This window comes from Psittacula echo (assembly GCF_963264785.1).
Source record: "Psittacula echo genome assembly, chromosome: 1".
NCBI lineage: Eukaryota > Metazoa > Chordata > Aves > Psittaciformes > Psittacidae > Psittacula > Psittacula echo.
Window position 1 is genome coordinate 47642052 of NC_137735.1, and position 130303 is coordinate 47772354.

General features: G+C 42.7%; 1 protein-coding gene and 1 pseudogene across 13 annotated transcripts; both read right to left on the bottom strand.

The window, feature by feature from the left end:
- Window positions 1–2236: 2236 nt before the first annotated feature.
- LOC308229975 (toll-like receptor 2 type-2 pseudogene) lies at window positions 2237–4615 on the bottom strand (annotated as a pseudogene). Its single transcript has one exon. The product of its transcript is annotated as a toll-like receptor 2 type-2 pseudogene (transcript).
- Window positions 4616–25933: 21318 nt separating this feature from the next.
- TMEM131L (transmembrane 131 like) lies at window positions 25934–108764 on the bottom strand. Of its 12 annotated transcripts, none has more exons than XM_080637291.1 (36): window positions 102051–103020; window positions 101298–101435; window positions 100860–100903; window positions 86469–86627; window positions 73290–73361; window positions 71928–72051; window positions 70744–70860; window positions 68613–68723; window positions 61959–62036; window positions 59929–60082; window positions 57602–57660; window positions 57129–57237; window positions 56090–56192; window positions 55311–55464; window positions 54481–54651; window positions 54121–54190; window positions 51995–52112; window positions 51106–51247; window positions 49994–50103; window positions 48512–48584; window positions 46232–46374; window positions 45464–45606; window positions 44929–45115; window positions 43841–44026; window positions 41988–42137; window positions 40770–41386; window positions 38259–38413; window positions 37166–37290; window positions 35518–35675; window positions 34430–34615; window positions 33321–33399; window positions 32200–32285; window positions 30446–30566; window positions 28745–28833; window positions 27775–27917; window positions 25934–26346 (listed from the first exon to the last, which is right to left on the bottom strand). In XM_080637291.1, the coding sequence occupies exons 2-36, from the start codon at window positions 101301–101303 to the stop codon at window positions 26068–26070; spliced, it is 4821 nt and encodes a 1606-aa protein (XP_080493417.1). In that variant the 5' UTR covers window positions 101304–101435; window positions 102051–103020; the 3' UTR covers window positions 25934–26067. The 12 variants fall into 12 exon arrangements, with proteins under 12 accessions (XP_080493417.1, XP_080493416.1, XP_080493415.1 ...); XM_080637290.1 differs by having other exon boundaries at window positions 101298–101509; XM_080637289.1 differs by lacking the exons at window positions 86469–86627; window positions 101298–101435; window positions 102051–103020 and adding exons at window positions 108130–108200; window positions 108561–108764.
- Window positions 108765–130303: the final 21539 nt, after the last annotated feature.

Genomic DNA, 130303 nt, shown 5'->3' on the forward strand with positions numbered 1-130303 from the left:
CCCTGCCTGGCAGCCCCAAATACCCTGAATCTCCCATGTAGAGGAAGACGACTCAGTGGCAGAGATTATACAGCCTCTTCCCAGTGCTCCCTCCTTGTTTCTGCTCTGGCTCCACTCTCTTTCTGTGTGTCTCCAGCTTCCACCCACCTGCAAACTCACCTCTGTGCAGAAAAGATTCCCAAAGACACCAGATCCAGCTCCAGTGCCTGCATGCTGCTGAACTTATGTCACATTTCATCTCTCTCTTGCTCTTCACTCAGCTTCCTCCCACGCTGGTGTTTCCTTCCCACTTCACTGGTCAGCCTTGGCAACATAAGCAAGGGAATTCCCACATGGGGGCTCTGATTGACAGAAGAACAGTAACACTAACAGTCCTTTTAAGTGTGCCAACTCATAACAATGAATTTATAGTAAGGACGTACTGCGTGAAAACCAAGGCTTCTCCTACCTCTCTCTCTGACCCGTCTCTTTGAAATGACTAGCAAGACTTGTTTTCCTCCTTACCTCTAGGCACTCAGACTCCTAATCTGTTTTATCAGTGCTCAGTGTTTGCTGTTAGATCATTCGTTCATCACTTACCTGGAGTTCAGCCTGGATTAACCCATGAGCTATTCTTCTCCAAGAGAGTGACCAAATCAATCGTTTTGTAGCAGACTTTGGACTAACCCTACAAATATCATTATAACAGGAAAGTAGAACTGAAAGTGGTGTTTGCAGGCTACACCCAGAGAAACCACCATCTCGTGTGTGTATTTGCATATGACATACACACACAGGAGTGGGAATATATACATATGCATTATTACATACACAGATACAAACATATATGAACACGTACAACTTTCAGACATGTGTGTATAAGCAAATTTCCCCATTTTTCAAATACTCATCCCATATAGCAATGCTTTAGTATTTCAGTACAAAATAATTGTGTGTATAAAGTTTAATCAAGACTCATTTAGACTCTTCTGCACTTAAACTCTAGCAGCACAAGCAAAGGGGAGCACGGAACTGCCAAGTCAGAGAAATCCACACCTAACTTTACCCCTAAGAGACAACTTCAGCTTTCCACAAGAACCTCTAAAACACAAGAAACTCACAACTGTGACTTGGCACACAGGGTGGCATCAGCTATCTTAATATAAACATCTGTATCTACATGCTTGTAACTGGTGGAGAGCAATACAGTAGTTCCAGGAGATACCTCATACTGAAGTAGAAAGATAAACTACCTTTTGTCAGTGTGATTTTCTTCCCTGGTTATAAAGAAAGCTAAGTAGAGCTGTAAGGGGTGGTTGGACCAATGATTACTTAAATGTGCTGTGCAAAGTGGAAGAGCAGAAAGAAGAAGTGAGCCAGTCTGCAACGCCATCTAGCCCACTCATTTTAAGCACAGCCTTGAGGCCCACAAAGAGAGGGCTTCAGCTATTTCTTGTGAGTAGGTAGAAGGGAACAACATGGTCACCATGAAAGGAGAAACAAGCATTCACAGGGAGAAAGAAGCCTATGGAAAAACAAAACAACTGAAAAAAAAACCAGCAAACCCCAGTGATTTTACGCCTATGGATTTCACCAGTCATGCAAGGTGCCAGGATGGTTCCTTCCCTCGTATTGAGCAAATCCCAATCTGTGCATGGCAGTACAGATGCTGGTGTATCTAGCCAGAATAACAGACTTGTGAAGGGAATTACGTATTCAATACTGTCTTTTATAGTGTTGCACAGCAATGGTAGGGCTTCAGAGAGCTTATTTTGATGTAAGTCCTCAGGGGTTTTTTTCAGAATTTAATTTTAATTGCTGTGCTATGCATGATGGCACTGAAAATAAACTAGAGGAGAATAACAGACATGGAGAGTATTGAAACACTTGGCTTTTATTTTAATTTGTAAATTACAATGGTATTGTTAGGAACTAGTCAGGAATGTGGTAACAGGAGGAAAAAGTACAGAAATACCCTGTATTCATCTAAATTTTTTTGTATACATTTAAGTATATGAAGTCCAACAGGGCTTCCAAATATCATAGTCATTGGCAGGGATTTTGACAGATCAGAGTACTAAATTACTGTAAAGCCTAAAGTGGGTCTTTCTCATTTAGAAAGATGATAATTATTTCTATATCCAACAAAGCCAGTTCTCCATAGGCAGGAAAACAGGAAGGAAAAATTTCTTAGCAGGAAGAAACACTGATATACATATTTTGTGAAATATGCCGAAATAGGGGCTGTTCACTTGTCCTACATCTTCAAGGCTCCTTTCAAATTTTCCCAAAACATTGCCTGTTGCTCTTCTTCAAGAGGCCACTCCAGGTAGGTCTTGGTGTTCATGATCTTCCGCAGCTTGCAGAACCTCTTGGGAATTGCTTGACTCTGGATGGGCTCCAGAAGGATGAGAATCGCTGCATCGTTGTTCTCATCAAAGAGGCGGAAGTGCGAGAAGTCCAGCTCGTATTTGCACCACTCGCTCTGCACAAAGTGCTCGGACAGCACAAAGAGCGTTTTGTGGCTCTTCTCGATGGAGTCGATGATGTTGTCCACAATCCACTTCCCAGGCACAAAGTCCCGCTTGTGCAGGCAGAGCCGAAAGGGGGGACAGGCCTGCTCCAGCTCCTGCACCATGATGTTTTCCACCCAGTCCGAGTCATTCTCGCTGTAGGAGACAAAAGCGTCATAGCAGTGGTCCTTTGGGGGGGCTGGCCTGGGCTTCCGCTTGGCTCGCAGCCATGCCCAGGTCATCCTCAGGTACCAGACCGCGTGGTACTTGTAGCCGACAGCCACGAGGGAGAGGATGACCAGGAACACCAGGGTGCAGATCAACGACACCACGAGGGACCGGTGGCACTCCATCAGCGAGAGGTGCACGGCTCCAACCTGAGCCCCTCTCACCGCCAGGGGAGAGTCACACATGTACTTGTCCGGCCACCCCACCAGCACCTGCGCTAGTCCTGCCTGGTGGTGGATGAAGGAGAGGAACTCACAGGAGCAGATGAAGTTGTTGTCGCCGGCATCCAGCAGCTCCATGTGCTTGAAGGACTCGAGCTCTGCCTTGGAGAAACTGTTGAGCTTGTTTCTTCTGACGGACATGGCCACTAAGTTAGGGATGGGGGCCGCATCAGGCAAGGTCTTCAGCTGGTTTCTGCTGAGGTACAGCTCTTTCAGAAATGGGAGTTGCAGTCCAAACTCCTCCAGGTTGTTTGCGCTAACATCCAATACTTCCAGCGTTGGGGGAATGCAAGTCGTTACCTTAGAAATTTGAGTTCTGGAGAGGTTTAAATATTTCAGGGTCTTTGGCCATTCACACACATCTGGAATATCACCAAAGTTATTTTGGCTAATGTCTAGGAGAATTAGATGTCTCAGATGAGACAAACTTTTACCCGTCATTCCTAAGTCACTCAGTGAGTTCTGACTTAAATTTAGAGTTTGCAATAAGGGCAAACTACCCCGACATGCTGAATGCTTCAAACTCTGGTCTCCAAGCAAATTCGAGCTAAGGTCAAGATACTCTAATGATCGAAGACGTTGTGAAAGCCTGCATGGTACCAAGAAGACCTTGGTGTTTTCAACTGTGACTCTGGTAAGAAGACTTAGTAGACCTTCCACATCCTGAAGGTCTGTAAACAAATAGAATTGCTCTATAGATAATTTTTCTATTGTAATAACTTTAATAGTCCGTGATTGGTTTACATGAATTTGCATTTTCCATCGCCCAGTCCCCATGAGTCTACAGTCTATCAACTCAACCTCCTCTAATTTTGGCATGTCTGCTATAATGCTGACAATCTCAGGCACAGTGGCATCTGTTATTAAGGTCTCTTTGAAAGAAATTTTGTTTGCAAAGGAGTTAGACATGACTCTCAATAGTTGCGTTTCAGCACGTTCACCGAGGTCGATTTTTCTCACTTCTAACCAAGCGACAGAGTGCAGAAGGTCCCTGACAATTGCTGAGATTATGCCAATATTTCTTATGTTTATGATCATGTGATTTATCTTCCTAATCAGCTCCAAACTTCCCGGCTCGTACTGACTGACGTTGCCACCGTCAATCCACAGCTTGTCAAGAAGCACAACGCCCTCAAAGTTCCCTTGCCTTATTGTGGAGAACCACGGGTTGCCCAGGTGGAGAGAGCTCAGGTTCCTCAGGTTAGAAAACAGGGAGCTTTGCCCCAGCTCTCTGTAGGAGTTGCCTTGCAGGTGGAGGTGCCGGAGTGAAAAGAGGTGCTCAAACCAGGCAGGGGACAAGTGAGCCAAGCTGTTATTTGACAAGTCCAAGAGCTCCAGTTTCCCAAGGGAGCGAAACGAATCCTCCTCTATTGAGCTGATTTTGTTGGACTGCAGCAGCAGGGCTCTCAGGTTCACGGCCTGCCACAGGTCCTGGGATTGGATGTGCTTTATCCTATTGTGGGCCAGGTTTAACACTGTGGTTTTGGCTGTGAGCCCAGGTGGAACGAAGTCCAAACCCATAGAAGAGCAGTTGCAAATCTCAGTAGTATCACAGGAACGACAAGTCTGCTTCATCTCTTGCTCTCTGGAGAGATTTACAGCTAAGACCATGTAGATGGCCCACACTTGCCATGTGTGTGTAGCTCTTGATTTCTGTTTTGTTTGGCTGAACATTTCACTGTAGGAAACAGAAAGGAGATAAGGTAGTGTCAGGTTTTAGTTTCAAACAGGAACCGAAACAATTGAAAACCTGACATCTGTCTGACTCTCCTACTTCAGACACTCAGCTCTGCAGACATGGTGTGCTACTCGTCTTTGGGCTCCAGGCTTATCATGTCCCAGCAGTCTTCAAGGACCATTCTCAATGTTCTGCCTTTTCATATGTGCATTGGCTATGGCTCTCACCTCTTAAATCTCTTGCATTGTGCTTCCCCTCAAGAATGAAGCTACAGCTGGATCTTTCAACTCTAACAGGGGGTTAAAGTCCCCTAGCCCAGATCTGGACTAGGGAATCATGTGCACCTTCAGTAAGCTTGCAGAAAACACCAAGTTGGATGGGAGTGTTGATCTGCTAGAGTGTAGGAAGGCTCTGCAGAGGCACCTGGACAGGCTGGATCAATGGGCTGTGGCAAACTGCATATGGGTTAACAAGGCTCAGTGTCAGGTCCTGTATCTGGGTCACAACAACCCCATGAAACACTACAGGCTTGGGGAAGATTGGCTAGAAATCTGCCTGGTGGAAAAGGACAGGGGAGTGTAGGTCAACAACTGGCTGAACGTGAGCCAGCAGTGTGCCCAGGTGGCCAAGAAGGCCAACACCATCCTGGCCTGTATCAGAAATAAAGTGGCCAGTAGAACTAGGGAAGTGATTGGCCCCCTGTACTTGGCATTCATGAAGACCCTCACTACAAGAGAGACATTGAGGTGCTGGAGCGAGTCCAGAGAAAGGCAATGACGCTGGTGAAGCATCTGGAGCACAAGACCTATGAGGAGCAGCTGAGGGAACTGGGGTTCTTTAGTCTGAAGAAAAGAAGGCTCGGGGGAGACTTTACTGCTCTCTACAACTACCTGAAAGGAGGTTGTAGCGAGGTGAGTGTTGGTCTCTTCTCCCAAGTAACAAGTGATGGGATGAGAGGAAATGACCTGAAGTTGCACCAAGGGAGGTTTAAACTGGGTATTAAGAAAAAAACGTATTCACCAAAAGGGTGGTCAGGCATTGGAACAGGCTGCCCAGGGAGGCGGTGGAATTGCTGTCCTTGGAGGTATTTAAAAGACATGTAGACATGGCATTTAGGGACATGCTCTAGTAGTGGATTTGGCAGTGTTTGCTTAATGGTTGGACTTGAGAATCTTTAGGGTCCTTTTCAGCCGAAATGATTCTGTGACTATGATTCTAAATGCTCATAGCCTTTGTAGCATCAGCCTGCCCATATAGTTTGGCTACCTGGCAGGGAGACGGCCAGACAGGAGCATGTTCTTCCTTCTCGTCCCAAGTGTGCTGTGGCTTCCAGCACTGCAGACTTCCCCAGAAGAGATTTTGAGGTCCTCTGCATAGAGTCTCACTGATCTCAGGGCCTTCAAAAAGCAAAGTTGTGTTTGCTTCTGGCACACCCTTTTACACACTGTGTAAGCAATTTACATTCTTTACTGGAAAGGCAGAACATGCTGATATGCAACCAAACAAGTCTATCACCCTTTTCTGAAAATCAACACTGGTAATAGATGGGAATTGGATGTTACTGTCAACATATAAACAGTGGATGTAATTAGAAAAATACTGATTTTGATTTACAGAAGGGCTGTGTTTCCTGCCATGGGTGCCAAAGAACATTTTTGCATTGGCTATACCAGAAAATAAGTCACTTATTAAAGTTCACAAGCTGCTCTTAAACAGTTCCAGTACTGCAGACAAACAATACCCCCAAATCCTGAATAACCCTCGAGTAAATACTTACCTTGCGTACTGCATGTTGTGTTTCAGTTTCCTTGTGTGGGAATTATGTATTCTGGTGTCCAAGCGATCACCTCGTACCTGCAAGTACACCAAAAGCTGTAAACCCTTTGGCAGGTCTGATGCGACGACAGTCCTGGAGTGAGAAAATATTTCAGTGTGCTTCTCAAACAAAACTTTCTGTTAACTATTTCCCAACATCCTCTAACTATTCAGCCTGTGAAGCATACCAGTCTATACGGCTTTTGCTTAATGACTGCTCTTCTAAGGAATCCATGGCTTCTGTAGAGTTCAGCGCTGTCCGGCATACATGACACTGTCTTTCAAACTCACATTTCAACCACTTCTATCACGTCTGCTGACATGAATATAAGCATAGATTGTGTTTGCACTCTCTTCTTCTCAAGCTGAAATCCAGTGGCAGACCTCTCTCCTTCTGTCGGTCATCACACATCACTGGAAAGGCTGATGCAACCATTTTGCGTAAGTCATTCTTTCACAATCACTTCCCCCAGCATTAAGTGCAGAAATAGTTCCTAGGCAGAACTGCATTCACCTCCCTGTATCTCTGCTTTAGAGACTTAGTGTTTGGTATGCACTGGAAGGTTATTAACTATACTGAGCAAAAGAGCATTTGAGAACAGCAAAGTTATTTTGTTGTATAGGTTCCATAAAATGTTATCAATAAATAAATTGATATATGTATTAATTTGATGAAAATTTGGAGTCAAATTGTTCAGTCAAAGTCAGTGCTAGAGAAACATGTAGCATCATTTCATTTTCTAGGACACAAGCAGCCCTATGTTATCAACAAATAGAAAATGTGTAAGAATGGGAATGATATTCTGTTTGAAAAAGAAGATAGTTTGAAGGAAAGTATCCACCTGTAAGCATCCAAATCGATTCTGAGAGGGGAGGTTTGATAATATTTTAGCTGAACTGAATGGAAACACATGGTTGGTCAAATGACCATAAAGGTGTATGGAGTCTTCCTACCAGCTCTGAAAGGGAAACCCATTCAATTCTCAAGGGTGCAGACAGAAGCTCGAGTACATCTCATAGCAACCTTCAGTCCCACTGAGTTGAAATTAGCATTGCATGTTAGGTTAAGAACTTGACACTTTCCAAACAAAAAGGAATTGAAAGACTGAAATACCCTTGTATTTTCTGTCTGCTACAGAGGATAGATGATTATCATAGCAACATTTTAAAATAGAGACAGAGCAGCTGTGGGACACAGCAGAGAAGGGAAATGGTCTTTTAGTGAAGGGGTATCACCAATTTCCCCAAAGCTACCTCTTCCCTATAGCACCTCTCAGTTCTTGGTCTGAAACAGGGAAGACTTTCAGCTTTCAAAATGTATAAAAATGTTAATTCTGAGTTTTATGTGACTCATTCCTATATGCTTTTGTCATCAAAACTGCAAAGTTAAAACTTGATAAAGTTAAATATAGTTATACCTATGAAAACTTTTGAAGAAGACCACGTATGAGGACACATACTTCCCTGAATGTGAAACGGGTATGCTCTTCTATTTGTTGCAGCTTCACCACCATGCATTCATGGAGATTTGAGGTAGGTGCCAGCTATTTCTTCATAAGTACCCACTTTCTCCTAGCATCCAAACTCAACCCACTCTCATCATGCTTCTAAACTGGGCTAGGCTTCTGGTTTCTCTCAGAAAGAGAAGACCGGAGCAGCCCTACCCAAGCTCCCATGCTGCAGTTCAGAAACCAAGCAGTTCATTTCAGTAAGCTGCTTCAAAAGCCAAGAAACCAGGGTGAGTCTTCTGCTGGTTTCCATCAGTAGGGAAAATGTCTACAGGCAACACATCTCTCTCTCATTCCAGGTCAATCTGTCAGGATTTATAAGGTTATCTAGAGACAAGGTCTGAGGATGCTCAAGGTGGCCGGAAATGCCGTCCACAAGCTGCCCCACACACAGAAGAAAAACCTGCCCCCCAGAGCATCAGCTGTCAGCCTGGACTCAAAACAACTTCTTTTGAAATCAGGGAGTCTAAAGTAGGAGAAAGCTGCTGTCTTTTAAGGTGAGATTATCATCCATTTTCCCTTTCTCCAGAGTAAACACATGTTTAGCATTGAACAAAGTTGCACCTTGTGGGTGCTTTCTCTCAACCTTCAAGTTTAAGCTATGGTTATCCTTCCTCCTTTGTTTAAAAAGAGGGCATGTGCCTTCACCTGTGCCAGTATGTTCCTTTTTCCCATCTAAAGGGGCACAGAGCTACAAAAAGCCTGTGTTTTTGTAACTTCAGGTGTTCCAAGCAGAGACAATGCACAAGCCTTTGCTAACAGATAGATAGGGCTGAGACGAACTCTGACCATCATTTTTGAAGGTCTCCTGTTTCCTGTTTATTTGATAGCAGCACAAGAAGCATAGATTCCCTCTGCCAGCTCTTCCCTGATCCCCAGCTACAGCCTGCTCAGCATCCCTGGCTCCCACAGCACTCTGTCCCTGAGTGCTGGCTGAGGGACAGGCTCCTCCACAACCTTCTCCACTGGTAAACTGCTGCTGCGAGACAGGGCAGCGACCAGTGATGGAGGGCTGTATGAGATGAGTGTTGACCAAAACAGATGTAGAAACAGAAATACACTTACGTGGGATAGAACCCCACAGGGATAAACTTGTTTATCAAAAGCCACAAACCAGGTGGCAACACTGGTCCTCAGTCAGTTTGCCATCAGTTACAAGGATTATTTCACTGTTACATCCCCACTGCCTCGTCTTTCTGCATCTGTGTTGTGTTACTCAAGGAACGCAGCTTTGGGATCACACTCCAGCTGCTAAAGCCCTGAGCCCTCTCCCCTCTGCCAGCTAGAGGTACTGACTCTTCCATCTCCTGCTGCATCTGGGCACATCACACTCTTTAAAGCACTTCCCCTCCCCAGTCACACATGAGAGGATTCTCCAGCCTGCCCCCTCCCTTCCTTCCTTCTGTATGTCAGCATCCACACTCAGAATGCTTTTTGCTTTTCTGCTGAGAAAGGACAAGCGAGCGGCGCAGAGGGGGCACAACCCAGGTGACACCCTGCCCCAGAACCCTGCCTTGAAGAAAAGGCAGAAGCAGTAGAACGGGGAGGGAGCTTACAAACACATCGGCCAGGCTGTGTTATGAGCAGAAACGCCTTCCAAATATTTGCAAGCGGTGCAAAACTGCTTCCTGATACTTACCCCTGGTAACCAGGATGTGTCAGCGCGTCAGCTTGTCTGCAGTGGTGCCAGCTGGACTGAGTCAGGGGACACTCTTCTCTTAACCCCCCCAGGAAATGGATGGTGAGGAAAAATGGTCAAAGCCGTGCTTGCAGTCTTTGGAGCAGGAGGTGTAATGCTCATGTAATTAAAAGCAGAATGGCTTGGCGTCCTTTCACGGTCCTGGAAGCAGAGCCTTGGCATGCATTGTTGGTGCCTGTGCTTTAATTTGACTTGCAGGGCTTCGGCTATTCATCTTCAAACTACAACAAACAGGAACACTATAACAAAATATAAACATTTTTAACTTTGTCATGTTTGGTATCAGGCCCACCCTGTCAGCTGCTCAATATCCTGGTTACATCTTCAGACTGAAAGTTTAAATGCAAAGGAGCAGATTCCCTTTATTTTAATTCCGGGCTACCCTCACCCTACTGTTGTGGCAGAGCATGGAAGTGCTGTGTAAATGGTTCTCATTCGGCAGTGAGCCTTCGGGACTGCCTCTGCCAAGTAAGCAGCGCAGTGTTGTGTTTTTTTTATCACATCCTGTCTGAAAGCATTCAGTGGGAATAACATGATGCTGATTTGCTGCCTTAACAGAGGAAAAAGCGAGCAGGGAAATTCACAGGCTAGAGCACCAAAGCTTGTTCTAATAACACGGAAAATTTTGTTTTTCTAGACCAGTTGCATCCGCATGATTCAACAAGAGAAAAGACCTAATTTCTGCCGAAATAGTCCTGATGAGGTTTTGACTCCCAAGGAAGTTGCATCAACAGAAAGCAGTCTACGTGCAAGGCAAAGATAGACAACGCAGCTCCTCTCTTACTTTGCACTTTAGGTGAGTTGAAAACTCTATGTTTCTGGAGCAATGTTAGGATATTCCATGAATACACAGCTACAAAACGGTAAATGCTATAGCAAGCTTTGGCACCCTGTTCTGAAGACCACTGTGACAAACATGCAAAACCCCATTACCAGCACTGCTCAGAATTGTTGCTCCAAAATGAGAACTCTGAGACAACTCATACAGAATGGGTCTCCCCAGCCATCACTGATTGCCGGCAGAACTGCATGGAGCTGGATGCCAGAGAAGCATACCCGGGTACCACTCAGTATTTTGAAGGACTTCTTTTCTTTGCTCTACATCTTGTTGTGTCAACCAGTCTGCTTTGCTGTATCCCAAACTACATGACAGAGACCAGGGGCTGCCCAGAGAGCATTTGGAGACACAAAACATCTTTGCAGCTTTTAAGAAAACAAGGTGCCGTGCCTATTCCAAAACAAGGATTTTGCAGGTTTCCAGACAGAGCCACAACCACCCTCAACTCTGGCCCCCCAGGAGGCAGCAAACCTGCTTGCGCTGAGATGGTGCCGTCCCCCCAGTACATCCCCAGCTATCAGGGGCACTGTAGGTACCCCAGGGTTGGGTTCCTCAAGTGGGCTGCACCGTAGGGGCATCAGGAAATGAGAGGAATGTGATCACTTACTCTCACTTTTGGACAGCTTCCGCTTCACTTCTGCTCACCAGGAGAGAAAATACCCTGTCACAGCCCACCGTGTGCAAGCCATCACTGGCAGGCTGTTCTGAGGAAGTTAGGGTTGGATATCCCATCACTGGAATTTTCCACAAGGAGGAAAAACAGCTTTGCTCAGCTCTGAGGAAAAGCTGCTTCAAAAGAGGCTAAGCAAAGGGACACGTGTGACAGTGGGCTTCAGTGCGGGAAAGGTCCATCAAACCTGGTCTTGCCTCATTGAGAGGAATGCATGGACACATGTCTCACGTCTAGGTCTAACTAGTGCTGATAAAGTACTTGCTTTCTTTCTGGTTTTGTTGTTGTTGAGGGGGTGTCTTTTGTTGTCTTTTTTTCATGGAAGGGAAACATTCCTGGGAATGGGACCAAATCATTGCAGAACCAGACAGAGTTTGTTTCCTGAATGGAGGTGGAAAGCACTGTGCTGGGGTGCAGAGATACATATTTAACTGCTTGTTTTACCAAAAAAAAGTTATTGTGTTTAAGAGTTGGGCAAGAATCTGAGCAGGAAATGAAGCAGATCATTATCATATGCCATAAAAATATCAAGATTTTTGTGTTTGTTCCAAGAAAGACAATGCCAGGATATGTTTTGTACAGGTAGTTCAGGCTTCGCATTCAGCTGCTGCCTCCTTCTGTCTCTGATGACAAGAAATATTTCAGACATGACAGTGCATTTCAGAAACATAAAGCCAGTCCATTCCAAATCTTTGTTTTTGGTTATTCAAGGCTTCAGAACTTCTTCCTTCAGTGCAAGTACCTCTCTTGATTTACCACCTATCAAAGCTCCATATTTTTTAAAAAATAGGGAAAAATCTAATGAGTTAATTCCTAAGGTTTTTTGCACTGGAAAAATGACATGTTTCATGAGTCTCTCACAGGGATTATTTCTATTGTGTTCCTTTACAATTGTATAATTTTTTAAACCAACTTTTTAGGAGCTTGAATACAGCAGAGCTGTAAACACCCATGAAAAAAATCATTTTTACTAAAAGTTAAGATTCTGGTCATAAAACGATGTCAGTATTTGAAAAGCATGCATTGACTCTGACAGTGCCACCGGAACATCTTCAAATAATTAGATATTTCCAATATGTGACCATTCTCTGTCTTTCCAGATTTGAACATGATTGAAAACAGACATCCCAAGCTGATTTTCAAGTACGCGCTCAGCTATTTTAATCATTCCTCCCAAATTACCCTCAGATTGCATTTCTTGCTCTTTTGTAAGTTTCCTTGAGTGTAGCAGTACCAGCTTAGGAATGATAGATTCAGAACACACCGTGTAACTCTTGTGCCTGTGCTGCAAGATGCCTTTTTGTCCTTATTGCAATATCTACAGAAAGAAACACCCCCTATTAGGGGTCAACCGCCAAAACCGGGTGCTTTCTACCACTGTGAAATACCCACATTTACAAACTTTGAACTTAATTCCTTTCTAACATATCATAGAAGCATAGACTGGTTTGGGTCGGAAGGGACCTTAAAGATCATCCAGTTCCAAGCTCCTGCCATGGAAATGAGAAAATGAACATGAGCCAGCTTCAGTGTGTGCTCGCAGTGCCCAGAAAGCCAAATGCATCCTGGGCTGCATCAAAAGGAGCGTGACGAGCAGGTTGAAGGAGGTGATCCTGCCCCTCTACTCTGCTCTCGTGAGACCTCACTTGGAGTATTGTGTGCAGTTCTGGTGTCCTCAACATAAAAAGGACATGGAACTGTTGGAACAAGTCCAGAGGAGGGCCACGAGAATGATCAGGGGACTGGAGCACCTCCTGTATGGAGACAGGCTGAGAAAGTTGGGGCTGTTCAGCCTGGAGAAGAGAAGGCTGCGTGGAGACCTCATAGCAGCCTTCCAGTATCTGAAGGGGGCCTACAAGGATGGTGGGGATGGACTCTTCATCAGGGACTGTAGTGACAGCACAAGGGGTAACGGGTTAAAACTTAAACAGGGGAAGTTTAGATTGGATATAAGGAAGAAATTCTTTACTGAGAGGGTGGTGAGGCACTGGAATGCGTTGCCCAGGGAGGTTGTGAATGCTCCATCCTTGGCGGTGTTCAAGGCCAGGTTGGATGAGGCCTTGGGTGACATGGTTTAGTGTGGGGTGTCCCTGCCCATGGCAGGGGGGTTGGAACTGGATGATCTCAAGGTCCTTTCCAACCCTAGCTATTCTATGATTCTATGACATGCCATGTAGAGCATGGCTGTGCATTGGCAATGCAAATGTAGCCAGGATGGTCTAGAGATGCCTGAGGGAATCCCCACCACAGCTGACCACACTCTCCCAGAGCGGTGCTTTTAGGCCATGGCTTTAATGGGAAAATTTTTGCATTGCTTTTCTTTCCTCAGGTTTTGTTTCATCCCAGTGGTTTTGCCAGGTCACAGTGTCTGTTGAAATTAAAGGAAGCATAGGCTGGGCAGCAATGGCATGTACTTGAGAGGGAATCATCCTTTCTTAACAATATCCCATTACTCCAGTAGTGACAGTCCAGAGAAACTACAGCCACTGCAGGCCTTTCAGCAGGACTTAGGAACTCCAGCAGAGATCAAAACTGATGCAACAAGCACAAGCTGCAAGCATAGGGTAAGAGAAAACAAAAAAAAAAATCCCTCTCTTCACATGAAAGCAAGTAGGGAACTTGTACAAAGATCACACCAGGGGCTTGTAGTAATGTTAAAAAGGCTTTTGTAGAACTATAATGAGTGTGGGATGCATTTGCTTCTCAGTTCGTAGCTTTTGGACAGAAGAATTATCAAAGGAAGAGGAATCAAGGGAAATAGCATAGGCAAAGAAGTAAAACCAACCAACTTCCATCTCAACCGGACAAGAATATGTTAGTTCAGAGATAACAATAGGATAACAAAATTTATCTACCTTGTATCTGCTCTATCGCGGGAAAAACCATCAAATAAGATGCATTCTTTTACCTTGTATCAAATCAGGCGATATTCCTCCAACATTGAACTCACCATGAGGTTTGCACTTGAAGGCAAAAGAAGATCTTTGTTTCCCTGGGTCATAGCATCCAGTGTTTAACACCACTTACCCTGTATGCTGGCCAGCTGGTTTGTTTTCAGCTTATAACTTACACAAGTGTCAGCATAAGGATTCTTTTCTATTTATAGAAATTACGTTACATTTGCACTTCTTTCATGTGCTATTTTTATGACATCATTTTAAATTAATTTCCTGTATGTTTTCATACAGTTTCAACAAATTTCCTTTAAAATCAGTCCTTCAGAGTACCTTTTTTTCTCTGGGGTTGGTTCCTTGAACTCTTTTTTACCAGCTCATGTTTGGGAAAGAAAGGCCAAGCAAAGCATACTGAGAGGCACAACTCTTTCTTGGTCACCTCTCTGATGTCCCTGTGTTTCCATCTGATAGTGTCCTCTATGATTGCAAAATCTCCCAGTTGAATAGTATCTGTCAAGGGTCACTAACAAAAATGCAGTGAGTAATGGGAGAAGGGTCAGAGAAGGTGAATGCTGGCTGAGCTTGTCTCCCCTACTGTTCAGAGGCCTAATTTTTTCTATAAAATAAGTATTCCTCACACTTGTCATGGTGAAACACAGCCTATGAATGAGTTCGACTTGTTCCCTCTTTCTGCAGGTGAAGAAATCCCATCTCCAACCTGGGCGGCCCCTTCCTTTTCACAGGGAACTCAGAAAGGAGCTGGCAAGCTGGTTTGCTGGACAAAAAACCCCTGTGAGCTTGTAACTTGTCACCAAGATACAGGACAACATTGATACCACTGACTCACTCTGGGTAAATCAGGTCTGCAACTGGCTTAAGGGAGAAGGGAAAGTTTCCGTTCGTTTTGGCTCCTCCTGCCCAAACAGCACCCTGGCCATGAAGGAACTGCTTTGTACTCCACTCTGCCTCTTACTCCTGCTAGGAAGTCCCTAAGAGAAACCCTCCCATCCACCAGGAATGCCACTGATCATAAAACAATCCCTCCCCGTTTGCTTTCCCTAGCTCTGCTGGCACAATGACTACACACGCTGCCAAAGTTAACAAGCAGGCACATTAATCCCTCCCCTTGCTAGAGAGTCTTTCCAGACCTGTCTAAGCTTTCTGCCTGCGGCTGTGTACAGAGGCAGGTTTGTCTCAGGGTGATCGCTTATAAGCCTATCAGCAGAAGAACGGCAAGTGAGCACCTAATCTGAAATGACTAAAGCACTGGAAGGCAGGGGACCAGCATTGCTGTGCAGCTGGTTTTTTCATCTGCATTTTTTCATTCGGGTGGTTTACTTTGGCTGTCTGTCCTTGGTAAACATCACACAACATGGAAACCAGGAAATACCCAAGAATGAATAGAGAAATGGGCGATTACTAATAGATCTTCCTTTGTCGTCCCAGCAATCAGCCTTGCTTTGGCCAGATCTTGCCGTCTCAAGAGGAGTAAAACCTCCCTGGGGAGCTGCTGGGAATGATGGATACTCCCAGTACAGGAGGCAGCCGGGATGGGGGCCTCAGCACTGCCTACCTTGTGCAACCACTGTCACGCCTGGCTGCGCAAGCATTTGGAAGCTGCAGGCTGAGCAAGGGCCTCACCCCAGCCACCCTGGAGGCACGGGATGATGAGAGCATCCCCACTGCACCTCCGAGGCGTCTCTGTCCTGTTCTGTCCTTAGAAGTTCCTGTTTCCCACTCTGCAGTCCAGCCAGGGGGTTTCCTGCCCCTCCAACCCTTTTCCCATAACTTCTGGCACCGAGAGAACTTTGCAGATAAAGCTGTGCCTCTAATCGTGTGTTTACCCTCTCATTAGACGGACCCCTACTGCATTTTAAAGAGGGAATTAAATAGTGAAGGCCCTGAGGTGCTGCAGAGCGTCTGCTTCCATCCACTCCTCCTTGCCCTGTTCCCCCTCCTCCAGGGTGAAAAGCCAGGAGATGGACAGACCAGAGATAATGAGATCCCCCCCCCAGCTCTGCATCCCCACTGGGTCACTGCAAGCACGTACATTTAATCTGGCCTGCGCATTTGGCAGGCAGCAGGACAAGACTGCTCCTGCATGCGGAGGCACTGGCTTTGCCTGGCTCTGGAAAGCCGTGATCTTCTGTCCAAGAGTCTGTGGCAGGGGGGAGTCACTGAGAACAACTGTCACAATTGATCCTTTTCCTACAGTAAGCAGGATAAACACAGACATTGAGGGCAGGTACCCCATGACTGCTCCAGTCCTGTGGCAGAGGGGATTTTTTGGAACCCAAGGGCTTCCTAAGCTTCTGTAAATGCTCCTACAAGTGAGGTACAGAAGAAAAGGAAGTGCTACTTTCTCCTCTTCTCGACATGAATATGGGACACCCAAGAACTAAGTGATGAACACTTACACGTCTAAAGGGGCAGCAGGATCCCAAACTTCGCCCCAGTCTCTCAGTTGTCACAGCGGTAAGACTGTGGTGCCTGATTCTTAAAGCACATTACAAATGTCTCCAAACACAGCTTGCTGCTGATCTACCTACCAAAAGAAAGCTGACCTTCTTTCCTTCTCTCTTCATTATAGGAAAAACATTAAAGTCTAACTGATAAGATTGAATTTGAGGATAAAAATCCCTGCCATAGATTTTTTTGCACAAGTTTTGTAGGCAACATTGACATCCAGCTTCTTGCATAGGCTTTCTGAAAACTTGGCTTGAGGCCATTTTGATAGGGAATGGAGAGGAAGGGTACTGTTACCAGATCCATAGGTTTCTTAACTGTGCCCTAAATATCCACTGCAAAAAATATGCTTTTATGTCAAGCTAAGTAAAAGCTTAAGCTCCTTAAAAACAAACAAACATGCACATAACAAACAAAACGGAAGCCTGTGTCCTGGGAAGCCAAGTTTCAGTGTGGTAATAGGGAGTTAAGAGTCAAAGCACGTGCAGTGGCATTCCCCTCTGGTAGCACTGGGTTTGGCTGACAGAGCAGAGGCAGCAAGGCACAGGAGGGAGACAGGCTTTCCAACAGAGCTCAGTGTTTGTGGAAAGCAGCAGCTGCTGTCCTGCAGGCGAACTAATAGAAGTCAGCATCTCGCATAAAGAGCAAGCTTTAGCTCACCTGTAACTCTAAAGAAGTCTGGACGCTAAAAGGTTTATTCCAGCTTGGGAGAAACTGTACAACTGGAGGCTGGTTTTCCGTGTTGGCAGCACACAGCATTCCCTCCTGCTCCTACGCTGCACTGCAGTTCCTGTGGATTCAGTCGTGCTAGTCATCATCCATAATAGCCTGTCCAACAAGTCACAGGGCAGAGCCAGCCTGAACCAATCTAAATCAGGCATGCTACAGTCTGTCTTCTCCATGTCTTTTTCTGGAAATTAAAACAGACACCCATAGGCAAGTGGATTGATCTAAACAGGGGTGGATGCTGATATACTCAGCCCCTTGAAGAGCCCTGGGAGCTCCAGAGGCTTCCTACTTCTTCCTCTCATGAAACCCTTCCTTACCAGGATCTCTGTCGGACCTCAGACTTGCAGACTTCTCTTAATATCTACAGGATGTTTGAGGCAATGCTGGGTCCACGGTAGTAGCAGTAAAACCCGAAACAAAACAGAAAACCACTACCAAAAAACCCAGAGCAGCCAGTAGGATTTATTCACTGCAGGAATAGATGGGGGAATTTGAAATCAGCAGGTCAGCCCCGTTACTGTAAGGACACATTTGGTCTGTCATCTATTAAAATGCATGGCTGCGTGTGCCTGGCAAATGCTTCAAAGTTTCCTTTTGATCTTTGCAAAGATAAAACTGTAATATTTTTGTAGGTATAGGAGAACTTTCGTTACTGGACTAGTTAAAAACCACTTAACTTCTGAAACTGGAGCCATCTGGTCCCTTTATTTATGTTTAGAAATCAATACTCACTCTCTTGAGGACTTGTCTAACAAACTCTCTCTATACGCAACATCAGAACACCAGTGATGCTTTGGCCAAGACTCCTGCTTCACAGATCTGCGGATGGGGCTGTTCATGTAGCAGCCTTTAGCTCATCCCTCAAGTCAGCTCTTCAGAAAGAAGAATACTGTTTTCGTTAGGCTTCATGTTTCTGTATTACAGCAAATAGCATATTAGGTTCTTGCAACCAAAAGCAAGCCTGCAGCTTACTGAGTTTCAGTCATGTAAGCTGTTCTGGAGGATGCTCACAGGCTTACATTTCACCAAAGAAATTCATAAATAAAGAGTTAACGAATACTTTATATCCCACTTAAGGATTCCGAAGCATTTCTATGAGCCATTGCTTGGTCCTCAGCAATGTGTGTGACAAATTTTAGTCAAACTGATAAATCACTGAAAAGCTTTCAAGTGAACAGACAGGACCTTTTGTTAGAAAAAAAACCCCAAACAAACCTTTCACCAACCAGTCAATGTGCAGGCCATGTAGAAAAGCCACAAAGATATCTCTCTTTAATGACACTGTGAGTTGAGGGCTTCCAAAACTTGCACACTGCTGTAGGGTATTGAACTGGGTCATGAAGTTCAGCTATTGCAAAATAAACTCATAATCTTGCCTGGTCAGAAAGCAGAAATACTCACAGACAGGAAAAGCTTGTGTCACTTTGAGCTCTCCCCCACAGGCTGCCCACCCTCAGGGCTTTGTGTCCCAGGTTTTTGCTGGCCATCAGGAGCATCCCACCCTGTAAGCTGCAGATAGCTCAGGCCAAGCCACACAGAGCTGCAATGTTCAAGGCTGCAACTGAAAGCATAGGTAAACCCTGCAAGCCAGGAGAGAGGGAGACCAGCTGTGCCTGCTGTGGTGTACCAGTTTTGAAGGTGATAGCAAAGTGCCAGGAGACAATTGCTCAGCCACATCTGTGCTCACCAGAGCAGTGGCATGGGAAAACTGGATGACTGAGCCTTAATTAAGCAGAAGATACCTATGGTCTGACTTCTTGCAGCCCTGGAAAGTGCATTACATGCCAAGGACATGCAGACAGGAACAACTGATATGCGGTACTCAGAGTCATTTGGTGGGTGCATGAACTGAGCGCAGTACTAGCAGTGGGAGCCATTAAGGCACACATAGCACGTGCCTGATGTCCTTAGTCAATGGGAAGGGGTGGTAGGTGCCTAATTAAAATCTAATAACTGAAGGAAGAACACAAGCTGTGGTTCAGCAGAGTCTTCATCAGCAGAAGCAGGGCTGACGTCTCCTCTGGTTAACAACTGGTTGCTGTTCGCAGAGAGACTGAACATCCTGCAGGCAGCTCTGGAAAGAACGGATCAATATGAAAGCACCGCTGAGCTCCAGAAACCATTTACACCATATACCATGGGTCATGTGGTTTAAAAGCACAGAGGGAACAGAGGGGAAGCAAGGGCTTCCCATGCTGCTCTGGAAACAGGGTGGCACTGAGGTCATTTTCCATTCCCTCACAAGCACCACGCATCCCATCCTGAAGGTATGTGTGCGGTCACAAGCTGAGCTGGAGGAAGGGTGAGCCAGCCTGCGTGCAAGCGGCTGGAGGAACGCCGCCAAACTGCTGCCTTCCTCATACGAGTGCAGCTGAGAAGACAGCAAGGACCTCCCACCGCCACACTACTGTCTCACAGGTCTGAGAGCAGTGGTGGGAAGGTCGTGGTGTTTTCTGCCATTTCTGCAAGATTCCCTTATCAGCTTCAACATCTGGTTCGTACTTTTCAGCGTTTCCTACAACACACAGCAAAGCACCTTTCATCTAACAAGGCCTCATTGAGCAAATGAAGTGAAACATTTCTCTCCTAAATCAGAACCAGCGACTGTAGCAGGTTCTCACTGATGGCCAAGCGCATTGCTGCAGCACCTCAGCATCGCGTGAGAAGGTTATTTGTAGTTTTGAGACAGCCCCGCACCACCGTGCCCGCTGACTCCCAGCCCAGCCTTCCACGTCATCGTCCCTGAGAGCCAGAGCAGGTCCAGCGCATAGGCTTCCCCCACATCTGTGCTAACAAAGACGTGCGAAAGCATCAGCTTCCCCTCACAAATCGTGCATTCACTCAAAATTAAAACCAAACAAGCATCTCCGACAAACCGCACGTTTTGCCGGCGCGGTTGGAGAAAGGAGGTCTGGCAAAGCCTCTCATCCCCCAGTTACAGCAGCTATACCCCAGAGCGCGACACGGATGGTCAGGGGTAGCGTCTGTCACCTGCTCAAAATCACTGCATGGGAGTTGGTTTACTGAAGAGGATGGGGGCTTTTTGGTCACTCACGGCAGTGATGCGCTCCTTCCAAGAGATGCATACGCAATGCACTCAGTTGCAAGCCAAGCTTGGCTGCTGGTAGTTTAGCTGACAACGATTAAATTACTGGTTTATGCTAGATGAGAACTTCGTCCACATCAGCTAGAGAAGCTCATCTGGTATCGGTTTGTACACTGGAGAGACCCTTCTTTCCAGGCCAGCATGGTCCCTGCTTGCGCAGGTTGCTGGCAGTCTCCAGTCAACAAAAATTCCAGAGAGGTGCATGGGGCCACATGGAAGCACCAAACTCCTACTGCCTATGAATAAGGGTGCTAAACCCTCAGACAGTCCAGGGAGCAGCTTCCATGTACAACCAGGGCAGCAATCAGGAACAGCCACCCTTCAGAGCAACTCCAGAGTTAGGTTTGCGGGGTTGTGCTGCTGCTGTTGAAGAAAGCCCCAAGGAAATATAGCAGAGGTCACAGAAGAGGAGAGCCACATGGTGTGTGCGACCCACAGTGACAAAGGAGGCATTTTGGTCAGGCAGGCACAGAGAGCTTTCCAGGGAAACCGGCTCCAGAGATGGAGGGAGGAGCAGCACTATTCAGCTTTCAGCAGCAGGGGAACGCCTGTGTCCGTGGGTCAGTGATGAGCTGCAGAGGCAGCAGGTGTGAGCTCCCAGGCCCTCATCTGCAGCATCACTTTGTAGGGCTGCCACAGTAAATCCTCCCCCTGCTCTGCTCGTCACTCACCCACAACAGGGCAGAGCATAGCTCACCCACTGCCTCCTGCCCCTCCACATCCCACAGCTCACGAAGACAGGGAGCACCACTGGGTTTCACCCAGCAAAGTATTCTCCAGTGCAGGACTGCCAATGCCGTGATCCTCCTTCTCTGGCTGGGACACCTACTTCCAGCTTCCCCCATCAGAAAGGCAGGTGAGTGTTGCATTGCCACTGGGACAGAAGACACCTGCAGTAGCACAGCAGTCCTGGAGACAGTGATCTCTCAGTGTACCCAAGAGTGCTGCAGAAGAGGATGTGGTAAACCCTGCTCTGAGCCATTCCCCCATAAAGTGAATAGGCAGACTGAACAACGGGATGGGGCAACCAAAGGTACAAGTAAAACATGCCCATAGTGACAGGGAGGTGCCACCACGCACCTTTCCTACAAGTTGCTGAAAGCAAAGCAAGCACATAGAGAGGGCAGAGGAAGATGCAGGTGCCCCAATGACTAATAAAAACAAACAGTGGGTGTTCCCTAAGGCTGTAAGGGGAAAAAGCAAATGCTGGGAAGCAAAGCCCAACACCTCACTGTACAGACCAGCCAAGACCTCACCTAGTGGGACAGCGGTGCCAGCTCTATAGGAACCTGTGGTGCTGCCCAGGCTTCCCAAGCGGCATCAAGGCTTTCCCCGAGGCAGAGAAGTTGAGTGCTACAGGTGACACTGCCAGCCCCGGTGCAGGTAGTGAGCACCTCCCATACCTCCTCCTCTTCCGCCCTCTTGAGTGGATTAAGAGAGTTAACAGCTCTCTTTAATGAGCTCATTTACCCCCTGGCAGTCAGATCCCTCAGAGCTTTGAGGCTCATTTCCGCAAGCCCAACAGCAAGCTGCCAAGCTGGTCATTGCTCCTTGGGGCGGCTGGAACAGCCCTGCATGCCCAGGTGCAGCTGCAGGACAGATCTTGTGCTCATGACAAGAGCCATGCTCCCGGGCTGAGCCTGCCCGCAGGCACTTGTACCATCCCGCGTGTGCTTTGAACCCCACAGGCGGTATTTGCAGCTCAGTGTGGCCAGTGTGCTGCTCTCAAGCAGTTCAGACCTGGCTCCCAGGCCAGACTGGTGCCAGCCAGGCTGCTGGCTAGTCCAAATCCCTCCATCCAGAAGCAAGCTCAACACCACTTACCAAGAAACATGGTCCCAGTGGAGCTGCGTTGGATGCTCCTCTTCCCTTAGCTATCCGGCTTAGTGCTGTGAGGGGCTTGCTGCACTCTGGCAACGCAAGGGCGGCTAAATACCCCTGCAGTAGATGCTGGCTTTGTCCAAATGCTGTCTCTCATAGTACCTATAAAACCTTCACAAAAGGTGCCAGTAATATTCTCTGGCTCCAGGATGAAAATACTGGACCAAGTGGGCACTCTTGGCCAAGGTATCCTGTACAAATCAAGGACAATGACAACTTGATACCTCTGTCCCTTGTGCATATATAAAAGAAGCCACAAATCTACTGGGAGCAGGGAACAGGGCCGGCTGTCTCTTCTCCCATGTCTCTTCTTGGGAAAACGCTCCATGTCCTGAGCCATGTGGCATTTGCATTGTGACAGAAATCAAGCACACTTGTTGGACTGCCCGTGTTTTTCCCCCTTTTCCATCACCAGCCCTACTAGTGAACTGTGCAAGCCATTCCTCTTTTATACTGCCATTTTCGTTTCTCCCTTTGCAATCTGAAGCATTTCTTGGGTTAACTGAAAACTTCTTTTGCTGCAGTTTCTCAGAAATTGGTACCAGTTTGCGAGATCAGGGAAGCTCCCGCTGTAAGGAATTCCTGGCACAAGGCAAGAAATTGGGAATTATTTTGCTCACGACAACGCAATGTCTTTAGAGCAACCTCTCCTGTTTCACTCCAGGAGAATTATAATCATCTCGGTATAAAGAAATGCGCAGTGGAATTATTTATTTCATCTTCCCCTTTACTGCAGGAGGAATGATTTTTAACTGAGCCTAAATGCACTTGCCTTGAGTGGGTTGCTAATTAAGCTACAGATGTCTCCTGATGGCAGCAATTATTCCTGGTAACTTTAATGAGCTTGTTACATTCCTTAGCTATTGTTATGAAAAGTTATATGAAATACTTCGCCTAATACTACACAGCTCCCAGAGGAATGACTTCTTGATCTGTTCTGGTTTGATTAAAGAGAATGATTGTTTTCTTTCTTAGCAGTATTTCTCCAGTTGTTTGCGGCTCATTTCCCTTGTCTTTTGCTGGCCTTTAACAACTCTGACCAACTTCTCCACAGAGGTCACCTTTTCTAACTTGGTTTTTTTTAACCCTATCCCTGAACTCTACAGTGTCTTTGCTTGGCTTATTGCAAGCTTTTTTTCCACTCTTTTCCACTGATCTATTCCGTCTCAAACATACATGTTACTTACAACAGGGACCTAATGCTGATCATAACTCTGTGGGATTTTCTTCTTGTTGTTACAGGTCATTACAGTTGCAAGAAAAGCATCTACTTATACTGGTACTTGAGGAAAAACTTCAGTGCATGGAAAATACAGATCTCCTTAAAACAATTAACAGAATTAACAGAATGAGCTGAGTAAGCTAACTAAGCACAGCTTTGCATGTCCCCTCTTCTCTCCTGTGCCTTTGTACGTACAAAATTCAATGAACATGCTATACAACAAGCAAAATCATCAAGGGAATAAAGGATTTCATTGTGTTTCAAACCAAAAGAACACTTTTTTCTTTTTTATCCATATTTATTGTGTTGGCACTCCCACTCTATTCCTCCTGAAGTCTCCTACCATAGGCAAGAGGTGCACAGAAAGCATGTCAGTGGTTAAGACTATTTCTCATGGCTTAGTACTGATTCCAGGAGCATCAAAGTTCATACGAACAAGTGAACTTCCCATCAGAATCACACGCAATTACGATTAAACTCCAGTTAAATAGATTCCTGCCCAGCACAACACATTGTGGAAAGCAGCCAAAGACTCCAGTCACTAGTTCCTGATCAAGCCATTAAATCACCATGGTTTTCAAAAGCATTCAGGGATGATCCCGTTTTTTTTGACATCAAAACCAAAGGAAGCCTTAAGAGCACCTTTCCCCATGAGCAGTTAAAGCAAGTAAATGTAGCAACCTCCTTCTGAGCTAACTCAAGCACACATGAAAGCATAGCTGGCAGGGTACCTTTCAACAAAGCTTTCTTTGCAGGAACTGTTGATTCACTGAAATAAACTTCATACGGAAATGTTTCTGATGAAACATTTCAAGCCCCTGGATGGCATTTCCGGCTGAAACCAGCAAGTCAGATGAGCTGGTCTGATAGCTCAGAGACATGGTGAGACTGGCAGGGACAGAATTTAGGTCTGGGAGCTTAGGCTGCCTAGCAGCCTTGCTTGAAGGCTGTCAGCAGTGCCCCCGTCCTCTGCTCTGCCTTTGAATAAAACAAACGGGAAAGCCTCAGCATCTCATCGTCAGAGTTCTTGTCTTCCAGTCTGCGTTCAAAGGGCAAGAGGACACCAACTGAAGTAGCAAAAAGTAAGGAACTTGCTCAAGCTCTCAGAATCCTCAGAGTGGTAAATGGACAGTGATGGCCTCTCGTCCAACCTCCCACAAAGAGCAGGACTGCCACCACCACCAGCACGGGTCAGTGCAGCTTTGTTCAGCCACGTCATCAATACCTCCAGGCAGAAAGATCTGTCTGCCCCTTGACGCAACCTGTCCTGCAGCACCACTCTCCAAGGGAAGTCACTCTGCCTCACGTTCAACCTGAACCTTCCATGTGGCAACCTGCTACCACTGCCATTTGCCACGATGCCAGAAGACACCACACAGGACTTGGTTCTGCCATCTTTATTATACAATCATAGAATGGTTTGGGTTGGAAGGGATCTCAAAGATCATCCAGTTCCAATCCCCTGACACAGACAGGGACACCTTCCACTTGACCAGGTTGCTCAAAGCCCCATCCAACCTGGCCTTGAACACTGCCAGGGATGGGGCAGCCACAGCTTCTCTGGGCAACCTGTGCCAGTGCCTTACTACCCTCATAGTGAAGAATTTCTTTCTAATGCCTGTACAAGCCTGCTACTGGATCCCCCTTCACTCTTTCCAGGCTTAGCGAGTCCCCTTGCTGAGGACATCTCTGAACCTATGGAACACCTTTCCCCCTCTTTTTGACACCTAAGAGTAAAGATGCCCAGACACACTCTGCCATGCCAGAAGAAAAGGCTCTACAGAAAGGTAAGCTGAGACATGTTGCATGATGGATTCAGCCCTGACATGGGTGGCAGCACTTTCCTGATTGCCTTTCCCACTACAAAGCTTCAGTCTCACAACAAGAACTAACACAATGCTGTTCTGTTTTGGAGAGTGGTGTGAACTCTGCTCTCAAAGAAGTGTTTGTTCCAGTTCAAGCTGGTGTTTTAAATAAGGGCAGTTAAATGCACTGAAAATGCTATTGCAACATGAAGGCTAAAAATATAAACACAAAAGGAAAAGCTCCTGAAGAAATGCCCACTCACCCACACTGCACAAGCATAACATCGCCCATGTGACAGCTTGCATTTTGAAGCCAGATAAACAAGCCCAATTCAGCCTATTTTCTACTGCCAGAATTTTACACCCTGTCAGCAGTAGAAGTGGCACCACTTGGGAAATCTCTGATCTGCACCAACAGGTAGGTCCCCAGTGCTACTGTTTGGTACAGATGCGATTGCTTATGGGTGTAAGTTTGTACCTGCAAATCCTAAAGCACTCCTAATTTATACCACAGAATGTAAACCTCAGAAGAAACATGTGCAGTACAGGTTCATGGATGCTTTAAAGAACCTAACAGCATCCTTATCCTTGAAAAAAAAAGTTTTAAATTTATAGCCTTCACGTGACAATAACAGCATCCTGAATATGCTTTGCTTTGTAAAATGCACTGAATGCTCAGACTTCAGTAAAAAAAATTTATTTTCAATATAAAAGTGCCAAAATATCCACCAACATTGTAATCTATTCAACAACCAGCTTACTCTAGTAATCAAAATTGCAAGCATCTTTATTCACATTTTAAAATCAAATTCCTTTCACACGTTTCCACAGTAACCCGAGTCCCTCGAAAGTGGGAAATTTGCATTTCGATTGGCTGCTGTAGTCCATATGTCCAAGTTCATGTAGGCACGGAAGGGGTTAAACCTTGGATAGTATTCCTGCTTACACATAACTGCCTGGTTCTCCACATGGGTTGAGTGCTGGGTCGTGGCACTGACAGGGCAGCAGCTTTCATAAACATCACTCTGCGGTGCCCAGATGGAACCAAAAAGTCCAGACATTGGAGACAAGCTTCGGGTGCTTGAGAGGTAGGGCTGTAGGGCAAAATAAAATCATCATGGGAAACTGCAAAATGGACCAGTTGAAAGAAAATGTGGACATATAGTATTGAGTGGGAGGAAGCTGAATCTACATAGAGAACTTGGGAAATGCACAAGAAGAAAACTGCACAAGTTTACAAAGCAGTATGTTTGCAGAAAATATTACAACAGCATTAGTGTGTGTGTGTAAAGGCCCTGTGCTAAATGAACCCATATGAGCTCCTCCCTGCAAGGCATTGATATTACTGTAACAGGAATACAATATTCAGTTCTGGTCAGGCTGTTAAGTAAAATAAGAGAGAAATGGAAGACGCGAAGAGCACCACACATGCTTTGAGAGTTAAAAGTGAAGGACGCCTAAGAAATGACAAGAAAAAGGTTGAAGTATGTGTCAGTAGTGAAAGACTGCATGCTGGGAGCAGAGAGGAGTATTCACTGTGGAAAAGAGACTGTAATTGGGAGCTAGGGAATTTAGTCAGAAAATTTCGAAAGCTTATAAAGAACCTCCTGGAGGGCAAGATGTGTTAGGCTGCGAGGAAGTCCTCTCGGAGAAGGTCATGGAAGTCTTGGGACTTTTAAAACTGAATGAAACACTGAAATGTATTGTGGGGAAAAGCTCGCCAGGGAAATCAATTGAATTATCTAATGTATTTTCCAATCTTTACCTTCTGTGTTTCCTGGCGTTCCTGAATAAAATATGAAATAAAGCCACGTCTATGTTACCAAACAGTCTTCTACCAGTTTTGCCACTTTTTAACACTCAGAATTTTCACTTTTGCAGTTGGAAACATTTTTTGATTTGGTTATTCAAAATAAACCTACTGTAAACAAAAAAATAGAATTCTAAAATAGACTATTTTGAAATATGAGCAGAAAAGAAGGTGGTTACTGTTAAAGACCACCTTGAACCAAAGTCACTACATTGCACTACGGGATGACATAAGCATGGCTAGTCTGGAGCACAACAGGTCAAAGTCAGCACGCAGAAATCTGCACAACTCCAGCTTAAATCACTTGGATTTCCTAGCAAAAAAAGCCTGTCAAAGTCACTGAGAGCAGCTGTCCATTCAGCTCTACAATTTCCAAATCTCTCTGGGTTTTGCTGTCAGCACTTTTTGTGGTTTACCCTCATCTGGAAAGGTTGATAGGCTATGTAAGTGCAAAATGTTTCTTCCATATGCAAGATGATTTTAGTCAATTTTCAGGCAAGAGGATCTGTCTTAAAATTTCACAGACATGGTCCAGTAACAACCTTGACCAACAGCTGGAAAAAAGCCAGGCCACCAATGCCAGCATCACACACATACATCAGGCTAAAGGATTCATGAAGAACGTGCAAGCAACAGGTAGAAAAGACATGAATGCACTGGGAAGGCTTTGAAGAGGTGCACAAAGGCAGAGCCTTGCAGTGACAGTACTCACCGTGGAGCTGACATAACTGGTGGGCTCCCAGGCGGGTGGCATGTTGGGAGGTGCATTCCAAGTGGAGGGACAGTTCTGATCAATGAAGGCTGTATTCTGCACCGCTGCAGTACCTGGGAAGCCACTGGGGTAGTTCATGTTTTCTGCAGTTATAAAAGCAGGAAGACAAAGGAAGACTTTTACAATATAAACACTCTAAACATTTCAGTGGAGAAGCCTTGAATCTTCTTGGAGTGAGCCAGGCTGGAACCAGCTTAAGCCTTCAGTGACTTCAGGCAGCTTCAGGGCAGCACAGCAGCAAAGCATAACAATTTCTGTTAACAGGACTACCACTCTGTATTAGGGACCCACTAACAAACTGCTATTAGGAGGACAGGATAAAGGGTTGGCAATCTCTCTATTGGAGAGCAGAGTCTTTATTAGCAGCAGAACTCCCATGGCAGAGCCTACCCAGGCTTCACTGCCAACATGCCTCAGCTCTAAGCACCTGAGGGATCACCGTGCTGCCTGTGATACTGTAGCCTGACCTTTAATTACTGCTTAGGTAATGCTAAAGAATTCTAGGTTGCTGCCAGTGTGCTTCCCAAGCCAAGAAATTCTAGCCTGGAAAGGTAATTGCTCACAAGAGGCCTTCTGTTTCACACACTTGAAGGCAGAAGCCTACCAGAGGGGAAACAAAGAAAATAATGCAAAAAGATTTGTGCAATACTGTAGTCAAGAGAATTTTTCTCTATTCCCTGTCAGAGTCCTGTATACTGGCTTTGCAGGCTTAGTAACTCCATACAAAAACCAGTCTTCTCATCCACCACATGTAGACATTGTTTATTACTACAGAGCACCCAGTCAGCTGGAAACCATAAAGCCCACTTAAGCAATCAACACCCAGATGTTTATAGACAAGCTCAGCCTTTTTCCTGAGAGGAAAAAACATCATGCCCAGTGATAATTCATAAGCTTTATTTCAACTTACCTTCTGGGAAAGCACCATATTCATTCATCTCTAGTGGACAATACATGCTGGAAAACTGGCTGTCGCAAGCTGCATTCCAGTCGATGAAGCTGCCCCAAGAAAAAGAAAAATCTGCTGTCAGAAACGATCTGCAGGACTTCTGAAAACTGTTTAGAAATACTTATTTAATGTAAAGCTGTTGGATGCAAAATGCCTCCAACTGATGATGAGGATTTTCACATTCTGTTTGCCAATTCTGCCAGTATCCACTCTGACACACTACGTAATTGCAACGACTCTCTCTCTGAGCTCTTTTCCCTTCGGGAGGATGAACAGCTTGTAATGACAGCTACCAGAGTCCTGCAACACCTAACTGGCTTCAACTGCTTCCTCCGTAAAAAGAAAATAATTGTACTTCTTTCCCACAACCATGGAAATGGTAGATATAAAGTAAAATCATGGAATGTGAGGTAGAAGAAAGTGTAACCCATTCTCAAGCATTTGAATGTTTAAGAATAGCAATTAAAATGGAGATTTCTACTTTCCCTACCACACATGTTAAAGTCCTGTTAAACAGTATGTTTTCTAAACTACAGATTAATTTCTAGGGATTGCACTTGTTTAATTAAAATAATTTCAGAATCTCAAGGAGACTTTTCAAAAGTAATTCTTGAAGATATGTCAGTAGCGAAACAAGCCCTGCTATGCAGAAAACTTGAAGAAGTCTAAGCCTGGATACAGTCTGGACAAGGTAGGCATATGAAGGTAGGATTTCAGTTCAAGTTGTACTAATTTGATTTCACTATTCGGGCAAGAAGCTATTGTAAGTTATCACTACTACATATGAATAAAGAATTATATGTATTTTTTGCATATAAAGTACAAATTGAGATGGGCGTATGAAAGCATATTAGCATAATACATAATCTGCCACAAATCACATGTATGTCATCCGATTCCAGAGTCGGACAGATTGCCGGTCACTGCTCCCAATCACTAGGGTTGCAGTTTGTTGACATGACAGTCAGAATTGAGGTCAGCAGGTTGGTTGGGATCACAAGACTGTCACTAGGGGATTTCCATGTTACCACTGTGTCATTTTGGATGACAGGATCTGACTTGAAGAACTGGCCCTAATTCACTGCTGTGTGGTGGCAGAGTATTTCTTCTCCCTAGTTGGTGGTGCATCTTTCATTAGTAAAGTTTGCAGTGTGGAGAGGCTGAAGTACAAGAACTACTCAAGTCCATTACTACAGGAAGATCAACACAAATCTACACAGGGCCTGAAACAGTAAGATGAGCTTGCATCCTTAAACCACACTGGATTATCTGTCTTTATTTAACAATGTCTGTTCATGCCATTTAACACAGTACACACTGCGTAACACACCCCATGATATGCAGAAGCCATGTACTTCGCAAGAGGGCAACAAATGTAAAAGCCAGGCCCTCTGCCTGGCCCTGCAATAGAAGTGGAAGAAATAAAAAGCTTTCCAAACAGTATTTAATTAAATTTGAAAGAAGTTCCTGGATATCTGTATATGAGAAGAAACACCTTTGTCAGCAAAATTAATCACAATCTACTAATGGAAGAGCATAAACAACTAGAACTGAGATTGAACTGGCAGCACGAATTTAACTATCATCTGCCTTTCAAATATTGTTAAGATCAGCTCAAGTGCAAGTGCAGTCCTCTGCACGTTTACATGAAACATAACTTGCCTGTTGTGGACAGAGGGGGTTTCTTGGATCATGCATGGTATATTATTCTCAAGGTTGTAGTTTAAACTGTTTGTCAGGCAGACTGGCTGGGCAGACCACAAGTCTCCTGTTGGATAAAGACCTAAAAAGGGAAAAAGCGAATGAAATGCAGAACAACAGGAAGGAGGCTCCACAAACTCCAAGTATCACAATGACACTTTATTCTCAGATCCATAATAAGGACTGTATGTTAGACTAAAAAAAATCCAGTTAGCAACCAATCTATTCTTTTGTGATGAATGTCCCTCTTTAAACAAATCTCAAAATGTCTATGTGTTAAAATATATATACAAAAAAAGACTTGAACTGAGAAGCAGAAATTCAACAAAACAAGGCAAGAAACTCCTACAGACTGTCCTTAATTCATCAGCCACCAGCATTAGGGCGGCACCCTTCCTCACAGCAGGACAGACAGAAGGGATACCAGCCTCTCCCTCTCCCATCAGTCAGTAACCATCTCTGAAGTCTAACCAAGAATGAACGCAGCGGGAACAGGGTCCATTCTTAAAGGACTAGAGCTATTCATGACCAAACAATTTGTGAACTCCTTATGGCTGTATTTAGCCCCTAGGGAGGATCTTCATTGTGCCGCTCTCCACCGACTAAGTGCTCTGACTGCCCACAGATACTTAGTTTCTATCAACCCTGTGAGAACAGACAGCTGGAGAAAAGAAAAATTCCCAATTAGCAGTCTCCACAAGAAAAGGGTTGCAAAGTTGGTTCTACTTCATTATTTCACATGATAGATATTATGGATATTGCTACCATAGAAAAAGTTTAATCAGCATTTGTGACCTATAAGATTCAGGTTAAACCTACAGCACAATGGACAGTCACAGGCAGGCAGTTCTGCTGCCTGAAAGAACCATGTGTCCTAACCATCTTTCAAACTCCACCTCACCAGGCCTGATGCTTTTACCAATCCCACTCAACAAGCTAGTGTTACTTCCTTTAGAGATACAAACAATGAAAACCCAAGGGAGTTTCAACAGCCCAACCCAGCTTCATTCACTACTGCTTTCAAAGAGAGCAAGTCTCAGCTGTCTAAATTTAGAGACAAAAGGTCATATTTGATTTGATGCCAAGCTTCATTTTAACACAACAACCAGTGCTCTTCATCTTCCAACCACGTTACTTTTGGACACAAATCTCGCAAAGCAAGAGGATGAAAAAAAAACCCCAAAGAATACCTAAAACGAGTTGAAACCTAAATGTCATCTTCTCCCAAGTAACAAGCGATAGGACAAGAGGTTAACAGCCTCAAGCTGCATCAGGGGAGGTTTAGATTGGATATTAGGAAAAATTTCTTCACAGACAGGGTGCTCAGGCATTGGATCAGGCTGCCCAGGGGAGTGGTGGAACCACCACCCCTGGAAGTGTTAAAAAAACATGTAGATGAGGCCCTCAGTGATACGGTTTAGTGGTGGTCTTGGCAGTCCCAGGGTAATGGCTGGACTTGATCTTAAAGGTCTTTTCCAACCCAGCTGTATCCATGATTAACATACAGTAGATCCAGAAAAAAAAAAAAAATAAAAAATCAAAGTTATAAGCCTTCATTTAGCTAAGCTAACTTTGCTCTTAACTGGTTTAGAAGTCAAGTTCTAATAACAACATGTCTATCAAGTTGGTGTACAGAAATATTATTAGCAACATCAATAAACCTGCTTGACAAAGTGTGCAAAAACCAGCTTCAGTTGTTAATGAAAGTAACTGACCTTTATTTTTGTCAGGATCTGCAGCTACGTCAGTGAAATTGGGACATAAGGTTTCAGGATATTGAGGGATGCTGTTCATGTCTCTGCTGGATGAAAAGAAAATTTAATTTCTTAAGTCTAGACATTTATGTTTCATAATCCAAAGTATTTTGAAGGAAATATACAGAGATGTAAAAAATATTCTAATGAACATCACAATTGCTACTGCTTTCCCACTTTCCTGATTTTTCATATTTTGAATTACCACTGGGCAATTTTATAAAGGTATTTTTTTCCTCAATTGAAACACATGCAAAATGAGTAAGATTAATACATCTTAATTACCCCACTTCTATTATCCAAGTATCAACCTATTGCAAATTAATTCAACAGCTCTTCCCTAAAACTGGAAAATGAGTAGGAGCTCTCATAATGTTTCAATGCTCCCAACAACTTTCAGGGAAGTTTACTTTTATGTCCATGAAGATAGATAGGTGCACATAACCATCAATTTCATATTTGTCAAAACCCATCAAAGAAACTAGTCAAAATGAATGGAAAGGGAACATTTGCAAGCATCAGAATCCCACGGGATTAAATTATTCCTGCTAGTAAAAAGAGAGTTATGAAGGAGAAGTGAAATGAGGACTCACAGTAAAAATTGTAGATGCTATCACTACTACAGTAAAGAGGTAGAAAGGAATGTGGGGGAGGGGTGAATCAATTTTCATGCTGTATATCCTAAGAGAACATTATTCCCATTAAAAGAATAGCATCAACTTGAAAGTCTCATATTCACCTTATTTTTTTTGAACTGTTATTACTTGAATATAACAAAGTGGTAATGGAAATGTAGTAAGTTCTTAAGATCTGGAAGAAATGAGAGGGGAAAAACACTTCCCTTTTTTCCCCAATTTTATTTTACAGTTGGAAGCATTTATTGTATTTCCTCAGCATAATCCACTTTGCATATCTCTTTTCATGTACTGAAGAAGATTCTTCTTCTTCTAACCAGTAAGTACAATTAGATGATCATAAAAAATGACAATAAGACAGGTAGGTATAATTTCTCAAACTGAGACAGGATTTCAAGTTGGTGGTGTTTCTTTAATGTCTTACAGGTGTAGATTCAATTTTTTTACCTGGTATTGCAGATGTTATGAGACAGATTTAAAGTGATAGGAGTTTCAGATGGAAAATCATTTTGTGAAATATTCTCTCCTAAAGAAAAGAATGACTGTGAAAATCAAAGATCCTAAAAAAAGAAGTATGCACAGAATATACTGTACACAGAAATAGTATCATCAATGGTGTTTATCAAGTTTTCTCTCACACCAGAGTATCACTAACTGCATTAATTTCAAAGCGTGCCATGTCCACATGGTCTTAAATGTATTTTGTAAGTGATTACCACACTCTTAATGGAGAGCTTTCTTGTGACTACCAAATCAATTCTGAATTCGAAATTACTTATTTTCTTAAGAGGCATCACAATTTGAACAAACAGAAAAGTTAGGTACACACAATTCACTATCAGATTGGAGGTTTAGATACATCACATACTATCTTCAGTACTTTAAAGTTTTACACAAATACACACGTAAGTACATGAATATTTTTAAATTACTCAGAATGGCTTTTTTTCAGGTAAGCTGGGCTTGCTTTCTTTAAAATTTACTTCTAGAGCCACGTCAGTCTGGATAGTGATGGCAGTGACAGGGTTTAGGCTTTCAACTATTTAAATGATATTCAGGTACTCAAAAAACTGCAGTAATGAACCACAGTTCCCATTTCACGTATTAGTCAAGTGGCTCAAGTCTCCCGGCTATTTATGCCTCAAATAGAGCTATGTAATCCCAGCATCCTCAGATCTGGACTGCCTTCACACATTCCTCGTTTGCAGATTTCTTAAACAGTCGTAATATTTTTCAAAGAATAATGTGATATAACAGAAATACAAAGGCAGAAATTGCTTTGACTAGTTACTCTCAGTTCTTCCATCTTTCCATGAAAACAAATTGAGCAAGTGAGCAGCCTGACACTTTCTCTGTAACCTGACAGCTCATCTTTATCCTCACAAAACTCGTGGTACTTTTTTCCAAGTACCCAGTTCTTTAAATCTCTCCCCATGTTTGAGACGTGCCCCACAGAAGGCAGCTTACATGTCCCATGCCACAATACCCCTTTCCATTCAGAAGGAAGGCTAAAACTCTGCCCACTACTGTGCAGAGGTGATATTTGCAGAACTTACTGGATGGAAGAAAATGCCTGGCAGTAATCATGGGCTTTTTATCTCCGTCTGAACTGCTGGTACTGCTCCAGCTACCCCAGCTCCCACGACTGGCACGAACGCTTCCTGATGAACTTCCACAATCTGAGCTTGAATCAGAGCAAAACTTCTCCAAACACTTCTTTTTGGACCGCTGATAAAAACTTTCTAAAGAAGTTGTAAAAAAACCCAACGATATAAAACATTAAAAAAAATCTTTCAGCTGAAGATTCAGTGAAAAGGCATCTGAAACACGAATATACATGGCTTCTCTGAATTTACTGATAATAGTACAGAAAATAGTATTTACTGATAGCCTCAAGATAAACGCGTAAGCCCCTACCACAAGGAGCTTATAACCTACACGACATCCCCAGTAAAATGAATGCAAGTGAGGACACAGTGCAATTAGAGGCATTGGTTTGAAATAAGAAGCCCATACTGTTCTTTGAAATATATAGTTTATATTTTAAATGAGACATATCCTTGTGGTAGGAACATACATACTGAAAGCAATGACAAATATTGCAAGTAATGAATTCATAACCAATAGATTCTCCTTTCTTATTATCTCATCAGGGAGGCAAAGGACAATCCTATAAACATGGATAGATTCTTCAGCCCTCCTCTTCCCCAAAGCCAAGGAAAACAGCTGCTTAACATCTTGACAGAAAGGCAGGAAGCAGGTATCCACGCTAGAGGTGGTTTTTAAAAATGACCTGCCTATTCTAAAGGTGGCTCTCACAATACATCCGCTTCAGTTAATACCAGCTTTAATTTGAACACACAAGCAGAGCGTCAGTCCTTCAGCCGGGACTGATGGATTATGACTTTAAACTGACTCCTCTTCTGATTCGCACCACAAACCAACCTCATGGACAAAGCATGTGGAGCCCTTCAGAAGCGAGCAGGTATTATTCAAGGCACGGCATCATGCCAGTCCTGCCATCTCCACATCGAGGTTAGAAAGGGAGAGAAGCCGAAGTCTCTCAAGGAAGGAATGCAGCTGTACTGCCACAAAAAAACACATTATGCTGCCTCCCCCATTTAAGACAATTAAGACTGCATACCTGTTTCTCCCTGTATAGACAAGCTCCCAGGCTTTTGGTCCGCTTTACAGTTTTCCCCGTTACCCTGAGGACACCAGGCTCTTATTCCAATATTCGCTCTCAGATCCGGCCTTTCAAATTCACTGCACATATGCTTCAACTCATTCTGCTCAGGGACCCTAATACAACCACACCCAAAGAAACATGTTTGTACTTTACATTTCTGCTGCATTTTTCCTTTTCAGGCATTAAACACTCTAACTCACATGACAATTGAGGCAGCATATGGAGCAAAGAATGGGTTCAGGACACTTAATTCCCACCTTTACAGAAAGCTAAAAAAACTTTCCCAAAGTGCTCTATCCCACCACACAGACTACTGCTTCTCAGGGGGATAAGCAAAACAATGTGTGTACATTTAACTCCATTCTCAAGCGCACTTGCAGACGCCAATCAGATTTACAGTGATAAGTACAGTCTAGCACTGTACGAAGACCTAGATACACAGAAAACTGTGCCCTGTGTCTATTTCACTGGCGAAATTATAACTAGAGTAAAACCACCACTCGAAGTAATCTTGAGTTTTTGCTAGTAAGACTGAAGTATCTGGACCCAGTATCTTAATCAGAGAGTATTAAGGAGAAACGAATAAAATCCATCTGTCAAGTTTCTACAGTAAGGGAATGGTTACATCTTAACTCAGAAAATAGCAACTGCTGAATCAGTTCAAGGAGCAGAATTTTAGTATTTCTCCTCCAATTTTTTTTAATCCTTCCTAGCTACAAAGGTGTGCATCCTACAAAGATTTACACGTGCTGACTTCCCACACAATTAATAGTAATTTGTTTATAGTGAATTATAACAGCCCCTTCCAGATTTACAATCTCCTTGTTAAGTCCACTGACCTCAATAGGACCACTTGCAATAAAAATTAAGTCTGTGAAGGCTTTGTAGGATCATGAATCAAAGGGCTGGCGGAAGGGAAGGAGGAGGATTTTCTCCTCATAAGTGTTTCTATTCTAACAGCAGCTTATAACTGGTATCTTTTAACAATAATGCAAATAATTTAAAATACATGAAAAAAATATTAAAAGTAGTTTACAACTGACATTAGAAATACATTTAAACAGCCCTTAAGGGGAAACCAAAAGTAACTACCTAAGGTGCTCTCAACATTCTTCTGAGCCTAGTGATGCTGTAATATTTGTAATCATTATGACAAAAATGCAAGCCACTGTCTCTTTCTACATATTTCTCTTCATCTTCCAGAACTACTAGAAGGCAACATTGCCTCAGTTACTCAATACAGAAGACGATTCTCCTGAAGGTGGGATCATTTCAATAATTTTGTTTTCCTTTCTTCACTGAACAGAATACATGACTAGATTTTATTCACACAATACACAACGGAATTCCAAATTCCAGACTGTAACACAGAGCAACCACTGCTATACAGAATAGGGTGTGTCTATATACATGCAGGTTTATAAATGGAGGGGTTTTTTTGTGACACTTAGTACTGCACATTCTTAAAAATAAAGGCTCAGGCCAGGATTAAATTGTGTTTAGTTAAACAGATAAAGCAATCCTGCCAAATGTACTATGCAAAACCTATGGAAACATTACAGCAACTCTGGATTTCTTCATGACTTGGTGAGGCAATACATACCTTGTAGATATATTAACATTCTTCTTCTTATTTTTCCTAGATGTTCTATTTCTATTCCAATTCATATTTGGTAAGTTTCCTTCCTTCTTCTCCTGAGGTTTCTTCTTCCTATACACATCTTCTTGCTAAAGGTAAAAATATGAGCCGAGAAACATTATAAAATGAAGTCAACTCAGTAAATGAACTCCACTGGATGTTTTCTAGCTAAATTTCTCTGGACAAAACAACCTGATCCAAATGCATAGTTACTTCATGATTTAGTGCCTTTCCACAGCACATCCTCTTTCCAGCACCATCAATTTGACAAGCCTTTCCAAGACTCTGTCCTTCAAGACACCAGCAGATGATGAGAGAGAAATATCTGAATTCCCAATGTTAGCATTTTCCCCCTTATAGCATCTAGCTCTGACTTCCAGGGAAATAAATAGTGGGGGGAGAAAAAGGAAAGCAGTCAATAAAATCCCCAATGCACTAAAACCAAAACACATCTGCCAGATTTATGATCAGTCTGTGTGCAAGTTCAGCAGCAATAAATCCTCCCTTTCCTCAGCAGCTAGGGGGTGGGAGGGGGTTGGGGTATTCATTTGAATTACAACTGAGGAAATTATGGGGTAAGTTAACCAACAAATAATAGTAATTTTAAAAAATGCAAGAAACAAACTGAGCTCCATCAGCCACACGTGGAAAGAAGTTTCTAACAACAGTTCCCAAAACAAGACCAGACCCTATCTTTTCCGATATATATTCCTCAAAGCATAGTAAGCAATTGATCCTTACACCTTTTGCCGTGAGATTCCTATGCAGTAGATAGGACACAAATATAAACCAAATTCTTGGGTTTACCAACTACCTGATGAAGTTCTTTAAGTGTTTTACTCTGCCTGCAATAAATGTACAGTCTGTGGCATTAATATGCACTGGATGTGGACAGCACACCTGTGTATTTCCTTATTCATCTGATTTACAGTGTTTCAGATCTGTGAATAGGTAATAATGCCTGCATGCACATACATACCTGTATGTCTATACATATATAATTAAACAATAAAAAGACCATTTTAAATTTGGAAAGCAGAAAGATCACAACACAAACCTCAGAAGAAGTAATCTCCTCTTTTCCGCAGCATGGAGTCTCTTCTTTAGGTCCCTTATTCATCTTTTTCTCTGTGGAAGGCTTTAGGTTGATCTGCTTTTTTAAAGTCTCACAGTTTTCTGTTTCATTCCTGAGAGGCACTTGCTGGCTATTCCCTACAATTACAACAGTAACATCAGTTTATTGGGAAGAGAATGGGCTCCCAATCATAACCACAGCATCTTCTACCTTTCTTTAAAAACAGATGTGTGTTGCTTTCCAAAACACTCAGAGACCAACATCTGGGCTGATGATGCTGAAAATTTCAAAAGCAAAAGCTAATGCTGTATAAAAATTCTTACAGCAGTTGCAAAAAGTAGCTCTGTACTGATTCAAGCATATGGGCACACCACTCCTAGCACATGTCCAAGTTACCCAAGAACTGCTCATTTCATCTGAATTTGAACTATTTGGGTCCCAGCCATGGATCTGTAAGATAAGTCAGGGAATACTGAGCTAATAAACAGAAAAAACCCTCCAAGCTGGGTGGGGAGGAGATCTTTCAAAAGTGGGTAGATCAAAATAAGAACAGCCTGTATTTGGTGCATGATGTCTCTGAAGTGCCCTCTGCATTCACTATGAAGACAGAGAAGTCCTTTCTTTCTTTCCTTTCTTCCCACATTAAAAGTTCATTTTCTTGAGAGGCTTGAGAGGAAGAAGAAATATTTTTGTGTAACGAAGTCTAAGAGATAAAGAAAATGAGAGGAAACCCGCCTCAGCAACTACATGATGAGTCACAGCCGGTGCTGGGTAGGGCAGGACTAACTTCAGCTCTGATTGTTTCAGGTATTTCAGGTATCATCCTGTATACATCCACAGTGATCTGCTACCGAGACTCTCGTCTGCTCTACATGAGAGATGCCATCACTTACTGGTCTCCTCAAACAGTAAAGGTCCACCCAAACATTTTTTTTTGTGGTTTCCTATCTATCAACCACCTACAGCATCCTAGCTCTGAGTCAGCCACCTTCTCCTCTTTGGAGCAGGCAGTCACGATGACTGCAAAAGAAGCCCATATGAATGAGACACTGGAAACACCATACTAGGGAGGGTGCCAGAGCTCTTAAAACACTCTATTCTTCTCCAGCATACAAATGCGGGAGTACATGAGATCTTTAAGAGTCTGTTTTCACAAAACCAGGTCTGTAACTAAATCAAGAGACAAACACTGCAGCATAGTACCTTTTAGACTTCATTTATCCTACCAAACCCTTGAATCACAGACATACTCACATCCCTGACAGTGCACAAAACAACTGCTCAATAGACAATACATCAGATTACCTGTACTGCTTTACCACTGAATACAAGTACTCCTGAAACACTACCTCAAGGTGGAAGATTTGTCAATGAAAATGTCTACTAATTCTCAATTGTTTTATGTACAACCATGATTTCCACAGTACTTCTGAGTTACTTTTTGAGTAACTCAAAGTTACTTTCCTGTGCACATAAATACAGTTAAGACATAATTACCAATTATTCTCCCCTCTGAGTTCCTAATTCAAAGCAAAGAGAGAATAGCACTCTGCACTTTAGAAGCACATGAAGAATGTAAAAATACTTTGTAAGTATGAGTGAAATTATTCTGCCTCTACCTGAAGATAGCACACTTGTACTTGCTGTATCTCACAGATAACAATACAACTGGAAACAATGAGCCCAAGGTAACAACTACACACTACAGCAGGGCCTGAAATCCCGCTGTGATGGCTCACTCACTAAATAACTCTGCCACAGTTACAGCAAATGCCAGCCTTCAGTATTCAACTACTCTGCCAAGTGCCTAAGTAAAGCCAAGCGCCTAAGTAAAGCCAAGCTTCCACAGGACGCGCTCCCCTACCCTGCTCTTGATTTCCCCCAGGTGCTCTCAAGCTGCTCTTAAAACTCTTGAGTTGTGAAGGTAAGACTTCCCAGGCAGCTTAGTTCCACAAGCGGAAAAAACAACCCATCCAAAAGCAAGATAAAAAATACAGCTATGCAGCTACTAAGAGAAAGGTCAATCTGCAGATTCCTACAAAATATAAGTGCACAATACTCTGTTATTTTAGGAGGTTTTATCAAAGGATATCAAAGAATATCCAGTACTGGAGGTGCTGGCCTCATGACTCTAAAAATCAGGCATCAGATTTTCAGTAGAACTGAAAATCACAAGCTGGGATGTTTCTGAATATTTGACAAGGGCAATTTTTGTCTTATAAGCAGATCTATGACATCAATTACCTTTAACCATTAAAATGCTACTGCATAAGCTCAAAATCTGTGAGCCAAGGCAAATGTATGATTTATGAAACAACTTTTTAATGCAAGCTGTTTCCTTAGGAATGTAAACAGATAAATCATCGTGAAAACATAAGAAACACATGTCCTTGTCCCACACAAGAGACAAAATCCTCACCACAGTGAACTCAATGGAAGATTTCACCCAACAATTTTGACTGTCAGAAATTAAAAAAAGAAAAAAAAAATTACCACTATTTTTCCTAGAAATTTCTTGCAGTTCCGGCTGTTGCTGAGGTGAATTTCTGGACAAGTGACTTTCAGGTAGCTTCTTGGACATCTTCACAGGACAGAACTCCTGTTCTTTGAGCTCGACTAGATTTTCTGAAGTTTTAAGGTTAGTTTCCTTAGGAAACATACATGTTTGAAGATCTTCCTTCAGATCACACTCTGAAGAAGTATTTTTAATGAGAACTGTATTTTTCAGTGCACTTTCTTCTTTACCCAGAAAGTCTTCTGGAAGAGTTAAATTCTTGTTAACATTTATGCCATTTGCATATTTGAGAGTTACCCAGTTCTCACTGACAACATCAGTGCAAATGTCCTCTTTTGGTGCTGAGATTTGGTTCTCTGCAATCTGGTTTTGTTTCTCATCGGTAGCTGCAATGGCACTGCCAGCCACTGCATTTGGTTTCTGCTTACTGTAATAAACTGAACATTTGTGTTTCTTCTGAGAGTGACTGTAGGTCGCAGGACTTCTCTTTGCTGCATTCTGACTTCGGCTGGAAGAAGTGCCTACAGACAGGAAGCCCTTCCCTTTACCTTTATCTGAGGAACTATAGGAATCCATAAACGTCTTGCAGCTTCCCCTTGAGAAAAAAATAAATTGAGATTTGTTTTTATCTACGAAGCTATCATGAATTGTTTTATAGCATATTTTTGTAAGGGGGGGGGGGCACAGTCACAAGCTGTGACACTGCATTGGGTCTTCAATTTATCATATCAGCTAAGCACATTCTGATTTCAGGGGGAGCTGAGAAAGACTCGGACTTCAAACACATTTATATGCTTCAGTTAAGTGCCTAACTGACCACCCAAGGGGGTCAGAACAGAGGACCACTAATGTATTTTCAACTCTTTCCATAGCTGCTGTGATGGATTCTTTACTTCTTTTTTGTGGCTTCCTAGGTACTACTATCCTAGTAAAGGATACATGCTGTATCTTTTACTTCCATGACACAATTTTTACCCTATGCACTACTAACAATAATCAAGATTTATAAAGTTCTTCCATTTCTCTTTTGTGGAGAAGAGACCCAACAGTAAAAGCTCTCTGAAAGAGGCTGCTTGGAACACCATCTTCTCTAAACCAGCCCACATCGATATGAAAATACAAACAGACAGAAAGCATTACTCCACAATATATAGGGTGCAAAAAAAAAGCAATGCAAAAGAAAAAAGTATTCATACTTGTAGGAATCAGAGTTGATTACATCAACAGAGTTGCTGTTCTGCTGTGGTGAAGAACTAGGATTTGGCCTCTGTCTTGATTTCATGAACTCTGCTAGGATATACTGGGCTTGCTGGAAGGCTATTAGAATCACGCCGAGCAGGGACAAACTGCCAAAGAAAGTAACAGATACTGCTGTCTACAATTTTCAGACGTATTCGGTGATAGAGTTATAAAGCTTTAACAAAATGCATTTTCCAAACATTTTGTTAGTAAATTCTAAACAAGGAGACAAACAAGAAAGCTCAAAACACAGTTTAAAAATAAATAATAATTCTAATGGTCTTTTCTTTTCCTTTTTTCTTTATAGCCCTTGCCAGTTATTCTCTCAATAAAATAACTCAGCCAAGGGCTTTACAAAGCTAAAAAAACAACTAATAAAGGAAAAAAATCCATCCTAAAAAAGCTAATACTTGATTTGAAGATCAGTTAGAAGTCTCATTACCACATGATAGCAGCATCTTATAGTATGATACCTATCAGTCTTCTAAGTACTTTCTATTCATTTATGACAGTTATGTCATTATTTTAATATTTATTTAATACTGTCTCTTTCTTTTCCTAGAGAAAATACTGGCATAAAATGGGCTACAGATGCCACCAAACTTATGAACTAAACTTGAAGCTGCAAAATATCCTCTCTTTCTCTGTTGTCTTAATTGCACCAAATATAAACTGATCAGAATTAAAGATCTTTGTAATTCATTAAACCACTTTCTCAATCACACAATATGAATTTTGTCAGCAGGAAAACAGAATGAGAAACTCCTGATCTTTCAGATCTCTGTAGTCTCCTTCTGTTTCATCTAGAACCAGTAATGTGGCCCTTAGTGTTGCTTCACTTATGCTCTGTTTTCAGTGTCAAAACAACAATGCAAGCAGAACCACAGCGTGCATCAGGATCTCAGTGAGGTATGCATAGGCACATGTATGTATCACCATGACATTCACATTCACCACTTGTTAGTGCTGATTGTAGGAATTCAGGTTGGTGTGATGCAAGCACTGGGGATCATCTGTGACAAACACAACATTCAGTTCGTACCACACAGTGCGAAAGGTTAGTTAAAGAAAACCAGAAAAGAATATGTGTAGAAGCAGAACTCTTAATTGTTGTACAAAGGTACTGTCCTCTTAAAAGCAGTTCACCATGTGCAAGCAATGAGTCAGCTAACACAAGCCAATTAATCTTTCTGGGCTAGCCCGTTTAGCAGTGTGCCTAGCAAAAGCTAACAATAAACACAAGTATTTTTCAACAAGTGAGAGGAGGAAGAAGGCAGAAGGAAAACCAGGTCTTCACTTGGTTGTCTTTGAAACTTTATAAATAAAATTCATGTTAGTTTTTCAGAAATACTTCAAGATAATCTACCAATCGACTTGATTCTATTTACGACATTCAAATACTAATATGTTACATGTTGTCCTGGGTTCAGCAGTAGCAGAAGGGCAGGAGTGAGACAGCTGCTGTGTGGTTCTGGGTTGCCGGCTGGGCTTAAACCACGACACATGTGCATCTCTGCTGTGGCAAGAGTAAGCCTTCTTAGCAAGGGTATTCCTTTGGGGGTATCCTAGCCTTTTTTTCTCTGCAGCCTTAACATGGAGTTTATTCTTAGGAGCAGAAAGAAACGCTTGACAACTCTATCACCAGCTACTGCATCACACCTAAGCTGTCCAAGCCATCTGTCAGAAGTCTTGGGACACAGATGCAGTAGAGATTTAGGCCCTATCACCACTAAAAATCTAACACAAGCCAAAAGTGCTTGTGTTAGCATGGGTCCCTTTTGAACAGGTGCAGGGGCCCTGAAAGCATTACCTTACGAAGAGGACAGTGAGCCTCCAGAAAGACTCTTCCCAGCTGGGTCCTGGCACCACATCTGCACACAGTGGTAACAGATGGTGAGGAAGAGTCACGTTGAGCGTGAAGTGAAACTCCAAATCGGCAGCAGTTACCAGTGTAAGGTCCCGGATTACCCATGAAGATGTAAAGTCAGGAGTAAATCTGTCAGGAAAAGCAGACAGAGATCGTGTTATTTTTCCAGTGCTGGACAGAATTTAATTTTCTGAGCCACACTGATACCAAAAATACAAAATAACTTCTGATTTAATAATATATATATTAAAAAAAAAAAGACAATGAAATAAGTGACCACTGTCTGCTTAGACTATGCAGATGGCATTAGCCCATAACAGAGGTAAGACTGTCATGTTGTCAAGTGTATAGGCAGCATTACTTCAGAAAGGGCCAAATGCTACAGTAAGTCTAAAACAAGACAAGAAAAGCAGAAGAAAACATCAGATTTGTCTCTTCTTCTATTTATTTCCTTGACCCATACCATTAGTCTGACTGCCACAGGTACTGCTAGAAGGTATGACTTGCTTTCCAGTCAGTAGAGGTGATACTTGTATATGAAACCGCAGACATTGCAACACAGTAGTATTAGCTCTACTTGTGTTTAAGTCATGATTCTCACTCAACAGGATTTTAAAAAGAATCAGTTTTAGATTACGTGCAATTTTAGGAAAACATGACTAGATTGTGGTCAGGCTACTTGGAAAAAGCCAGGGAATAACAAGCAAATAATAAGAAAAAGCCAGTGGCAAAGCATTTCTAGCATTTCTTACTCTTTTATTGTGACAACTGTTTTGCTTTAGTTTATTACTTTATAATACACTGATAAAAGACACGTAATGCTGCTTTTTAAAAATAATTGAGTCTTACAAAGACACATAATTATCAATTTGTTAGAATTACCCTTACTGAAAAGGAGAAATGCTTATGAAATTTATATTTGAAGCTCACCAAATTTTATGTGAGGGTGTGCTATTGGAGTGTCTGTTACTGAGATTAATTACTTCAAATTTCCACTTAAGTTAATTTGTCAGCAAATTTGTAGTGCTTACACAATGCTTATCTCTCGCGATGAGTTCTGAGCCAGGAAAAATTCCTGACAGTCTAACACTTCAAATCCATATCCTTGGCAACTGTAACCATTGATTTTCATTGATGAAATTGTTATAGGAAGAGGCCCAATATTCTCTACTTTGAAGTTCTTCGTAATGGATAGAATTTGCTTGCTGTCTTTCAGTTCTTAAAGGAGAAAGAAAAGAAAAATTATTTTACAGTGTTTAAAAATTATTTTTCTTATGTTTATAAATAAATTGCTATTTATATTTTCAACCTAATAAAAAAATTCAGAAGTGATCAACACTGATACAGACTGATTTGCAGCAGTATATTTCTAGAATCTGTAACTATCTTCAGTCAGTGTTTCGAGAAAACAGAATCTACACCTGTCATGACCAAGCTCTTCAGCTTTTTCTATTTCAACATTCTGTTTACTTTACAATAATGTAAATCTTTACAATAATGTGTATCTGTACCAGTACAGAATAATGCAGCCAGCTACAAAATCAAGACTTGTTTCTTCTTACTCACGTCGTCTACAGTCCATTAGTGTAGCTTCTGGCACCTTGAATCGAAGAGATCCTCCTGTACCAGGTAGTCTTCCCCCTACTTTAAGCAATTCTTTGGCTCCAAAGCCTTCTACATTGACCACATCCAGAACAGTCAAGTTGTTTCTGCCATAATACAAAAAACAAGCAATCAGCCGCTAAAACACAAATGAAGTTTGCAAAATCACTGCTTTGCTATCTAGGTGCCAATCCAAGACAACAGCGTTTCAGTAACAGTTACTGGCCACACCAGGATAGGTTTCCCCTAAATACAGACCGGACCACCCTGGAACCAGTCACCAGTGAATTTCACACAGTGAAGGAACAAGCTCTGTGACCACTGCCACTGGATAACAACAGTTCCACCTACTGAAAATGGTTACTTTTTCCATAAACTATCTTTTCCTTCAGAGACAACCAATGAGTGGCTGCACATTAGACACACTGGATACTCAAATCCTACCATTATGAAGCTAAACTGAAAATAGCAAAGCCACCCAATGCGTTGCTTACTTAACCAAAATTACCTCAGTACACTCATATGCATTTTAAAGCCCACTGGTCAGATACCAAGGAAAAAAAGGTGCTTTTTTAATGACTGAGGCATAAGGCACAAAGACCCTTTAAGCAATTTTCATTAAACTGGAGGTATTCTGACTTTCAAATTTTGACCATTTGTCTTTGCTTCAAGATTTGGCAAATTCCTTTCCACATTGCGTTATTTGATTCTCACAAATGAAACTTGGCTTACCTGATTAAAATAAGGGAAGCTACTCTTCTGTAGTCAACTGGTGTAAAAATTACACCAACTTTTCTAGTTTCCAGTGGCTGCAAACTCAACCAAAGCAGCTCAGAACTGCATTTCTGGTTGATGAGATCCTCCCGATATGCGTTCTGTTAAACAAAAACGCACTTCTTATTCACAGAAAACGTGTGTTTAAAGATCTCTATAAAGAAAGCACCACAACTTTACTTAGCACCACATAAGGTATTTTTGGCAAGGTGCAGTAACTGCTAACTAACTTGTTATACAAAAGTCTTTCAACTTGACAACATAAAACATCAGATAAGGTTGTTTATTTGAGCAAAAGTTCATATTACTGCATTTATTATTATGAGGAATGTATTACTTCATTTTTTAAAACAGCTTTTATTTGCTCAGATGGAAAAGAAATTATATAGTGTCTTTCATATTCAAGGAATCCTGAAACACTTCACAACACAATGAGAACTGACACTATACTGACTGCACAGGGAAATGTGGCAACCATTATACCCTCAGCATAAAACTTGCAACTTGATTTAAGTGAGAAAGGGACTGTTGGCAAGTATGTTGACCATTTAAGTCACTGGAAACAAGCCAAAGTGAACTCCCTACCATATTAATTGAAGACCAGAACTACCAGAAGTCTGGAAATAATGCGGGGTTTTTTTCCACAATACTGCTGTTCATTCTTTTCCCCATTAAAAAAAAAAATAAAATAAAATAAATAAAACAAAAAACCCACAAACAAACAACTCTAAAACTTTCTATTCCAGAAGTTCGGGTCTCATCTTAGAAAAGGGTGATCAGACAGCTAGAGCAGTCAAAACAACCGTAAACGTTACTAAACGTTACAAAACAGGCTCTTGCTCAGTGGTTTTTCAGTTCATGGCTGTTGTACTAATGGCTCTTCTGATCTTTTCCAGTCCAAACTGTTTTTATTCTTAGACCATTTTATGAAAAATGAACATACAAAAAAGTTTCAGAACCTGCACTTAACAGTCAATATTTAATAAAAGCAAACCACATATGGTATTTGCAAACTTCACCCTGTCACTCCCTACAAACAAAGATACTCATGCACTCAAAATGTGAGCCTAACAATTCATTACATGTGTATATAAAGTGACTAAGGAAATAATGACAAATTCAAAAATGTAAATATTAACAGCTAGTGATTTGTTAAACAAGTCAAGATCCATCTCATACGCGCTGCATACCTACGTAACTATACATGTTCCCCCTAGCTCTTCAAGTCTCTAATGAAAAACAGGTATTACACACATTGATGTAAAGATCTACTGCTATTTTTCCATTTGGTCAAGCACATGGTGTATGGGACTGTGGCAACTCAGTCCTAAACAAGTACTAGTGGAACTAGCTTCTCTTTTTCAGTATGAGGCTACAGGCTTGGATTTATGAACTGCTGTCTCCTCTCTTTTACAACAACTCTTACAACTGTTGCCAGAAAGGAAAGGTCAGCTTTGATTAGTATAGCAAACACAGTCTTTTCTTTTTATAAGGTACTAATGTTTCATTAAGGTTCTAAAGCACATGTGCAGAAATATGTATCTATATAAGACATTAAAGAGGAGACTGCAGCATGCCCAAACTGCAAGGAAAATATATCAATTCCAGGCTTTTGTACAAACTAGAAGTCTAAGAAGAAACTCTCTGGGACCCTGGACAGTACTCTGGGTTGCCACAATATGCCAATATCCCTGATACAGCATCTTCTCTATTCCTGTCATCCATGACACAACACCTCAGGGTTTAACTACAGTTCAGCGCTGGTGTGACACAGTGAAGTGTTATCACGCTCATGCCAAAAATGAGGAAATGGGAAACAGAGACAGCTATAACATCCCAATCTGAATCTGAGGGAGTTGAAATGAGACTCAGCTGAAGTAGAAATCCAGCTTTCTTCTCCTTTGAACTACTGGACAGTATTTCCCTCTACTGAAAAAAATTATCAGCCAGCTTCTGACATGACCAGCTCAAAAGCCTGACACTTCATGGACAACCAGTGGCTAAATGTAAGTCCCAACACAGAATGCAAACTGTGGCTCTTCAACATGTACACACATGCATTCACACACTCAAACTCTGGAAAATAAAGGTAATTGCAAACACATAAACCTGAGAGAGAATCAAGAAAACACTGTTAAATTGCTTTAAATAGCACTTGAGAACAACTCAGATGTAGTGTAGATAGAAAGAGCTTTTTCTAGTGTATCAGAACATTTCTATCAAAATTAGCCATCTTACCCTGTAAGAACATTCATCCATGAGCCTGAATTCAGTGGTTGTGAAATTAATAGCTTGCACATTTATGCTGAACCTAAATAAACCAAAACAAAAAATTAAGCACTTCAAACCTAGTCTGTCAGAACTACACTGACTTATTTTTAGATACTGGCATTTATTCTTAAAGAAAGAATACTTTTACAATTGCACTTTGGCAGATGTGAAATAAATGTGGGTCTACATTTTAACAGAATACATTACAAATCAGTTTTATGTGGATTCCACACATTTGGAAAACAGACAAATGGCTGGGCGTCTCAGATCTCTCAGCAAAAGATCACCACCAAGAAATACAATGTCTAAGCCACACAAACACAAATGCCCCAAAGCTTCTTCTGCCTGCATAACTGTTAAGAAATAATCATTATAAAATTTCATTAATTTACTCAAATATCCCTCTTTCTGCTCGTAATTTGTTTGGGACAAAAATCTTATTTTCTTTCACATACTTTGTAAATTTAATTCACTTACAGCAGTTATTTGCCTGACAGCAGATTGTAGGCATTTCACATTAAGATATTAAAAACAGACATAAGAAAACCAATAGGTAAAATTTTGATTATAGAGGACTAATGGACCTCCAGCCACTGAACTCATAATTCACTTGGCACAACTTTCTGTGACATTGGCTTAAAACAAACTGGTTAGTGGACATGATTTCTGGTAAACCTAGAACATACGCAGAAACAAAAGCGTGCAAATACAGAGAAAATGTAATTTCAAATCACTAGAAAGAGTCTATGTGGAAATTATATTTAGTATGCAAACAGATGTAGGTATTAATGTGCATATATATACACACACACATATATATGCACATACTAGTACGCATGTAAAGAAATGATGTTAAGAAAGCAATTATACAGGAATTTGGAATCCAAATCAGTAAGCGACACTCAAGCACATGAGTAGTCCCATAGGAAATAGTCTACCAACAGTTTTTCAAAGTTAAGTGTGACAGACAGGGCTCTTTTTCAACCAGGGTTTTTACTTAAGAAAAAGTGAAAAGGAAAACTTTTTCCGGTACAAAGGCTCAGATACATTCCTCCTCACTGATCAGTCTACAAACTCTCTATACTTCCCAACTAGCCTTGCAGGGAGATGCACATCCCCAGTACTGCAAATTGCTCCCCTCATCTGGGCAGTTTGCACAGGCTTGCACTGAGCCCCAGATCTTAAAAGATGACAGATTATAGTCTACAGCTGGCAGACATAAACTTGCTGAAAACATGCTCAGTTTGATCAATGACCAGGTACATTACAAAGTCATGCTGCTCTGTAAGCTGCTCTGAACATTATTCTATCTTCAAAAATGGGTCAGAACACTGTCCCCACCTAAGCTACACTGAAAAATTAAAACAAACCATAAGCAACAATCAGAAGGCATGGGAAATAGATATTTTAAAAAGGAAAACAGTATCCTGAGATAGTTATACCCATTACCATTTGTTCAGTAGACTCAGTGAAGCTTGGGGATCAGGGTAGTAAGAAAGAGGCAGAAGCTGCAACGTAACTGGGAAGGATGAAGGGTTTCTTAGTACAAAGTATTTTACCTAAACAGTTTGGAGGGGAAAAGAAACAGTTAAAAACTACATACTTGAGAACTGGAAGATAAAATCATTCAGCACTGGTAATATGATCTGCATTTTCAAAGGACTTCAACCTGGCTTCTGTTTTAATGCAATATAATCATATGTGCACAAAACTGCATGGAACAGCAGGACATGTCACTACAATATCACCATTCATCAAAACAGCTAAGTGCATGAAGAACCCCATGTGCAAATATACAGATCTTCCCCAGCCCCTAAACAACCCTTTCATTTGGATTTTGATTTATGCAGGCAGATGTGAAGAACGCTCTTCCACAGAATAAGGTGAAGTTAGTAAGGTGCTACCCTTTCTTACAGAAGTCTGAGTGCAAGCAGGTTATACACATTACTATAATGACTGATAATTAAATGGCACAAATGGAGTATTAAGGTAATTCACAATATGTGCATATGAATACTATCTCCGTATGACTGGTTCTGGCCCAGGCTAGGTTAGTAGTGACCTAAATCTGACAAACAAGAAAGAGGCAACCACCAGTGTGGTTGAAAGACATATTGCGAATCTCTCAAGCGCTGTATCTCTGGCAAATGTTTTACACACTTCTGTTGCATAAGACAGTGGCATGAGGAAGGCTATGCTGTAACCACATGCACCCTTAATGACAATACACCCTATCACCTAGTCCCTTGTTCAACTATTTTACCACATGCATGTAACTTACACAATGATGCAGGGAAAGCTTTCACAACCATCAACAATTGTTAAGTAAGACCTACACTGCTTTACTGCTCTCCTTGTATTAAATATTACAATTACATAGCTAGAGAACTTCTCAAAGAGCCATAGGTATACAAGTCTGGTGTCTTAAATTAGACTTCAAACACTGATCTGCAAGCAGTATTAAAATGCTAAGTATCACCCAATATTAACTGCAGACAATGCTATTTAAACAAGCTAAACATACATCAACTCAGAAAAGGTGCAACAACAACCATCCTCACCATACTACTTTTAACTGCTGTGGCACTGAAGTTGAGTGTAAGGCCAGGCTCTGTAGTCATCCGTGGCAGGAAAAAGGCAAAGGACTCCTCTTCAGGCTTCTTCTGGTGAATAAAGCGAGATGATCCTAAAATACTTCTCCTGCTTTATTGGAAAAAATAGAAAGCTTTGTTAATTTTATTTTCTCTTTTCTTTCCAATGAAGAGCAAAACAAATTATGATTTGCCAGAACCTATAATTACACCAATTAATCTTTCCTTGAAAATATTCTTTACAAAATAAAGTGCATAAAGCTGTAATCTAGTAGTAGAGAGTCAGTGTTAACTTATGTGCAATCCCTTCAGTCTCCACTTTTACACCTGCAACACAACTGTGGTTTTCACAGCTCTACCTCCTCATTCTGGAAAGGGGCTGGTGTACTATACCTCCACAAGAGTTGCTCCGTCACAATGACTGCTTCCTTCTCAACATCCCCAATATGCAGTATCCATTAAGCCAGGGAATAAAAAACCTTAAAAAGCTATTCAAAGACCCTGATCCTGAAAAGACTGTTACGAGACCTGCTGATGAAAGACTCACGCAACTCCATAAACAATCTGATAAAACATGCTTTGACTGCTTTCACACTGGGTAGCTATGGTTGTTATAGTAAGAACACTATTTACATTCTAAAGCCAGGCATCTGAAACATTTACTTATGGCTGGCGCTGCCTTGAAATGGAAGCTGGGGGTGTTTGGGGTACTCTGAAACTCCCAGTGCTTCAAACTAACAAACAAGTGCAGGAAGGCCAACAAAGTTTCTTTTAATTAAGAATACTTCAGAACAGAAATACTCCTTCTTACAAAACTGTACTGGCTTGAATTAAGAACTTCAACAGATTCTGTACAGACCTGCAGGCTTCCCCACGTCTTATTTTTTGCCATCTTTCATAAAGTTCACTTGCAAGCTCAGAATCCACATCCCAGGCAGAACGGTCCAGAGAGAGACTCTTCTGCCAAAGCAGATTTGCTAAAACAGTAACAGATTTTTCATATTTTACAGAGATAACATTTGCTCCTTCCATCAATCTACTTCTGAACATGAGTAATCAGTATCTGCAAAGGGTCCTGACGCAAAAATAAAGCAAGCAACCCACTTTTTCCCTTCAAAGCAAGCATATGTGCATGTGAGGGTATATACATGTGAGTGTATACACATTACTGTATATATCTTCTTTGCTTAAGATATCTGCAAAACACAATAATTCTATATGCAAACAGAAGTATGGGTATAGCACTGGCTTTGTATGCTCCAGTGAGCCCTTTTTACTGTTGCTACTTCTAATGCATGCCATTGAAAAATCATTATGTTATCAGTAGTCTTTAAACAGAACTCTGCTGATGCCAATAAAGCATCAAGATCATACACTATTTTCTACATAGTGGTACAAAATTGTAACATCACAGCACAGCAGGGAGCAAAACAAATCCCACAGTTTGGCAGAAATGGTGTTTATTTGTCAGCTTCTCTTTTTGAGGTGCTGATCATTTTCTCAAATTCTTCTAAAGAGAAAATTGCAAGGCTTTACATCACTAAAGATCAATGCCTTTCAGAAAGTCAAGCATTTTCACATACCAGAAAACAGTTAGAAAAGCAAACTTTCAAAAGAAAACAAAAATGGCTTATTTTGAAAATACACGTACTTTATTTTACAATCCTTTGGGTTTAAAGTAACCAATTGAGATTGATGACGACTGGAATAATCCAGCTACAAGTTCTTTAGGTCAGTATTTTCAGGCTTGCATTAGACTTTTTTTATTTAACAAATACTATACTAGTATCCTGCATTAGAAGGCAGAGCATCTGTACATAAAGATCTGATTATGTTCAGGTAATCAGATGTGAGTGGAAAGTAAACAATGAGGGCTCACTTTTATCAGCAAGATTTCTTTCTAAAGATTAAAAAACAAAACAAAACAAAAACCAAACAAAAAGCAAACACTTGCTTCCAAGATCTGTACCTAAATGTGCACATGTATCAGTAATTCTTCAATCCGTATGCTACCATTCGTCACCTCAATTCTTTTTACATTTGACTAACTACTACTGCCTTCTTCATACCCTCATACAAAATACACTTCAGGAAAGCATCATCTTGAAAACATGTTTGGGAGAGTACTCAATTTAGCATTTCTTTAAAAGGTACCATGGTACCATTTACTTTTAATGGGTACCTATGGTACCACTACTGGAATTCTTTACTGAGCAGAGATTTAAAAAAACACTATTCAGAATCAGCTTTCATCAGATTCAACATTCTCCAGGCAGTATTATGTCCATGTAATACCCAACACTATTTTGGTGCCAGCCAAGTACTTAGAATGGCTCCCAGCATTACAGTATCTGGAGATAGATTCCTCAGTTCCAGAAAGAATGAGACCCTTTCTTTCTATTTCACATGATACAGCATTAAGGATGCTATTTTAATGAGCCTGATAAATGGTGTTTTGCAGAAATCTAGGACATTGTTTCTGGGAGAAACAGGTAAAGAGAAGGGCTTCAAATTTAACTATGGCTAAAGGCAGGATATTGGTCAACATTTGTTTTCTGTTTCAAAGACTTCCCAGGATCTGGACCCAGATTACACACATTGCCTAACACTTCGAGGTAGTTGGCAGCTTTATCATTCTACCACAACATCTCCAGAGAACATGCATATGAAGAAAGAAAAGGAGCAACACACCACCAATGAGAACTTGAAGCAGAGTCTTAAACATTAAGTCCAAAATAATGTTTCAAGAAACAATAGCTTAGCATGTACTATGGAATTAGAGGTCTGAAATACTGCACAATGTACTCAGAGCAGGTTACTCAAAGACATTTATATGCTCCCAGAAAAATGGATATTTTTAAAAGACATAAAACTAAGTACTTGCGTTAACAATCTCAATATTCTCAATACAAGCCCTGCTACATAAAATGGATTCTCTACAATGAAACTACTAGCAGATGCAAAAAATCCCCAAGACAAGCATACCTGAATCAGACTTTCCCAAGTAACACTGAATATCACAGTGGGCAATCGCTTCAAAATTAAGATCTCCCTGCTGGAAAAACAAAATAGAAACTATAACTGACCGCATGACAAGACAAATTCCAGTTTCTCAGTGCATAATTTAGATGAGTCAAGAGAATTAAGGTTGTCTAGAGGACTGTAATTCCATCACTTGTTCAACTCTGGGGGCTTAACTTCTCAAGGTACAGAATGGTTTCACAGAATGGTCTGGTTACAAGTTTTTCTTTCAGGACTAAGGGACAGATTTCTGGCCTAAGAAAGAGGCTGCTGCATTTTGGTTTGCAGTGCATAATAATCATACAACACAACTGAATATGGTACCTTGGACACAGTCGAATATATCTGCAGAGGTATTTCAAACATTATTCCCACATTTGTGGCCAAACAAATACTAGAGAGCACATTTGTTATAGTGTCTTTCACACTGAGCTTCAAAGAAAATACGTTCCAGCAGCCTGGAGGCAGAGTCAAAGGTTCGGCAAAGTTCAGAATCTAGAAAGAATTAAATGACAATTGAATTAAAACTGGTACAGTATTTTTGGTGCAAGTGGTACCTTGAAGAATGTAAACTTTCTCTTCCTTCGTGTTTCTGCTGTTATTACATATACATATGTGCCCATAACTGATCCGTAGAGTGCACATATGTAAATCTCCTATCTAAATATACGAAGAGCCAATTAGATGCCTGCATCATGTGCTTATTCATAAACCAGATTTGCCTGGTTTGAATCAAGCAATTGCACGAGTAAATTATTGGCTTTGCCTTCTAAACTTCAAAGCTCATCTATGTATTAAAGACTTCCATTACAGGCTATGAAGAAATGCTGAATCCTATGGAGCACAAACACACACGCAACAATTCTGAGAACAGAGCAATGGTATATAATTTGATGCATCTGTAGCTGCAACTCAAACGAAAGAACAGTTGTTACTGGAAAAACGCAAAAACAAGCTGGACAGTGAATAATGCCTGTTGAGAGAGTAAGCTCTTCAGAACCTAACATTTATGGGCATACAAATACCTTTATTTTTAACTGATTTCAACCAGCTCTGAGAACACAGAGTTCTTCAAAGGATCTATTTTGCATGTTGAAGGACTGTATCCCTAAATCAAAGACAAAAAAATATATGAAGCAGAAAAAAAAGCTTACCTTTAAAACGTTTTTCGTTTCTCTGGCTATGAAGACTTCTGTCAGTTCAATGCTGAAGTCAAAATTGTTTGTAAACCATATGGACCAAAATCCTGAAGTATTATGATGTGGTTCTATATGAAACAATGCTGCAGAAGGATCTACATCAAAATACCTGTAAGTAAATGCAGAAGAAAAATAAATATATCTGCAACTGTCCTTGAGCACACATAAGAGGTCCACACAAGAATATAACTGTAGTATTCTTGCATAACAACGCTCCTTTAAGGTTTTAAGGAGAAAGAACAGAATTATTTCCTTTGGAATACTTATATATAATATCAAAGTAAAAATTGACAGGAGCAATGCAAAAGAGGTAGGCAGGTTTACACTCTTCCTGTGCTATACAGTATATCACTACCTACTGCTTTGGAATATGGTAGCTTGGATGAAATTTGCAAATGAAGAAACGACTCCACATTTTTTCTATAACTATCCTGGTTCTGCATAACGAATTTTATCACAGACTCTAAGCAACATCTATATGATATAAGCTGCTACGGCATACCTCCTTATTGGCTCCTGAAATTCTTCTTGGATAAAATATAGAACTACTACTTGAAATGTCACAGGTCTGTTTTGGCAAACGACACAGTAACAACAGCAAGAAGCCTCTTCACTTTTCTTGGAATTGTTCAGTGACAAAACAAGCTAACCTCATTTCTTAAAGTAGGGTACAATATTCTTATGACAATACCAGTGAATGCTAACAAACAAACAAAAATCCGTTGTCAACCTACCCTTCCATCACAGGACAGGAAAGACAGGCTTTTAGTGTTGCAGTGCCTTCCAATTGATTACTCTTCTTGTCACCATAATGACTTCCACTGTCACAGGATGCAGCTGGGCAAAGAACAGACAACAGGAGAATACAACATCAGCCAGAACAATTTTCACATGAGGGTTTGGAAGAACACTACAAAGGGGAACATTTGTTAGTCCAATTCTAATACAGGTGAGCTAAGCATCTCATCGCTTATTGTCTGATTTTCAGAGGTTCCACACTTTGCTTTAAGAACAATTTACGAATGCTACACACCTTCCAAAAACACACGCACAAAAAGGCTGTGAAGAGCAACCCAATCAATTTTAGCCATGTGTCACTGGCTCAGCATTCTTACTTATCCGTGCACACGGCCTCCTTTCAATAAATGAAATACTGTTCTGAAAAAAGCAATCACTTAAAATATAGTGCTTTCTTCTTAGTTTCCCTCTTTGCTAGGAAAAAGAAGTCTCAGCATTATTATGAAAGCAGCCTGGTTCATACACGTTTAAAGTCTATGCACTGCAGTCTAGTGGTCAGAATAGGAAACAGGCTGGAGTCAGGAATGCCTAAACGTTACTCCTTGCTCTTCCACAAACACGCCTGGTCCCAGGCAAGCCTCTTCAATGATCCTGCCAAGAAATGTCATAGAAAATGACCACCCAAGCACAACAGCCTTTTAGAAAATATATTGGAAACATAAAAATAACCACAAATTATAAAAGGATGTTGAAAAAGCATATTCAGTAATTATGCTTACCGAAAATCAGCTAACAGTTTAGCAAATGCTTTCTTCCCTTTTTTGTAATATGTATAGCTTAGAGCCTTCCATCAGCAAAAGAGAAATCATATATACACCAAAATGGTGGAAATAGTTAGAAGAAAGAGTTCATCTTCCTTCTCAAAAAAATCCAAGCAAGTTGATTTTGAGATCTTTCAGGGTCTCTTATCTGATGAAAAAAAAGCTACTCTTTTATAATTAAGTCCTGTTTAATCATATTATAAGTACACTGTACCTTTACAAGAAATAGAAGCAACTTTTGTAAAGTTAGTAGATGATGAAGATAGCAGTACTGGCTCAAACTCCACAGGTGACGTTTCTTTTTGTGACAACTGTCGTACTTCCTGCGTGAAGACAAGATACAATAATCCTTGTAGAAGTACTAACATTATTAGCACAGCTCCTGTATTAGCGTATCTTCTTGTCAAATTTGCAAGCTAATATATGCCATTTTCTCACATCTTTTAAGTGAACCCATGGATTTTTATTCAAGTTAACAACTCTTATGTCTCTTAAAAAAACCCATCACTGAACTACACATCATCATCGAAAAGATCTATTAGATACCTGGGCACCTTTAAAAATATAGAGGCATGACATTTGCTACCAGGAAAATCAATCTGCTATTACAGAGTAAACCAGTGGGCTAATTAAGTCCCCAATCAAATTCAAAACCCTAAAATATGACTTCCTTATGCTCACAATTACCTGTATATGTACAAGGCTGCTCCCAGAATGCATGATGTATACATCTACTGAGGAATCACCTGTCCAAAAGAATGAACACTGACATAAGTTGACCAAGGACAGAAGCACTCTTGCTTTGTCAGATACTCATATGAGAAGCAATCCCAATTTAAGTATAAGAATCTTTGTGCGACAGCTACCCTTGTAAAAAGGAGGAACTATTCACATCTCAAGCTGGCAATTATTTCATAAAGGAGTAAAAATCCACTCAAGCATTTTGGCCATAAACATGAAGGCAAACATCAATAGGGAATCTTCCTTCATTATCTCCTAAATCCAAGATGGAACATTACTACCCCTTTCCTATGGGCAGAGAAACAGGAGGCAGAGCTAAAGGAAACAACGATGGCTGACACTACCATAAATTTCTAAGTTTAAGGGCCAACCTATCAGTAGCATGGGATTGTCCTGTACAAACTGTTCTGTATGCATATACAGCTAACTCAAGATCCTGGCACATCGCTGCAAACAGCAAGCATTATCAGGAGACAGTGAGAAGCTGGATTAGATCCTCAACACCTTTTGGGCTTAAAATAGAAATTGTCCTATCAGCTGGTAGGGTAGTAACCTGTTGACTAGAGCAACAGGATATGGGTATAATTCAGCTTTCACTTGCCAATGAGATGGTACGACTATACTGGCTAACCACCCTTCATCACTGGAAAAGTTATGTTCCCATCCACAGGACACTACAAACATGCAGAGGACCAAAAGAAGAGCAGCAGGACAGAACAAGAGGTGACTTATTATACCAGGATGGTCATCACACTTCCATGAAGGAAGACTACCTGAGCTTTTGCCCTTGCTTACACTTTAATTACATTAGTAGATGCAGGCTGACATAAAAAGACATTCTCCCAATTCATCAGGCACAATTTCTAATAATGAGCGTGCTTTGCTCAGCTGCTTGAAAGCAATACTACAGGTGCCAGCTTCCAAAAGAGAAGCTGGTTCAAGATACTGACTTTTAATGAGCAGATGGTGCACATACCCACAGCTGCTTAAAGCACATACTCTTCAATCTTTCCAGCTGGCTAGTTCCCCTGTGCAGACCTTCCCTACCTGCTGTCCCACTCAAAGTGCTAACACACATGCTGTACATGGAGACTAACACAGCACCACATTCCCTTTTGCTAGATCTTTCTCTTGAGACCACATCTCATTTAATTATACAAATCAGAGGCAAGCAAGCACTGCTGTTTGATATGGTAAAACATCATATCAAATGGAGCAAGACCTGGAACTTCCCACTGACAGCAAGTCCAAGGGCTAGACCAACCCCTAACATAGTGGGACTTATAATTGCATTATATTTAATAAAAAACAGTCTTAAGAGCATACTTCTATTTAACCATCAAAAGTGTTAACAGTAAGAACCCTTGACACAACAGATGTGAACAATTCTCTGCCAGCATCAGAATAAACGTATGCCCACAACTCAGCAAAACAAAGCACTGGTATCTCACTGGCAGGGAAACTAGGTTTACAGAGGGTATTTCAGTTTCAGCTCTATGTAAGTATCACATTTCAGAACAGGCATGGGAAAAAAACATATATTGTTTTGTGACTAGATCTTAAACAGAACTTCTCAAAAGAAAACAGACCATGTTCTTTTTTCACTAGTATGTTAAAAAAACATTATTCTAATATGGATTCCTAAGCAGTTCCTTCTTCTTTAATCAGAAAGTAAAACTGGCAGAAATGTCTAAAAAAACCTATTCAGACAGACTGCAAAGCTCCATAAGTAATGTAAAATCCCCTGGATTTAGAGGATTTGCTCACCAAAATGATGTAGCATAAAAAAACTGCAAGGAGTTGATTGTTTTGCCTGTGGAATTCTAGCTTACAGGAACAAATGATGCGCACATCTGTATTACCTCACTACCCTACTTTCCACAAGAGCTACTATTCCCAGTGCTGTACAAACCATTTTGCCTTCACAGTTCTATTATGGTCAATTTAATTAATGTGAAACCAGAAATGCAGCTGTAGAAATCAAAGGACCACAACATTTTTCCATACTATGAGGGACTAAAGAATGAAACAGAAGTAGTTTACAACTTTACAATCATTACCTTCATAAAGAGCACTGTGCTCACAGTAACTCTGCCTTAAACAAACTAGCTGACAAGCTGTGTTTAACTAAACTGTTAACTGTTAACACTTAGCTTTTTCCCTTACTTGCACAATTTGGCTGCCGCTGAATTTGACTAAATTTAGCACATCAAATTGCAACTTATATATAAAACTAAGTTCTATTACAATTAACAGTCATATTTAGGACTTACCCAAGGTCTTCGCATTTTCCATTGCTACATAAACTACAAAAAGATTCTCCAGTAAGTATTGTCTGTGCTCCACAAAATCTTGTTGGGCATTTTCCATTCTTACCGTTAAGCTCATTTCTAGCAGCACTGGGTCATCAGACATAAAACAGCAACTCTGGAGCGAGACAAGGGGATATGGTGTGTATGTGGTGTGAGAGGAAAAAAATAGTACAGTAAGGTAATTTTAGAAGTTAATCAAAGGTATTAGCTAACAGAGAAGGTTACCAGCACTTTGGCGCTGGCAAAACAGGAGTAATTCGGACCTCAGCTAAAATCTCAGCAGAAACCAAAGACAGTGCGGGTACAAGCAGCACAGCAGAAACAAAGACGAAAAACAACTGAAAAGGACACTGAACCTTGAAAGAATGCAAATTTATAAACTGTCTTAGTCAGTCTCACCTCACGGACTGCAAAACAGTTTCCTTTGTTAAATCCTCTGCCTTCAATAAAATGTGCCATAAACAGACTGATGCATGTGTCTTAATGGTAGGAAGACAGCTCATGTTCACTGGTCTGTTTATAGTTAAATTTTCCAAATCCTGTGTTTTTTGTCTCCATTTCTCACTGAAGTAATTTTAAAAAAACAAACATACATGTACAATTCTTAATAGAAAACACTGTCGTCTGGCTAGAATACTTCAGATAAATACAAATAGGGTCTTATTGCCTTCTCTAAGTAGTGGCTGCTGCTAAGACAGCTGAGTCTCAGCGACTACAAAGACACAGACACCATTTCACAAAAAATTCACGCCAACAATGCAAAACAAAACTAGATAATCAACAGCGAATAACATAAATTGGTCCTGCCTCACACCATGAAGGTCGTTAGACTTCAATGCCCCACCAAGAGGACTAGTTTGCTCAGAAGAAGGAGGAGAAAACCACCCCTGACACGTGAAGTGCTCTCATGAAGCGGTAGCAATACACCTTCAGCTAATCTGAAGCGTCGCAAGGAGGTACAGTGGGAGTAGGGAAGAGTCTTTGGGAATGGAATGCCAGTTCACTGCTCAAACAGCATCGAAGAAACCATCAGCACATGAAATGGCTGTCAGGAGCAGGAGAGGTGGCCGCTGTGGAAACTGTAGCACAAGGATGCTGTGCCTCTGGAAAGCTCACACCAAAGAGCGGGCAGCTGCACTACATGCAATCTCAAAAGTTCAGGTGCATCTCAAGCTTAGCCTTATTCACCAATGTAATGCAAGAATCAAACATGGGAGTAAAACAGCACAGGGTCACTGTGACATGTAATGTACAGGAATACAGCTATAGAGTCCAGGCCTTGTCATGCTTGATGGAAGATGCTGCAGACCACAGCACAAGCCTATCTATTTGATCTAACCAAATACCCCATTGAATACCATTAGCACTGTGAACCAATACCCATTTACTGTGTAAGGACATTTAAGGAGAGAAGGGAAGAGGAGAATCAGATAGCTCTGCCCAGGAGGATGGAGAGACCTACTGTCCTGAATGCTCAGAGGTTTTGGAGGGGGCTTTTCTGCTAACAAGCTCACCCTTCCTCAGCTCTGCCCAATGCCAAAGCCACCTTCAAAGCCTCTTGAGCACAGAGCCCAGACTTCAGCTTCCCAGCTCACTGATTTCTTGTCAGTGTGAACCAGAAACTTGTGAAATGCTTCTGGAGAAAGGGAATTACAGGCATCTAATCACTTTTGTACTTCACAGAAGTAATATAACATCTACACATTAAAACACTTAGCCTGCTGGTTTGGTCTTGAGGGAGGGGGGCCATGGAGGTATTTGGTGTCTTTTTCCATCTCCCCTCTTCTAAAGGTTACAACGTAATGTATGTGACATTTCATGCATACCACAGGGTACAGTTTTATAAAGGCATAGGTAAAAGCACAATTTCCCTTTAAAGTAAGACACTGGTTATTGCATTGCTGCTAAAACTTCTAGAGCTGTGGGAAGTGCCCCTCTAAACTTCAACTGAAATAAGACTTAAATAGGTATAAAATTATAACAAAACACACCTTAACTTGCTGAAATGCATCATTAGGTAAACTGCATTCAAGGTGAACACGTAAGAGACTGGCATTTGTAGTTTCTGCCTGTAAGAAAGGAAAGTGAAGAAAACAAACATCTGATTCAAATGTGCTTCAAATCTGATTCACACACCACAATTTATAAGGATAACAGGACTGTTTCCACATATGCATGACACAGAAACGTAAGAAAATTTAAAAAAATAAATACAATTGCTCTATACAGTAGGTGAATAATCAATCTCCAATTCTCAGGAATTCTGTCAATACCTGCTTACTCATCAAACTATTATTCTACATGAATATTAAATATTTATACAGCATCAACATCAGCAATGCTTATAAACTTTAATGTTTCAATAAACTGTATTCAAGAGCCTTTTCTGTGTAATATAAAAACTTCTTTCCTTGTTTTCTTGATATTTTTGTTGCTGATTAGATACTACAATAGAGTTGCTACCCCAAGAACATAGAGCTTGTTGGACAAGGTCTGATACATAGGCTTCATGCCAAAATGGACAGACAGAAAATACTTGTTTTGCCTTTTTGTTCATTTGGAAAGGGAAAAGAGAAGACGACACTGATTGTGCCAGCTTGTAAAGCACTCATAAATCTAATGGGGCAACAGCACCAACAAAGCCCAGTATAGTTCATGAAAGCTCTCTGGAAATCCGGACTGCCAAGTTAGTTGCACAAACTGCTCAGCCAGAATATCTTGATACTAAATTAAAAACAAAAATAAATTAGAATGATCGACCTGTCACTCTATCAGAGCCTTAATTACAGCAAAACTAACTAGTGATTTTGAGACTTATGTGGAACTCCCCCCCGTTTCTCTTGTGATACTTAACTAAATATCTGAGTGGAGTATCTGCAGGTTCCACTTTCTGCACATGTCAATGTAACTGACTTTAAAGAATGTCAACAATGCTAATTATTGACAATGTCAATATGTCAGTATTATATTTATAATAATTATCATATATTATTATATATTTATAGCAATTATCATTACTATATATTATGTCAATATTACATTATGTCTATATAATGTCAATAATGCTGAAAAGCTAAACTGTGAATCAAAGTTTTTTTTCAGTACCCAGCAGACTATTTTGCATCTCCCTGGGACAGGCAGAAGGGGGCAGGGTGCACCTGAGCAGAAAGTATATTTACCACACGCGTGGCATTTCATGGGGTCCAGTTTTACACAAGCACAGTCAAAAGGAAGCCAATATACAGACATTCTGCATTCCCGATTCAAATTTCATACAAAAATGACTGGGACTTCACACAAGAGGGCGATGTAACCTCTGCAAAGGCGGTGATCCACATCACAAACCCTGTCCCCATCGCAGCTCTTAGGGGAACATGAATGTCTGCCACTTTTCTTTTTTACAAATGCTTTTGTCCTCATCTAATTTTAAGAGCAGAAAAAAAACCCCCATTCGATTCCAAAACATGCACCACTTAATAACCTCTCACAGCCATGACTGATAGTGTAGTTTTAATGAGGCAGCAAGACTACACGGAGAGCAATTTTGGGGGCTGCTTTTCTGGTCAGATAAACCTTGATGCTTAGGCTTCCTTTCTCAGTGGTTCTTGAGAGAACACTACCACTTTCCCGGTCCTACACAAGGAGTTGCTAGCCTTCATTCAATGCCATTGTAGTTTAAAGAAGTTTGAGATCCCACACCCCTATTAAAAAAGCTAAATCATTTTTCCAAACTTTTTTTTTTTTTTTACTTTTGCCATGGCATACATGTAACATGGAAAACTGCTGTCACCTTAAAATTGAAGCTGCTAATGTACCACACAGAGATGAAAAAAAATGCAGCTGGGGTGTATTTGATGTTGATCGTTTTCTGTACGATTGCCACACACACACTCCTTCCCCCCTTTTGAGAAGCTATCTTCAGAAAAGGAAAAGGGTTTTCATTTATTCAAGGCAGACAACAGATGCATAACTGTCATGCCCACTATCTTACAGCACTGGTAGGACAGCTGTGTTAACCATAAAGCAAAGATAAAGCATCTGTGAAGAAAACATTGTCAGCGGCTGAGTTTCCAAGACAAACCCAGGACCATCTCCACATCTCCCAGCAGCACAAGCACTCCGTTTACACTGTAAATATCACTGCCTATGAATCAGAGCATGGAGCTGAGTTATGCAGCATATGTTTGCACCAGAGAAATGCAACAGAGAGGCACGGCACAAGGGAAAAGTCAGAGAGTGCTGCAAAGCAGTACAACCACTGCCACATCATTACCTGGTGCCTCTATTTTGTATTAGGTATGCAGGCATACATACTTGCGCATACACACGCTCAGCACACACAAATCCTATGTGAGCTGAATAGAGAAGTCTGATAAAAGCCACACAAACTAAATTCTTGCCAGTTTTGGCAAGTTCTTACACTTTAATTTTAAAGAAACAGAGGCCTCTGTCAAAAAAAAAACAAACCCTGAAAACCTGAACCATCTGAACTGCAAGGAGCCCCACTCTCCTGGCAAAGGTCGAGGATTCCCACTGGGGGACACTACAGTAGGCAATTACTTAGGAAATAATTCATCCACCAAAAGAGAGACAGAGCACCCACAGGACAGCTGGCACGGGCCAGCTCAAAAGCTACCAAGCAACCACAGATCCAGAGTCACTTTTAGGGAAAGAATTCCTTATTCTGCCTTAGGTGCCTGCCAGTGGCTCTAAAGATTTTCACAGAGATGCTCTTGCATCACGATTGGGACTGTAGAGTTCAAACCACTTCCTGGAGTTTGACTACAGTATAATTAAAAAAGAGCAAGCATTGAACAAGCCTCCCCTTCTTCCTGCAGGCTGATACTTCAAAGTTTCTGCCCTGGACTAGCGCTATCCCTAAAGAGCTTTTTCCACTCTGAATGGCGTTAATTAACTGTCCCCGTAATAATGATTCAGCAGGGTTTCATCAGTTTTTTGCAGGCAGTTATCAGGTAGGCACACCAAGAAAACTCTACTGTCCAACTACCGTCCTTCTCCACACCCAAGCACCACACTTGCACATATTTGCTTCTCTGATCTTCTGTCTACTGGCACAAAACACAGCTTAAAGTCTTGGATTCCTGCCAGTACTTGCAACGTTACATTGGTTCATAAAGTCTGAACTCCTCTGGAAAGCCAGCAAAGTGATGCCTGTGTCTCCTACGGTAAGATGCTCCACCTCACAGGTCATTCCTTCATTGACATTTCCAGTGTGTTTGTACAGCATTTTGAATACAAAGAGGCAGTGATGTAGCTGCCCTGTCAGTGCCATCCAAATATTAAACAATGCCAAAACCCAGACAACTGGAGCAAAGACTACATCCAGAAGTTGGATAAACAAAGATGACCTATATGTGCTCCACCATCTGTTACTGCTTAGTGGTAACTAGCCACTGCTGAATGGCCACGTGGACATACTGTGAATTCACAGTGTTGGGAGATAGGTCTTCTTTCCTCCCGACTGAGTGAGCAAGGAGCCCAGAAATCCTGGGATGCAGGACCACAGCCAGGGCATGCTCATCCTGAACCGTTCAGCAGCTGAAACTTTGAAAAGAATAACACAAAGAGAGTGAAATTCAACAGCAGAGAAGGCAACTTTGTCTTTCTTTTTCTTTCCTTGTTAATCTCAGGAGTTTCTGCTAAAACACCCTGGGGGAATGATGAAGAAAAAAGAAAAGCCTGTGCACCTTTGTCTATTAAAGGATAAAAGCAAGCCACAAAATCAATAGAAGCTTATTTTCCACAAAAAAAAATGCAAACATAAACTGTATTTCCAATGGAAATACTACTATAGAGGTAAACTTTCACCTATAATTCCCACAGATACATCATATTTCAAACATAAATGCTCTGTAGAGACAAAATTTCATCCATATCCCTATCTACAGTTCTGGCCAATCACCTTGAAAAGAAACTTTTACAAATTGGAGAAGCTGCAGAAAGGGTTTGTCAATTTGGTAAGAAATGGACAGTCCATCACTGAAGAAGATACTATAGAGCATAGATTGTTCAGCTTGGCAAGGTAAACATGCAATGACACCTACAAATGCTCCTGGGCTTATACCATGACAGCAGCAGAAGTTATATAAACTAAATGCATATCCTAACAAATATAAGCCATCCACAAAGCAATTTACATTGGAAGTCAGGTGTAGGTCTCCAACCATCAAAGGAATAAGAACAAGTATTTGGGGTTATGGTAACAATGCCTCCAGCAGTTCTGAGAAGCCACTTTACCGAGCACATGATGGGATTAAGTGACATTACTTTCTTATCAAGGCCTTTATGATCAAGGAAGTAGTATTACCAAACAGCTTAAACACAACCACCTTTAAAACAGGAGACACAGCGGCAAAAAACACACACACACCATGCAGCACTCAGTGAGTAAGCTTTCTCACAAGTTTCCAAGCAGTAGACTTCAGAGGGAAGGATACCTATAGTGTATCAAACTAGACATTGCTGCCCAAGGTGACAACTCATGCATCCCAAGATGACAAGAGATGTGTAAATGAGGCTTATCCTATCCTGAACTTACAGTGGTATTTTAGCTCAGTAAAAATAAACAGGGGAAAGCAAACATACACAGTTAAGTGAGTATGACTGGTTTGTTTCAAATGCTTTTTCACTACAGATCTCCACTGTGTGTTTAATAGCTTTGTATCTTTAAGTTTTCCCATGTGTAGTCATTCACTCAAACCTCTTATACCTCTCTTCTTCACAGCTTCTGAGCCTAAAATACAAACTGGACAAATCAGAATCATATCAATTTTTAGGTATCTGGATCAGAGTATTAGGGGGGTTAATTGAGGGAGGTACTTCTGGACAGCTGTCTGAAGATAGGCTAAGAGAGTTGGGGCTGTTCAGCCTGGAGAAAAGAAAGCTCCAGGGAGACCTTACAGCAGTCTTCCAATACTTGAAGGGAATCTACAAGAAATCTGGAGAAGGGCTTTTTACAAGGGCATGTAGTGACCGGACAAAGGGGAATGGCTTTAAACTGACAGAGGGGAAAGTTAGATATCAGGAAGAAATTCTTCACTGTGAGGGTGATGAAGCCCTGGCACAAGTTGCTCAGAGAAGCTGCGGCTGCCCCATCCCTGGCAGTGTTCAAGGCCAGGCTGAATGGGGCTTTGAGTCCAGGTCTAGTGGAAGGTGTCCCTTGCCCATGGCAGTGGGGTTGGAACTGGATGAGCTTTAAGGTCCCTTCCAACTCAAACCACTCCATGATTTTTCTAAATGGAACCCAAACTTGAGCCAAAAGGTCCCCCTTCAGTATTATACAGATCTTGTCTACCACCTTCAGCTGAGGAGCTGCTCCCACTGCTGCAGCATTTCTGTACCTGTGAACTGAAGACAAATTCCTCAGTCACAGGAAAATTACACCCAAATAAATGTTCCTCATGATACATTAAGGACAATGTCAAGTGCTTCTCAAACTTCTCTGCTCAGGAATTCAGACAGAACTGTGAAGCAGCAGTCTGCATTCAAACTTCAGACAGTAGCTGACAATCCCTCATTGAGCTAGGTGTGAAGATGCAGAGACACATCATAAAAAGCACCCAAGAAAAGCCTTCTTAGTTCTACCTTTTGTACCCCAAATCACAAAACTTTTGGCTCCTTTGCAAGAGTATGTGTACACTCACAAGCAAGCACACCTGCGTGATTACAACAAAGAGACTGGTACAAAGGAAAAGAAAAGGAAAGCATGCATTATCCTCAGATAGAGGTAAGACTGACCTAACATATGTGCAGCAGACTGAAAAATATTATCTAAGATGAGAATTTTTCTCAGGTACAGAAAACGACATAATGAAGGCAATCAACACAGCTCACATATAGATAGAAGATTAAATTCTGTTACGTGCTAAGATATTCTAAATATGTTTTGAAAAAACAAATTCTGTGTATAATACAAAAGGAAATTTGAAAGATCATTTTTTCCTTATTCACCTGAAAGGTTCTGTATGGCCTCTAAGACTATGAAAATACCTGCAACTGCAACCAAATTACAGAAAATGTTAAAACTTCTTTCAATTGAAATAGATATGCCTCCTAAATCCACCTTGCTGTATTCTCCAGAGCTCTCTGCTTTAGTCAAGCCTGGTTATCTTCAGCACCAATATGAGCAGGAGGGGATACTGCAGCCTGACTCCCACCTCTCATTCTCATCCACACAGTATGTCACACTTTTTAACTGTGGCAAACTGTTGGCACAGCCCTGCTCTGAACTGGCATGGGGAACAGGTCTGAAGTAAAAACCAGAACAAACCAAAACAGCCCTCCTCCCTGCCTTTATAACACAAAGTTTATTTTTTTAAGGACAGGTCAATCCTCCAGTCTAGTTCAGAGCAGGGCCTCACAAATAGTTCTGTTGGCACAACTGAGATGACAGCACACCACAGGAGTATTAACAAGTAGGAATAGTTTAAATGCCAAAGACTTCTCAGAAAACCAGAACACCAGCTGATCACAGTTGCCCTGTATCTCACAACCTCTTTCCTGAAGTTATCACTGATACTTGGACTCTTTGTTAATGTTCCTTGCATCCCAGCAACCTGAGGACAAAACCCTTTTCATGCCTAAGAAGGTTTATGTTTCATCTCCATTTGAAATGCATACTGTACCAGTGTGTGTGACGCCCGGATGTTTTGAATGTGTGGAAGCAGTAAGTAGGTGTTTGGTAGCTGCATTCTAGGTTCTTCTGGAGAGGACATCAGAGTTCCTGTTCCAAAAACCTGGTGTTACAAACAAAATGCTTTAACATTAACATAACATTTAACATTTTAACATTAACATCTAGTATTTCAGTTATCACAGTAACTTACGAAACTACTTTGCTAATAATAACAATCTTCCCAAGAAACAGATCTGGTTTTCACGTTAGTTCTTTTGAAAGAGAACTTATGTAAGTTCCAATGTGGAAAATAACTGTACACATAAATAGCACTTTAGCATCTTCACTCATTCAGGCACTATTACAAACACAAAACAAAGTGCTTATCAGCACAGCATCAGGTTATCTCACAAAGAAAGTATCTCAACTCTCTTACTATTCTTCTGGCAATTACAATACAAGTATCACCTTTTGGCAGTGCAGTTATTTCTGGGAAAACTTTGTTACTAGTCCCATTTCATATTTAATTCAATGGCTTTGCCTTAAAAAACGAGTAAAATAATTTTTTATCATTTTAGTTATTAAATATTACAGTTTTCAGAGCACTATTAAAATTTGCAAGTTGAGTGTTTTTACTGCACTCATATTCTGCTCCACCAAGATCAGTTTATGACAATAAGAAGCAAGATAATGGGGAGGGGATAAAATCATTGGAAGTTAAGAAAATTACCTTGGAGTTTTTCACTTCTATATGAAGATTTTTTTTTTTTTTGCTTCTTATAACAGAAAAAACATGTTTTTAAGTGGATAATAACATGCATTCTATGTTTGCTGAAGATCTCTGACTACGTAGAAAATAGGCTTCCTTTTGTTTTATGGAGGCATTTACAAAGTACATTTTACTCTAATGGTACTTCTGCTTCGTTTGGGTGAATCTTCTGTACATACTCTTGCATAAGTGCATTAGGAATATCACACATATTTCAAGACTTTGGGGCTGTCAAGAGCACTGTAACTGTGCATCAACCACTCAAGTTATGCCCTATTTTGAAACCCTTAAACCTAATGCAAGCTGAAATCATAAGCAGCTACTTCTTATGTTTCAAGTGGCTGGTGAAACTGCCCATGAAAACCAGTCCATTAGTGATTTTACCAGCAGTCCAACATGAGACAAACTGGTAGCACTGACAACTGCTTCCCCATGACTTACTTGATAAAAGGCTCTGCCTGAGTTGATCAGGCAGGTCAATAAATCAAGGGGTCAGGAGTGAGTGCAAGGAGAGAAGAGACATCAAAAAGAAAAGGTCAATCACTCTATAATGCACTCTTCCCCCAATCTTGATGAAAAGTTCCTGCCAAATGTGGCATTTCCTCTAATAAACAGTAGATAAATGCAACATATGTATTAAAAGAACAGTATTTCAATTGAAATTACCTATGCTTCAATTTAAGGAGCTTTGTTTTCCAGCACACTATCTAAGTATGGGAATGGAATAGCTGGGTGGTTGATTAAAGCTGGCACTGTAAATCACTGAATTCAGAGACAGATTTTTTCTTTAACAAATTAATAAAAGCAAATAATCTGGAGTATAAAATGTCCCTCGTAAAAATAAAAAAGCTTAAGACTTGCCTGTATTCAGTGATTAATCAGACAATAGATGGCTTTAATGCAAAACCATTACTTCGACTTTCCTGTTTTAAGGGCCTAAACCTCTCACCCTGTGCTACATCCCCAATGTGTTTACATAAAATCCCACAGAGTAGCTGAAAACCACCTAAAGTATTTCCTAAATGGGTTTTTCATGACAAAATGCATTCCAGCACAGTGCAGTCTAGACTGTAGTATTATGTGAAGCCAACTAGTAGGACCATGATCTTTTAAGTACACATATACAAATACACTTTGTTTTACTACTGCAAATAGCCGCACTAACAGTAGTAATTTTAATCATATAGACAGATGTATGAGTGATCATGAGACTAGCGAGATCTGGTATACAGGTCGAATTGTAAACATTACCCCACCTGATTTGTATCAGGAATCCAATGAACTTTGAAAGCCTGTAAGTTCTAAAAGTATGAAAATCACTGTTTAAAACACAAGTAAATCCAAAACTCAAGCTAAAAAGAAGAGTAGTTACCTGATATGAAAGTACTCCATGAGATGAGGTATTTATAAATAATGAGCTTTCAATACTGCCTTCTTCTGTTGGCAGGAAGAGTACTCTGAAAGAGATTTTTCCCATCATAGGAATCACCTGCAGAGACCACAAAGAAGTTTTCTTGCTCAGTGCCAGTGATCGCAACACTCACCATTCAGTCACATGGCCCAACAGACATCTCCACACATACACCCGTGTCTGTAGATCCTATTATGCAAATCTCAGCCCTGAGAAGTTTCTGCTGTCCACAGCTCTCAACTCTTACTTCAGAGAAGAACTGAGACCACGCAGCAACTCGCCATATTAAGGCTGGAGTTTGTCAGCTAGCTCAGGCCTCGTCAGTCAAGACTCCTTTGTGTTTGAGAAGTTACCATGCTTTTTTGTGCCTCTGCATGCATAAAAATTCTTCCTGCATTTAGATACCTATCACAAACTGAATCAATCCCCCCCCGTGAAACACAGCTGAATGAGTCAAGGCTGAACTGAGGCAACACAATTAGTAACCAAATCGGTCTAACTGAGAGAACAACGACATTCATGTCTGCACAGTAATACCCATTCAATCATCGTAAAAGCACAAATCAGATGAAAGCATAATAAAAACCCTCTGCACATCAGCAGAGGATAAAATGTGGGCTACATCAAACTGAGATCACAGCAATTAATTCTTAACATGCATTATATTATTATACACTTAAAAAAATCAGAGTGAAAATAATAGTCTTAGATCATAAGGGAATTATGCTCATAATTGCAATACAAAATGCATAAAACATTTCACTGCAGGTTGTTTTGAGGAATAGGCAAGATCATTCAAAACACTGAGAATTCAAGGCTGTAAAACACCCACATGCCTGTAGATTACTGCATAATGCTGCTTAGAGAAGAATGAGAGTTAAACAGCCTCCTCTTTTAACACTGAAAAATTCTTCATCTCTGTTACTGTAAAACACATTTCCTACTGTAGGTTTTGGATGTCTTTTACCAGTCTAAGGAGAAGTGAGGAAAAAAAATAAAAGCTAACAAAACAGAAAAAAAACCAACTTGGAGGTCCTACAAAAAAGCACGAAGAGAAAACACAGTATGAAAAGCTTAGGAAAAAGGAAGCATGAAGGCTTGGCACTTGGCCATTACATAGTTTCCAAAAGTACATCAACACTCACCCGGCTATGAGCAGGAGACACATGAAACTGTCTAGTAGCTGTAAACACTGAATTCACTACAACTTCTCTATCTCTACTAGGGTTGTAGGCATGCAGCATTTTAGCTCTGGGTAACCCCAGCAATCTACAAAAGGGGGGAAAAAAAGAGAAAGAAATTATTCACTTTATAAGCACAGACTATGCACAAAACTGCAACAAACACAAATCACTCTAAAACGTACTAACATGCAACAATTTTTCTAGTTGTATCTATTCTTTGGAAACATGCCAAACAAATTTTGTCCTTTGGTATCTACAAATAAGCAACACTGGGATGTAAGAGGTGCTCTTAGCCAAAACTCATTTGAATCACCTGGAGTTTACGAAAACTTATAATGTACAAAGTTTTGAATAAAGAAGTTTCAATAACCAAAGCCTTGTTTGGTCAGCTAAAGCAACAATTCTCTCAAGGCTTCTGCTTTAGCTAACACATCCTATACATTCATTCTGTGCATCCTCTGAAACACTCTTTTAACTCAAAAGGGGACCATGTTTCCTTTGGTTACTGATAGACCAAAGCCTGATTATCATTTAAGAATAATTCTTAAAGCTTTCCTAGAGGAGAACATAAAACCAAACCAAAAAAATCTGCCTTCCAGTATCTGAAGGGGGCCTATAAGGATGCTGGGGAGGGACTCTTCATTAGGGACTGCAGTGATAGGACAAGGGGTAATGGGTTAAAACTTAAACAGAGGAAGTTTAGATTGGATATAAAGAGGGAGTTCTTTACTGTAAGGGTTGTGAGGCACTGGAATGGGCTGCTCAAGGAAGTTGTCAATGCTCCATCCCTGGTGGTGTTTAAGTCCAGGTTGAACAGAGCCTTGGGTGACATGGTTTAGTGTGAGGTGTCCCTGCCCATGGCAGGGGGGTTGGAACTAGATGATCTTAAGGTCCTTTCCAACCCTAACTATTCCATGATTCTACCAGTATGTTTTGCCTGGGACTTTCTGGACTTTATCTTCAGAAGTTAAAGGAAAAAACAAGCATCCCGCAGGTGCTTTCCTAGGAAGGGAGTTTTTCAAGAAATGAACAACCAGCATGCAGAACTGATTGGACATCCACACAGAATCACCTGAAATGTACCCAGAAGGTCTGATAGTTCCTTATTCCCTTCTCTTCCTTTTGAGAATTATGTTGATTTTCATTTACAAAGTATCACAAGGCAAGAAACACAGTTTCAATTCCGTGGCAATTACTTATTATTTCTCTTTCTTTTCAGGAAGACAAGATGCCAGCTAATGCTGTTTACCCAAATGTAGCCCAGTGTAGCTGTCCCTCCCTGCTTTGTTATTCATCAAAATAACAATAATGTAAGATACTTACTGCATTCCAAAATGCAGAACGGACGGGTGAAAATGTAAGGCCTTCCCATTTGGAGGCATCTTTGCTGAGAAGCTGGAAAAAAGGGAAAAGAGGCCACAACTATTATTTAGTGGGTATGATGCTACAACACTGCAGGGAAGGACAGACTCTGACTCTTTATATTCTAACCATACTCTATTTCCAAATCTTCTCATACATTCCTCTCGCTGCTATTAAGAGTGACCTTTTAAGAAGGTTTCCATACAACAGCACGTGCTGGAAATATTATGCCAATAAAAGTTCAGCTTAAAAAGTATCCCATTTTAAAGACAATGCTGCCTTGGATAACCTCCCTCAGTCATGCTGATACACCTGTTTATGGGGCTGCACAGTGAACCACAGAGGGAGAACAACTTCAGAGCCCTGGGGAATGAAAACTACATTGGCATGGAGCAGATCCCCAGTTTTGTCAATTCAACATTCACACAAGCACTGGTATGAGCACACCCGAGAAATGCAGAGGTAGAGAAGTAAATAGCAGCTTGGGCAAAAACTGACATCAAGAGAAGTGCTTGCTGAGCTGTAGCTTTCATGCAAAAGCCAACTCATTTCTTATATGCAAAAGAGAGAAATAACGTGTAACACACACATCATAATCTTTCCTTTGCCTTAGGAAAATTCACAATACAGTTCCCATCAGTTCTAGCACATTTTTACCTTATTTGAACATGAGTCAATGTCTTATAACATAGAAATCTCAGGATATCTTCACCACTCTCTCAATTAAAACCTGTCCTCTGCAAGTCCTAACAACCACAGTGGTAAAAAGCAAGTCCAGCACTTGTTCATTACATGTATGTACCTAGTGCTAAGCTGCTGAAAACTTTCCCAGAAGCAGTCCGCATGATGCATGGCCAGAAACAGTTTCATCTTTACTGGATGATTCCAGCAAGTATCCTAGCAAGGATGGGTCTGAGAGGGAGGGATGGACTGTGGTCTCATTAGTTATCCAGCTGCTTTGCATAATGTGTGGTAGTATAGTTAATTGGTCCCCAATTTAAAAACGTAGTTCTGTAACATTACACCTTTAACATATTAAAGTACCTACATAATTCTGTTGTTATATTCCAAACCAATAGACATCATAATTTATTACCACTCAGGAAAAATCAGGTTTATTATTATAAAAACCCACAACTTGTATGAAAACATTGCTCATGAAACGGAGCAAACTCCCTTGCTGCTGCACAGGAGGAATGCAGTATATCCAGGTAGCATTTCTGGGGAGCTGCTAGAAAGTAACAAAAGAACAGATGATACAGAACTACAAAGTCTGGGTGAATGACAGCTTCCTTCCAACCATCTTGTCTCTGCCCCAGACAACTCTTTCTCCATTCCTAGAAACACCGCAGCAACCAGCACCTTCTTCCTTTTCCAAGTCAGCCGCAGAGACATACCCAGAAGGAAAGTCTGAACATTGCTGTTGTAAACATACACGAATTAAAATTACTACTACAGTAAAATCCCCAGACATCTGGGGCAAGGAACATTTATTAAGGGTCCTCTGATCCTTTTTTTATATGCACACACATATATGGCAAAATAAAAGTTAAGCCTGTGGTTTATGCACTACAGTATCACCCTGAAACACATCATGGCTTAAGTTTCTAGCATCTTGCAGGTACTGCTGAAATAACCTTTTCCCACCAGAAAAGCCTTTGCTGAGAAAGGCAAGAAGCCAAGTGCTCCTCTGTGCCAGTAAGTGTAATTGGCAGTGGCTCTCCAAGACTTACTAATCTTCCTTCTGTGGAGCTTTAGCAGCATCAGCACTTTTCCTCTCAACCCTCACTCTCTGCAATAGGTCCCCAATGCACAGGGTGCAGATGCAGCTGTGGATGTAGGAAGACTGCATTTCATTTGGTTTGGGTGAACAAGGCCATGCTGCAGCACTGATTCTTAGAAGAGCAGTGTGTTACTGTCCAGAAAACAATCACAGTCAACCGTCTCCTAGCCAGAAAAAGGGGAAAGCCCTCTGACAGCAGCAGCAGCAGCTTTAGCAGGATCCCAGGGCCGCTGTCCTATTCCTCCTTGGAGAAGGCAGCCTGGACCTCGGATGGAGGAAGCTAAGCCTCAGCTAACAAACTCTCCAGACTCCAAACTGACTCCTGAGCATGGAGTTAATTCCAGAGCATCCCTGCACACCACTCACCAGCAACCCCAGAAACAAGTCTGTGGTTACAAGTCATTCAGCTTCTGCTCTGCACCCCACAAATGCTGCCAAATTGCCCCAAGCCCCAGCCTGGCCACAAAAGTAGAACAGTCACATTCCTAGGGCTCTGCACTCACAACCCTGGCCAGCTCCAGGGCGTCTGCACCGCTTATCAGCAGCCCCGAAGCACTGCCACAAAACAACTTGAAAGCTGATGAGTTTATTCATTGGCAGGGCTAGTGGAAAGAGAAATCCACCACTGTTTTGGGGTTCCCCGCCTCTCCCAAGGGAGATGACAAGTTGGAATAGCAGGAATGGGCAGAGGATCATTCTGCCCATCAAAAAGGGAAAGGCCCATCGACATTATAAATGGGTTACCATAAGTCTCTTTAAGCCAGCTGGAAGCTGGCAGAATACCCCTCTGCATCCCTGAATTCCAAACACCATTCAACACATTCAGACCTCTGCAGGGGATGTGACATGGAAATAAACGTCAAAGGCAATTTATTAAGACATTTAAAAGCTGAAGTAACTTAAGTAACTTTTTATAACAAAACATTTACTTTGGGTTTTTTTTTTCCTGTTGGTGGTGGTTTGCTGGGGTATTTCTTCCCTTCCTTTAAGAACCTCATCTCACTAATAGTTTCACCTCAAATTATGCCAAAAATTTCTCTTTCGGCTGCAGACAACATGGCCAAAAAAGTACATGGATCGTTTCATGAGAACTTTACAAGCCTGGGAAAGACACACAAATATCAGCCTGAGAATGGAAGTATTGAAACAACAAATGTGGAGAAACAGTCCTCTTCATAGTTGGAAGCCAGGCTTCTTCTGTTATTTCATTGCTTTTAAAATCAGCTAACATCACATTATGCATGCCATCTAACAAAGCCAGACTCCGCACTCATGGCACCTCTGCTTTTTCAGGCAGACCAGTTGAACATCAACTTCTGAATGACAAATTTTGATATAGCAGGTCAATTCCAACATTTTAGGGGGCATTTTCAAGCACAAGTGGAGCACAGAACTGAAGAGGCAATAAGAAATATAAGAGTGGAAGGAAATTCCTGGCACCTACTCTGAACACTCAGCAGCAGTTGCCTTTGCCTCAAAAAGCTAGTTTAACTGGCCTCATTATCACTGCCAACCCAACAATTTAAAGCCTCTCCTCCTCTCCATCCTCACAATGTATCTAACATGCTGACACCCTGATCATCCATCTATAGCAAAAAAGAACAGCTGAAACACTGGGGAGGCAAGGGAGGGCTCCACAGGGTCACCCAGAACACCCAGAGCAGGGGGAAGATGGGGGCAGGCTGTGGCGGGAAGGAGAGGGTGAACCCAAGAGACCCGCAGCTCCAGTCCGCTCCAGCTCATCACCTGATTCATAGAATCACAGAATCATACAATGGTTTGGGTTGGAAAGGACCTTAAGATCACACAGTCCCAACGCCCCTGCCATGGACATCTCACACTACACCATGCTGCCCAAGGCTCTGCCCATCAGATAGGTGAGTCACAGAAAACACTCAGCTGAGAGGGAAAAACCCTGAGCACAGCTCCCAGCACCGGGGATGCTTGCCGGGAGAGAAAGGTGCACATGGAGCAGACAAAAGTGGGCTGGAGGGGAAGGTGGGCTGAAGAGAAGGGGTGACACCAGGGGAGAAGATCCAGATGGAGGAATGCAAGAACCCCCAGACTGCCTGTGCAGAGAAATGTGTCACTCCAGGGCAGCAATCTGGTGTTGTTTTGTTGTTGTTTAAAGGAGCACAAGCTGTAAAATCCTAATCCATCATATTCCCTCTACTGAAAAGCCTCAGATGTGCTTTTCTGTAGGAAAAAGGGCATCAGAGAACATGGATAAGTTGTTCCAGCCTTTTACAACATTTCCTTCACCAGAAAAGAGCATTTTGGTGTCCTGCTGATGTGGGACAAAAAGGGGATGATAATGCGGCATGCTGAGAGCGCTGTTAAATACACAGTTGAAATTGTTTTTCCTTTGCTTCTTTCAGTTCTGATACTCTTTGATGTAACTAGTAAAAATAGGTAAACAACCAGGCCAACATGATTTCATATATATATTCACAGCCCCAAACCCTAACATTCATATGCAGTATATAGGACACACAAACATTTGCTCCAAATAAGCAAAGACCTTTTTATTTCCCTGAAGACCAACAGAAAAATACCTTTCTTCCTAACAGATTTAGTCACACTTCACCAGCCAAAATCAGAAGAGAAGTATTTCTCTTAAAAATCCTCACAAAAGGCCAAATCTACTCTGAATCTCACCATTTTTGTGCTGGGGTTTGGAGGTTTGGTTTTGTTTTGGTTTGCCCCTTTAAAAAAACAACCAAACAAAAAATCTTCAAACTGGAGTTAATCCATCTAATTCCACATATAAAACACTCAGCAATCTGCAGAATAAGCTGCATCTGACCGGAAGCAAAGGAACATTTCCTGGCAGGAAGTTTATCCCAGTGTCACTTTTTCTTCTTCTATTTGCTCCTTCAAGTCTGCCTTGTGCCTTTATTTCTTTACTTTAATTGATGACTCTAGATTAGTTTAGAATGCATGTTATCTGATGATTCAGATAGCAAGCCTACTGTAGATGAGAATAATTGCAATTGCCACTTGGTGGCTTTTCTTCATCCTTCCTTTTTGTGCCCTTTGTTCACAGCAGATGAAGAAAAAACAAGCTGGGGAAAGGCATTTTATTGATGGGTCTTCTTTATGGCTGTGGGGTTTTCTTGGAAACAGCAGGCAAAAAGGTCTGGGCTCTTCAACACACAAGAGGTCCTTCTTGAGTGAATCTGCTTAGGCAGTACTGTTTCATTTTTCAGTATGCTGCTAAAGTAAAATTTGACTTACGTTTGGTATTTTGGCACTTTGTATGTTCAGTGCAGGAATATTAATGAACCCTCAGGATGAGGTTTCGAGATAAGAAAGCATACATGTATTGTTTAGGAAAATATAATTTTTAATATGCAAACTGAAACAAGAGAAACGAAATTAAAATCCCCTCATTTACTGATGAATTTTATATTCATTCCTCTAGATTACAGTTCATAAACCAAAAGCAGACTAAGAGGACGAGATTCATACCATGGGAACAACCAAACCCAAATACTTTAAATAGTTTTGATTACAGCTGATGCAAAAAAAAAATAATATCTCGACACATGAAACCAGTTAATTAAGAGGAAACTGACATAGAAACAGCAGCTGAACCAAAGTCTTCTGCAGAGCTGCTTCAAAGCTTTGGTTTGTCACATCCCCTTGTCCCTCTCTTCTCTCAACCTCCCATTTACCCAAGGCAGTAAAAGCACCAAGCAGGAGTTATGAAGGTTAAACTGCAGCTCCTGAAAAGACACACAGCAGCTTTGAAAGAGATGACAAAATTGCTTGGAAATACAAAATTAAAACTTGAGTTTAACATTAAGGCAACTCTGCCAAAACCAGAAACAGATGTATTTTCAAATTATGATTTTTTGTAACCAAAAAAGAGCCTGAGCTCTGACATGCTAACCACCTCAGCTCCAGAGACATAGGGAACTTCTCCTGAAGCCCTGTACCAACCTAAGACTCAGGTGATAATACATGAACCTCTCAGTCTTTGTAGATGTTTTTATTTTTTAAAATGTCCAGCAGGTAAAAGAACAAAAATATGAATTTTAAACCCTGGAAACCTAGAAGTCAAAAAACTGCACTATTTTTAGCACCGCATTGTTTAGGAAGAGCGGGAGGACTGACTCACTGCTTCTGAATGCTTGGGGATTGGCAAACCATCCTTAGGAATTCACTTGCAGCTTTACCAGAGAACAGTGCTGCTTCTGGAAGAAGGATGGTCATCTTTTTCTCTGAGCTATGCTATGTACATCAGGAACTGAATCCTAGACTGTGGAAAGCAGGAAAGGCCAAAATGGTGTTACCCATCAACTAACGCGTGCATGCATGCCTGATATTTTGCAGGTTTCGGCTACAGGAAAATAGGAAAGGGGAGCTAAACCAAAATAAACCAGTGAAATGGATGGGATAATCTCTTTAAAAACAAATCCCATGGTTTCTGGCCAAGGTAATGATTTAAGGGGCAGAGAGGTCTAGCAGTCTTTGTTTTCTTTTTCTAAACTTCTGAAATCAGCAAAGCAGCATACAGCCAAGACCTGCTCACCAAAGTTTCAATGGGCCACTACTTAGTTTACTTTTAAAAGCACTGAAATAAAGAGGTAGGTAAGCCTAGCTCAACGTGTAAAGCACAAACCATTCCCCATTACTTTCATTTGGCCCCTTGCCATCTCAACTTAAGCATGCCCTCTGCTCTTCTCCTCTAGTCCCGGTGTTTCCACTGCCATTACCTGTCATTCTGAGTACCCTTCTCTCACTGCTGGTACTCTCTTTTCCTATAAAACTCTACAATGTTAATACAAACACATTGCAGAATAGTCATTTAAGCCAGCAGTACTTCGGTTTTATTTATTACAAAACTACAACAAAACTGCAATGATCAAACTCACAGGATCTCACAGGATAGCGCTTATAAAGTCATATTTCTCAATGGGATATAAATGGAATGACACAGATAAAAAAACCTGACCTTTCCCCCTTCCTTCAGACCCAAACACTCTCCTTGAAAAACATCCAAAGAAGTCAAATGCAGACTACAATCAGACCCAGAATAAGACTCATGAAGAAATCTAGCAGAGATGATGAGCAGTGTGGCACAAAGCACTATAGTGAGCATCCTGGTTAAAAGGCCTTCCTCTCCAGATGTGCCTGTGGTTTGTATTTCAGCAGCAGCAGCACAATAAAGCATGCTTAATGGCAGAATGGAATTACTCCCTCCCATAAATTAGCCCCCAACTTCTGAAATAACTGAAATCTGTACTAAATTAAAAAATTAATTCACGATGACTTGAGTTCATTTGAAGTTGCTTTCTGAAACCTTTCGAAATAGCAGCCTTCCAGCATCTGAAGGGAGCCTGTAAGGATGCTGGGGAGGGACTCTTCATTAGGGACTGCAGTGATAGGGCAACGGGTAACGGGTTAAAACTTAAACAGGGGAAGTTTAGATTGGATATAAGGAAGAAGTTCTTTACTGAGAGGGTGGTGAGGCACTGGAATGGGTTGTCCAAGGAAGCTGTGAATGCTCCATCCCTGGCAGTGTTCAAGGCCAGGTTGGACAGAGCCTTGGGTGGCATGGTTTAGTGTGAGGTGTCCCTGCCCACAGCAGGTGGTTTGGAACTAGATGATCCTTCCTAACCCAAGCCATCCTATGATTCTATGAAAATCCTTTAGCTGCCCAGATTTCAAGCAAAATCCAACGCTCTCTAGAGATGGTCCAGGGGCACCCTGTATTTTTTAGGCACCTCAGACAAACGGTTACTCTTAAGCAAAAGAAAAGGTACCCCAAAAACTCCCAGGCACAGACCTGGGGGAACAAGAAGTGACTTATCAGTGAATTGGGCATGCAAATCAGGCACTCATGTGGCCTAAGCTGAACCTTCAACTAACTATCTGTACACACAAAAAAAAGGAGTCTTGTTCCAGCGAGGCTGAGAAATATCTAAATTATTTGTTTTGGATGAGTATATAGGGCCCACCAGTTCAAAACGCACATATTTTCCTCTAAGCATCTCTACCACTGCCAGCAAATTCCAAATATCCTGGCAAGCAGAACATTCACCTTCATTTTCCTTTTTGCTTTGCATAATTTAACAGGTGCACGTTCGTTCTGCAATATTTCATAAGCCAATATCCAAGTACTTAAGACAGCAATAACGGCTCTGAAATAAAACCTTTAGTTTACTTTTTTTTTAAGCTTCTTCAGATTTCAACTTGAAGAAGTCAGCAACCTTCTCTTAAACTGTTAAAGTCACAGAAACAGTAAAGTCTGTTCTTTTTTTTCAGTTCTTCCCAAAATAAATTAAGAGTCTCTTGCCTAACACAAACACACACTTTTGGCTCCATCAGAAGCCTTGGCTTTCTCAATGTTTTATCTTGAATTACCAGGTTCTGGACTTCCAGGGGTATGATAAAACACTGTATTTCATGTCTTTTTAAAGGATGTTTCTAGTCCATTAGCATGCATAATAAAAACACAAATCCCAAAGGCACACAAAGCAGCTCCTGCTATTTTTATTTTTCACTTTTTAAACCTCAAAGGTTTTAAGCCAAATTCCCCTTTTTTGAGTAATTTGCTTACCCTGTAGTTGCCAAGCCTGTCAAAAAACCCCAAAAACCCAACTAAAACCAAACCAAAAAAACCAAACAAAACCCAAAACCCTTTAAACTGCTTGCATAACCCAGGTTTGTTCTTCAAAAACTGACACTAAGATCACAAATAATTTCTGAGATGATAATTTTTGCCTATCTTACTTAATTAACAAGCATTATGAAAGGCAGTCAAACCTGAAAGCACCCTGGCCTCATTTACACATGTAAATAAATGGCTGCTTTTTGAAGAATGCTGCTCAACGCTCACAACTCAAGATCACTTCAAGAGCAGCTAGGAGACTCCATACCTCTGAAAGATCACACTGTTCCTCCAAGCTCCTGCCCAGAGTCTCTAAACTGAAAATGAAACGTTTTCAAGTGGAGATGTGCTGCTCATAGCCCTTTTCAGACACTCTGAAAACATGAACCCTGGAGAAAAAGCACATGGAGAAGTACCTAGAGAAAAGGCTTCTACCATGTCAGTATGGTGCTTTCTCCAGTTAACAGGAAAGCACTAACTGCAAACCTCGTGTTGAAATACCGTGAAATTTAAATAACCATTCCCTATCCACAGTTTTCAAAACATTTTACTGAAAGCAATCAAATTTCACAGCATGGCCCTGGAAAAGAGGTAGGATAAAGCAACTTTAAGAAGGGCAGAGAATAGAACACATACCCACCTACCCTGCACCTAGGGAGAGCACGCTTGTTTTTATTTACTAGGTAGTAAATCAATGGTGAAACCATGGCAGGAGACTTCCGTGGCACGGGCTGTTTTTAAGCACAATCCTGTACTAACATTATTAGGAATCTAACAAAAACAGAGAGATATTGCAGAAGAAGCAAATACTGATTCTATCACACCTGCCTTTACTAAATTAATTCCCTTAAAAATAACCATAAACTAGTTTTCTGTTCTTGCAGTGTCTACAGGACAATGAGCAGTATAGACAGAAGAGAATCAAGTGAAAACAGACCTCGCCTTTTAACAGATCAATCACAATTCTGTTTTGACCAGTTAAAATAAAAGTTCATTTCATCATGCACACACAATTTTACTTATAAAACTCCCCAAGCTGAAGAGCAGAGGGCCAATTTCTGTCAATTCAGCAGCAACCTTCCTCCAAGTGTTTCACTTTCACATGCTGGGGCAATGCAGTATTTCTCCAGCTTGGGGAATCTGGCTCCTGCCTTGAGAGAAGGGGGGAAGGTATTGACAGGAAGCACAGTGAAGCTGCAAAGTTCACGGCAATAGGAAGTTACATTCTCGTCAAATATCATTGCACCCAACCATTTCCTTTTTCTACTTACAGCCACAGCCAAAAATTTCCATCTTGACAGAAACCATTTTAAGCTAGAACAGTTCAGCAAAATGCATGAAAGAGCTCTGTGGTCGCTGGTAAGCTTGACCTGCTTAATAATTAAGAGTGATAATCTTCCTACAGCAATTAAGAGTTATAATCTTCCTACCAGAGCTGCCTTTTACTGTTTCTATGTTAATCCAAGCCTTTTAGTTTATTTTTATAATGAAAGAGAATAGGCCTGTAGAACAGCTAAGGCACAGATCTTAACAGCCCATAAGAAGCCTTTACACTGAACGCATTAAGTACCAAAAAAACCTTCCTAATTCTCTGCCAAAACCAGAAAAGAACATTAACTGAAAAGGAAACTAAGCAAATACAAGAAAACTCATACCTAGGACTTAAAAAAATATTATTACTATTTTTTGCCTTTAATTTATTCCCCTTAGTCTGGACAATGCACCTGATACCACTGATGCACCTGATAGCACTGAAAAGAAGCCAAGGAAAAGTCAGTAAGTTCACGTCTCAAAGCTGCAAGATCCAAGTTTAAAACAATAGTGGAAAACATCAGCTTAGACTTTGCATGTCTTCTCTTTTGTGGATTTCAGCTCAGATCTTTAAAAACAAAGTATAACCTTTAAGCACCAATCTTTAAGCATAGTCATTTACCTATGGGCATCCAATACTATTCCTTGTTTAAGTCAGCGTATGAAGACAGACAACCAAAATGGGTTTGATACAGAAAACTGTACAAATTACCTCAACAGTACTTTACCACATAGCTTCATATGCTACGAATGTGGAAAAACAAACACTACAACATACAGCTTAGATGCATTAGGCTGGTAAGACACTGGGGAAGTCCCTCTCGGAAACTTATATACACACATCTCTTTCAAAATCGTCTTAGCAAGCATTTGCTTGAGTCACACCAACACCAGCCTTCTCAGTGCCACATTTCAGCTTTATAAGGAGAAAAACTATTGCTGCTATTGAAGGCCAGACTTATTAAAAACTTAATTCTTTCCTCTAACAGACAAAATTTCATACAAGACTTCCTTCCCTTAGCATGTGCAAACTACCCAGATTTTAAACTACATCTACTAGCTTTCTAAGAATACCCATTTTTTCATGTCATTAAATAGCATTTTCTAAAGCTGTGTTATACAACTGCAAAAGTAGGATGCAAAGAAATATAACAAAAAGGAGCAAGGCTGCACTTTGCTTAAAGGTATTTCAAGCATAGTGCTGCAGGGTGAAGCAAAGTCATCCTGCATACAGCAGGGGAACAAAGCTGCTCTCCCACACCCCAGGGGTCACTACCAAATCTTCAGGAAAAGTTAAAAGATAAGTCACTAACCAAAGAGCAAAACCAAAAAGTAGCTTTGGCCCAAAACTGGGGGGATTGCTCTCTTGTTCTTGTTTTCCAGCCCTCCCAGTTGGGATGCATGAATTACCTCTTTTTCAGTCCCCCTCCAAACATTTTGGTGTCACTTGCAAAGCTTTTTGTTCTGGTGCACTTAGTAATCTATTGGATCTATGCCATTTTACATATGTGATGCATAGTATTTATTTATTAGATGGGACAGGTATTTGCTCCAGAAAAAAAATACAGAACTTTATTCTTATGAAGAACCTTCTTAAATTACTATAGCAATAAAAGAAAAAAATATGCATACTACTTTTATTGTTCATTCTCTTTCTATTAACTGATCGCACTGTCATCTATATGCTTCAACTGCACGGTCATATAAACCTACTCTCAAACGAAAAGCTTTTCTTTTCCAACTTCCCATACAACTACAGTTGTACCTCCAAGTACATCCCTTACTGCAGGTAGAAAAAGAAAGGAGGAATCCTCCACAGCTTCAGATCATTTCCACACATGGTGGCAGGACACTATGCAGACAGCCCACTGAATTCCCCTGCCTGCACGTTCTGAAAAGAGCAGCTTGCTGCGCTCGCCTGTCTTGTGTCACTCAGCACTCTGGGTCATGGTGTGCAAAATGGGAAGACAGCTCCATGATTTAGCGCTATTAATAAAAGGAGGCGCTCTCACAATGTATTTGTGACCTACTCCTATGTACTACCATGTATTTATACTTTGTCAGATAACGTTGCTAAAGAAAGCAGAGATATGAAAAAAAAATATACCAGAAAATTCCAGCTGGCAACATCTCAAAAACTTTGGCATTATTAGGATTAATAGTTACAATGCTTATTGCAGAAATTACCAGGTCCTTACAAAACATCTGGGATCTGTTGAAGCCAATGCACAGCATATGCTTTGAGCCAATTTCTTCTGACGTACAAAACGCTGCAACCTTCTGCTATTAAACAAAGCAGAACCATGTGAAACACACCCTGTTTCACAGTTTATTAACAAAATGTCTACCACCAAAAACAACCTCAGGTATGTTACGGCTGCCACATTAACCTCTAGAGCTCTGATTACCAGCAAGGGGCACCTTGAGCCAACAAGTTAACATTTGTTTCCTTCAGCAGGATTGCTGGTGGGGAAAAGAAAAGGAAAAAATTAGCCTAGAAAAAAAGAAAGCAGGAAGTCAGCTTTTGATTATTTTGTATCATTTAAGAAAAAGCCCTTGCAATCAAGTACTACATTAAGACTCTGCTTCCCCTAGACTCTTGCATTTCCGCCTTTATTTCAAAACTAAGAAGCTAATCGGAATTCACCAACTTTAAATTTTCACCTGAGAAACTAAGGGCAAAGAACCAGTAATGCTATTTTGAGTTTCTTAACAAACCTCAAATGAGAGGTCTTCTTCTACTGCAAGAAAGGACGCCCTTTGCTTCTGCACACTCCAGATATTAACCTGTTTGACACGGAATTTCTCAAGCTGCCTGTGAGAGCAAAAGATCCTTCGGACAGGCAAAAGATCTCTCTGCAGCCCAAAGGCACATTTAACTGGGCTTAGCATCTATGTCCACATCTTCTCCACTGCAAGATAAGCAAATTAATGTTACAATCCCATGTGGGAACCCCCTGGGACCAGTACAAAGTCCTCCTGAAGCCAGTGGAACTTCATGGGCAGAGAGAGGGGCCTGGGAGTGGGACATGAGTGGATCACTTTGCCCCTTAAAGATGCGTTCTGAAGTACGATACACACGGGACTTAAGTGCATGAAAACAAGCTTGGCAAATGCATCTAACCTCTGAACAGGCTTCTTCATTTCACTCCACAGAAATATTTCGCACTAAAATAGGAGCAACAAGGCTTTGTAAAGCAGAGTGCTCTTTCAAAATGGAAAACATTGCAAAAAGAGGGAATAAGCAAGCATGAAGTGCTGCCTCAAATCACGTCATGGATTTGCAGCTACAACGAGGTCACGTTTTCATCACCCTTCCACAGCTTGTAAAATGTCATCAGAGAGGGAAAACAAAATAACAAGGTGTGAGTGCTCAAATGAAGTCTCATTGTCCCTAGTCCAATACTTGCTCCCAGAACAACCTAACCTCCAAGCCGCATAACAAAGCTGCAAAAGACATGGATAGGGCAACTTGCAGTTCTCCAAGTCCCAGATGAGCTTCCTCAGTTTGGGAGCAAAAGCAAAGATCCACATCTTATAGTCTGGCAGTGTACACTCTTCATGGTTGGGCATTGCTCTCCCTTCCCTGCACAGGAAACATTCAGTAACTATTCCAAGCACAAACCACCCACCAAAATGCATCCCACTGCTTCCGTGACCAGAAAGCGTTAATAATTGGTTTTATTTACAAGAAGGAGGAAAAGAAAAACTCCAAGCAAGACTGAAAGCATGGGGACCTGGGCTGGGTGGGTGTTTGTTTTAAAGCAGCTACCCGCATCTGCCGGATCAGCCACATTATCCCAGCACACTGGGAATGCTCACAAAGGCCAGAAATGCCCCCTTTTCAAAAGGGCAGTTTAAACGCGGCAGAAACTGGGTCAGCAGCAGGCCACAGAAAATACCTAAGCAGGCAGCAGGCACCTCGTGGGTTGTAGGCAGCAGGCTTGCAGCAAAGGACTCGAATAAAAGACACAACACACCAAGACAGAAATCAGACAATAGCTATTGAAGAAAGGCAGTTAATAGCAACAAAGCATGTAAAGCACGGGTCAAGGAGTCGGTCAAGTACAGGCCCTTCAACTCCCTACCCTCCTCCTGTTGCCAGGAATCAAGATTTAGACACAAACCAGCGATGCACATGGCACACAGGACTAGCAGCCAGACACGGAAACTAAGCCGGCACGTTAAATCCACAAAACAATAAGGAACTACAAAACTCATTCTACAATATTTCAGGGCTGCTCGCTTCCCGAGGGCAGCACAGTGCTCCTTGTTGTTTCAGTCTCACCTAAAAAAACCCCAAACACCACAAATTGCATGATTTATGCACTTATATATAGTTAGCATATTCTTCGTCTCTATGTTCAGGTCTTTACTGTTTGCATGCTCATTGATGGGCAGAGACCTTAATTTTAAAATGCCAACCCACACCTTCAGTTGACAGGACAATGTAATTCAGCACAAAAAATATGTATGCAGGCAAAATACAAGAGGTGACCTGCAAGGTCACTAGTGAGGTCTGACTTGCTGACTGCTTTGTACCCTGGGCAATAGCTGACATTAAACGAGTGTGCAGCAGGACTGTTGAATACTTCAGACAGGCAGAGTACAGAGACTCAATTCCATTCTGCACAGACCTTTAAAATCATTTTACACTGAAATAATTTTACATGTAAGAGGTGGTGGTGGTTACACAAGGTGCAAGCAGTTATGAATCAGTCACTCCCTCCTTTCTCTCATTTCACTTCCCTTTTGCTATTGTCTTTCCTTTCATGGTTAGATTGCAATCTGCTGTTGTCCCTTATCAGTTTTGCCTATCACTTAAAAAAAGCAAGCTTTCATTTTTCCCTTCCTACCAGTATCTTTGCTTACTTTGCATTTTTATCAGCGGCACCTTTTTTTCTTTTCCCTCCTTTTTTCCTCTTCACAATCTTTAGTCATTCTCTCTTGTTACTGCACTTGCCCCCCTTTCCCCAGGCTCTCTGGCAATGACACCCTGTCCTTCCTCCACTGCCAGATTCTAGCCCAGACAGGTACAGCATCACATCTGAGCTGCTTCCGGCACTGTGTTAGGCGAGATGTCTCACCGGCACCACGACTCGTCGGCTGCCCAGCCTCTCCCCACCAACCGTGCATGGATGGTGGCATCCTGTTCTGGTAGGGTTTTGCCTTCACCAATGTGCTACTCTGAGCTTCAGTAAGAGGCCACACAGCTGAAGAGAAGAGCCCTATACACCAAAGCAGATGGGAGCTGTAAGCGGCAGCTCCCCAAGAAAGGTCTGGGGGTTGCTGGGGTGCCCTTTGTTTCTGCAGCAGAAAGTCCTGTGGTACCCAAGGTGCAGGCTGCCAGTCATAGGCACTGTCCCTGAACAACACAGACTGAGGATGGGCATCTCAAGCCTCTGAATCTGTACAAAAACCTGAGCAGAGAGGACAGCCAGGCTCATTGTGCAAGTCAGAAATGCTGCAGGGTTGAAAAAGCTACTGCAGCTTCACCCGCCGCCTTGCCCTCAGCGAGAAGTGGAAGCTGTGGAGGCAGGAAAGCTCAGGGGGATGCGAGCACTCCCTCACCCTGGGCTCCGAATTTAGGAAACCTGTCATTCCCCCTCCCTCTTTCAGTGCTGGGAAATACAACCTGCTCCTGAGAGCAATTCAAAGCAGCTAAATTAAAGTCCCTTTGATCACCTTCTGGTGAAATCTCTTTCTCACTGCAGGTGGAGCCGAAGGTGACCAGCCTTCCAACATCTAAAGCTCTGTCCCGGAATTAGTCCTCCACTACTGCCCAAGTGCTTCCCCACAGATGAGAACACATACTGATGGTGAGGATGGAACCTGCCTGACACCAAGGGCCAGCCCCAGGTCACAGGGCAGGTAATTTTGACTGGCTACTGTCCTTACAGCTCTTCCATTACTTTGGAAAACATTTTATCATGATGCAATCTGACCACTGCCACACTCTCTATCCTTAACGTGAGTTCAAGCAACAGATGGGCAATGCACAGATGCCACAATGGCAATGTAGGATACTGCACTGTTGTAATTATAGGGAAACAACACTGCAAAATAGTCTCATGGCCTCAACAACATCACTGCTTTTCCCCATTTAGCCACCACTTTGCTGACACCTCAGATGCTCGGCATCTCAGACTCTGGCTCCCCGTCAGGTAACAGTTCTGAGCTGCTGCATCCATGGGATTTGTACCAGTCTCTCCAGAGACAGCTCTGCTGGGACAAGGGTCTGATAAGCACAGAGAGGACTAAATGGGAAAATCAGCGCTTAGTGCAATTCTGCAGTGTAGTTTGTTGCAAGGCAAACACTGGTGCGTATCCTGCCAGACAGCAGGGATTTAATGAGAGAGGAAAGAAAAATCACCCCTCGTCCTCCCACATCACACTGCAAAACCCCAGTGCCTCTTCACCCAGAGGTGGAGACACAGGTGTAACCCTGACACTGGGCAGTACTCAGTAATACTGACAGCATCACTACTCCAAAATGCTTGGGATCTGTGATTAGTGCATGGTGCTGGAGCTGGCCTGCTACAGCATTACTTCAGCCAGGAGCTAGTGCCCAGATTGCACTTGAACCATGACTGCCCCAGCCCTGTGGGTGATGACAGTCACTTACTAATAACTTTGGTCCTAAAATGAAAATCTTTCATGATCCAATTTCAGAGAGCAGACAACTACACTCTGTAATTTCTGCATTAACTCCTGCAAATGCAACCAACTCTTTCAGGACAACATCTAGTATCTACAACTGTGAAATTCCATGCAATGCACATCTCCATACTCTAAGCAGTGCCTCGGTAGGAGCAGTCACAAAAGTAATTAAACTTTAAAATTACAGCCTTTATTTTCTACCAATTTTTTTTTTATGAATCGCTACAATTTGCCCTTAAAGAAAATAAATCTACTGTGCTGTCAGATATTTCAGTATAATTCAACCAACCAGTTTTGCTTTTTATCCTAAACTCTCTAAGGATTCCGCTCTGTTGTGCAATGACAACTGCTACACTACAATGTGAAGATGGATTTCAGACAGAGCGAAATGTACCCATAGAACACACTTGTTTATAAAACATCCAGCCTGTAACAGATGAGCAATTAACAGCTTTTACACATTCCCACTAAGAAAAGCTTTGAGAACATGGTGCACTTTGCTCTGGCGCTCTGACACAGAGCAGCAAGGAAGTCCAAGCGCCTCGTGGCATTTTCTATGGCCTGTGGAAGCTGCACCTCTCCTCCAAGCACACTACAGCTGTGGAGTTAAAAGGCAACACAATGCACAGGAACCTCAAGACCTTGGAAGCCAGACAAAGGATCCTCCTTGCAAATAACACACAAACAAGCACACATCTGTTTTTTCTCTCTCCAGTGCTAAACACATCACACTGAGACTGCTGGCTCAGAGCCAAAGAAATCTCCAAAGTCCCTCTTTGTTCCAAGTGCATTCCCAAACACTGCTCCAATAAACATGGACTGGTCTTCTAACTGTCAGGAGTTGGCACTCAAGCACATGCACGTATAACAATATAGCCTAATTTTGGTTTGATACAAGACTGCTGAGCCTGTTTCTGTTCCCACTGATAAGAAACAAATACCTACAGCTAAAGGACTGCAGAGAGTTGCCTGGTCCCACCAAACCCATGTGCTGCCCATAGAGGAATTAACTGTTCAGAAGCGCTCACAGGCAAAAGAGCATCAGCAGGAAGCTGGATGCCAGGTGGTCTGGGGTTTTTTTTGCTTAATTTTGGTAACTAGAAGTCAGAGAAATAATTGAAGCACCTTCACAGGAAAGGTCAAGATTTCAGTGTGCCAACACATTTAAAAAGTCATTAAGTACTAACATTTGGATCCACTGCTTGCCAAACACTGTCAGCTCTTTAATAACTGTGCAGGAGTTGATGGCAGCACTTGCAGTGACTCAAAGCCAGCCTCTAGAGCTTCCAGAAATATGAGTCTGTGTAACAATCCCATTCTGGACTCTGTCTTCAGACTCACAAAAGCTTTTCGAGCATATACCCACCACACAGGTGACCAGGAGAAGCCTTCCAGTAAATCAGGAGGGGAAACAGGGCTGTAAGAACATGGCAGAATTCAGGGGGCACAGAGAAGAACAAAGAACAGTAGAACAAGAGAGATTATTAGCTTCCACTAGATGAAGTATAAGCATTCACATGTAATTAAAAAAGGCTGGGAAATTCCCATGCAGGAGATCAACATGTATATGTTGGCAGTAGCAGAAACTAAGATAAGCAGATTACAAACTGGCCATTTATCTCTTTTTCTACTTTGCAAAGCTGAGACTGCCTATTTAATTTGGAGTTAACTTTTTTGAGACAGAGGTACAGAGATATGTGGCAATGGAATTATGCTTCAGTCTCTCAAAAAATAACCAGGTCCTGGAGAAAGCATTAAAACAATGAACAGCAATTAAAAAAACCTGGAAATGATGGAATAGATAATAATTTACATATTCAAAAGAAATAGAATGTATGCCAGAACACTTTTGACTTAAGGTCACTTTTTCTTCTTCACATGTATCATTCAAGGTTTCTGAAAGTTTTCCTAGCATTTTGCAGTGCGTGAAATGATCATTCTATTGATATACAAGTGTCTCCAAAGGTCAGACCAGTTTCAAATCTTAGGACTGCAAGGGAACTGAGGTCTTTTATACTGCAAGCTCAGCTACATTACTGCAAGTGCCACCATCCGATCACTCAAAAGAACAATTTCTAGGCTTAAAAAAAGAAGTGAGTTGTTTTCTGCATTTCTCACATTTCCTTAAGGACCTTCCTGTTGTGAGCAAACATTTTAACATCTTTTCTCCCTAGCTCAGAAAGCCAAACTCGTAATTGAAGGACAAAATCATGACCCAGAGTCAACACAGCCTGTGCTTTCAACAGAACTGAACATGATTCACTATCTTTACTTTTTACTTTCAAGTCCTTAGAGCTTCTTCATTTGTCTTCATGAAGTTCTGAAGTAGAAGTTGGCAAAAAGTATTATTTTGCACTTCAAATTTCTTAATTTTGACATCTGTGGAGTTCTGGTATCCAGGTGGATGAGATGGTAAACCACTGATTACAGCCTAGCTACTGCAACAGTATCCTGAAGCAGACAAGTGGCTGTCAGAAGATGGAAACTTCACCAAAAACAAAACCACAGGGCTACTTCTCAACCTCCTCTTGAAAAACATCTTCCCTTCTCTCTCCTCTACCTCACAATTCTGAGCAAAAGAAAACTTATTCATACTGACTGGTTTTGACTGAGGAATTCCCGTGTTCCAAATTTATACAAAGTCCACTTTTGTTCTACAGAAAGTAAGGTGTCCCTGTACACACACATAAAAAAAAAATGCTCTGTGTTGCCCTTGGTCAATTGTATTTTCATTGCACATTCTGAAAGTTACCAAGACTTACACACACAAAAAGAGTAGCTTTATTTGCATGACACTTTGGGGGCAGGAGATGAAGAAGATGATAAGCTGACTATTAACACAGCCAGCTTTGCCCTTATCCAGGTGGCAGCCTGGACATACCATAGAATGGTGGAACCCCGATAGGACAAGTGGATACCTAAATTATTCGTAGTGACCACGTGTTTCTCCTAAGCAATCAGCTTGTTTGATTAAAGCAAACTCTTCTATAAATATAAAACAAATATTTGCAGTGAGTACTCAGAACTCTGCAGAAGGTTAATACACACTGCTGTCAGACGCAAGTGTAATTATTTGATGAACTTTTCCTCTCCCTGAAGTAGACAGGGCTATTCGGTCCTAATGAAGAGGTTGGTAATTCTGCAATAACCACCACAAAGTGAAAGGCTTTTCCCAAATCAGCTACTCAAGAAAGCAGATAAAAAACATTTAAGCCAATGTAACTAAGATGGGCTTTTAAAACTTAGGCTTGAATTTACAACACTACTGAACTGAAAGTAATACAGATAAGCCATTTGCTTTGTTTTCCTGCCAGTGTTTTTACTTACACTACTATGGCAAACACCAAAATTACTGACAGGCCTTCTTCACCTACATGCCTACAAGTCATCCACCCAGAGCCACTGCCAGGGTGGGAGTGCAGTTTTCCCCGTCAAACAAAAATACATGAAACAGCATAAGCCAGGTTTGCTTTACCTTTGAGTCTCCAGGAAGATAACAGGCAGGTAACAGCATTGCCTAAAACACTCTACCACACTGCATCAGATAGACTTCAGGGAACTTTACACCCAGCTTATAAGACACAAGGTTGGGTTGATTCAGGAGTGGATTGTGCAAATTCCTGAAAAGGAACAAGCTGTTGTTTCGGGTTTGGTTTGGGGTTGAAGGGGGTGTTTTTGTTTGTTTGGTTTTGCCTTTTTATTTTTTATTTTGTCATGAGTTGCCAATATGCAGCAACAGAAAAACTACAAAGCTAAATGCACATAGGGCGTCAATTTTCAGGTTGCTGACATAGGTCTGTTATTCCAGATACCTATCATTTAACCGCATAATATTAAAATTAAGGCAAATTAAGCTCTTTTAAGGGCAACTAAGAAGTAACTATTAAGGAAATAAAAATAATTATTAATAATAAATTACAGATGAAAGCAAAATCTTTTGTGGCCCACTGCCCACAAATCAGAGGGATTAGCCTGAGATTAACACGCATCTGAAATTCATTATTAGTGTATTAAAATGTAAAAGTAGAGTTATAAGAAGAGAATTCCTATTCTGAACTGCCTATAGAAGCAATACGCATGGGCTATGGGGACACTAAGTTTACAAGGATTAGAACAAGGACAAACATGCCACAGCACCTGCTTTTGCCTTCTTTTGCTCTCCTCTAAACACACAAGCATGTCCTAACATCGCCTTTAACATCCCCTTTTCCCAAACAAGGAAGGTTAAGTTGAACGAGAAAAATGCCATCTACACAGTGGCAGGGCACTTGCAGCATGTGGCTGCTTGGCAGCAAGAGCTGACCATCCCCACGTGTTTGCTGAATGACGATACAGCCTGCGTCACCATGAAATCTGTCTCTGCTCCTGCATAGCTTTGCAGACAGCACTGAAACTAACACAGAATGCTGAATAACACACCATGTGCACTTTTGTCCCACCTGCTCAGATCAGGACTGTCCTCATCCTAAAGGCCATGCTTTGCCCCAAAGCATAGGCTACAGGAGGAGCCTCCGAGGCTATCCATCACACAGATGCAAATGCTTTTCCCTTCTCCTACCCAACAGCTATTGATTCAATAAGGCATTACTCCCAACAGGATGTCCTCCCTCTCAGCCCCGCACTTTTGGAGATTAATCTGCCCATCTATCTCACCAACAGTGAGCAGAGCAGTAGATTTGGCTAGGCTCCTCTGGCGCTCCTCCTGCACTGCAGTAGATAAGGGAGCAGAGGCAGCCTTGGCACGAGTACCACCATGCAAACCGGAAGTGGGAAAAGAAAGTGAAGAAATTAACAGAATAAGAAAAAGATACAGGACACCAAAATGTAAAGCAGTTTATTTGTCCATTTAAAACAGGTTATGTGAGATAGTTTACTTCAGTAGCACATATTCACACACACAGCTTCTTCGCATACACTAATCCTTGCACAATCAACAACCTCATAGCCCCAGCTGGGAGGAGACTGTCACTGCTACTATTTGTACCAGTATAGAAACTGGGGTAAAGACAGCCTGTGTGGCTTTTTGAGGCAGTGTGAGCCATATGAAAGCACAAGCACCAATTCTCAATTACCACACCAAGACTGCTTTCATTTCTCAAAGTCAGGTTGTCACCCACAGATGACAAAGTCCTTTTTAGGTCAGCATACAAGCCAATGTACAGATCAAACAGTCACCAGGCTCACCATAGGCTTCTTCCAACCCAAGAGGGCTTACAACAGCAAAAGAAATGCATACATACCATCAGGGCTTCTCCAGTTAAAGCAGGCAAGATTTTGACAAGTGGGATTGCAACAGGATATCAATAACAACCTGGCCATGCATCACCTTTAAAGTATTTCAGTTAATGTCAAGTAGGACTTACGCCCAGGACAGAAGCAGGTCAGCTCTTTGCAAAACACAGCAGGGCTGTCCCATTTAGTGACTGTAGTGAAAGGACAAGCAGTAACGGGTTTAAACATGGGAAGTTCAGGTCAGATATATGGAAGAAGTCCTTTACCGTGAGGGTGGTGAGGCACTGGAACGGTTTGCCCAAAGAAGTTGTGAATGCTCCATCCCTGGCAGTGTTCAAGGCCAGGTTGGATGGGGCTTTGAGCAACTTCTGCTACTGTGAGGCTTTCCTGCCCATGGCAGGGGGGGCGGAAGCAGATGACCCTAAGGTCCTTTCCAACCATTCTATGATTTGCCATTAACTCCAGATCATAGAAAGCCATAGCATTAGCTTCTCCGTCTGGTGTGAAACACAGTACAGCAGGCCCAGTCACTGCGCTCATTTCAGAAGTGACTGAAAGCAACTTAAGGACAAATAAATAACTGGATAGCTTGACTCATTTGCTAGCACACAGCATTGTCATACCATGTCCCAGGAACACCATAAACAACAGAACTAAACAGGGTTTTTTTACAACCTGTATCAACGCAACACAATTCTGCAAAAGCAGTGGTATTTTGGAAGAAGCAACACACACAAGAGGACAGCTGTCTCTAACAGCATTTAATACAAAGTTCAGCAAGGCAAAGTTCATCAGTGAATGAATTACAACATATAAAACAGAGACAAAAGATTAAAGCAGCAATAGCTCAACATGCCACCCTGGCTGCTCCTGGTGGAAGCATATGTAAGGGGAGGAAGAGTAACACTGACAGTTCCTTCCAGAACAATTTGTTTCTTCATCTATAAGAGACCCCCCAACTTCATTGGCCTTCTAGCAATTTTCTTCTGTAAGCTGTTTTTTGTTCTAGCTTCACATTACCCTCTGTGTTCCCAAATGTGTTTCTGTAGGGATTTTCACCCAAGCATAACAGGTACGTGTGTGGACACCTCATTTCCACTCCTTTAATTCTCTAGTACACTATGTGAAGTAAATTTCATTTCTTTAGGCACCCAGAAAAACTTGAAATTAGTAGTCCCTTGGTGATTTGGTGAAACTGTAAGTAGGATACAACCGCAGTGACTTATCAAGTAAAACCAAAAGTTAACCAATAGCGAAGCAGGTTTGGGTACAACCCAGTAAAAACACCCATTCCATGCATACTGTAGAAATGTGTTGCTATACACAAGTGCATTAATGTTAACTAAAATGCTTCTTCCACACGAAAGGCAGCTTTTTTGCCTTTTTTTTTTTTTAATACACACAGGATTTCTGCTTCTTTTGTAAAGAAATAATAATTAAAACTATTAACAATTTAATAAAAGCAAATTTCACTATCACAAGTCAGGATCAAGCATATATTCTAGGAAGTCTTCATGTAATAGGGAGGTAAATTTAATGACAATCTAAATGATCGTGGTACTCAATACAAGCTTAGGTTGAAAATGTTAATTTAGGATGGTACCTTTCAAACAGTTCAAGCACTCACTGATACTATCAAAACTATCTTTCAGCTCTTCATTTCAAAACACTTCCTCAATGGATACCCAGTTTGACTTTAATAAAAATGTTTAAAAAGTAAGCAACATAAAACATTGTTTTTCTTATAATTTGGATTTCTTTTTCTGGCACATAAATCAATTTTTATTTTTTATTATCAATTTTCAGTAAAAAAAAAAAAAGCAGAAGGAAAAAAATCCAGTTGATTCTAACCTATTTTTTCAGTCTTCATTTCCTGGCTTAGCCACCAGCCAAGCCAGTTATCTGGTACATAGGCCAGTACCACCAGTCCCTTGCCATTACTGCTAAAGAACTGGACTGTTAGAGTTATGGCACTAAGACCACAGGCTTTGTTGAAGGACTAGTCCCCCTCTGAAGCGTCTTAACAGTCCATCCACAGCACCAGACTCATCTATGTCTCGACTGGAGATGAGATAAAGCTCTGGCCAGTGAGAAATTGCCAGATGTGACCTCACTTGAAGCAGGCGCACCCTCCCCAGCCACTCTGGATTCCTCCTGAGGCAAATGTTATAAGCACATCTCTTGAGTATCCGCTAAACCCCCAAGTAATTTTGCAGTCAATGCACCTTAACTCCTTTATTGTCTCTCAGGCAACCATTAAGCTACTCCCTTGCTACCTTTACCTTCCAATTTCTCTTCTGTGTCTGGAGAGCTGCTTCAGGGACGCAGCAAAAATCACAGGATTAGGAGTAATCAATCCCACTTGGTAACCAGGAGAGGTCAAAGTGCCAGGCACCAGCTGCCGCTCCGGGGCTGCACTACCACCCTAGCAAGAACCCACTGGGAGCTGATACCATCTACTTCCCCAGGCAGTTCCAATCCACAGGGTCAAACGCTCTCCCAGTGATCACAGGCAAAAGTTCAACAGAAATGCTTGACTGAGCTAACTGCATCACATTTATCATTTTCCTAGCAGCTGATACCTATCTACTCAAAGCAAAATATGCCCTGACTGTCACAGGTAAGGGCTGGAAATTGTCCTTTTACCAATTACACACCACACTCCTCGTTTTGTATGGCTTTCCTTTCTCATGGACTATTAATGCACATCACATATTAAGAATGCATGCTCCTCATCTTGAGTACAGCAGCCGAGTACAGTGCAAATGTTACTTAACATGTCAGCTGGGAAACTGGATCCCCAAAGGCCTTTCTCCAGAAGTCCTCAAAACCAAGGATTAATAGTGTCATACATGTGAAAACTTACTTTTTCTTTTGGCAGTCCAATGTCTACTTCCTTGCAGCGGAGAGCTGAAAATTTTGGTAGCACCATTTGTGCACATCACCTCACAGTACTGTCCCTTTACCTGTGCCTGACTTCTGCATTTGACTCGTTCTGCTGCTTTAGCAAATGCCTAATAAAAATCAAGCACCTAACTCCTCAAAATTTGCTACTGCCAGCTGTGGCAAGTGAACAGCCACCAGTGTGAAGGGGGGTGGGAGACAACAACCACACAAAAAGCCAACACCCACAAAAACCCAAACCAAAACAACCTTTCTGTCAACACCTGACATTGACTGTCTTCTAATAAAACTTCCCGAGCCACAGTTGTTCTTGGAGACACACTTTTACTGCTGACCTTCAAATGCAAGGAACATTTTGTTAAGGAAACTAAGCTTTTTTCAATAGGTTAATCCAAATATACGTGGCTCTAATTCTGTCAAAGACTGTGGCCTGAAGCAGTACATCCAACAACTCAAGTATCTACTGTCCAGCATTTCTTATTTCAGAGTCTGATCCAGAGAGACAAAATAGCAGAAAGCAATCTGTGGTAGCACCCAAGCAACCAGGGAATAGGATGGAAATTAGGAGTTGCTAATTACCTTTTTCTGACTCAGGGCAGCTGCAAACCACAGCCCTCCAAATCAACCACTTCTCACTCCCCTCTGAAATAGCTCTTTACAAAAACTGCTATTTTGACAATGACTTTTTACCTCCATGCAAACTTCCGTATTTGTTAAAGCTAAACCTGAGGCAGAAATAGTGAGACGACATCCTCCCCCCTTCTGCACTTGCCACAAAAACAATAGCAAACCAAAAAGCCCACCACAAGTGGAAGCTCCTGTGATGCACATGCACAGGAAGTCAGTTTACAGTCTGTTAATACGTTACTCTTTTTTTTGGTTTAAAGTAGGTTAGCAAGCTCCCAAGAGAGCCCATTAACCTAGAATTAAAAACAGAATAAACCGATGTTTTGGGAGAAGACTTTCTCCTTTGTGCCCCAAGATGCCAAATTACACTTTCTTCAGCTCTGCGAAAAATTCTGTTTTCTCTATCTCCACTAACTTCTTTTCACACCGCTACTTTAAGGTGCTTTGCTTCTATGGGCTTCAAATCAAATTTCAGTAGCTTTAGCTGATTTCCCTAGGGCACGCTGGCAGACAATGACATAGAGATGCTGCAAGCTCTCAGGTTTTGCTGCTACAGGAAAAGGAAATCCCCATGATTTCACCATATAGTAATACAAGCTAAGGGAATGAAAGTTAATCTGGAAAAATTCTAGTCTTTTTAATGTACCTTTGCTAGGTATTCTTTATAAAGTCTACACTATAACATTCCTTCAGTATACAGAGCACACACAGATTGGTGTTTATATATGGCAGCAAACCAGAACAGTTTAAGAGATGCGCAAAGCCTAGTGTCTGTTTAGGCAAGTTTCCTGAAGCATTTCAGTATGACAATAGAAGGATGTTTCCATTCATGCAAGTGAACCTCGTAAGCTTTACTTACACAAACAAGTTCATTTTTGGAAATAATTACTAGAAAAATCTTTAAGCACCTGAATGACAAGAAAAAAGTCAAACCACTTTTTCCTATTTCCTGAGTCTCATAAACTATTTATCTTTCAACAATATTTTTATTATTGCTATAGTAGCCCGTTACTCCACCCACTTCCAGAGAAAAACAGGCAGGTAGGTATTTTTTCCCTGAGCTACATCTCTGCCTACTAATGAAAAAACTCAGAAATCACTTTAAGTACAGCATTTGAGACGGCTGTCTTCTCACTACCTCTCAATAAAGAGAGCATGCAGTGAAAATGTAACACCAAAACCCACTCTAGTCCCCAGATGAAAATCAGGGAAAATGCCAGCTCTCAATGGTTTATCCTTCTTTTTGCAACAGGAGGAGGAAAACCACAAGCCATCAGCACCAGCTGTCAAAGGCATCAGTAATTGTCCCACCCTGTTTTGATACCACTTTTGTCACTCCCATGGCCATGAGGCACAGGAGCCCTAACGTGATGCTGGGTTCAGACAAGAAGGCTCTCAATGGGGCAGAAGGAGAGAGAGGAAAGCTGTGCAAAGAAGTGTTACAGTGCTTCAGGTCAGACCAAACTCATTATTACCATCCACTTCCCACTCCCAGGCTTACCCCTTCTGCCAGCTGCCAACAAGGCTTGTGTTTTATCAGATCTATTGGCTCTCAAAGCCAAGCTAAGGGCATGGAGATAAATGAGAAAAGCATTTCTGGCTAAATGCAGCCATCAGAGCACAGTGGTGTTACACATGTTTATTTTAAGTCTTGTGATCTTTCTGGCTGGCATGGCACCGAAAGCTGTATCCACATTAACACATACCAAAGGAAGGAAGTGTTTCACTGGTAGATGTCCAAGCATTTTAATCTCGTCGCTCAGAGGAAACAAAATGTGTATTTAGAAAAATAATCTGTGATGCTATTTACCCAACCCTTCAAAACAGTGGAGGCCTGATATTATCAGAAACAGCAGAGTTGAGGCTATGGTTCTTAAGAGCTTTTATTTTTTATCTGATTTCAAGAAATAAGGCAGAATATTTATTGTTCCACAGCAAGATACTAGTAAGCTTTTGGCTTTAAACCTTCTTTACCCTTCTCCCTGCCTTGGTACAAATTACAACTCCCAAGATTACTTATGTTCGCAAATTTTGGAATGGAAAACTGTCCTCTTGTTTAAATAAATTCACTACAAAATATACAATAGAGTAGAATTAATAAACACAGGGTTGTGGGGTTTTTTTTGTGTAAAAGCAAATGCACCTTAGAATAAGAAGGAGATGCAAGAGAACATTTCAGTCTTCCATATGCTGCACACTATTTGCTTGTTTTGCTAAGAGATTAATATCAACATTAGTTGAGAAAATAGCAAGCTGCAAGTAATGAAAATCTATTTAATATGCAGCAGAAAAAATAATTTTTATTAGTTTGCCCAATTACATTTCAGTATTTCCTAAAGCAAAAAAACACAAAACCAGTTTCACTACTCTTTGTTTTCATTTGAGTTTTGCTTACCTTTGCTCTTGTGGATGCTCTTCCACATCCTCCTCCAAATCAGCCTGACAAACAGAGAAAATACTATGTAAGAATCTCAGAACTGCAACAGAGTACACCGTACATATGTACCATTTTTAACTCCACTGAAGATGGACTCTCATGAGACTTGCTTGCAAAACAAACTCAGAAATATAGAATTCCTACACAGATTCCTTGATGATTCCAGTAAGGTGCTGGCCATCCCATCTGAGGTTTCAGCTCATTTTGCCAAGACAAACGGTGACTTAACATGGCTGCTCCATTATTTTTTTCCCCAAGTGTTCATTGAACACTCATTTTTCCACTTATACAAATGAATCTATACAAAATTCTGCTCACTCACACAACTTAAATCTAAACCCATCAGTTGTCCTCAAACTACAGAAAGACTATTTTCTCCACCTTCAAATTACTTACCCCCATCAGTAAATTTCATTAGTGAGTGCCTGAGAAAATAGGATGCAGAATGCCTTGGAACTCAGACCAAGCGGTAACGCCAAAAGCAATGGCGAGGTACCACACTCCAACAGGAACCACAAGATCCCAAATCCACATCTCATCAGTGATCAGCAGCACGTAAAGAAACCAGAGAGCGCAGAAGCTTTAAACACAACAGCTTAGCTCAGTTGCTGGACCAAAGCAATTTTTGAGAGATGCAGTTAACACACTGTGCCAGCTTGCAGTTCACAACTAACCACTTAGAGCTGTCTACAGAAATGAACTCAAGTGTTGGTTCAACGAGCTCCCTGCAGGAAAACCATTTAAAACAAGCAGGTAGCTGCTCTGAACCAGCCAAGATCTCCAGGAAAGCTTTAGGTACAACTCAAAATGGAACATGTTACAGCCACCCAACCGGCGCTGATGAAACCAGGGACAACTTTAGGGAGATTAACATTTTTCAGGAAGAGGTCACAGTTATCCTGCCAGGAACAGCTGGTAAGTTTTCCCAGCTACCGCTTCTGGTTTCACAAGACGTAAGCTACAGACCGTAGCAATGAAAAGGTACGGGGGGCAGCGGGGAAAAAGACTTTCAAAATTAAATGAATGCACCTTCCACCACCCCTCCTACACATTTCCCACGTAAGTGCATCACGGAACAGGCCCCAAGTCACCAGCTTTGACTCTTGCTCCTATTTGCACTACATACTAGAAAAAGAAAAAAGAAATCACCTGCACAAACACTGAACATCTTTCTACAGGCTTCAGATGCTTAAGCAGACCAGGCAGCCCTACTTGTGTACTCAACAGGGCAGGCAGGATTTCTGAACACTTGAGCCTCATGCAGGGGGGAAAAAATGGCAACCATACAAAGGCAGCAAATATGGTTAATAATAATAATATTAATAATTCACACTACAGCTAGAATAATGATAATATGGCTAGAATTATTATAGCTCTTGCCAGAAGCTACCAGATGTATCTAAGCGTCAATCTTTTTGCCACAAGCAGCTCATCCAACAGCAGTAGCAAAGCCTTCACCATAGTATAACCTAATCTGCAACTAGACTGACAAGTTAATCTGAGGATTTGACGATCTTTCTGTATGCATGCCCTTAAAGAGTGTTTGGAGACACCATGGTAATTGCCCAGGATCTGCAACATCACACGGCACTTCAGCACAGACCTGCTTACCTACAGGTCCTAGCTCCTGCTTCTCATGATCACCCAGCCACCTCCTCCAACAACCCAGCTAAGCCTTACTGTTAGACCCTACAAGTAGGGCACAACATAAACCCAACTTCTCAAGGCTCCTTTTGAACTTCAGAACCTCAGTACATACCAAGCAGAATTAGAAAACTCCTCATCCACACCCTCCAGAAACAGCTTCTCTGCCACAACAGGCTGCCGAGCTAGCCTCATTTTAAACGGCTTAACTCCTCCTTTAAAAGGCTTAACATCTGCCAGGCATCAGAAACCTGTGTCTCTGTCACTATACGGTGCTCACCCTTAACACTAGCTATCTTGCCACTTCTCCTTTTTGCTTTTTCTCAAGCAACAATGACAAAAACTTCCCCAGTCTATAATGCAGCCACAGTATAAAAGATCAACTGTGCAAGAAAAAAAGTAATTACAGAAAGAAAAATTACCCTCGACTCTTAAGCATGCACAGAGTTCCATGTCTTCTGTCCTCTATATGTCACAGGCTACACGTATACTTACACTAGGATTAAACAACAACACAAGCTTTCTTAAACTACCATAGGACCAGACAAGTAGCACAGGCGGATGGGAGAAAGCGAGCAGCTCTAAATCTAAAATGCAGGTCCCAGCAGCCTCTCCATGACACGAAAAAAAAAATCCGCTTCCTCCAAACCTCATCCTGAATATGGGCAGGTGCTTATCTTTGCACTAGAACGCCCCTGAAAGTGCCCCTCTCATGTCACACAAGTGTTGAGAGCCTGGGCTGACAGCTTCTGCATAATCTGCACGGCCAACCAGCCCCAAGTCCTATCAGCACCATCCAGAAGCTCAGCTGGGAGGCTGAAGGAGCCCTTTAACAGCCCAAAGAGGAACCTAATTCCCACCCAAGTCTGTCTTGGGCTTTCACACAAACTGTGTGCCTTCTGACAAATCCTGCTTTGAAGTCAGTGACTCCGTACATTTAATTTGTGCATAGCTGATGGGATGCGCCTCTGTTAATAACATACTGCAGTGCTACATATCTCAGATACATAAGCAAGATCAAGGTCCTCATCAGCTTACGAAACCAGCAGAACAATTAACCTTATTACCCCTGAGCTGCACTGAAGAACAGGAATGGAAGATGAGCTGCTACTACATGTGAAAAGAAAAAACGATACAATAATCTTTCAGAACTGAGCAGAACCTTTAAAGTAAAAACTCAGGCAGCAGCGCTGTATTTGCCCAGCATCTGTAACAATACAGTAAATATTGTGGCATCTTTCTCTTCCTCCAAAATTCAAGCGCCCTAAACATTATCACAGTAAAATGAAATATCTGTCACTGTAATCTCCTATCTGCAAGCAAACTGAAACATACACAAGGCATTCCTCTAATGAAACATCTCACTCATCTCCTACATGCAATGTGCAGGAATGGCAGAAAACCCATCACAGCGGACAGGCATGGCACTGACACCAAAAAAGCGTTTGGTCTATGTTGCCTTTGATGACTTACTATTATTTTCAATCGTGACATCAAGACCTACAATTTAACTTTCATTTCATTTTAAAGTAGTTCCTCCCTCAAAAGTGAAGAGGCTGAAAGGAAAGCGCTGCATGCTCTGCTCTGCAGGTACCCAACCCACTTGCCCATGCCTTCAGATGCTCGCAGCAATCACCCACACAGTGCTTGTCCTTTCATACCCTCGTGGCAGTGGAGGCAGCAGGCCCTGTACCCTTACTGTGCTTTTCATTGAGCTCTTTCCTCTCCTCTCCAGCAAAAAAAAATATGACTAACTGCCTTTCAGTTTTGCACTGAAGTGCTCCACCACGGCTGCTCCTATTTGGAGCTTTTTCAGCCTTTAATGGTGAAGGGCTTAGGTGTCAAGTCCTACACAAAGGAGCTTTTTTCCCAAGCATTTTACTTAAGTAAGTATTAACAAGTTACAAACAACCAACCAAAACCACAAAATTATAAGGAGTCTGAATAAAAACCACAACTGCTCTAATCAAGCTTCTCACACTTGAGATTTTCTGTGTCAAAATCCCACTGGTTTTCCAAGCATCTCCCAACCACCAGGGCAGGCAAGGCTCTACATTTCTCCACAGCAAGGACAAATGATGGGAAGAAAAATAAAATCAGAAACCCAGTCACCCACCACAGGGACATTTGCTCTGGAGTTCCAGGTGAAGGACAGCAAGGTGGCTGCCTCACACTTCACACCACCTTCAAAGAGAAACAGGACCTGGGCACAAAAGAATACAGACACCACATCTGACTGGGACACCCAGCCTGTCTCAAAGCAAAAAGGGAACCCAGGAAGAGACATTAAAATGCTGGAGGAAGCTGCAGACCAATGGAAGACTGTCAGCATGCTAGATACAGGCAGCTGCTCCTCAGCTCCAGCATGCAAGCCCACGCACACCCTTCAGGCTCGGCTGTGGAGCAAGAGCAGTAGGTGAGCCATCCCCAGACAGCTCTGCAGGCTTCAGAGGAAGCCAAACTCAAAGGATCACAAGCATAAGGGGGTAAGAAAAAAGAAAAGCACAAACACGTGTGAGAGGGAAGCTGGGAGGGGGCACGCGAGAAGCACAAACAATGAAAGGGAAGCAAGAGGAAACAGAAGGTAGAACGACCAACCCGGGTGGAGGCGCGGGGGCCCTGGGCGGCTGCGCTCCAGCATGCAAATTCATGCAGTTCACGTAGACAAAGCGATGCTGCGAGAGGCCTAGAAAGCAACTACAAATATTAAAACGCTTTGCTTCCCCCTCCCTTGCCTCCTAACACGATGTCTTTATTCAGTATGCGCTCTTGGAACAAAAGCACGCGCCGGCAACCTGACGGCTGAATGGGCTACCAACCCATCCAACTTTCACCCTCAAATTCTGCAGGCAGCAAGGAATGCTCAAAACTGCTCTGTCACAGGCAGCTGACGATGCATGGAAAATAAGATTATAGTGCAAAGTCATGACAGAAAGGGAAAACATCCATCAGACAGCATTGGTAACCCACCAGAAGCAGGCAGATCAGCTGGACAGACAGGGCATATCCCTGCCTGGAGCCTGCAACACACAGGCGAGAAGGAGACACTTTGGGAGAGGAGCATGCACAGTTCCCTCTCTAGATTTTTCACTTCCATATGCAAAGTCCTTGCCCTCCTGTGCCACACTCCCTCCTGCCCTCCTCCAAAAGGGAACAGGAAGAACCAGATCGAGAAACCACGGCACTTCCCATTCCCAAAGTCTTTAAATATCCCATCTTTAAATACATGAATTAACCAACCTTCAGATACTCCCTATCAAACAATATTTATTATCCACTCAAAAGCAAGGAAGCTGTTCCTCTTACTAGACCCTCACCATCGCATTGCCACTGCTGTGGTACGCAAACACTAGGGAACAACCCTCTGTGAGGGTTTAAGTGAGAAAGTCTGGTTTTGCAAGGAGGAGAATATGGACAACCTCCTTGCAGAAGTGAGGCTGACCATCTTATTTTAGTGCATAAGCATAAACCTCTTGTAGTTTAAGCATGCCTCTAAAAAAGAAAGGGCAGTCAAGGGTTAATGGATGAAGTGATTTTCCAGGTCTCCAGCATCTCTGCTGATGCCCCTCACCAACCCAGCAGAGTCAGCTGGGAGGGTGACGATGCTGAACTGCCTTCAGCACTTCACAGACACCAGAGAGGAGTGTGGCAGGGTGGGTAACCCTCGACTCCTTAGCCACTCAGGGAAGAGCCACAACCAGCAATCACAGAGCAATGCCATGGAAACACTCCATGGAAGGGGTGTTGAAGGGTCCCTTGCCAATAGTATCTGCACAGGCTAAGAGAGGTCTCCTTTCATTCTCCCTGACAACTAGAAACGGCGGCTTCAAATTCAGCCACAGACACCAAGCCCACAAGGTAAGAGAAATCTGGGCATCAGGCTTGGGCCTGGAACCAAGCTTTGGTCTTAAAACTGTGTTTGAGGAAGCCAGGCCCTTCTGCTTCAGCATGAGCAGTCACGGATACATCAGATGCTGCTGTGGTCCCCACACCAGGAGGGGAAAGGCATGCAAAACAGCTGATGCACCACCAGTGCTCAGGAAATGGTTCATCTGGCTTTTAAAATCCACCTTGTATTTCAATGAGCCTATTGCAATTTTCACTCCTCACTCTGCCACAGCTGAAACCAGAAGACCTGCTTTCTTTCCTGCATACCAACCACAGCATCTACAGAAACGACAGAGGAGCAGAGCAGCAACCTCAGCTTTGCCTTTCATGGCTGCAAGGACTCGGCAGAACCATACGCTCAATCACACCAAGTTCATGGGCCATTCGTGCCTGGTCTTCCTTCAGCCCCACCACAGCTCATTTTTATGAGGATGCTCAAGAACAGTGTTTTCCAAGTGGACCTAATCTCCTCAGGAAGTAAACATCACGTCATCATCAGTCAGTTGCAGCTTCACTATGAGAAGTGACCATAAAGGACTGCATTACATGCTTCTACATCTAATGCATCTTTATGTCTTCAAGGTAAAGAATGCAAAAGCAAAAGGTCGAGTTCTCTCAGCATCCCTGGGCACAGAGACTGCACCTTCCCTTAACTACGACTGTATCGGCACCAAACAAATTCTGAACAGTGTAGCATATATATATACAATCATTTGCATATACAGTAGGTGACACTTTCATAACACCACAATACAAATTGCTGGGCCCTGGTAAGCAGCATCAATCGTAGCTAGCTGAGGAAAGAAATAACACTTCTGCTCTTTTTCCCCTATGTTAATAGGTATCAGCAGCTGAGCACTAAACAGAGAATGATATAATGGCTTAAGAGAAATAAATTACCCTCTTTTCCTTCCCTCACATAAGATGATGTCCCCAAGGACTGCTTCTTCCATTTACGAGCCTGGTGCCTTGAAGTCTAGGAAGGCCCAGCTCAACATATGGCAGAGTCCATGAGTGCAAGTTAAATGACTGCCTCAAATGCCAACAACTCCAGACCACCGCCTCCATCCCGCACAGCACCCCTCCTCGCTCACCAGCCCACCCCTGCCTTTTACCATCGCCGCTCCTCTTGCCAGCACAGAATTGAATAAACCTCATTAGCGCTCAACAGCAGCAGCTAAACAAAACAGAAATGAGCTAGGATAGGAGAGGGGCAGCATCAGAAATGATGTGTCATTTGGGGTGGGAGGGGGAAGAAATGGCTTCACCTGAGCAGGTGCGAGATAGAAATACAAAATACACGGTATTCCTTGTACACACATCCAGTATTTACCGTGCCCTATTGCATTCATTAAAGAAAGGAGGCAGACAGAGAAAACGGGGGGAGGAAAGGGAGGAACACTGGGGAAGAGGGAGGAATAAAGCCTCAGAACCCCACCTTCATTCTCAGCCCGGTAACGGCAAGGCGCGGGGAGGGGGAAGCCGCGGCGGCGACGGGGCTGTGGCGTGTGACAGCGGGCAAGGCCGCCCCCGATCGCCCCTCGCCGCGGCCCCACACCCGCCCCCCGGCCCCACACACTCCCCCCCCTCACCCCGGGGCCCCGTAATGGCTCCTGACCCCCCGGGTCTCGTCCCCACTTCACTCTCTCCACCCCGGCCCCAACCATCGCCGCCCCCCCCCCAAGCGCCCCCTCACCTGTGCGGGCAACAGGAGCTCCCCCTCCTCGGCCTGCCACAGCTCCACCACGCCGGGGATGGGCTCGATGGCTGCAGGGGCAGAGAGAGAAACCGCGGGTGGGCCGGCCGCGCTCGCAGGGGGTCGGGAGGCCGGAGCCCGCAGGCAGCGGCCCGGGTGCGGGGCAAGCCCGCAGCGACGCGGAGCCGGGCTGACACTGGGGCGGAAGAAAGGGTGTGGGGGGAGGCTGCGAGCCACGTCCCGTCTCCCTTTGTGCCCCCGGGGCTGCCACCGCGGCAGCCGCCCGAGGGAAGGCGGTGGGGGCGGCAGCCGCCCGAGGGAAGGCGGTGGGGGCGGCGGCCGCTCTCGCACACCCGAGGGGCGCAGCTGCTGCTGCTGCGGCGCCCCCCACTCCCTCCCTCCGGTGCGCTCACCTTGCCCCTGCGCCTCACCGGGTCGGAAGCAGGGCAGGAGGACGTGGAAGACGCCGAGTAGGAGGTTCATGGCGGCGGCCGCGCGGCAACAGCCGCTCTGCTGCGGGTAGCGAAGCCCCGCCATGCCGTGCCGCCCCGTGCTGCGGCTGGGCGGGGGCGGTGGCGCGGGCGGGGCCGGGGGCACCACGCCGCCACGCCCACCGCCACGCCGCGCGGCTGCGCGCCCCCGAGACACGCCTCGGACACGCCCCCTCCGCCCCTCTCTGGCCACGCCTCCCGGCGGCGGCAGCGCCGAGCGCATGGCGCGGGGCCAGGCGCGGGTGCCCGAGCTCGGGGAGGCAGCGGGGGCCTCGGGGAAGGACGGTGCCGAGTCGGGGTTGCGGCCGCGTTTGTGTGTGTGCGGCTGGGGCGTGGTTTGAGGTGGGAGCGGGAGCTGCCCGCCACCCCTTATCCCGTGCGCTGACATCGATGCCATCCGTTACCCCGTGCGGGATGTGGGGACATCGGTGCTGCCGTGCTGTTTCAGGGGGAAAAAGAGCGAAGGATGGAAAGCAGGGTGCAGCACGAAGGGGGAGGGGAAGGCACGGAGAGGAAAGCTGAACGGAGGGGCAGAGGGGAAAAGAAAACTCAAATATCCCCGGTGATCCGGTGACCTGCGCGTGCAGATGTTCCTGGGGAAAGTGCTGCCAGGCTTGCGGCCGGTATGCGGTTGGGAAAAGAAACGGGCGGAGGAGTTTATCTGCCTCAGTATTCCTTGCTGCTTACCGGCGCTGCGCATCAGCGGATTTCATCTGCTGTCGTTTTCTGTTTGGGTTCTCAGTAACTGCCCCGGTGCTTGGTGGGTCTCTGATGGTTGTGGCGTTTATAAAACACAAGTGTAGAACAGAGCCCAGCGGAAGCAGCATGTGCTGCTCATGCAGTCTTAACACACGTTGTCTCACATGCCCTTCTTAAACACTTGTCCCTTTTCCTCAAAAAATAAACTCTCAGATACTTAAATTACAGAGGAAAACTGTTGTTAAACGAGTTCTGCAAACCTTGAGGAAAACAGAAAACAAATACTCTGCTAACAAGGTTTGCACAAGCCCAGGATTGCATTTGGTTCTCTCCTTACTGATCGCACATAGTAACTCACATAAACAATGGAAACACGGTGTTTACTCACTGAAGGCTTATAAATAAAGCCAAGCAAGTAACAAAACCCATTTTCATCTCTGGACTGAGACAGCATATGAGGCCATGGGAGACCTTGGTCTCCATCAGCAGTGGGATAGCTACCCCACGCCTGCTCCGCTTAGCAGCAATGAAAGCTTTTCCCACCCGGAAGCCACCCAGGTTTGGCCAGAGGTGAGGCTGGCCTGCATGCGGGCAGCGCGTCTCTCCTCCTGGCAAACACACTGCTGACCTGCTCCCAAAAGGACAAGACTTTGGTGTCTTCCAGCATTGCACAACAGCTGACATATGGTGATGAAGTCTTGTTTCCTGCCCACATCCTCCTCTCGCTTTCCTCTCTTCCCCCCTTTTTCTTGCTCTCTGCCTGTTAGATGGGTCTTCTATGTTCCAGCCCGTCTCTCTGCGCTGTTGCACGTGCTTCCCCATGCACAGGCAGAGGAGCGAGTGCTCTGGCACACCCCATGGCACTCCTCTGCCTGCACCCCAGGTTGCCCAGGGCTTGCAGAGAAACAGCACTGTTTAAAACAGGAATGGCTGGATGTTCGTCTGCCAGCAGACATGCAGCCATGCTTGGACAGGTGCTTGAATAGCTGCTTTAGAGAGAAAAAGGGTTATAACGGCATAAACTTCATATAGCAATACCATCAAGGGGCTGCATGGCACCGGGAGCCTTTTGTGCATTCAGCAGGGAGCTGTTCCCACCATTTTTTTTCAGCTGGTCCCGGTTGGAACACCAGTTAGAGCCATAGACTGGTACTATTGTAAATTATTAGCTTTTTCTCATAGAGTTTTTAAAAACCAGTGTCAGCACGAGCTGAGGGGTTTGCCTGTCTGAGTCTAGAATTCAACTGTGTTTTCCATGTCTGCAGAATGGGGTCTGGCTGGCAGTGGGTAGGTGCATAGAGGAAAACTGTCCTAGGCAATCTTGAGGCTGGTTTAGCTGAACACAGTTTAAAGTGTTAGGTGAGAGAGGTGGTCTGAGCTGCACTTCAGGCCAGGACCAGGCCTACCTGGGAGACACTTCCCCTGTGGAAAGCAAGGGGCATGCTCGCAGCTTTGGGAAGGATGAAGGGAGGCTGTAAGGCTTTCTGCAGTCATGGTAGAGGCACCCCAACTCCATGGCACGGCTGAACACACTGCTTTCTGGAGGCCTTTTTGGATGCAATGGGCAGGACTGGGAGGAAATCAGGGCCACGATGCAGAACACTGCAATCAGATGGGGAGATAACATGTTGTGTAACAGACATCAGATGGGAGCGGGCAACCTAATTACATTCCCGCTCTTGTGCCTGTGTGCATCCCTTTACCAGCAAAATATGCCTGGGACTGTTCTTCAAGTGCAAGATGAAATGAAATTAAATGAAATGTACCTGCTGCTAACTGCTCCGAGATGCTCCCGAACCAGCCCCAGGAAAGCCTGGAGAGCTGCCACTCACCGTTCGGGGGCTCAGGGGAAGACAGGGCAGGGATGATGCTGGGTGAGCAGAGGAGAAGGGAAGCCGAGAGGGAAGCTTTTCCTCTCAAGTAAGGCTCAGAATTACTTCAGAGGGTTGGAGCACTTCTATAAATTCAGGCTAAGAGAGCTGGGCTTGTTCAACCTGGAAAAGAGAAGGCTCCAGGGAGACCTTAGGACAGCCTTCTAGTACCTAAAGGGGGCTCACAAGAAATGTGGAGAGGGACTTTTTACAAGTGTATGTAGTGACAGGGCAAGGGGGCTTTAAACTGAGAGAGGATAGATGTAGATAGATATAAGGAAGAAGTTCTGTACTATGAGGGTGGTGAGACACTAGCACAGATTGCCCAGAGAAGCTGTGGATGCCTCATCTCTGAAGTGTTCAAAGCCAGGTTGGATGGGGCTTTGAGCAACGTGGTGTAATGGAAGGTGTCCCTGCCATGGTAGGGGGGTTGGAACTGGATGAGTTTTAAGGTCCCTTTCAACCCAAACCATTCTATGATTCTGCAGTTGTAAGAGATGGGATATTTTGGTTTCTCCATGCCAAAACACCTGCTTTTATTTGCCTTGGTTGCACAGGAGGGGCTCCGAGACCTGTGTCCCACAGCAACTATTGCCCATTGGTTTCTGCCACCCCATTTTCTCTCAGCCATAGTTGGTGGGTGCTGGTCTCACACTCCCCTAGGGAGGTTTTGTATCCTCCCACAGTGCAGGGGGCTGGTGCTGCACCTCCTTGCCCACAGCACTGCCTGCAGGAGCTGGCATGTGACATGCAGCCCCTCTCTCTGCTCACATCTCCCTTAGGCAGCCTGGGCACCCCTAACACCACATCCATCACCATCTGGTTGTGCGCACATCGGTGCTGCTGCCAACGGTTTTCCAACTGCATCCGACCTACATTCACTGCCGCCTCACCAGTGCAGCTCGGTTTTATTTAGAGCAGCCTCACTCCTCTAGAATCACTGTGGACAGGGAGGTGAGAAAGAGCTTGGTGTGCAGCGGGGGGAAACAAAGGCTGCCGGCATGTCCCTGCTGGCCCTCTTTGACAGGCCACCACAGTACTCTTCCATTCCACAGGAATTAGTGACTAATACCGAGCAAATAGATTCATCCCACTCAACCTGGAAAAACAAACAACTAAGACATTTGAATGAGGAATGATGGGAGATGCACCAGGAGGGGATGGTCCTGCCGCATGAACCCAGCATGGACCAGTCCGTGCAGCTCCTTCAGCTACGTGCAGATGTGTCAGTGCATTTCCAAAGCTTGCAGACCTATTGACAATGCTGTTTCCAGCTAGGGAAGAGTTTTTTGATGCTGTACATATACTTACTATTCATGCAGAACAAATCCCTGTGCTGGCATACTTTAAGATCTTTAACTTTGTTTTCAGTAGTAGGATGTGCTGCTGAAGTATTTACTTTTTACTGTTTCCCTTGCCCTTGAGTTACAAGGAAAAGGAGCTGCGTTTTACCTACAGCAAACTGGAGATACTGCTATAAACTTCTGCAAACCATAAAGCACACAGCAATTAATCCAGCCCTAGATGCCATTACAAATCCCCATTGCTTTCAGCATGGGAATCACTACTTGCCTTTCAGAAAAGACATGAAGCTTTACAGAAACACTAGCCAAAATCAATTCCTGGAGGAGGTGACCCCAGCAGAAGCCTTTCTAGTCAAAGCATGCAATCATTTCATTTGCAGCCACCATATGCTCAACATAAGCATACCGATCACCTATACAGGGGTTCCCATTAAGAACAGTTTGAGAGGTGGCATGAACTGAATGTGATACTTCTTGGTGTTTTAAAGCCCCACAGAAGTGCTTAGCCTGCTCCAGAACATTATCTTCACCTTGCCATCCCCAGGCAGGAAATCAGCAGTGATAAGCCCCATTGGTGCGTGCTGAAATACACCTGTCTTGGGGTCTGCAGCAGGCTCCGGTGGAGCCAAGGGCCTCTCCTTGCCCTCCCCAGCAGCTTCCCTACACTGCTGGTCTCCACTTTATCAGCCCTGTGGCTGTACATCCCCACACCCATCTCACACACCCGGGGTCAGCCCTATCAGCAAGTGCAGTGGTGGCCAGTCCCCGCTGATAAAGCTACAAATCCCAAAGAGAGATTGAGGGGGGATAATGCCTTCGCTTGGGTCACCTCCTCACTCAGCTAGCTCATTCTTCACCAAAGGATGGGGCAGCACTTCTCCAAACACCCTCTGCTAGGTGACCAGATGAATCCCCAGGGGCTCAGTCCCACCCAAGCAGAGCTGAGTCCCACCAACCTCTGCTGTGGGGCTGTGTGCTCCCTGGAGATCATCTCATGGGTGAATGCACAGGGCAGGGGAAAATAAGATAGAGAAAGAGGACCTGGCAGGGCACAGCCATAAATTTCAGTGCTCCCTGTGTGACAACTGAAGATAAGCAGCCCTCCCTTTTCTCTTGGTGCTTGCCCTGCTAGCTTGCTCAGCCAGCCAGCTTTCAGGCAGCAGAGCCTCTCCTACCACCTCAGTGTTTGTGTAAGTCCCGGTGGAGCAGGGCCACGAGCTCCGTCAGGGCGCCTCTGCATCATTAGAATAATAAAACAATACGGGAACAAGAGTTTCTCTCTTCCTCCTGGTGACAATTACCATCGTGCGCTGCCCCCACCGCATCCCTAGCTAAGGTTTATAGAGAAGCTGGTGAGTGCAGCTCAGGCTGGGCTGAGCCTAGTTCTTCTAAAGCCTAATTCAGCCTGATAAGAGTCCCTGGGACAAAGCCTGCCCCGGCTGTGTAATTAAAGAAGTACAAATTGTGTCTAAAAACCTCACGCTGGCAGAATTTTGACCATTAATGACCAGTTATCACTGCTGGGGCTTGTCAAGGAGGAACCGCTCTTGTCTTACATGCCCGATCTGGGTCAGCAGCCCGTCCATCGCCTGTCTGGGGACTGGAAAGCGAACAGGCAGTGTGGCACTGCCCCAGTAAGCTGTTAATGACACCGTACTCATTACTGTGGATGACAAACATCGTGCTCCTGTTTCTAAGCAGAATTTTTGCCAGCTCGCTTTGACTTTCCAGGCTGTGATTAAACGCAGCCAGAAACAGGGTGCTACCTGGCCTACTTTTTGTCATTTTCCCCTCTTCATGCATTTTTCATTGAAGAAATCTGCACAGCAAAGCAAGCGTCTGTATGATCATACAGAAGACTTGATGAATGTTGGACAATGTTAAGTTACTCTAATAACACAGCTTATAAAAGATTGAGAAAAAATTATATGGTTAGGTGAGCTATTCAGAAATACCTGCTTGCTTTAGGATCTCAGATAAGAAAACTATATATATAGCATATATATATATACAAAACTTCTCCATGTACTAAAGAAAAAAGGATAATAAACACTTCTATTTTCAAAAGCAATGTTACCATTCTCCTATCAAATCAAATGCTAGGTAATTCAAAAAATATGCTGACACGCTCTGTCCTTTCCTTGCCCTGCTCTGCCTACATTTTTTAGCACATACACTGCATGCACTTGAAAGCGTGATGGATCCTTGCACACAGCAGGATTTTGCAGTCTCCTGCGGGACCCACCATGTTACAATAGCGTTCAAAGCTTTATAAGCTTCATTTAGTTTCAGCAAGCCTGTTGGAGCATTGTCTGTGCTTAAAGAGGCATTTAAAACTAAAGCGAAGCTTTGAAAGCTTCAGAGACAATGACGCTGAGCTCTCTAAACCCATGAGTTCACTGCACGGTTTGAAGTGATGGCATCATGTAGAAAACATGACACACTGCTCTGAGTGCCCTGCGGTACATGGGCACAAAAGAGAGGGGGAGAAGAAAATCTGGGGCGCGCGTGGAGCTTCTATTGCTGAAAATCACTCCTGTACCGGGGGGAAGAAAAGCATCCTTAATTTTTCCCTGCCCTTGAGATTTGTACCCATGCATATTTATTCCCTTGCTCTGGAATGGTTTCTAAGACATTGCTATGTGCATTTCTAAGCTGCTGTGAATAAAAGAAAACAACGCCTGGAGCGCACGCAATAAAAGCAAGCAGCGACAAAGCAGCAGTGCTGTGAGCAGTGCCATGAGGAGACGTCCAGCTTCTGCTGCAGCTCCAACCTGCAGCACAGCACAGATACAAGCTGTTTGCACATCTCTGAGCTGAGCAAAAGGCTGCATTTAATGCAGAGCTATGCTGTCTACGAGATGAGAGAAATGCCTGCAAAACAGGCATCACTAAAGCTGAGCATTCCCAAAAGCAGTGATTTTTCAATGTGCGACCCTGCCTGTCCCCGTTTCTAGGCAAGAGTATGTCACTTGTATGAATACAGTGATAAACTGCACCAGTAGCATCTTAAGGCGAGAGGAAAACATTCCACTGAGTCCCAAAAATGAGCATCCACATGCCACCATGCTTGGGCTGTGGAGGTCACCTGCATCCTCGGGCTGCAATGGCTCGCCTTGTAGGACTTCACTGGCAAAACCCTGGTGCTCAGCCACAGGCCCCAGCCTCTCGGCCACCTCAGCCACCAGAAAGAGCAATAAGCAGAGGGAGACCTATGTAAAAATAGGAATGATCCATGGAAAATAGCACCTTATGGATCAAGTGAGCTATGTGATAGGATTATAGAATCAACTAGGTTGGAAAAGACCTTTAAGATTATCAAGTCCAACCATTACCCCAGGACTGCGAAGTCCACCACTAAACCATGTCACTGAGGGCTTCGTCTACATGGATTTTGAACACTTCAGGGAAAGTGATGCCCATAAGCAGATCAAAAGGACAGTCTATAGCAAACAGGTATAATAAACACCAGCTTTGTGAAAAGCCATTGGGCCTGGGTGGGTTTAGAAATAAACCAGTAAAATAGGATTTCACAGCATGACAAATGCTGTCAGTAAAAGCCGGATGCACCCCGGTGCCAAGGCAGCCCTTGGAGAGCCGCATCATGTCTGTGGGCTGCATCTTGTTCACAAGACCACGGTATCCCAATGGGGCACAGATGCAGGCAAAGCTTGATGGAACGAAAAAGGAGATTGTGCGAGCCATGGCGGAGTTACTGTGGGGTTTAGTTTTCAACTTCAGTAGCTCTGGAAGGTTTTAATAGGGGTAAATATAGTTTTGCTTAACCTCTGTCCAGTGGAGCTGTTTTTCACTGCAACTAAAAATGAGAAAAATAAACTAGTTGGAGGTACATAATGGGCATGGGAAATTTTAGCCCAAAGGGTTAAAACCTGGTAAACCAGAATCAGTTCAGTATCTCAGTATGCCAGAAAAAAGTCTTAGCTGTCAAAGATGCAGCAGTTCCACGTGTGTACAGATGCAGTTGGGGGAGGAAGAGGCACTGATGACATTGAAAAAACACAGCACAGAAATAAGAAAGACTTCAAAATACATCCAAATTGGAGCCGCTACTGTTTAAAGATTACTTAAACACAGTAAAACGTTGCTGTAGCTCTTTGCTGAAGTCCTGGAGTGCTACTGTAACAAAAATAAACACGCCGATAAAATATTAGAGAGCAGCAATGCCAGACTCACAGAGAAGTGAACGACTGCTTTGCCCGAGCCGTGCTTCAGGCCTGGCTCCAAAGCTGGCTTTGCAGCCCAGGATCAGACGTTAATGGGTCACAGATGTTCTGCTGCAAGAAAAAGAGGTTGCATGTGTTTATTTCTTTATGGTACAGGCCAGAGGGCAGTTAGGGGAGCAGTTGGAAACCTGTGAGTTGCAGTTACTTGATCGAATAATCTGACTGAGGAAAAGATGCTGCTGTGCAAAGTTATTCCCCTCACCTTCCACTTTGACCGCGAGTAAAAGTTTCACTTCCATCTGAAACCAAGGGGGGATTTAAGTAACTTAGAAAAACCACGTCACATGCACTTTGTGAAGTACCAGGGATTTTTCATGCCACAGCCTTAAGGTCCCCTCTTTCTTTTATATTCCCACAGAACCCGGTGGGGCTGGCCGCTGCCCTGCATGGTGCCAGTGCACCATAATGCATGTGCAGGTCAGGCTCTCCAGCCAGGGCAGGGGTCACTGCCTGCCGCATGAGAGCTGTGATGAGGGGGCATCACTCCTGGGCATGACTGTCTCCTCGCCTCTCCTGTTTCCAGATGAGTAGCTATCAGTTTTCTTACTGAGTTCCCTTCCCCAGTACCTTGCTATGAATAAATTTAGTGAGGAGCTAAGCCCATAGGAAAAAGAACAGCCAGAGTACTACAAGGGAGAAAACGAATGTGTCCCTGAGGACTAGGACTGCTACTACAAAGTTTTCCTGACTACCCCAAAACATTGGCATTTGGCTTTACTCCTGTCAGGGCTGGTTTTAACAGCGGACAAGGAAAGGCATTGGCTTGCACCTGGGCTGCGTGGGGAGCAGTGAGGTGGGCAGCAGGCTAAGACAAATCACTACAATTTCTCTGACATGGAATGGGAAGGATGATGAAACTCAAGCTCAACCCATAGCATCAACAACAGTCCTTTCTGGATGCCTGTATTGCTTAGAGCGGTGACATACTACGTGAGAGTTGACTACCTCATGACAGATACAGGATACTGAAGTCCCCTTCAGGGCCCCAATTGACCAGTGAGGTCAAATGTCACGTGTGAATATGGATGCTGCTTCCAAGGATGGCAGGCATGGGTGCCCAGGAGCCACATCACTCCCGTCACCTGACACGGTTTGATTTCTGGAGCAGTCTCTGCAGAAACCCTTGCCATGTGTTGGACCCCAGAGCAGAGCAGGGAGCAGGGATGCTCAGGCCGCCCTGGGAAAAGCAGAAAGAATAATGTGTTTCTCTTATTCCTGTAGCAGGGGATCAGCCTGGATACTGATGACTTTCTAATCCACTTGCAGATGCTACCTACAAAAGCATTGCAGAAAAACAGATGATTTGGACATTCTGAAGATTTTGTTATTTCTCAGAAAGCAATTTTAGTCTTGTTTCTTTTCGCAGAACATCTGCAATTTCCTGCAACTGTAATCGCTCTCATTGTCTTCTGCAAACGACACTTGCACTTGTACAGCCTCCTTCCAAATAATCGCAGGTACTTTCAGTTCCTATGGGGAGCACATTTCTGGTGCACAGGGCTTCACCTCACAGCACTTCTGCCCTTTTCCTAGGGATGTGCATGCATTCATCTGCTGTACTGACACGCCAGGAGCTGTGGCCCTTCTCTCACCAGCTATTCCCAGCAGCACAGCACTTGCAGCTGAGTGGGAAGCGGTACAGCTCCAGGACAGTCTGGATGAGGAGCCATGTGGATCCCACCAGCCACAGGAGCCAGGTGCCTAATTCTCTGCATACCGTGCCAAAAATATACCGTGCTGGGTGCCTGAAGGCCATGCAGGGTTGCTTTTCCAAACCTATCGTGTATGCTGGGTGACACTCAACTGCAGTGCTGCTCCAAAGAGCTTGATAAAACATTGAACAGGCAGACCTCTGAACCAGCGTACCCATCCTAGGAAATACATTTTGGTTATTGCAGTGAATTACATGTTTACACCCAAAACTCTGTTCCGTTTCCATCAAGAAATCATAAGATGGCTAACATGCAGTATTTCCTTAGATGCTGCCAAAACAGCCACCTGGGGACTGGGTAAATGCAGAAGGATTGGGACTTTCTTTAGGATGTTGAAGGCTATCATACAAATAGGTTACAAATAACATTTTGTGTTTCTGTGTAAAACTGTTAGCCTTCTAACACGCAACACACTGGCTTTGCTCCTGGCTTTCTGAAGCATTATTCCTTATGCTGCTGACTGCACACTTGCACTTACATGTTTGCTAATTTTTTGGCTCAGTGGAGCAAGCAGTCAGCTTTTCCCTCATTCCTGAGGGATATCAGGTTACAACAAATGTTGTTCTGCTCTTACAAATTTACCCAGTGGCATATTAAAAACACATATTTTCCATTTGGTTTTTCTCCTCGCCAGAGTTGGGTTTAAAGCCACTTTTCTTCTCCCACTTGCTAGGTACTGTTAACAAGCTACTAGCTTATTCCTGCATGTCAAAAGGCAGGCAACACAACACACACTCTGTTTAACCCCAGTTGGGGATATAGCCCCTGCAGGTTACAAAAGTGCCATTTTTAAACTAAGGAAATTTATATGGCATCCCTACAGCTAAACGACTTCTGAGTGCATTATTATTGTGAGGAGGAAGGCGAATAGAGGGGCATAGGGAGGCTGCCTGGCAATGCGACAGCCTCCTGCAGCTGTGAGCATTCCTGCCTGGTGATGGACAGCACGTGTTCCCATCGCAGGCCTCACAGGGGCTTGAGTCCCTGCCTGTGCGGTGGGTACAGTGCCTGCCCCTCTGCCCTGCCTTCCAGCTGCATGCGTGGGGCCCCGGGGCCAAGGGTGAGCACCCGCTGCTGAAGCTCTGCGGGACCTTGAGAGCCCTTCACTCTCACTTCTGTTCCATTTTTGAGATCCATTCAGTTGTTAAAACTGAGTAGCAAGTTCAAAGAAATAACAGCCAGAATTATAGTGTGGGCTCATTAGTGCTGCGTGCTGAGGTCTGCGAGGTGGTGGGTATCCACCTACCTGTTCCTTGCTCACCACTGCCGTGGCTCAGCTAAGCAGTCTTATCCATGTCCTGGAGAAAAAAAAATCAGCATGAAGTCCCATGGGTAGGTTCGACTCCCCACAGGCATTATCCAGTACTGCTCCAGCAGCCTGGAGCACCATTCAGCTGCCCAAAGCCCATTATCCAACCTGAGGAGAAGCCCAAATGCCACAAGGCCAACATCTAACCATGGCAGGGGGGTTGGAACTTGATGATCTTAAGGTCCTTTCCAAACCTAACCATTCTGTGATTCTACGATCCACTCATGTTTTCTTCCCCATGTCTGCTTTCCATGCTATAGAAGGGTGGTTCGTCAACCCCATGCTCTTACATCAAGGCACTGCAAACCCATCTTCACGTACATGGGGTAACACCAGGACCTTGTTCTCAGTCATCAAACTCTTCAGGTCCAGGAGCAGGCCAGCTGGCTTTCACAGCTCTGTGCATTCATCAGTGCAATAGAACAAAACCCCACAACTTACCAAGTAACTTTTTTTCTTGTCCACAGTTAAGTTAAACATTTTGAATCATTAAGTAGAACTCACGCTAATAACATTCTTTCACAGAGGCTAGAAACTGTTAGCGTAAGACTCTCAAGAGGCAATTTAATCACTGTTGTGAGTCCCCAAAACACCAAGAGGAGGGATATATATAACTGCTTTTCCTACAGCAGAAAAGGGTGAAAGTTTCAGCCTGAAAATACATTTGTGATTTGGTGATTGCCATGTGTGAAGAACATGAGCTACAGGACTAGAGAGAGAGGGACAGTAAATTATATGGATATAAAAGCGTGATACCACTCAAGCTAAAAATACTGTTTAAAGGAATTATGCTGTCTATTGGCATAATATTTTATTTTCTCTTAATTGAGCATATAAAGATGTAGATCACTGCTCAATGCAAACTTCTGAATGGGTGCCTTACTACTTGGATTTATCTGTGGCCATGCAGTTGCAATTAAGGATGAACAAAAACAATTAAATGCATTCATTGAGTAATCATCTTACCAACAGAAACTACATTAAACTAAAAGGTCAAAAAATTCATAGGAGAAAATGTTCTAAAATTATTTATATATTTACATTCTAATGTGACGTGTAAAAGCAAGGAGGACAGGCTGGTATTTCTAAAAGGTCATTTTTTTGTGCAAGTAACCAGCAAGGAAAATACCAGAATCATATATTCTGTGTGATTCATGGTCCTAGCAACCCGAGGTAAGAGTTTGCATGGACATACTACAACTCTTTACCTACAAAGAGACACATCTAGGTTTTATGCCAACTCGTGAGTCTTTAGCAAGAAAGCAGGGCTATCTTTCTTTGCTTTATACAAATCTAAGCATTCAATTTACACCCATTCCATTGGGGAAAAATTCAAGGTATTTTTTATCCTATTTAGCATGACCAGCATGTGAAAAGAAAACAGAGGATGCAACTTTCTCAAGGAAAAAGAGTGCAAACTCACTTCTAACTCTCCTGGGAAACCCTCCCATTCCAAACCAGAAACAGCGTAATGGACTAAACTTGATATTTGGTTTGTCTGAGTTTCTGCTTTAGATAGCCGAAGATAATGCATCCATCCTTCAAAAGCATTGAATTGATGAGACTGATCGTCAAAGTGAAAAAGGACACAAGGCTTCTGTCAATTCCAAACACAGTTATTCAGAAAAAAAATAAATCTGCTTTACAGCCAGTCCCTGTTGAGATCCCAGATCCTATCCAAGGTATTTGGGGCTCTGAAAACAGCAGTGCGCAAAATGACTTTCATCTAGTTTGCATATTCCTGCTGTATTCAGAACCAGGCTCAATTGCCTCTGCATTAAAGGATGATTTACTTAGCAGAGCTGTACTCCGAGCCCCTGGGGATGTCAAGGCAGATGCTGAAAAACACTTGATAACCTGCTGAGGGGCCAGGAGGAAAAGAGATCGTGTTGTGCTTGAAGCACGCCAGGAAAGCTTCAGTTAGAGAAATTGCACTGTGGAGTACGATCTTTTCCTTAGTTCACAGGTAAAATGGGGGCATAAGCAAGAAATAAAAGAATTAGCAGTACTGTTTATGATGCTAATGGAGGTACACTAAAGCTGGTCCCTTCCAGAGGCCGGGCTGCAACAGAGCTGTGCTTTAAGTTGCTTTTGGTGGAGGCACGTTTATCAACAAACCCTCTTCAGTCTAAAAGCCCTCTGATGCTGCAGAGAGAGCTGCTTTTCCTCCACAATGGGCTGAAGCTGCATCTCACCTTTCATTTCAGCACACAACAGCTGTTTCTGCAGCAAGACATTACAAAGCACGTGGTGTTTGAGGCTTGTTCACAGAGGCTTTGCATGACTAATCTCTGAGCCATCACAAGCTTTCCTCCAGAGAAGCTCCACAGCATACAGCAGATTCAAGGCTCTGCCTTGGCATCAAGTGCTGCTCTGACTGAAACATGTCCTGGGACGGAGATGTAAGAAGGCATCAGCAAGAAGGAAGAGGCCAGTATCCTGCATCATCTTGCATTGCACTGCCTCCCAGACCTGGTTTGATAAAAAGGGTGTGCAAGTGGAGAAGCTTTAGCTGAAAGGTAAGATGGAAGCCACACACCAAGAATTCTGTACACAAACCTCCCAGATCTGTACCCCTGAGGCAAAAAGGTACCAATTTCAACTCAGAAGGCAAAAAGGAGTGGGAGATGGAAATTGTGGAGGTGAAACCCAGGGCACATTTGGTGGAGGTGAATGAAGGCAAGAATCCCGATTCCCTAGAGGTGAATAGGGTTGAAGTAAAAAGGGAATTTCACTAGGCTGAGCAGAGGATTCCTAAAAAGGAAATTATTTTCCTCCTTTTCATCGACAAAAAGATTGTTCCAGTGACAGAGTTACCATGGAAACTGATTTGGAGAATAACAAGAAAGCATTTATGGTACAGAGCTTATTTTTAAAGGATGGTGAACCGGCAGCATCTCATTCCCCTAACTGGGATGATAACCCGATCATATGGTCTGAAGAATTAAAGTAACACATTTTAAACTGGCATGGAATAGCATGCTAAATGGAGCTGTCACAGCTTCGTATCACTGTGCCTTTATGACCTTCAAAGCTGTGGGCAGGGGCCTTGAAAGAAAGTTTCTCCCAGGATACAGCTTCAGCCAGGCTGGCTGGCACCGCATCTCTCAGTGAGCGAAAGCCAGAGGCTGGTGAGCACCTCTCCATGAGTTAATTTGATTAACCTGCCATTTTTCTTCTGTGTCATTCAGTTTTACTAGGAAGGACCGTGGGTTTCATTCCCCAGCTGAGAAATGCCTGCTGCCCCAAGGGTTACCATGATGCTGACTGCACACCTTGGTGGCAAATATTTCCTTCACCAGCAGTGAGTAAACTGCTGATAAAAGCAGTTAACCTCACCTGTAAAATCTGGCATACACTGAAACAAACACATAACCCCAGACTGCCCGTCTGTGATTTACTCCAGCCAAAGCACAAGCAGGTCACCCTTTTACATTGAGCTTGGAGGGGGTTTTGCATTATCCCAGGCCTTTGATCTCAAAAAGCCAGGAAAAGCTGTGACCTTTAAGAAGGGCCCATCACCTTGCAAGTCTGCTCTTTACAGTGAAAGGGTTAACTTCCACCAAGGTAGCTCAAGTCCTAAAGGAGGAGGAGGTACTATCTTGCACAGCCAGAGAATATCCCTCTGCAGCAGGGAATAAAAAGCCATTATAATAATGGTTATTGCAAGCATGAAGTCACTGGCACCTAATATTTTCATTCTTGTTAAATGGAAATGCGAGCAAATAAAAGCTCCTTGTGGATATTGCCCCAAGGTTTGCCATCTTGCGAGTAGCTGTGTGAGACTGCAAGTGATAATACTCATCCTCTGTGAAGAAAAAAAAGCCAGTTTATATTGATCTTGGATTCAGCATGAGGTAGGGAAGATGTTTTTAGGGTCTCTCTCAACACATAGCGTTAAAACATTGACTTCAGAGTAGAAGACATGAGGCTTTTTTTTCCTTCCCCTCATCCTCAGCCTTTGCTCTGTTTGGTATTTAGTTTCCATTTTTATTGCTTCTCCTAGAACTTCAAATGCTGAGGAACAGGAGGCCAGACACATGCTTTATCCGAATTTCAGACTTCAAAGGGAAAGAATAAGTGGATATGAGCTCTAAAATAAAGGGAATAATGTTGTACCAGCACGGCCACAAAAATTATCATGCAAGGCTATCAAGAGCTTTTCAGCTTTCCAGACAGGTAGGAGGTTGTTCTCCGCACACCAGTAACCAAGGAGCAGTATCTTGGCTCACAGCCACCTGCAGCACTGGAAGGAGAACGTTGCAGCACAAGCTCCCGGGTCCAGCCTCTAACGGCCACAACCCAAGATAAGATGACACCTGTCAGGTGGAGCAAAGATGAGAGGCGAACTCTGGGCTTGTGCAGGATGTGGGTGCACCAGTGGATGAGAAAGTAAATTACCTCAACCAGATGTGGATGCTCTTCAAAGTACTCAGAAGTCAAGCAGGCTGTAAAGACTTAATCCCAGACTGGTTTGGGTTGGAAGGGACCTTAAAGCTCATCTAGTTCCAATCCCCCCTGCCATAGGCAGGGGCACCTTCCACTAGACGAAGTTGCTCCAAGCCCTGTCCGGCCTGGCCTTGAACACTGCCAGGGAAGGGGCAGCCACAGCTTCTCTGGGCAACCTGTGCCAGTGTCTCAGCACCCGCACAGTAAAGAACTTTTTTCTAATATCTGATCTAAATCTCTCCTCTGTCAGTTTAAAGCCATTCCCCCCTTGTCCTGTCACTACATGCCCTTGTAAGAAGTTCCTCTCCAGATTTCTTGTAGGCCCCCTTTAGGTACTGGGAGCTGCTCTAAGGTCTCTCCTGGAGAATGTTTCTTTTTCAAGTACACTGATTCTGCTCGCAAGGTTCTTCCTCTGCTGGCTTCCTGGCAAAACTTCTTTCATTTCAGTAAAGGCTGAGCCTATGTATCCCACCATCATTGCCATTGTCCGTACAAGACACAACCATTGGCATTGGCTTGTTGAAGGAAACTAAAGCTCCTGAAATATATTACCTTAAAAAAACCCCACATTGTCAAGTAGGTGGATTCTTTTAGTGACACCATACAGCACGTGCAAGCTTGGTCCTCTGAATTGTTGTATTTAACTGAAAATGCTTGCATACGCTGTCATGGACTAGTTTACAATGCAAAAGCACTTGCATTAGAGTATAATTATTCACCATTCACTCGCCAAGATAAGCATTTGTTAGGGTTACTATGTCAAAAGTAAATTTGTCTAGAAAGACTGAGAGAGGAACTGCTATCAAATGTAGATCTAAGTGTAGCTCTTGGTAGTGCTTTTAAGCAGTGAACCCTCCTCCCTCTGGCCCTAATTCAGGACAAACTAACCAGCAATAGTAACCATAAAAAGGCAAAAATGTCTACAAAGACCCATCACTGTTGTTTTATATCTGCTCCTTACCAACAGCTGGATGATGCCGCTGGGGGGTTGGTATAAGAGATAGTTGCACAGTAAGTCAGGAATCAGTGCTTTTCACTTATGTTTTTCTAATTCAGGGACTGGGTCCAAAACAGAGGTCAGACAATGCCCACTCCATTGGCTCAAGACTCACGAAGAGAAAGCCTACAAAGGACAAAAAATTCCAAATTAAATTCCCCTTTTTCATTTCCCAAGTTCCTCTCAAGTTAACAGCCACATTCGCATATCAGTAAAGGGCGCTTAACAGGAAACTCTGAACTTCAGTAACTAGCATAAGCATCAAAGAAGAATAAGAAGAATGAAAATAGGCATGCAGCCCCAAAATGCAGATTTTCTATCATGCCTACTCAAAAGAGCGAAGACACATGCCCTACTCAGACATTCATGGCTTTCCTAGGTTTGTACAATCTTCTAATGATTTAGACAGTTAATGATAAAGAAAGGGCTCCTAGCTTGGCTTGAGGGTTTTGGTTTGGTTTTTGGTTTCTTTTTGGAAAGAAAGCGACAGCTTCAAACATGTGCTAACCAGTTTTGAACAAAACATTTTCAATTGTTTTGTTTTTTAATTATTTGAACTATTTTCATTATTACCGTTCTGTCCGATCTAAGGACAGAACAGTAAACCAGTACCTCTGTTACACCTTTACTTGAAAGGACCAGGAAAAGTTGATGGACTCTGAAGATGGATTTGAAGCTGATTTGTTCAAAATATGTGTTAAAACAAAGTACTTGCTGAACCTTTGACAGTAGTTATACCAAAACCAGAACCTATCATCCAGGCTTTTCTTCCCTTTATTTTCTTAATAGCTGAAGATGCTAACAATAAACACCTCGTTGAAATCAGTGCAGAGTAGAAAAGTAAAAATAAAGCTTCTTGCCTTTCACCAGATGATATTGAGACACACGCTTTGGAGCTCTTGGTATCATTTTCTTCAGTGTTATTTCCTACATATCCTTCTCAAACAGATACAATATTAATGACCATGGACTAGCAAATGAGTCTGCTACAGAGCCTTGACTTTGGTTTCTTTAATCAGTGATCTCAGGAACTGACTGACATTTAAGAACATAGTCAAAAGCATATTCCCTAGAGTATATTTTAGGGGGAAAGAAAGCCCACAGAGGACTAGAATTCATTATAATGATTAATGGATGTCCATGCAAAAAATTAATCAAAAAGCATTTCTGCCACTGGATTATGTCTTTGACCAAGTACTGAGTAATAAGGAGGGGAGAATTATCTGACTCAGTAGCCAATTAATTTCTCTAAAAACTGAAAACAAGACATGAAAATCTGACTTTTATCTTCCTTCAAAAATCCTCCAGAACGCTTGGATCAGCCAGAGGCATTATTTTGCCTAGCTAGTAACGGTAACGCAGGAAAGCTTGATGTGATTGACCTTTTTCCTCTCCTCCCTTTTTTTCTTAACAGAAAGGGGAAGAAATATTTTTTTTTCCCCACTGTAGACTGCATAAATGAGAAACGAAAAAAAAAAACCCGATTTTGCACCTCAGCATAAAAATCTGATCTCCGGAATGCTTCTGAGGCACAACTTGAGCACAGGTGACAGGAACAAAGGTGGACAAGGAATGAGGTGGATGCCTGTAAGAGGCGGGTTTGGTGTGCAGGCGGTAACTCAGGCCCTTTTCACTTCAGACACAGCCTCTTCCTCCCCTGGCTTTCTCTAGGAGCCATATTTTTTTAATGGATTTTCCTTTTGAGCTTCAGCAGTGGCACAGTTGAATTTCCTCACCCTATCTGAAGAAAGGCGCCCCTTGGACTGGTCACAGGGTTTACTTTGGAGCTGGTTGCCAACAGACCAGTCAGGGTTTCTGAAACAAGAGGACAGGCTATTTCAGTTAGAATTAAGCCTTTCATGTGGAAAGGCGCTTCGTTTCTCAGAATAACTTGGGTTTTCATCAAACGATTTGAAACAGAAAATTGCCCAGCAGGTATTACTTGAAAGCTGTTCTTTATAAATACTTCACCAGGATTATTTTTTTCCGAGAGGAAAATATTCCTGACTCGGTTAGGGTGAAATAATGACCAGATGACCACCTTGTCCATAGCATAAGAACTCTTTGTTCACTTGTAGGACATTATAAAGCTTCTGTGGTGACCCTGAAAAGTTCAGTGGTGCTTGTGGTGGTGTTCACAGCCGGTTTTGCCCTTTAGTCTTCTTGACACGCAACCTTCTGCACATGCAGTTTAAAGAGGCAAGTCTAAAGCATAGATGCTTGCCTTCCTATATGCCTGTGCACTGGAAGGTGTGCGTGCTGACAGGCATGTCAGCAAGCGGAGGAGTAAGACAGACAACCATCTGTACAGACTGCAGTGCTTTGCTCGCTCAGCCTACGTGGTTTCTGTAAGCAGATCTGAAAGGGAAATGACAGTGGAGGGATGGAGGAGAAACCTCCGAAGGGACAAGGAAAAAAGGAAGCTGAAGAGAAAGGATATCACTGCTGTGAAGCAGATCCCTTAAGCAGAAGAATACTTACACAAGCATGGTATCTAGATGGCAGCTGGAAGAGTCCACTCACCTGTTGACACTGAGGATTAGCCAAGGACTTCAGCTGCTGAAGCTAGCAGCCACATGCACTTCTTGGGCATGCTGATTCTATAGACTAGGCAAGACACCTAATTGCTGTCTCAGCAAAGCCTTGTAAATTTATAGCACCACAAACCCCTAGACTAATAATCATGAGCAGCAGAAGTAATGAAGTCTGTCTGCCAAGAGACCAGTTTTCTAGATCCCTGTTTTTTCTCACACCATCCTAACTCAGCCCCAGCAAGGCTGCCCTCACATAAACTCCACCATCAGCAGACACCAAATGCTCCTGGTCTTTTACAGCCATCTTTGACATTTTTCCTTCCTCCTTCCATCCCCAGTGTGCTCTACCCCTTCTCAGGTCCCTAAACTGGCAGGTGGGAAAGGGAAAGCCTGTATTTATCAGGCAGCTAGCCAAGGAGAACAGATAAATCGTGAGCTCGCACTGCAGGGCCTCAGACTGAATTTGGCTGAAATCCACTGTGAAATTTAAGAACATGGAGAGGGAAAAGGAGGAGAGAAATGACAGAAAACATAGTTATACAAACCTCACCTCTACAAGAAACAAGTGAAGATAAGCACCAGCCAGATCATCTGGCTCATGGAAATAAGCCCAGGTGACAGGAGGACTCTCTAAGGAGCTGTTGCATCAAACTTCTTATTGTACATCACAGGCTGGGTTTCTTTTTGCACTGTTCTCTCAGTAAGTTTCAGTTCCAGCTTTGCCGCTTGGTCACAGCGTCGCTGTGCTGTTTGCTTCAGAGCCTGGATTTTCCCTTTTAAAACGTGTAGGTAACTACAACCCCAAAAAGTAATGACATTTCAGAGGAAGCACTAATGAAAGGTTTAGCAACTGAACTACCTCAAAACCTAAATCTCAGTGACTGCTAACATTTTAATGCTCTGTGAGTACCACAAATGGAGCCCCAGAGCTTGTGCTTGGTATTGTAGAGAGCAGGCAGATGGCTAGTTAAAAGCTGACGAAAAATAGGTTGTTTCAGGGCAGATATGGTGTCTAGGTTTCTCCTGTGTCTAGGTTTGCTTCACGTTGGCTAATCAAAATCAGACCCAAAGAATAGGCTTACCCAGCAGCTCAGCCTGGTGCTGTAGTGATAAACTCCCCAGAAGATTAGTTTGAAAAGCTGGACCTGATAGTGCACCTGTCAGAGCTGCAGACTCTACTAAGAACAACTGCCTTTGATTTTCATACTTTGCACTAGTAGCTGCTGCAATTATAAACCTGAATTGTAGTAAGGGCCTGACCTCCTGACTTAACTGTAACAGTTGAAAATATTTACCTTACTTGGACAAAAATCCTACAGAGCAGAATGAAAAAGAAAAAAGAGGAAGACATACACATAATATAGCTGTGACATAACCACAAGAATGACAGCAGAAGTGAGTGTTTAAACCCCATCATTTCCATGCTAGATTCTTTAGAAATCTTCCAGATCCTATCTCAGGAAGACTCTAAAGAAACAAACTGGGACAGAAGATCCAATTGAGTGTTTTCATTTTTGTTATAATAGTCAAAAACATCTCAGGAGAAGGAAAATCATGTTAACTGCTGGTGACTTTTAACTCAGCAGAAAACAAAAGCCTTAGCTTCTTTTAAAAATTAAAGAGAACGCACAACTCAAACCAGAACGTTGTACGTGGCTTCACACTGTGGGATTCAGCAGACTGCTGCGTATCTTTTCTAGAAGAAAAGCATCCAAAAGTGAGCAGATGCAGCAGTCCGAAAATGTCTTGGAATATTCAAGACGTACAAATTGTCTTTTTGTCTCAGAAAAGATCTCGATTTGCTTTTCCTGTTGAAAGTCACCTACACTAAAAGTGAATCACGAGAAAGGTAACACAAGAATCATTTCACTAGAGGAATAGGCATCCTTTTGTCATAATGCGCTGCCTATTCCCTGCCTCTCTTTAGCTGAGAAATTTCTGTTGTGGTTCTTTCAAAACTGTGTCCTTACAGGAGGACATAGATTCTCCCACCAGGCTGGCTAACCAACACCAGGAGTAGGAGAGAGGAGCAGAAAATGGGGCATGACTCCGCGTCTGTGTTCTATCCTGTACCTGTAAAGCAAACCCAAAGCTCTACAGAAGACTTCATTACTATAAATTCATTGCACTTGAACTACTTACGTTTTGTGTTCAAAGCATCAGGGCTGTGTTTAATGTTTTAAAGGTACTGCTCATGCTGGTCAACTGTAGCAACTCTAAGCAAGCCTCAAAACAACCTCAAGTACAGTTGTTTAGTTGCTATTTATTATACTTTATGGTTTTGTTACAGTCCACAGTGCTCTCACTCTACAGACAGGAAGCCACAATATTGCAGCTAAACTTACATAGCTGGTCATCTTCATTTCCTTCTTGAATTTGGAAAGTAGCCAAAGCAGTAAAAGCCAGCAAGAAACCCTCATCCACACAGGCTGATGTCGCAGTGCGCTAGCTGCTACAGGCCATAAATTATCTGAGGCTCCTTGAGGAGGAGAAGTTTAGCCACGTAAAACTGATTCTAAGAGGTGAGAGCCATCAGCAAGTTCACGTGCCCAATGTTCCTTCAT

Bases quoted from the DNA above. Each gene is read 5' to 3' on its own strand.
- TMEM131L (XM_080637283.1), bottom strand. From the start codon at position 101,132: ATGTTAAGTCACCGTTTGTCTTGGCAAAATGAGCTGAAACCTCAGATG. The intron at 57,661-59,928 runs GTAAGTCCTAAA...TCTTTTGGACAG, and splicing joins GGAAAATGCGAAGACCTTGG to GTGATTCCTCAGTAGATGTA. The intron at 27,918-28,744 runs GTAAGTTGAAAT...TTATAACTGCAG, and splicing joins ATATGGTGCTTTCCCAGAAG to AAAACATGAACTACCCCAGT.